A 144,179-nucleotide genomic window follows, 5' to 3' on the forward strand; every position below is an offset into this window, starting at 1 on the left:
TTATTCTTGAGGGGTCTTGACAAATTGAGAGGTCCCTCCTCTTCGAAAGAGAGAGAAGTTTTGGTTCCCTTATTCTCGAGGGGTTTTAACAAATCGAGAGGTCCCTCATTTTCGAAAGAGAGAGAAGTTTTGGTTCCCTTATCCTCGAGGGGTTTTGACAAATCGAGAGGTCCCTCATTTTCGAGGGGTCTTGATAAATGGAGAGGTTTTTCATCTTCGAGGGGGTTTGATAAAGGAAGAGGTCCCTCCTTCTCGAGGGGTCTTGATAAATGGAGAGGTTTTACATCTTCGAGGAGGTTTGACAATGGGAGAGATTTCTCCTTCTCGAGGGGTCTCTCTTCCTCAAGGGGTTTTGAGAAAGGGAGAGGTTTTTCATCCTCGATGGGTTTTGACAAACGGAGAGGAATCTGAACAGGCTTCTCCTCATCCCCATCATTATCGAGGAGGATGAGGATAGGCTTTTGGAAAGGTTTTTTCTTTTTCTTCTGAACAGGCTCCTCTTGATGCTCGGGGAGAGGGATGGGGTAGTTGTTCTACCATTCTATTTTTTCTTGCTCGAGGATTTTTTCAAAAGTCGTAGCTTCTCTAAGATGAGACGAACGAGGAGAGTCCTCAAGAAGAATATAATAGGTATTCTTCCCAGTCTTCTCGATCGAGAGAGGTTCGTGCAAACATTTATGCAACCATTCACTAAAATGGACGAGAATCCCTTTTGTCTTCTCAAGACGATCCATAATCCTATTCATTTGCGAGACGGTTAGAAAGTGGGACGTGTAAAAATATTTGGCTCGTTTCATTAACAAAATTTGTGCATCCAAAGGTGGAATGTCACGAGCCATCAACACGTTTTCGTCGGACAAAAATTCGTCCCGCATCTTTTGATAACTCCCCACGGTATAATAACCCGCACATTTTGAAAAATCGGAGGCTTTCAAGTAAACGACTCCTTGGATGATATAAAAGGAAAGATCAACATATTTATATTTGAAAGCAATACACGTAGTGAGCTGGGGATGCCTCCTCATGATCCACTTGGACAAAAATACGACTTTGGGGCTCTCCCCTTTTATTTATAGAGAGAAAGAGAGTGTGACCTTCCCTTCCCTCCTCCTCCTCTCTCCCTGCTTCCTCTGTCTCTGGACGTCCTTGGATTGGAAAGGTTGACTTTGAAAAAAAAAGAAGGTCATGGTTGGATAATTTTTTGTTTATTAATTTATTACTTTCACTTCCTCATTCCCACACACATTCATCTTTTTAAGAAAAGAAAAAGAGGTCATGGAGATAAGATTTCTTGGAAAGAAGAGAGAGAGAGAAACAAAAAAAAAACAAATAAAACGGACGTCATAGAGCCTCTATGTGTGTCTGTGTGTGTCTATATAGATATATAAAAAGACGAGAGTACTGGGCGAGATCATTTCTTTTCCATTGGAAGCCATGTCGCTATTAGACGTTTTTCCAACTCAACGGATTTCGAACGGGGAGGATTTGAAGACGCTAAAGCAAATCTCCAACTTGAAAATTTTTTTGGCGTGTCATTGTGCGACATTTATTCCGCATTTACCACCTCATCAAGCGATCGTTTCTTTCAACCAAGATGTCGAATCCTCCAACCTGCTCGTTCAGAATATATACAGAAATTTATTCGAATCGCAACAAACGAAAGAGGAATCTCCCTTCTCTTGGAATCGGATGGATCGAGCTTTGAGACGGCCCATTCAAACAGACCGGCGATATACAGATCCGCGCACGAGTTTTCGGTGGAAGAATATTTTTCTCACGAAACGATATTTTACGTTTGGAGTGAGAACGACGGCTGAGGACGAAGTTCATATTGTTCAAACCACAGCCGCTCCTCTCGCCTATTACGAATCATCGTCCCCCAATCTGAAGGAAAGAAGTTTTAAAGTCAGCGACAGGATGAAATATAAGAAATATATTCTAAGACCTTTTCAAAACTATGTCGTTCCCCCGAAAACGCAATATCTCATCGTCACAACCCAGAAGAGTCTCTTTCTCGTCGATCGGTGCTCGTACTCGCTTTGGAAACAATTGAAAGAGGAGATTTCTTTCCAATCGCCGATGATGTTTCAAGAAAAAGAAGAAGAAAACCCTCCGCCACCTTTACCCATCCCTTCCTTAGATGATAAGAGGAGCTGGACCAAACCGTTATTTCCCGAAACAAAATCGACCCGGCAACGGAATGAAATTGAATTCATCACAATTGAAGATGAGGAGGAAGAAAAAAAATTACCTCTTAAAAAACGGTCCACTTACCGGAACCTACGTGGCGTGCAAGATCCGCTTCAGAATCCAGAAGCTTCTTCTTCTTCTTCCCCGACTTGTTCAAACAGGCAACCTCTTTCGGACTCCTCACAGACAGAACCTCTTCCAGTATCCTCTTCTTCTTCTTCTTCTTCTTCTTCTCCAACCTGTCCCGACATCGTAGAGGTAGAATGTCAGACGGGTCCACAAGCTTCAAAAAGTCCCGACATCGTAGAGGTAGAATGTCAGCCGGGTCCACAAGTTCCAACAGGTCCAGAAATCATGGAGGCAGAATCACAGCCGGGTTCACAAGTTCCAACGGGTCCAGAAATCATGGAGGTAGAATTTCAGCCGGGTAAACAAGTTCCAACGGGTCCAGAAATCATGGAGGTAAAATCGCAGCCGGGTCCAGACATCCTAGATCCCTCCACTCATCCCAAAGAGACTCCAAGTGTTTCAAGACAGCCTTGTGAGGATCCAGCCCTTCCCGTATGGAATGATTATATGGACTTACAAAATTTGGTGCAACAGGAAGGAGAAGAAAATAATCATACGGATGGGTGGGTCAAAGACTGTTTAGATCATTTAACCTCGAATGAAATTGAACTGTTATGGAATTGCATTTCTGAAATCACATCGGAAATGGGATAAAAACCAAAACAAACAAAAACAATTTTTTTAATAACAAATTGGAGGAGGGTCATGATGTCAATTAAAAAAAATATTATATAGAGTCCAATCTTGGTGGTTCACTTCAGTTTTCCAGCATGAGGTGATCCACGTTTCCCGAAATATGGATCCCATTCCAAGAGAGATTGTGTAGAGCCTTCACTTCAGTTCTTTTTTTTTTTCCTACCAAGAGGAGAGGGTCCCCAAAGGGCTACCCATGTCCAAATAGAGAAAGTGTAGAGCGTTCATTTCAGTTTTTGTTCCAAGTTTAGGGGAGGGAGGTCTCAAAATGACACCCCCATTTTCAAAGAGAGATGGTGTAGAGCGGTCATTTCCGTTTTTTTTCCAAAGTTAGGGAGTTTTCAAATGACTACCCATTTCAGAGCAAGAAAGAAAGACCGAGAGAAGGTGTAGAGCGTTCATTTCAGTTTTCCAAGGTTAGGATGGTGGTGGAGAATCCTCCAAAATGGCTACTCATCTCAAAGAGAGAGAGAGAGAAAATGCGTAGAGCGTTCATTTCAGTTTTCCAACATTAGAAGGTCCCAAAATACCTTCTGAATTCAAAGAGAGATCGTGTAGAGCGTTCATTTTCAGTTCTTCAAGATCAGAAGAAGAGGGTCCGCTTTTCAGAGACAGCGAAGTGCAGACTTCAGTTTTCTCCCTCCCCAAGAATAGAAGGTCCCAAAATGGCTTTCCATTTCAAAGAAAGAGGGAGAGGCGTTCATTTCCATTCTCCAAGATAGGGTCGTCTGCATTTTACCCAAAATGGCTTCCCATTTCAAAGAGAGAGAGTGAAAGGGTGTGTAGAGCGGTCATGTTCATTCTCCAAGGTAGGGTCGTCAGCTTTTGCTCAAAATGGCATCTCCCCATTCAAAAAGAGATCGTAACCAATTTTTTCCAGTTTTTTCCAAGATGGGGGGGGGGGAGAAGAAAACCTAGGATGGAATAACACGACACACAGAGAGAAAGAGAAAAAAAAACGCCATCTTGTCATTTTCTGATAGGGTACCGGTGTTCGAATACTTTTGTGACCGACTGTACATTGAACGAAAGACTTGCTATGAACTTGTTATTACGTCACGATTATCCATAACTGATGCTATTTGCTCAGCATGTCAGCAATTTCACAGTCGATTGGATAGTATTATTAGTAATATAATAGTTGAATGGTAGGGTAATATCCGGGGTTATATGTAAATACCGAATTTCATTAATTTTTCTGAACATTAACGGAGCGGTAAAGCCATTCTGCCAATATGGTGAAAAGTAATAGAACACCCAGTCTCTGTATAGCAGTTTCATATAGGCTATTTAAACTGAGGCTGAGTTTTATTTATTTATTTAGTCTTTATTCCGTGTCTGAATTTGAACTCTTTACCTCTTTCCCTCCACTCAACGGTATAAATTTTTGCCTTTCGGGTTAGAGAATTTAGTTTACGGTGCACCAAGCGACAACTGTCTATTTGTCTCTCTCCGCCTCCAGTTACGGAAATTGGCATCTACATACTGAAGTCAATTAAAACATGGCTGATAGTGATTCTGAGCGATATACGAACGATCTCATTAATGATGTCGATAATTCCAATATTTGTGATGACAATAATTTTGCGACAGGACCTCGAGTTGTGACTATATATAAAACCGAGACAGGTTTCGGGTTTAACGTCCGAGGACAGGTGAGTGAAGGAGGCCCTTTAAAAAGTATCAACGGTGAATTATACGCCCCATTACAGCATGTAAGTGCGGTTTTGAAAGAAGGCGCAGCAGAAAAAGCTGGTATACGTAAAGGTGATCGAATATTAGAAGTGTAAGTTTTTCTTTTTCATACCCTAAAGCTAGCGTAATTATTTAATTTTTTTAAAAAATGTTACTTTACTTGTTCAGAAATGTACAAAGTTTAAATTTTATTGTTGTAATACGATTGGGACATTGCAATAAGTATATTATCATTTATATATTTATATAAATTTTATTAGCTGTTTATTTAATAATATTTATACAATTATATAATATTTTATTAGCTGTTTTGTACGACTAGTTTATGAGACGTTATCACAAATATGAGTTGCATAATCGTTCACTTTTAGGCTGCGTTTTATTGAATTTTTTAATCTCGACGTTTATATGTTCGTTGCTTCCGACGCATGTGAGATTTCGCCATATAGAAACATAGTATTACACTAAAAAATTTATAATTTAGCATTGTAACAGTTCCAAATATAAAAAAATGTAATATCCGTAAAATATATGCACTGAAAAAACATTCCTATGTTTATGAGAATAATTACTGTAATGCAAAAACTTAATATGATTTCTAATCTAAATCTGTTTGTTTTCAAACCTAAATTTTGTTTCAGTTATCTATCAGTTAGTGCTGTTTCCTAGTAAATTTCTTTTTATGATATTTCCCGTTTGCTCTTCTTGAGTATTTAGCAATGTTAATGCTACTAAGTATTGAATTATATTGAATGAATTTATTAAAAATTTTTATACTGTAGATTTTGGAGAGATATGGTGGTGATATATATATATATATATATTAGTGTAGAATTCATAAACAATTAAGGTTTTAAAATTTAAGGTTATGAATTAAAAATTTGAACTTCTTGTGTGATTTTTTTATTTATACTGAGGAGTTAATGAAACATAAATTTAAACAAATTTTCTCAATTTATTAGTATTCTGACCATGTATTCATCAAATGCTAAATTTGAAAAATAGTTATTCTTAATAATTCATGGTCTGTTTTAGAAGCTCCTCATTTTCTCATCTTTACTGAATTTAAATTCAGAGTAATATGTGTGTATATATCTGTGTGTGTGTATTCAAAAGAAAGTTTGAGTTTAGATTGAAATTCTTTCTTCCCTATCTTGACTGTGATATTCTGAAGTGTAATAGCTCAGAAATAACTCTTATATTCTTATTACATGCATTTTCATGTCTCATTTATAATTTATATTATTGTATTTAAATGTAAGTGTCAATTTGATAAATGAGATTTTTTTTTAAACGAATAAAATTATGTTTTTCAGCTATGTATTATTTTTCAATATCTTATTATTAACTAAGTAGAATTTTAATAGGATTTCACAGTTTCATAGTAGCCAAGTGAATGAGACTGACTACTGTTAATTTGTCCCAGGCTTAAATCCTGGTGAAGGAGCTATCAATTTTCTTGATTTCCCCTCATATGTGTCATAAATATGAGCCAGTTTCCCTTTGAAAGTCCCTCTCAAAGGCATTTCTCCCCTTAGGCAGATAGCCATTGCATACCTTTGTCTTAAACAATGTAACAGAGCAATTCACTTACAGTTTTAAAGTTGTTCATTGTAGCATTTAATTTAGCCAGCATTTACTATCTTTATGTAGAGCCAAAATAACAAGTCAAAGAATTGCACAAACTCGATATCCATGTACACATTGACCTATTCTCACTAAAAAAAAAAAAAAAACTAGGCATTATGCACTCCTTTGACTTTGTCCATGTACACATGATGTGATTTTCACTTAAAAAACCAAAGGAGCACTCAATTCTACAGTAGAGCCAAACAAAAAATGTATAATTTCAAACTACATTTTAAACCAAATAATGAAATAACATAAAAAAGAAAATTTGTCTGAGGAACACAAAGGCAATATCCACTTACCTTATTTAGAAATTTCTGTGTCTTCAGTCAAACAAAATTCTTTAACTGCATCCAAAAACTTCCTAAAATTATCTAAACTAGAATCCATATATCAAGTGTTGCCACATTAATTTACAAAAATAAGAGTAAAAAATATTTTTCGTCATGCCGGTATCCTGCGACGTTCAACCATATGTATTTCCTTCATACAAACAGGATACTTATAATGGCTACTAAGTAAACCTTCATTTACATGCCAGTCAGTTAATGCTCTTTTTCCCTTTCATTCCAAATCGTACAGAAACTTCAAATTAATCTTACTACATTCAGCCATTCTACCATCTAAACTACAAAACAAGCAATGTATTTCCTAACCAACACACACCACAAACCCCTTACAAATCTTTCTCATCATTCAAAATTTATCGCAACCACACATCCAATTACGTCATAATAGGATTTCCATTACATTCAACTACTCAGGTTACTATAAATGAAACAACCTGGTGATAAATGAAGCAACAGCTTGGCGATAAACGAAACAACTTTGCGATAATATAAGGGACACCCTTCAATCTACTCTAACCAGCTTCTCTTAAATTTAGCAGCCTTTCACTTTGTTTCATCATATTCAAAGTGATGTAAATGTTATCAATAAACAAACAACAAGTTTTATTTTGAACTGGTTACTGAGTACTGGAACTTCACTGTTGGATATATTAAAAAAAAAAAAAAAAGTTATTGGATATAGATAATTCACTGATTGAAGAAAGTGATTATGATAAACTTCCATTATATCAAAAAGCAGAACCAAAATAAATGCAGATATTTAAATATGATATGCAGAGGTGGATTTAAAAAATCACCCACATAAATATTTAAATTCATAAGCATAATTATTGCATGTAGACTTATAGTAGTGAACTACTTAGTGGCAAAATATGCCGTGATTGTGATTTTTAATAGTGTCTTGATAATACTTTGAAAATAGTTGAAATATCTGAAATACTTGAAAATTGTTTGCAAATGTTTGCTTAATTAGTTGTGCAGAAGTTTTAGGAGAGAAAAGATCTTCACCTTTCAAATGAATATAAGGAGAAAACAATTATGTAAAGTATTTTTCCTATTAATTGTAAATTCTTAGTTTCATGATTTTTCTTATATTTGTAATGCTGCTTAATTTTGCCTCTTGAAAATTTTTGTCTTCTTTGCTTGCTTCAAGTCATTATTTTCTTTTAAATATTAATGTTTGAATTTATGATTTTTATCATATTAAAATGTATGTTTTCATTGCTTAATTTAGTACTTGTGTATTATTATCTTGTAGACTGTGAAATTTTGCCAAGCAGTGACATGATGTCACAACACACTCATAGCATCTGCCCTTTTGGTAACTATGTGTAAACAGTAGTAATGCAATGTGAAAAATTGTGACAAAAGAATATCCATTAAGAAATGAAAGTGATTCAAGGACTATAGAATCATATTTGTGGGTGTACTCTGGTTCATTTACAAATAGCTGGTAGAGAATTAATGTATATTGAACGAGGAAAAGAACTGCTGGATAAATGGCTGAGAAAACAGTAATGAACTGGAATGATACTTGCAGGAAGTTTGCACTCATAATGTTCTAAACAGTAAAAGAGAGCTTAACAAAAATAATATAATTTAAAAAAAAAAAAAAAAAAACTTTTTAGGAAGTGGAAAATATACTTGCACTGTATTCGCTGTTTGGTAGATAAACTGATGAATGTTTTATTGTAAGAGTTAAAGATAGAAGTGCAGCTTAGAATTCTACAATAATAATTGCTCAAACTTTGGCAGCATCTCTGCTAACTTTCATGGCTTAGTGGTACTAAACTTCCATGATTGATGAGATAATACATAAGTGTCCTTAATTTTATGTATGTTTGTGATAACAATAAAATTTATTGTAAATAATAATAATGATAAACTTTATGCTGTTTAAGAAAGAGCAGGCTTTAAAGGGCCTGGCAAGTTACTTTGCATATTATTTAAGGCTTTTTGTGCAATATGCAAAGGAAGGTTACTGATGTTAGAAAAGGTGTTGATCATGATAATCTACTATTATCTTAAAGAATAAAAACTGAAAATAAGTACATACAATAAAAGCCTGACTATCCAGTATTCAACTAACCAGAAGACTCAAGTAATTGGAATATTTAATAATTTTAGAACCCCCCCCCCATAAAAAATAGTAAATGAGGGATTTGAATCGGAGTATTTTCAAAGTTACAGGATCTGGGTATAAAAAAGAGTACAATGCACAAATTTTAAATCGGATAAAAATGGCAGTGTAACATAAAAAAGTGATTTAAGATTTTTATCTGTAATTTGTATCGGTTTATTTAAAATACTTTTATGCATCCCCCCCTTAAAATCTTATATAATTTTAAATCTGGGCATTTGATATTTAAGTTGGTAACAAATAAGATGATTATTTTTACAATTTTAGAATGAAAAATTTCTCATTAGTATTAAATTCCAATTTTTATACATTCATCAACCCAGAATTTTCACTTGTCCGGAATTTGTGATTTCCTGAGCTTTCCCTATGATCGAACTTTTATTGTGTATCTAGATATGATAGAAAGAGATTGATGTTATAAAATATATTGTATTCATTTTATGTTTTATTCTATATTATTGAAGTTTCCTTTGAATGATATCTAAAAGAACATTAAATGCTATTATATTAATTGTAAACTGCTGTTTTATTACTATTTTATGTTTGCAAAGACAAATATTTTGCTTATTTAATACTTTTTATTATTACATTCGTGTATGTTTTTTTTTAAGGTTTTCTCATTATAAATGTTAATATTCAGTTTAAGGTTTCTTATTAGATTTAAGTATATATCTATTTAAAGTTGCTGTCTAATTTTATATATATGAATGTGATTACAATATTCATCATAAATCTATAAAAGAAAAGAAAAATAATTTTTAGCCCAAAGGAGCATTAACCCAGAAAGGCTATTAGTATTGAAATGGCATGGAGGAATGCCTTGGTGCATTGGTTCACTATAAATGACATATTGCTTTTTAAATTGTTGCCACCAAATATTATCGACCTGTATTATATTTAAAGAAATTAAATAATAAATGGTACTCTTCTGTTATCAGGACCATGTTAAAAAATGTATCTATATATGCATGTATGTATGTATTCATATATATATAAGCATATGCAGTCAAAAGTTTTTAATCCGGACGTCCATAATCCGGAATTATCTATAATCCGGACTTCAAAGCTACAAACTATCTGCGCATGCGTAAACGTATTGCATGCGCATTTAATTTATAACGTATGGTATAAGTTAAGCTAAAATTATATAATTATCTATTTCAGTTAATGGTGCAGATTGCGTCGTTCCTTAATCTTCAAATTGATCCGGCTTATTATTTTTTTGCAGACTGTTAGAGCAATTTTATAAAAGTAAGCTTGAACTTTCGATTATGTCAAAAAGAATTTCCGATTCTGGAGCTGCCAATGGATCTACAAAGCGAAAGCATGTTTCGATGTCCATCAAACAAAAAGTGGAATTGCTGCAAAAAATGGATAAAAGCTTATCCTTTGTTTCTCTAACCATTCCGAAATCTCTTTATCAATTTCACGCTGCTCTGCGGAGGGGGGAGACGTCGCGGCCCACAATGAACTGGAAGTTGATCTGTCAGCACTATCCTTATCTTCAGCGCAGATGTTTTTTTTTTTTTTTTTTTATTCCGCTTATAATTCCTTACTAAATGTAGTAGTTCATCTCGATGTGCTCCTCTTTGATATGATTTAAATCAATTTCCTTGTCATTATAAATATCACGAATACACATCAAATAGTTTTCTGGTTGCAATTTTCTAATTTCGACTATGCAAAATGTATGCTTTACGCATGCGCGCGTTGAAAGAAATGTTTAATAAAGTAAACAAATAAATAGTAAGCTTTTTTTTTTTTGTAAATTTTGATACCCTTTAGATCATAATTGGTCTTTATTTCATAAATTACGGTTTCATATTTTGTATTTTATAATTTATGCTTGCCATCTTACCAGATTTAAACTGATGATCTATAATCCGCTGTATTTTTTTTGTGTGTGTATTTAATTATGGCAAAGCACACTAGGGCTATCTGCCTAAGGGGAGGGATGCCTTCGTGGAGGACTTAAGGGAAACTGGCTCGTATACACGTTACACATGGGGAAAACCACGAAAATACCCATGCAGCCAGCCCGTTCGCGGGATTCGAACCTCAGACCGAACTACCAGTGTTCAGCGACTTTACCGCTCAGCCGCTGGTGGGCCCTATAATCCGGAAAAACTGATGATTCGGAATCGCCAAAGTCCCGATGAGTCTGGATTAAATACCTTTGACTGTAGAATAAATAAGTATATACAGTACAAAGTCCAAAATCCGGACTCTTCGGGACTTCGGCGATTCCGAACTTGAGATTTTTCCGGATATTAGATCATCAATTTAAATCTGGTAAGATTGCATGCAGAAATTATACAATTAAAAACATCAAATCATAATTTATGAACTAAAGAACAATTATAATATAAAGGGTATCAAAATTTACAAAAAAAAGCTTAATATGTATCTATTTACTTTATTAAACATTTCTGTCAATGTAAGTTGTTTAAGTTGCTTCCACAAAAACTTCAAAAAGTTCCTTTTTCTTTGTTCTTATGTCATATACATTTGACTTTCCAATGCCATGCTCCTCGCATAATTTTGAGACGGATAATTTTATCCATTTTTTGCAGCAATTCCATTTTTGTTTAATGGACATCGAAACATGGTTTCACTTTGTAGATTTTTTGGCAGATCCAGAATTGGAAACTCTTTCGAAAAGTTCAAGCTAAAATCGAAAGTTCAAGCTTAGTTTTTATAAAATTGCCGCAATAATAACAGTCTGCAAAAAATAATATGCTGGATCAAAGTAGAAGAGTAGGGAGCAGCGCAGTCTGCTACATTAACCCCTTAACTGCCACGGGCGTATATATACGCCTTGCTCAGCCGATGCGTTAACTGCCCCAGGCGTATATATACGTCCTTCCAAACTGCTATCATTTGCTTTCCGCGGCTACACCTCAAATTATTCGCAAAGTTAACGCATCGGCTGCGCATCTGGGGCAGTTAACGCATCGGCTGAGCAAGGCGTATATATACGCCCGCGGCAGTTAAGGGATTAACTAAAATGCCTTAGAACCAGTAAAGATAATTTTAGCCTAGCTTAATAGCATCCATTATACTTTATTGGCTGTGCATCAAAAGATTGGCAACGAAAGCAAAATTGTTTCCCTAAATTTTGTCTTACTCTTATTGCATACTGAATTAAGCCTGAATTGTATTAGTTTAGTTATTTACTATACCTACGTTTATTTCTTATACGTGCTTAAAACTAATCTGTGCCGTGAATAAATAAACTCCCACTTATACTTAAGGCTTCATCTAGGGCAGGTGCTTAGATACCGCTGCTCCAGTATATACGGGTTTTAAATTCTGCTACAAAGCGCCTTCCTAAGTTCTAAATTTTTACCGCGCTCAAACTTTGGATCCCAGTGCTTTCCCTAAATCATAAAAAACTTCTCAACCCTTAACCGTGTGACTGCTAAGCAATTCTTTCAAGAACGCACGAAATCTGTGGGACATATTTTGCCTTGTTGTTGTCTATTGACTATATTTTATTGTAATTATAATTATATTTTGATTTGATGATGGAGCAACAATGACACACTGAAACTCGCAGCGCAAAAGCGCTGCGTTGCGGTTTTCAAGACAAATGAACGCAGCACTTTTGCGCCGTGTAGCAGTCAAATGGTTAATTTTGCTACTCGGTGCTTCCCCAAATTCCGAAAAATTCATCTTTAAATTCTGCTGTCCGATGCTGACATTTTCTGCTGCCGCATCTGGGTTTATTTTGAATAACATATCAGTTATTCTTTATTAAAATAGCAGTAAATGTAATCTTTTGTCCTATAAGTTTCATTAACAAAATCTTTTTTTAACGTATGAAAAGAAATTTTTGTTGAATTTTTCCTTGTCAACATTTCTTAAAGCATTTAAAAATGTACAATCATCGCCAAGTGTAATGTTAGCATAAAAGGTTGCCTTACTCTTGTTATTCAATTGCTAATATAAAAAAAAAGTTTAGACATCCCTGCATGAGTTATTACTGAAGCTGTCATGTATTATTGATAAATATGCAGTGATGAAAGCAACATACAATAAATAATGACTCGCCAGGTCGGCGTCAGGAATGTACAATAGGTGAACGTTTCGGTTTGAGATGTATGCCAAGCAGATACTCAGCTACGGAGCCAAATTATTAATCTCTAAAATTTATGCTTACATGATTGTTTTTCCATAACGAGGTATTTTATTTAGTGCCTAAGTGAAATTAAGAATCGGAATATTTAAGTGAAATTCTCCACATGTTTTATTATGGAAGGAAAAATCAAATGCACATGTGTAAAGCATACAAAAAAAAAAAAAAAAAAAAAGTGTTTGGCTTTTTTGAGGTTCGGATTTTAGATCATTCCGGATAATGGACGTCCGGATTTCGGACTTTGTACTGCATATATAAAGCATATATAAGAACACAAAACATAAATAAAAAAGAAATACACATAACACACTGCACATAAATGCATAAAGAAATTATATATGGAAGACCAAAGTTTGTTCATAGCACAGTAGTTTATACAGTGAGCAAGTTACTGAGAGTTCATCATTTGTACTTGTACCTAGTCGCATACTCTTCACAGATGAGATACAGTAGTTTGCAGAGAGGATACTTGCATAATAGTTTGTTTCATGCAAAGTTTGCATGGAGGAATGCCTTGGTGAATGAGCTTGACAAATGTCCTCTTCTAAGACTGATACTGAATCTAGGAACTTGCAGATTTTGGTGATTGTTGCCCTATTTATACCCAGGATACATTTGTGTGATGTGTTGTTTGGAGGTGGTTGTCCAAGGCTCTTTCTCTGGTAAACTGTATATATAGTAGACAGATTTTTCTCATCGTGGCAAATGCAGACATCAGTATTGGTCATGCATGCCTTTTAAAATTAGTTTGAAAAGAACCATGGCCAGTGATAAAACATGCGAGTTGTGGAATGGAATGTGGCGATCAATTTTACTATATAATTACACTTATGTATTTAAGTATGTAGGTAGAGTACAAAGTCCGAAAACCGAACTCGTCGTGACTTCGATTCCGGATTTGGGATTTTTCCGGATATTAGATAATCAGTTTAAATCTAGTAAGATGGCATGTAGAAATTATAAAATGGTACTTATGTATTAACGCCACTGCAGCAGAAGTTGCGTTGATGTGGAAAGAGCAATCCTGTTGTTCGCACCCAGTTATCTTTTGGATTCCTTTTTGCCTTGTTGTATGCTGATTTTTGAGAACATTTTTTAGTGCTATGAAAATGCCTCTTTGGGATTTGCAGAAGGTGCAATTTTATTTTTTCAAAAGCGAAATATTTTACTAAACATAAATGTACCAATTTGCATGATATGAAACTTTATTTTGGTAAGCATGTGTTCTGGAAATGTAATTTAAGACAGTGTGATCAGTAAGTAGGACTTAGAAAAGACAAACAAATAGAATAGTACATGCTAAAGTTAATCATAAATACAATTTTATTGATCCTGATACAGGAGTTCATACACAAACAGTTGAGAGAATGTGGGGCAGTGCTAAATGGAGGAACAAGAGCCATAGGAGGACAGTGAGACATCATTTAGAATCGTATTTAGCAGAGTTCATATGGCGACAGCATCAGGTCAAAGAAAATAGACTGTTTTGAATCTATGTTAAACTCTATATTGGCCCATTTTCTACCGAAATCCGATTGACTACTTTGATTTTAAATAAAATGTTTTAATTTATGATTTGTCACAAAAATTTTAGGTGTAGATTGGTGGCACTTAAAAACCGCTAAATCTGTAGCTGTGGTGGCATTAATATATAAGTACCTATAAAATTAAAAATATGAAATCGTGATTTATGAAATAATGAAGTATTTTTGATCCAAAGGGTATCAAAATTTACAAAAAAAAAAAAAAGCTTAATATATATTTATCTTTATTAAATATTTCTTTCAATGTAAGTTAAGTTGTTTTGTTAATAAAATTAACATAATCCTTACGTAGCTTCTGACCAGACTTTAAATGGTCACAAGGCAAAGGTCTCTAAATGACCTTGTTTAAGACTTTAAAATCTGAAAACTTTCCAGCGTTAACTACACCCTTCAAACACTTTCATTAATTAAATTCACTTTAAACTTTTGTTGTTAGGGCCAACTTTACAACAAATCTAAAGCTAGACTAAAGCTAGAAAATTTTATAATTTTCATCTGTTTTTGGACAAGCATCAACCAACTTCTTTTAATCCATACGTTATTCAGCTGTTTTTAGTCTTGGTCCTTCCATATCTGGAAGGAAATAATATTAGTCATGAATATTACAAAGATTTTCCATATCTCTTACAGATACCCTTTTATTGCCTCATTTGGCCCTCATACACTTTCATTCATACTTCAGTTTCCCCCCATGCTCTCCTGAAATTTGTTCTGAAATGTAGTTAGGGTACTTATGTTGTGTTACCGGGAACAAAACTACTGCTACACAATATCTAACTTGTTAAATTTGACATACTAGACCTCACAAGACTTCTTATGTGCCAACACATTCGTAATGTACTAAGCAAAAGCTTAAATTTGCTTTTAAAAGTGTTAACTGAAGAGCTTAACATTAAACACACATATATATATTCTCAAGTATTCAATTCTTTCACAAATTCATTTACATGGAGGCCAAAATTTATATCCTGTAAAAGTTTAAATTCACGACACTTTAACACAAAGGTTAAACATTTCTACTTTAACATGAACATTTAAATATTTACACGTCACTTTTAAATTCACTTTACATCAACAGTCATGGTTGCTTAGTTACAATTTACCATCTTTACACAAAATCTTAACTTTCAGTTAACAGATTTCAGTACTAAGAGTCTTTCTGACTAAACATATTCACAATTTAATTCTCACAACTTGAGTTCTTAACAAAAGATTTTTACTGCTAGTAGCTTCTCACCAAATTGTGAACATTTATTCAATTTCGGACTATTTATAATTAAGTTTTCGCTATTTGCGATTTAACTTTACTAAGAATCTTTAGCAACTGATAGATAAGATGATATAAGTTGAACTTCAAAGAAAAATATGCAAAGGAATTTTCATTAATCTTTTTCTGTACTCCTCCATTATGATGTGGCAGAATTGTTCAAAAGTCAGAAACCTCATGACCTCCAGCCTTCTTCTAGAACTTTGATGTTCCTTGCCGTTCGCTTCGCTCCTTTTCCTCTTCTGCTCTGTCTAGATATGTGGGATTCTTGCAAGATGGTTGTGGGTTTTTTAACTTCAGTCTCCTCTTGAGCTCTGGTGGGGTCATCCGTTCATCAGGGTCTTAGAGCTTGCACCTGGACCTTTTAACTTCTTGGTCAGACATGGCTGTCTCAGCTGGTCTTTTATCTCTTTTCCTCCTCAAATCTGGACCTCCTTGGGCCTCCCTCATAGTTGTTGCCACTGGAAAACGTGGTCTATTTCTTCTTGATTCTGTTCATTGATGAAATTTCCATTTCGCTGGAACCTCCTCAGCAGGCCTCTCTTAGCTGGCGGTACTGGTGTTTTTGTTGAATCCTCAGTTCTGGCTCGTTGATCTGTCAGCATTACCTTCCTCCGTTTTTTGTGCATCTGGACCTTTACGGGGTTGGATCCGCTTGGTCGGTGATTGATCAGTCTGTTTTCTTTTTTGTGTTGGGGGACCCCAGTTGGGCTTTTAAGCTGACGGAATTCTTTTCTCCCTTCCAGGATCCTGTAATAAATCCTGTAAAATTTGAAAATTATTTCGGCTATAGTAAGGCTTTATAGGGTCGATATTTGCGACCATTTGTTGGCCATTTTCGGCCTTTAAATGAAACATGGCTTCCGTATTCTCTCCACTATATACAGGCCTTCAAACCTGGGTTCCAACTTCGCCACCCAGTTTTCGGGTGCAGATGATAATGAGTGTTTTAACTTGAGTACTTTCTGTCCCACTTTATATTCCATTTCTTTTCTATTTCTATCGTAATACAACTTACCCAAAGACGTTAGGAATTTTCTTCCTAAAAATAACTCTGCAGGGTTCTTCTGTGTAGTATCAGGCTTTGCTGTTCTCAAGGCAAAACCTAACTCATTGACACAGCGGTCATGAAAATTCTTAACATATCCCCTGATAATTTTTACAATATTCTTATTTACACATTCCACAATATTCAGTTACGATCTATATGGTACCATTTTTAGATGGTGCATGCCAAGTGCTGTGCACAAATTTTTAAATATACTGCTAACAAACTGTTTTCTGTTATCTGATATTACTTTTAGTGGAGCCCCATATTTAAAATACACTTATTTAAAAATGAATCTGCGACTATATTAGCTGAAGCTCCTTTAAGAGGGACTATTTATACCCATTTTGAAAAATGGTCTATAATTGTTAACAAATATCTATTTTTATTTATTTCTGTCCTAGGGTAGGGCCCAAGCAAATCTATGGCAACCATTTCATTTGGGAAAGTGGTCTTTGTGTTTTTTAAATACCTGGCCGGGCTGTAATTAACATCATTTAGTAGCTTTCACAAATGTCACAACTTAACATACGGCGTAACTATTCTTTGTAACTGCGGAAAATAAACCGCTTCGCGTACCCTCTGTACGGTTTTTCGAATTCCGAAATGACCAGTGGATGGCAGATCATGGAATTCTAAAATATTTAAACGTAGACTCACTGAGATTACTAGTCGGTATCCCTGATAATTATTTGTTACTTTGGTATAGAATAAAAATTTGTCGATTATTTCGTAATGCTGTGCCCTATTGCGAATAGCTGTTAAATATATATGTTCAAACTTTTCAGGGTCTTCAAGATATGCATAAATATCTTTGAATTCCGGATCTCTTCTTAATTCCTCAACTTTTGTTTCATAGGACTCAATAACTTTTGAGGTGAGCATAGCACACTTAACTGTATTTCCCTCCTCATCTATTTTTATTCTTGAAAGGTCATCGGCAACTAAATTCTCTTTTCGCAACATGTGTTTTATAATTAAATTGAATTCTTGTAACTTTAATGTTCACAGTATCAGTCGAGGTGATAAATTTTTCCCTGAATACAAGCGACCCACTGCCGCATGGTCCAAGTATACTGTTATCGGAGAACTTCCGAAGTAAGCACGAAATTTCTGAACCTCTAACAAAACAGCGAGTGTTTCTCACTCTATTGCTGAATTGTTCCTTTGGGTAGAATTCAGAGTTTTCGAAAAGAAGGCTATAGGTTGCCCATTCTGGAAAAGCACCGCTCCAATTGCATAATTGGATGCATCTGCAGCAATCTCTAGACCTTGTTCGCTTTCTGGGAATTTAAGTACTGGGACATTAATTAGGGCGTTCTTTAGTTGTTCAAAAGCGGTGTTCATCTCGGCTGTCCAAGAAAATCTAGTTTTTTTTTCTTTTCAGCACTAGAAGAAGCTCCACAATTTTAGCGAAGTTTTTAATGAACATTCTGTAATAGGAACATAAGCCCAAAGATGAAGATCATTTCTTAGTCATGTTTGGGGGAGGATAACTTTTAATCGCTAATAATTTGGAATTATCTGTCTCTATGCCCTTATTCGAAATCTTGTAGCCAAGGTACCACAATTGCTTGGTCGCAAACTTGCACTTTCTTGCATTTATTTTAAAACCGGCCTAGTTGAGCAAATTAAAAACTACTTCCAAGTGTTTCACATGGTCGTCTATTGTTTCTCTGGTTAATATTATATCATCGAGATAAATAATTGTACTTTTACCCCAACTGGCCTTAAAACTATGTCCATTGCTTTTTGAAAAGTAGCTGGTGCTCCGCTTAAACCAAACAGCATTCTTAAGAAGGCATAGACACCCGACTTTGTAATGAACGCAGTCTTTTCAACATCTTCAGGTTTTACGGCGATTTTGACAGTAACCAGACGTTAAGTCTAAGGTTTTCATAAACTTAATCAAACGAATTTTCCTAATTATTGGTAGGAAATACTTAAGATACTTCGTTATACTATTAAGTTTGTGATAATCAACTGCAAACCTATATGCGTCCGGTTGCTCGAGCAGTAGCCCATTTTTCTTCCTGCAAAGGACCACTGGACTTGCGTATGGACTAATGCTTGACACAATGATTTTATTTTTAACATTGTTTTTATATGATGTTCCAGAATCTGTTCTTTATCATAATGATAAGTTTGTGCCTGGACTGGAGGGGCATTCCCTGTATCAGTAGTACGATTTACTACTTGGCAGAACAAGAATCTTCTGAGAGAAATGAACTCTGAGCCCCGGTGTCCAGGAGGACAGTAGTAGGCACATTATTTACAAGAATATATATCTCAGGCATGACTAGATTTTACATCACCACTGTATTAAGACTAATTTTTGAGGGGGCTTTTCTTTCCACTTGACAACCATTGCCCCTTTTCGATCACCGGTTTGCATTTAAATTCTGGTTCTCCGCTGCCTCTTTACGCTACCTTTTGTATCTGCCACCCTTAGATTTATCCAAGCTCTTGTTATTGGACGTTTTACTTTTTCCTGTCTGCCGATGCTCATTGTGCTGAACTTGCGGGTTTTTTTTTTTTTTTTTTTTTTTTTTTTTGAGGAGTAAACCTTGAGTATTGGCCAAACTGATTTGCATGTGCTTTCTCCGAGTTCCTTCTGCTTTGGAATTTTACCTTGAGCTGAAATAGAACTTCTAATGTTTGCTAGTTACGGACTTCGAGGAAATTTTGAGCTGACGGTAGTAGACGCAGTAGAATTACTTCGATAAGTTCAGTATCGGGCCTCTTCCCGTATAATAAATTGAAAATTTAGATTTTTCTTAGAATAAATTCCGTCAACTCATCGAAATTGCTTTGATATTTACTAAAAAATTCTGACACTAGCTTTGCACGGTCTTTAACAACTGGAAATGCTTTAATCAGTGCAGACTTGAAATTTTCCCAGCTGTACAATTCTGAACCTAGGTCCCCCAACAAAACTTTCCAATTCCTATATACCAACTGAGAGCTTGACCTCGTAGGTTTTTTGTAGTAGTGGTGATTTTTTGCAGCTGGTTTACTGGGTATAAAGTAAAATGCAGGTGCAGTTGTTCCAGGAAGGTCATAACTGAGCCTTTGCCATCAAATGTTGCAGCTGGCTTCATCGCAGCGAGCATCGTTTCCACGATGAATCCAAATCCTTCTATTGGATTCGTGGCCGTCTGAGGGACCTAAAAGGTTGGAGGGGGTCAACGTAAATTTCCCGATCTCTAAAGACATGGTCTTTTGCAAACTTTTCGGGCACCAACTGTAGAGTTCCTTACTTTGTAATTTCTCAGTTACTGTTGGAAGTAAAGAATCTTAAAAACTGATAGTTGAATAATTGCTAGAGTTCATGTGACAGGAAACAACAAGATAGAAGAGTAAACTAACTTTTTATTATTCCAACTAAGATTTAACAAAACTCCGTCTTGGAGTGTACAATAAAGCTGACACTTTGGCTTGAACTTAAGAGACTAAGAATAATACTAAACTAATCTTAACTATGAGATATAGCCGTAGCTGTCAAGATTCTAACAGAGTTGGCCCCTTAATGTTAATAGACTGCGAAGCTGTCAAGGGCCTAAAGTCTGGCCAAGAGTAATAATAGCTTATGAGAGAGTAGCCTAAAAAAGCAGACGTGTGCAGCAGCCAGAATAGCTGGTATCTCTCTCACTAAGACTGAAGAACTTTAGTGGTTAAATACCGCTCTTCCTCATTATGTATTCAGACAGGATTCTAAAACTACATTCTGGCTGGAAGTGTAAGTTAAAAATCGATAGGAAAGGAACTTTAACTCAAAATTTAACTGTAAATAAAATTAGCATAATCCTTACATCTTTAAAAAATCAGTTAATTGGAAAATTTCACCTTTGTTTTGTGATATCCAAAAACCTTTAAAATTCACGCCTATCATCATCAAATTTAGCTATCATTCACTATACATATTTGGCTATGCATCATGAGCTTGGCGAGTAACAACAAGTTGCTCAGTTAAATTTTGTCTTGCTTCTATCACGCACTGAGACAATTAAGCCTGAATTGTATTAGTTTAGTTATTTATTATACTTATGTCTATTTCTTACACATGCTTAAGGCTTTTCAGCCCACATAGACTTAAGCCTTATTGAGGAAAAGTGCTAGATATCTTACCGCCTGATGCAGTCTCTGTGGGTCCTGAATTCTCGACCTAGTGCGGAATCAAATGGGGATACCAGGGGGAATCAAATGTGCATGTGTAAGTCTACTAGAAAAACATTGTTGGTGGTTTTGAGGTCCGGATTTTAGATCATTCCGGATAATGGACATCCGGATTTTGGACTTTGTACTGTATATGTATTCTGTATTTTCACTATTAATTACCATAGTGCATCATCAGATTCGCACTTGGATTATTTATTTATATGTATGTATGTAATTTTTGACAGGTTATCACCAGCTTGACGGCCCTTTTAGCTTTCCAGACGGTATTATCATAATTTTTAAGATCTTTGCATGACCTATTTTATTATTAACTTAATTCATTCAAAACTTTGAAAAATCTCTTATAAAAATTAAAAAATTTAAAAAATACTAAGCCATGTAAATATTTATATACATTGCTCTAATTAATTGTTTTTGATATTTCTAGTTGTTTTGCTGTATCTTTTGTAAACTACAGTATTTTTTTATTAAGGGTAGGGTCATAGACCCAGACACTCTTGTGCTACACCGAATTTTCTCTCGTGTAATGATTATTTTACTGTATATGTTTTACATTTATTTTGGGGAACTAATTAGCTCAAAAATATTTCTCAAAAAGGAAAGCTATAGAGGAATATAATTTAAATACTTGGGCTTCTTTTTAGAATGTATATTTTGTAATAGCTTCATAAATGAATATTGAAAATGATAAACTATTGTGCCCATCATTTGATTTTTATAATTTTATACATTTTCTTAATATGTATTTGTGAAGTATTTGAGTTACAGTAAATTTTGTTTGCAAAGTCTATATATATTTTCTATCTACAGAAATGGTATCAATGTTGAAGGAGCTACACACAAACAAGTTGTTGACTTGATCAAATCTGGTGGAGATAAATTAACATTAACTATAATTTCTGTAACTCCTCAGGTAATCAAAAAGTTTATAATATTTATAAATTGCTACAAATGGGCTATTTCTTTATTGAAATATATTTGAAAATTTCATGTTATATTGTACAGAATTCATTTTAATCTTCCAAAGAGCAATATATTGTGTAACTGATTAAAGCATACTATATATGTTATTCAGCATTACTTTTTTAATAACATACAGATCATGATAATGTTTTCTACATTACGGCAGAAGATAAAAGAGTGTGCTTTGTCAAATTAACAAATAAATACATAGAACTTATTCTAAGGTTTTTCCATCGAGAACTTCCAGAGCAATGTAATAATTGTTCAGTGAATTTATAATTCCCTTTCTGACTATCTAATAATTATTTTGTGGTAAAATTTGATGCTAATTATAAATTTGAAAATGTCACATGTCCTGTGAATGAAACAATAATTCCTTTAACATTTGTTCAAGCTGTTGATGTGTTCCGTTGACTTTCATAATCATAAATGAAGATAAGAATCTAGAATGTTATAGAAAAATTGTTTGATTTAATTCATTATTCTTGCCAGTATCTTCAGAGTTAAAATAGGCCGTGATGCATATTTATATAAATAACTTGGATGTATTGTCAAAATAGTAAATTATTTTATGATTAAGTATAGTATCTGAATAATGTGATGTAAACTTTTAAGCCTTCTCACAGGTCACAGAAATATTAAACAAAACAGCAAAACATTAGTGACTAGTGCCGAAAATTTAGTGCATGGGTGCTCATGGGCTAGGGTCACAGTATTGCTAATTGCCAACTTTTATTTAAGCCTTTATTATTTTTTATTATAAATGAATTTTTATAACTACATTATTTTAATACTGGTAAGCCTCCGATTTTCTAACGAATCAAACTGCCAAAAGCGTGAAACTCTGGTATGAATTGCATGGTAGAACTGAAAAGAGGAGCATAAATCCAACTCTAAAGTTGTGTTATACATTTTGAGACTTGCCGATAAGATTAAATGAAATTATAGTAAATAAATAATATAGATAAAGATTAAATGAAGGTGGATATATTTTATTGTTTTATTCTTCAATAAACTTTCCCACATTTCAAACTTTGTAAAGCAATGAGTTGTAAAGTTAAGAAAATAAATTCATGTAATTATTAAGCATTAATAAACATTTATCAACTGAGTCCATCTGTACCACACACATTTTTTTCTTTTTAAGCATTTTGATCTGTTTCATATTACTTCTTCTGTTATGGTCCTTTTCTTATTTTGTATTTCAAAGCTTTTTGTGTGGATTAACGTAAGTATGAAAATTTAAACAATTAATTCATATTTGTAATATTCTTTTGACTACAAATGAGTGTAAGTATAAAAAAGCAGAATTTTTCAAATTCTTCATTATAAATTGTCACAGATTGATATATGGATGAAATACAGAAATTGTTTCATTATTCTTGGGATCCAAAATACTGAAGTCTGTCAGAATTTGTTATCAAATATGCTTGTGATTACAGATGTCTTTCGTTTCATACACATGGCTGGTTAATAAAAGAAAAATATTATGAAATGGTTGTTTTTCAAGCAGAAAATAATTTGAATTGAATATAAGTAGTTTTCACAGCAAGACAGATTGAGTATCTAGCATATTTTTTGTACAAGTTTATAATTTTATATCAATATTTATAAGTTAGTAATAAAACCAGTTTTATTTCTTACAACCATTTTAAGATTAAAAAAAAGTTATAAGTAAATGAAATAAGCAGAATAAAATAAATAAATACAAAACTACAATTTTAAAATTTTTATTGTATTTATTGTTTTATTCTGTGACTATATGATTGTTAAATTCTTTATTTTTATATATAAAAAAAATCATTTTCTCTATTCCAGATGCCATTTTATTTCTACTTTTTTATATGTTGACAGGAAGCTGAACGATTGGAACCAAGTGATGATTCTTCTGGCTATTCGTATATCGATTACAGTGAAAAACGTTCTTTGCCTATATCAATTCCTGATTACAACTGGGTAGAGAAAGGAGAAAAGTTTGTGGTATGTTATTCTCAAAGTAATAATTAAAATCCTTTGCTCAAAAAGTTCATAGAAAATGTTTATAGTCCTGTTTTGTATGAAATATAAAAATCTATTATTGAGTTACTTTTTATGTACATAACATCCATTGGAAACTTACGTACATACCTATATATGCACTCCTGACATTCTTAGATGCATTAATAGAATACTTCTTTTTGTGTCTATCATAAACTGGCCACCACTTTGTTTTGGCTTGAATTATCTGTCTTGAACAGTCCTGAGTAGAGAGAACAGGGAGGTCACCATCATAAACATATGCTAAAAGTAAGATAGGTGCCAAAAAAAAAAAAAAAAAAAAAAAAAAGATTTCTTGCTTTTATTATGACTATCAATCAATACCTGTGATCAACACCTGTGAAAATCTATAATCAATCAACACCTGTGAAACAAACCAATTCACAAAATTTTTTTCAACAGCTGCATTTGTCTAGCTCACTTTACAATAAATCGTGTTATTGTAAAATGAAAGCATTAGGAGCATGTTCAAATAAGAACTGATAAACAGTCTAAAATAAGGCAGATTTTAAGTGACTTAAACACACGATTCTTAAAAATACATTTCTCTGCTGTCAGTATTCTGTAGGTCAAAACAGAGTTACAAGTATTGTTTAAAAACTAAAAAAAGTTGGGATTTTATTAATTATGCAGCTGAAGATTTAGAGGATAGAGCAATATAATGTCTGTTATGTTTGTATAGAACAATGGAAACATTTTAGTGGGAAAATGAATCCTACTTTATTAGCTGGCTATCTGATGTGTAAGTTTTGATTTGGTAGATGAGAGCAGATTGATATTCTATATCAGACTTTCTCAGCCTGACTTCCCTGGAAACCATGTGTTCCGTTAATTATTCCTTAGGGTTTGAAGACTTGTATTCCTTGTGAATTACTCCTCTGGATTCTGTGAAAATAGCAATAAATATATAAGTCATGTATGTTAATGAATGCTGGTTTTATATAGAGATTCATTAGGTATGAGTATAGTTCCAAGGGTAAAAACAGTACGAGAGGAAAACAAGGGTAAAAATGCTTAGAAATGCTGTGATGTTTTTAATGTTATTGTAACAGTTCATTGAAAACAAGCAGACCACTATAAGAAACAACACCTTATTCATGAAACGAGCAATATAAGAATGGTTTGACAATATGTATGTTGAAGAATATAAGTAGTTTTCATAGAAACATACTTTCCCTCCCCGTCAATGCATTTGGTGATTAAAAGTAGGAATTAGTATGTGCATTTTAAGCAGGTAAGCCATGCATTTGTGACCAGTCTCAGTAATGTTCTTAAGGAAAAATATAAAGAATTTCTTGCATCAATTTTAAAATATCTAGTGACAAACTCTTTACAACGTTGCAGGCTATTACAGAAGCAGAGTGAATAAGTTTTAGCATCAAGAGATTTTAGAATATTTGTGTTAACTTACAATAGGATTCACTTGTATGTTGAAGAATATAAGTAGTTTTCATAGAAACATACTTTCCCTCCCCGTCAATGCATTTGGTGATTAAAAGCAGGCTATTACAGAAGCAGAGTGAATAAGCAGAATGAATAAGTTTAATGTTAATTCTGTATGTTAAAGGGTATGAAGAAGCAGGTGCTTAGACACAGATTCTTTTCCCTTTATGAAAGCACTTTTGTAAGCCTTTTACAAGTGAATCCTATTGTAAGTTAACACAAATATTCTAAAATCTCTTGATGCTAAAACTTGTCCATATTAGAGAATTTTGCCAATTATACGTGATATCTTTCTCTGTTTTATTTATACACTTTTTGCTTTATAATTTTTGCATTAAATATGGAATATTTAACATAATTAACTCATTAAAACAAACTAATAGCTGAAGAATTATTTAAGTGAGATTTAATGAGCATAAAACTATTACATTTTTAAAATATGATGATAGATAAAATAAAAACAGTATGAGAGGAAAACATAGTTTAGAAATAAAACAGAAAACCTTTTTGAAAAAGTAAAGAATTCTTTTAAAAGTGTATAAAATAGTTTTATGTAAAAAAATTATATATTCACCAAAAAAAGTTACTAAGATTTGTGCCTAAAATTACTTGAAATTAATTATTTTCAAAGTAAGTTTTGTGCTATTAAATGAAAGAAAAAAATAAATAGATGGTTATAAAATACACTAAAATAATGTTTTCTCAAAAATGAATGCATGCTATTTCAGCTAGTACATTCATTCTACATATCTACATTTAGTTTAATAACACCATAAAAACTACCAGAAATATAATTTTTAATTTATTAAAAGAAGACTCTTTTTTATGACTTTATAAGCACATTTTCCATTTTTAATGCTAGAAAAATCTCTACATGGGTTTTATTGAGAATCTGTTATTTTTCAACATTGATGCTTGATGATGCATGCTTGCTTGTTGCATAGGATATAAACAAATCAGCTACAAAGTGCATTTAAGTTGCAAATTAACATTTGAAAAGCTGTGAATAAATAAATTCTTTAATGCATGTTAAACGTGTAAATTCAAAAAGCAGTGGGATAGACATCGAATAGTAATAACTTATGTAAATTGAAAAATTCACAGATTTCACGATTCTTGTTTACTTTAAAAGAGAGTGCTGATGTATATGCAGATAAATGATAACTAAGGTTTCTCCTGGAATCCTATGGCACAGGCACGTTTAAAATTCAAGGAGATGATTCCCAGCCATCCAGTATGCATTTTTCGTTTTTCTTGGCAATATAATAGTTTGTGCTGGTAAGTTTATTTTCATTTGAAATTACATGCAAAATGGCCCAGCATTTCATGAAGCCATTTTGTTATTTACCAGTGATCTATGAGTGTTGTTAGTATCTGTTGTCTGAATTATTCAATGTAGATAATGTCCAGCTAGTTATATTATCTACATTGTTGAGTTACAATTGATCTTGGAATATGATCTTCATTGTAGAATTACAGTTGATCTTGGAGATTGTGTGGCATACATCATGTCTTTATTGTTCAAAATCAAACACCTGTTACACTGAAAGTAAATGACTGTAAAAACTTTTCCTATGATAGCCAAATATCCTTGTTACTCTTTCATATAAATGTCACTTTTGCTCTTTATAAAGATGGGATTCTAAGAATAGTTTTGCTGTTGTTCTTATTTCAGGATTCAGAAGCAATTTTTGACAAGACTGTGCCTAGTCGCGCATACTGCTCTTCATGTAGGATTGTATTCATAATTTTAATATACTCCTTTAACTAGCCTAGTCTTCTTCTTACCAGTCATATTTGTCATGCTTGAACATACATATGCCTATTTTAGAATGTCGGTAGTTTGTACCAGAACTTTATAGTTTGGAAAAAACTATAAAGTTCTGGTATGACTATGATTGATCTGGAATCATTGATGATCATCTGGAAAAACTATCATTGATGTACTTGTGTTTTTTATAATACTAAATAAACACTTATATCCAAACTGAAAGCAATACTATGAAGTGCTTCTTAACAAAATGACTAGCCATTTGGTTCATACTGGCACTTTATAGTACATTTAGAACTTCTTTATTTTAATCACAGATAGTTTTTGCAATATACTTACCTTTTCTGCTTAGGCCACCAGCGGCCGAGCGGTAAAAGTGCTTCAACACTGGTAGTTCGGTCCGAGGTTTGAATCCTGCAAAGGGGCTGGCTGCATGGGCATTTTCGTGGTTTTCCTCGTGTGTAATGTGTATACGAGCCAGTTTCTCTTAGAAAGTCCTCCACAAAGGCATATCTTCCTCTAGGCAAACAGCCCTTGTGTGCTTTTCCATAATTGAATAATTCAATCCAATCCTTTTCTGATTTTATAGCCCCTCCCCCTCGGTATTATGTAGTCTTGTTCCTTTTGGGTCATGGTCATAAAATTTCTTATTCATGTATATTGTATATTCCTATTATTATTTGAGTTGGATAACTCCTTCCAAGTTTGTTCTTTTCTTGTCATCCCAAATGAGTATTTGTATATAGCTATAAATTATGTGTACTCATATTATTCCTTTTTTTATATATGTGATAGTTTTGTTAAAAATGTTAGTTTTCTGTGTGATAAAACTGATATATCTAGTAAAAAATTCACCTGTAATGATTTTCAGTTAGTTCTAAAATGTTTATAAATATTCTGCTTGATGAACTGGCTTTGCTTATGAACTCATTGGTATATCTTATTATTCAAAGCCACTAAAGATTTTTCTTTTTTCCTTTAGGTTTTTAATATTTATATGGCTGGCCGACATTTATGTTCTAGACGGTATCGTGAATTTGCCAACCTTCATATGAATCTAAAAAAAGAATTTCCAGACTTTAACTTTCCAAAATTACCTGGTAAATGGCCCTTTACTTTATCTGATCAACAGTTAGATGCCAGAAGGAGAGGTTTGGAGCAGTATTTAGAAAAAGGTTTGTGTATTTTTATAGTTACTCATTTTCAGTATAATTTTGGCTACATGCTATTGATACATATTCATTATTTTTGGGAAAAAGTATCTAGTTTGAAATTTTACTTTTTTTAATTAGTAAAGGATATTATGTTTTTTTCCTCTTAGTCAGAAATTTCTAATTAAGGCATCTCTTCTTCTTCTTCTTCTTTTTTTTTTTTTATAATAAATGCTGTGTATAAAGTTTTTTAATGTTTAATAAGAGTTTGAAATACTTTATATTTCATTATTATAGAATTGATTTAAATTTTTCCCAAAATAAAAAAAAAATTCAGTTTTAGTTTTGAAACTGTAGAAACGAAGTTTTACTTCTAGCGTTTTAAAAATTTTACTAGGGCATTTAAATAAACACCATCTTAAAATCCAACTTTTATGCAATATTATAATAAGTTGTACTTCTGAGAATTGAAATCTTCACTTTTTTGAAAAAGTGGGCATGAAATCAGAGTAAAATGGGCTTTTAAAATGTGTTAACATAGAATGAAAGGCTTTTAAATTGGAAAAAAAAATCTTTAAATTGAAATTGGCATACATCAAGTTAAATGCTGATATATATCTTTCGTTTTCTATTATAACAGCAATATGAGTTTAAAATTTGAATATTTACCGTCCTGTATGCTTATTTTCATATTGTTGCAGATGCTGTTTGAGTTGGGCTCAACCATAAAATTCCAATTAATGTTTTACTTTATTTTAACATCAGAGTTATTCTATCTATTGTTGAATTTAACTGATGATGCTTTTTGTTTTTACTAATAAATTTCTCTGTGTTCTTTTAATTTAAAAATAAGCCTTATTGCTTATTTAAAAATAGCCTTGATTATATTTAAAAATGACCTTAAAAAACTATTCCCTTTTCTATTACGAAAATATATCAAGTTCTCTATTAGTGAACCAAAATATATCAAACGGCTGTGATCTGGAAACCTCCTCATTGAAACTGCTTCTGGAATTTAAAAAGTTTGGAGAAGTCGATATAAGTGTATCAGCACATAAAACTCTAAATTATTGCTGAGATGTAATCTCAGAAATTTACATCTTCTTTGTATTGTCTCTGAGTTGTCTGACCAGGATGTCTGCACAGCAAGCCAGATCAAGATGTACAAAGAAGGTTGGTTGATTAATACTAAACATATAATTCTGACTTTCAGTTTGTCTGATCTGCCAAAGAGTATTAAAACCAGATCCTTAACTCATCTTACCTCGTAAGACCTTGCATACCAAACCCTTTGTGATGCTTTGCCAGTACTTTCGCCACACCAAAATATCCTTTTATGGGAAACTCGTATGTGCACATTGCTCTGTGGAAGGTCACAACAGTGACATCTGCAATGCCAATCTATTATGTTCATATTGCAAAGGGGAGCACACAACCTTTTATCGACAGTATCCTAAATGGAAATCAAAAAGAGGTACAGATAATAAAAGTAACTAAAAATATTTCAGATTGCAAAACAAGAAAATTACTAACAGACATGCAATGTAAAAATTTATCTTATGCCAGCACATTAAAAATTTTCGAAGAATCAAACTAAAAGTAATAAAGAGAAAATGAAAAATTTAGATCATTGTAGAAACCCAAATAATTTAGATTCTGAGATAGACATAGAAGAGGAACTGGGTATCACATATACTTCCACTTAAATCCCACCAAAAGAGCAAACATAATGGCCATCCTCATTTCATAGAATTGCTGTAGTTTCTACCAGAATCTCATTAACATGAAACATATGGTCAGTCTACATCATCCTGTATGTTTGCTAGTTCAAGAAATTATTTTAAGACCAATGCAAGAAGTTAAGCTTCTGCACTATTTTATCAGGAACGATAGCTAGGTAAATGCATCAGTGGCAGTTTTCTCACCTCACCTTGACTGTCCTTCTAGTTCACCTTTTTTAAGCACATGCTGCCAAGCTGTGGCTTTCCTAGTAAATATATGGAGTATAATTTCAGCTAGTGTTTAGTTCTTCTAAGTCACTATATCAATCATTGAGATTTAGATGATCTAAACTGCATTAAAACCAATGCAAGAAGAAGCTAAGCTTCAGCACTACTCTTTCATCGGGAAAGACGATCAGCCAGGTGAACGCATCAGTGGCAGTGTAGGTTTCCTCAGCTCACTCGATTATCTTCTAGTTCACTTTCTTTAAGCATGGGCCTCCAAGCTGTTGCTAGTAAATATATAGGGTTTAGGCATTAAAAGGCATTTAGATTAGTTGACATTCAGTTTATGTAATGAGCTGAAGTATCAAAACAATTCTGCAGTTTAAACATATGGCAGACTTTAAAATGGCTTTGAATTAAGCAGGCGATTTTTAATCATAAATTATTAATTTGGAAACCATTATTCCAGTTGCAGTGTATGCATGATAATCCCTCTGCTGGTCAATAGTGACTTCATAGAGCTGCTTCTGTGCTGAAAATAAGTATGTTTATTGAGTCATCCCGCACCATATTCTCCAGTTTGTCTTTTGATTGTTTTGCTGAAAGTTTATTTAACTTCCAACACTGTCTTTTACTTAATAATTGTTTTTTTATTAAGGTATGCCATATGATTAAAAGAACTTAATTAGGTTTCATAAATGAATGTCAAAGCCATGGTTGAAACCAGTGCTAACAACATTGCTAAATTCAAATCTTTCAAAAGTTAATTCCTGTACATTGCAGATGGGATAGAATTAAAAATGAACTAATTATTTCTACTTCTAAGTTTTATTCAATATAATAGTTATAAATTCATATGAAATATATGCAGTACGTTTGATCAAACAAAAAGGTATTAAAGTATCAGTAGTTATAACATAAAAAGCAAAACATTTTTAAGTGAAGTCTTAAGTGATTTTTTTTTACCTTAAAATAATAAATAAATTGCTGGAGGAATATTGATAATTAAGATATATTCTATATATTAAATGATGCTTATATAAAAATTGATTTAAATTGAAAATGCCTGCATGTCTCTTTTCAAATAAAAATAGAAAATATTTAAACAGAAAAGTGAATGTACTGCTTATGAGGAGCCATCATATCTTACACAGTCATCTCATTACACAGACTGAATAATTTGTTTTTGTATGTTTAAGCAAAGTGAAGTGACCAAACATGTTCATTGTCCCCATTCATGGTAAGCTCAACTCCAATGCCTACTGCACTATTTTGGATGACAATGTGCTTCCTACGTTGTGGCAGTTTTACGAGTTGGACCCCTGTTACTTTCAGCACGACAATGCCAGTTGTCATGTTTCGACATTAACCAAGGCGTGGTATGGGGCCAATGGAGTTCATCGAATGGACTGGCCTGCCCAGAGTCCAGACTTGAACCCTATCGAGAACCTATGGGACGAGTTGCATTGCCGAATTCAGGGGTGCACTACCCATGCAAAATCGGTGAATGAACTTCTATATCTTCTCCAAGTCGAGTGGAAGAAAATACCACTAGCTGTCATACAAAGACTTGTGGAAAGTATGCCCCGGAGGGTCTACGCTGTAATTACCTCTCGTGGAGGCTCTACCAACTGTTGATTTTGAATAAAGTTAGTTTTTCTTTTCTACTACAGGTGTCCAAATACTTATTGGTAGTCAGTGTATATGTTACTGTTGACTGGACCTTCTTCCCCCTCATAGAATACAAGTGTTTATAATTTAGACAGTTGTTTCATACTTTTGGTGTGCCATCTTCTGGTCTTGTGTATATCTGCTTTAAACATTGCATTTTTCTTCCCATGTTTATACACTGACTACCAATAAGTATTTGGACACCTATGCAAAAGATGATATCTTCGGTCCTAAGGTACGTCATGATCTCCGCGGAAATATGTCGTGTAGGAAACAGCATTGGCTTTAGTCGCATGCAAGATGCCTCGCAGTTCGAAGCTTTCTGATTTCGAGAAAGGTATAATTATCGGGTATCACAAATGTGGTATCACAAATGTATCACAAATGTTAATTGCTAAAATGCATTTCTAATTAATCAAAATTTCTTTTTCACCCTTATTTTTACCTAAAATGTTTTTTATTTGCATTTATAACCAAAATGGTTTACATATATCCAAGAATATTTATACTTTTTACTAAGAAATATAACCGCTTTCTTTATCCATTTCAGTATGTGCTGTTCGTGTGATTGCTGAAAATGACATAATGCAAGAATTCCTGACTGATATGGATGATGAAAATGTAAGTTTTATGGTCAAATTATGATTAGATGAGGCTGTTTTTGTAAATGAAAATTATTTTCGAATTTACTTTTATCATTGTTTTCTTATTTGATTTTAAAATTCCTTCATGAAGTTACCTACCAGCTTATCTTAGTCATGAAATGGTGGAGCAAATCATCATCACTGTATTTTTTTCTAGTAGTTATTCTGCCAATCATTTGACCAATGAATATTATAATATTTAATATTTCTGATGTAATATAATGAGTGAAAATCATTCATACTGTATTATTTTTAAAGATTAATTTTTTATGTTTTTTAGGGTGGAAGTTCTGCTGCTGTTGATCTTAAAATATTGCTGCCTGATCATTCAACTGTCACTGTTAATGTTAGAAAAAATAGTACTACAGAAGAAGTTTATCAAGTATGGAATAAAAATAATTCTTTGTGTCAACTTTTAAGTCTTTAAAATTTAATTGTACTCCCATATCTGTTGACCATTTTAAAAGAAAAAATGTCTTAAGTTTCGTAAATTTCCTACCAAGTGTAGAAAGACAGTTTATACAACAATCAGTAATATAACCAAAATATAGACACTCAAATGGTTGTTAACCCTCTGGCTAATCATCCCACAATTTCCACGGGCAACTCAAATGTAGCAAAATTTGCTTATCCTGCAATTTCTGTGGGCATATGTTTTTCTTCCTTTATTGAGGAGTGCATCCCTTGTTTTCTCCATTTAATGATTGAAATAAATTATATACAGTGTTAGGCGTTTAGTTTACGTTTTGGCCAACAGATATCATTAGTTGTCCACTACATTGCGGCATTTGAAGACACGTGGTATTAGCGCTCAAACTTCACATTTTGTCGCTTTTTTCTTACAGAAATGGCTGCTAGAGCGATTATCCTAATTATTTAATTAAATTATTGAATTATTAAGTATATTAATAATTAGATTGATTATTAATTAGATTTATTGAATCTGGTGCAAAAACTGTGAAGTTGGACTTTGCCTTTAACCCTGTTTTGAACTGTATCATACTAAACTGCATTTCTAAGATATTTTTCCCTCAGCGCCTTATATTTTCTTAAATTTTATACATTTTACTTTTTTATATTATGCAATAAATAGAAGTTAACTGTAATTCGACTGAAATTAATTTAAAAAAAGTTTTTTTTTTTTTTTTTTTTTTTTTGTGATAACATCTGAAATCAGTTTTTCTGGCAACTTAGTTTTTCATGATAAAAATCTATATTAAAAATATTTTCTAGAAAAAGAAAGTGCGTTTTTCAATTCTCTAATATAGATAGATTTAATATATGGAAAAAAAAAATCACCATTATGGAAGCGATTTTGATCCATAAATTGAACAGTCAGAGGGTTAATATGTTGACATGGAATTTCAGTTATCATTGGTCAGAGAATATCCGACTTGTTTCTGTACCATAAATTTGTGTCCAGTCTTGTCTCTAATATTCATGCTATTCTCATGGTATCTGTAACAACTGTCACAGCTTGTTTGTAACAAATGCGTAGTGATTGCATCAGCATTTCCGGTTTGAAGAAGGTAAATGCAGGTGGTTCATTAGAGCGCATGTCATGGTTGGTGATGGTGCAAAAAGTGAATATCAAGTTTCATCACAAAATGAAAAGAACATGAGGTTGCAAAAGTCAGCGCTTTGGTGACTGCAGATTGCTGAAAGACCCTTAGGATGCTTGCGAGTTAAATATGTGCAAGGACATGGTGCACAAGATTTTGAGGGAGAATTTGGGAAAGAGAAAGATTTGTTCATGGTCTGTGCCCCATTTTTTGACAGACAATCAGAAACAATGTAGAATGGAAGCTTGTGATTACTTAATCGATGCAGCTGACCAAGATCCGTCATTTCTGCAGTCGAAGTGACAGGCAACAAATCCTGGTTTTACTAGTACGATCCTGAAACAAAAAGACAAGAGTGCCGAATGGAGATCACTATGTTCTCCACGACAGAAAAAATTCCATTTCTAGAAGTCGAAAGTCCTGTTGATCGCTTTCTGTGATGCACAGGACTGTTCCATCACAAGTTTGTGCTATCTAATCAAACTGTCAATAAAGAGTACTACGAAGCTGTTTTGCATTGATTACTTAAACGAGTACACCGTGTATGGCTGAATATGGATTAAGTCAGCTGGCTCCTACTGCATGACAATGCAAGGCCCCAATGTCTCAGTGTGAAGCACTTTTTGACAAAATGTGACATTGTAGAGGTTGATTATCCTCTGTATTCTCCTGACTTGTCACCTCCTGACTTTTACTTGTTCCTAAAACTTAAAGACTGCTCTGAAAGGGCATTGATTTCAGGACGTAGATGACATAAAGAAAAGTGTAACTGTTCAACTTCGAAGCATATCTTCAGAGGACTATGAAGTGCATTTCCAGAATTTGTACTGCCATGCACAAAAGTGTGTGATTGCCAGAGATGATTATTTTGAAGGCTATTAAATGTATGTTTGTTTTCTATTATTCATTCCATTGTATTAGCCTCAGTCCTGGAATTTAACAGACACACCTTGTATATGTTTTGTTATGGAAAGAGAAGTGACAGTAAAGATTCAAAACATAAAATAACTGGTTATGTGAATTAAATAAACCTCACAGAGTATACAAAAATTAATTTCTACATCTACCTAAATGCTGTTTATTTAAAAAGAAAGTTTTTCATTATCGGATAACATGAAAAGTTCATCATATTTATCTTCCATTATATTTTCAGACGCATCGTTGAATTCTGTTTCATCTTCGTCACCCTTGCTACTCTGATCCATAAATAAATAACCATCTTCTCTTCAATTTAGATTACTAGATACGCTACATATTTTAAATGACTTTTGAATTATGTCTGGTGTAATTTTATTCTGTACTTTATTATATACTCACACACTATTTCTTGATTGGCATGATGCATCTAACTTCCTTTTTGAAATTTTTTTTCACTCTCTAACATCCACGTATTCCATTATCGTTAAATTTCCTTTGAATGTTTTATTGATGCAAAAATCGAAAGGCTGAACTAATGGCATAAATCCGATTGGAATAACTACCATGTCTGTATTACATTTTGTTAGATGGGATCTGAACAAGTCCCAAACTAAAAGACTTTCTGGATTCTTTGAGGTAACAGAGCACTTTTGCCAAGAATTTCTTGGTAAACAGTATATAATTTCTTGGTATTCTTCTAAATTTCAAGCTGTTTTTGTCTATCCATTTTTTTTTCATGAATATGAATGAAAACACCACTTGAGAAATTACATTTCAGCATTGTCTGTCTTTTAAAATTAACCATTGGTTTTAATTTTGTTCCATCAGCTAAGAAGGAAAGCACTATGGTGAGGTAAGATTTTTCATGACCTGTCGTTTTTATGTAAACTGTTTTCATTCCTTTCACAATGGTTGTTTTATTTCATATCGGGTCAAACATTATTCAATTGTTTTATTTTGTATCATATCGAATATTGTTGGTGTTTCATACGTGTTTCCAATATGTGACAGTAAATTTTTTTTTTTTTTTTGCCTTCATAGGTCACTATCATACTTCTTGAAACTTATAAATTTTTTTTTGTCCAAATCTTTCAGAATCCTTTGCAAAACTTTTTTTTCTTGTTGAACTAAATTATTCCATGCCATAAATCGACTGCACCAACTCAAAGTTATTTTAAAGCTTTCATTTTCATTTTCATTCTTTTTTTTTTTTTTTTTTGTGCAATTTATGTGATTATTTATTGTGATCTGTGATTTTGTTTTTCTTCCACTCATGTATGGAGCTTTACCAATATCAAAAATTGTCGCTGCAGCACTAGTTCATTTTTCTTTTGTTTATTGAATGACTCTGAAACCATCACTGTGTTTATTTAGTTTGGCAAGAGCCATATTTACTGATAAAAGGAACACTAGGTCAACTACATTTCAACTTCAGTAAATGCGATTTGCATAAGCTTTCGATGTTTTCTTAAAAATTGCGACTTCAAATGACTACAGAGATAGAAAATGTTTGACTCAAAATTCCACTAATTCATTGGGGTTGAAAGTGGATTTTTTTCCCCAAATCATCTTTCCCTTTTCTTGAAGCCCTAAAATAACATTCTTGTTCACACCTGCATTGAATATAACCCACACACTTTGCAGAATAATTTGCTTCCTCAAGCATTTCCCTCATACACATGTTCTCCTTATCATTTGCCAGTTCAGTATGCTATTTTTCGAAAGCCTAGGAAAAAGTCTTCAGATGAATGTCTTCAAAAGATAAGAGCATTGCATGTGCATCTTTGTAAAGAAAAGGATGCGCATTATACAGCAAATATACCTACAAATTTTTAAATTAAATTATAGTTGTATATACGCTGGTGTGCATTATATGTCGAAATATATAGTATATTTATTTTTAAATCTTGTATATGCTTGGTGAAATTGAGTGTATTGACAATATTGACAAACTTTGTACGTGGGGGGGGGGGAAGGGTTTGCCCTTTCTTTTCTGTGTGCAACTGTAGAAGACAAAATTTATATCTAGTATTTAGAAATAAATTCTAGTTTATAATTATTTTCACTATTTTATGTTATAACTTAAATATATTTTTAAAAATGTTTTGAAATAAGTAATTGTAAGCTAGAAAATCTTGGCATTTTGATCAGTGTTTATTACCGGTACATGTATCTTAAAATATTGTGAGTAAGTTATTATAAAAATTGTGTATTTTATAATAGGAATAAATAATTGTTTTTAATATTTCTGACATAGAAGTCTTAAAACTAAAAGAAATCTTGACATTTTAAAAGTTATAATCAAACTACTCAAGTTTGCAAAACATTTTAACAACAAAGGCAAATTCTGAAATAAAACCTGTGTAAAATATTACAAAGTAAATGACATTTTGATCGTAAATAGGCTATTAATGTTTATATCCTTATCATTATCATTACTTCTAACTAATTAATCAAGGTAAAACAAAACTGCTTACCTTGTTCCAATGGGTTCTGCCAGGGCCATAGGGTTAAACTGATTTCTTCTGTGCATCTCTATCTGCAAAATCTTGAAGGGAGTAATCCATAAATGATAAATACTTTTTTTACACAAATATATTTAATGAAGACGCAAACGATTACAGAATATTTACATAATGAAAAAGGTTTTAATTTTCGCATGACGCAGCTTGCGACTTCTCTGTTCCGAGTTCTCGTGATCTCTAAGCGAGAGTTCATAAATCGACTGCACCAACTCAAAGTTATTTTAAAGCTTTCATTTTCATTTGCATTCTTTTTTTTTTTTTTTTTTTTTTTTTTTTTTTTTTTTGTTCAAGATGACATCACTCAGCCATCGGATCTCATCAAGAGTTGAGTTGCAACATAGGCTGGCTTATGTAATTTTAAATGTTTGAAAATGAAACCTGGATTCGTAAATTTAATTCATTCCTGAAGGTGGTCCATCAGCAGAATTGTTCATAAACTAAACAGTTTTCCCAACAGGAAATGGATTAATTTGTTCATGGTTATTTATTTAAGTTTTGCAACAGTAAGCTGTGTATGAGTTCGTAACACAAAATCAGTGGGAGTCATTAAATCTGAGACTGAAGAGGGAATTAATTCATGAAATGTTTTCGTTTCTTCAAAATCTGATTATAGTTTTTCACTGCAAGCTCTTAACTGATGGATAACATGGCGTTTCTTGTACTGGTTGAGCCAGCTGATTCTTGCTGTAAAATCTGGGCCCTCTTCATTGAAATCATTACCAAAATGCAGCATCTTCTGATATAAAATAGGTTCCAAAATAGATACACTTTTATCTCTTATATGTGTAAACCATACATACAAAGCTTCACTCATTTTTTTCATGTCCACATTTTTTCTTTCTTTAATGCCTATTCTGTAACTATGCCCCTCATTTTTCTGTTTCTAATCATTCCAGTTTCTTGCTGTTATCTGTACAATGAAGTCATCAGCTACATTCTGCATTGTCTCACTCTTGTTCAATCTCTTGATTGCCTCAAGTTTTTGTTTCATTGGTGAAACTTTTTTTCTTTTTATCGCCATTATTTATGTACTGGAATAAGCTTTTGAACATTACAACAATGTTTGTCAAATTAATACACAACACAGATACATATGCATTGACAGTATAATAGATGATAAACCTATCCACATACAGTGAGAAACTGCACTAAATAACAGACGCGCCATGCAGTAGAACTGGGAGAAATAAAAAAGAACTGCATTCACCACTTGCAGCTCTTGATGTTTATCAATGCTCTTTTTTTTTTTTGTAGTGGTATGTCAGATGAGCGAAACTCTATTGTACTAAATCCTGTGGCTATGTAATACTGTTATTCTAGAAAACTTATGGAAATAAAAAACAAAATGTGTTAAATGTTTCTAATCAAATTACAGTCTTAACCCTCTGAACGACCCGGGATTTTGGATTTGCCTTGAAGACCTATATCTAAAGAGCCTTTATTAGGAAAATTTGTATATTTACCTATTTTAGAGTCTATTTTCATAAACTTACATTCGTTAAGATGACATTTATATTATTAATGAAAGTAAGAAAGTAAAATATCTTAAATTATAAGCTAGTATATACCAAGTAACAAAAAATCTCATAATCAGGTAAAGCCGGCCATGGCTCTCAGGGGGTTGAGTATATTAATAACAGTGTTGCAATGCGAGTATTAATAACTAGGTAGGTTTTCCTCAATTCAGACATTATTTCAAGAATTTTAACATGCATATTCATTTGAAATATTATGAATAGAATAAATGTGTTTGTTTCAGAGGCATTTGTTTTCATTGTATGCTTCACAACATATATAACATTAAGATTAGGTTAGATTTTGCTGTATAAGCAAATTGGAAATATAATAATTGCAACATATAACAAAAATATATTAATAAAAAATTTTGCCATATTAATAAATATATTACAAAGTCTTTAATTCGGACTTGTCGGGAATTCGGCGATTCTGGATTAGAGATCATCAATTTAAATCTGGTCAGATGGCATGCAGAAATTATAAAATTAAAAATATGAAACTGTAATTTAAAAAATAAAGAGCAATTATGATCTAAAGGGTATCAAAATTTACACAAAAAAAAAAAAAAAAAAAAAAGCTTAATATTTATTTGTTTATTTTATTAAACATTTCTTTCAACACGCGCATGCGTAAAGCATACATTACACATAGTCGAAATTAGAAAATTGCAACCAGAAAACTATTTGATGTGTATTCCTGATATTTATGATGGCATTTGATTTAAATCATATCAAAGATGGAGTACATCAAGATGAAATACTATTATAAGCTGAATAAAATAAAAAAACATCTGTCCTGCAGATGAGGATAGTGCTGACAGATCAACTTCCAGTTCATTGCACACCGCGACGTCCCCCCCGGCAGAGCAGCAGGAAATTGATAAACAGATTTCGGAATGGTTAGAGAAACAAAGGATATACCTTTATCAATTTTTTGCAGCAATTCTACTTTTTGTTTGAGGGACATCGAAACATGCTTTCGCTTTGTGTATATCCTTTGGCAGCTCCAGAATCGGAGACTCTTTTTGACATAATCGAAAGTTCAAGCTTACTTTTTATAAAATTGCTCTTACAGTCTGCAAAAAATAATAGGCCGGATCCAATTAGAAGGTTAAGGAACAACGCAATCTGCAACATTAACTGAAATAGATAATTAGATAATTTTAGCCTAGCTTATAGCGTCCGTTATACATTAAACGCGCAAATGCGTTTACGCAAGCGCAGAAAGTTTGTAGCTTTGAGGTCCGGATTATAGATCATTCCGGATTATGGACGTCCAGATTAAAGACTTTGTACTGTATATACTTCTTTTGTACTGTAAAACTTTGTTTATAATTTTTAATGTGACTGATAAGACAATGCCTTCAAAAAGAAAATTTATGACTGGGCTGCAAAAGGGAAACCCAAATTTTATGTTAACTAGAGCTGTCAATATCAGAATTCAGAAATATTCAAGAACCACTATCAGATTTTTACCTGTTTTAAAAATAATGAAATGTTTTTAATATAAATAAACATGTATATTTCGTGTAAATCAACAGTTTTTCCATATTTTAATTAATAATACTGTAATCAGTAAAAATAATAATTATTGCATTTAGACAAGTAAATTCCTATCGTATATAAACTTATATTTAGACTTTTAGTAATGTACTCAATCTTCCCCTCATGTAGAGAATGAAGCATTTCTTTTGAGTTTTATTTTGTGTTATAATTACAAACTATTTTTATTAGATGCAAATCTGAATTAAAAGTCAGCTTATGAGGATTTCTATATAAAACAAATTGTTTAGTTTTTACATGTAGCTAACATGAGGAGCAATATATAGGGACTACAATAAGCTTAAGTCATTTAATTCATTCATTAGATGCAAACTGGATCATCAGATACATTAAATTTTTTCCAGTGCAAGTTACTGCTATTCATTGTGCTATTTAGTAAGTGCCAAGGTATTCTATTAGCAGTATTCAGTATGCCTGTTGCTGATTTATTTTTCTTTTTTACTACTGGAATAGCTGTTGTTTCTTCTAAAAATAGTATTGCCTTTGCAATAAGTCATAGAATCCGGAGTTTTATACTTTTTGTTTATTGTTATAACAATTAGCAATCAGCATAGAATTGTTTCAAAATCATTATGTATATGAAGTAAGAGCATTCGAATACTGAGTGTTTAAAAGATTGTACTGCAAGTAATTGTTCAGAAATAAAGCTAAAGCTTGTTCTATTTCAAGAGTCAGAGAATTATAGTTTGGGCTTCTTCAAGGCTAAAAAAATCTTCATTTTGTGTGATAAAAATGTGTAAATATCAGTACAGATTTGATGATGGGTAAAAAAGTATAAGTAGTGCTTTTATTTTCTTGTAAATATGGAAAAAATTCTGTTTTTCATTACTTGTCTTGCAGGCAGTGTTTAGAATTTGTTTATGGTCTTTCATTCATTGATTCTTTGTTGGTTTTGTATTTGTGTTTTAAAATTTAGTTTTGTATATATTAGTCGTGTAGTATTTATATTGTACATATATTTAGAACTCAGGCTATATTTTATCTTTTTTAATAGATAATTAATTTATCTGAAAAGTTAGAAAGAAAGCATACAAAAGTAAAATTTTTTAACTCATTAAATGAATATAGATATTAGTCTTACTAATATGAATAATATAAAAGTGCCAAACTCTTACAAGGATAAAATGTGCTCTCAGGTTTTATAATTTTATTTTCTGTACCCTGCACACAGATGCTATTATCCTGTTTTCTAATAAAGCCTACAATTTGATTTCTAATAAAAATATTCACCAGGAATAATTCTTTTGAGGAAATGTCTATCTTAATTCTAATAATTGCAATTGTATGCGTTTATACATAACATACTCTAATGTGTGATTGACAATCATTTGTCACTATAAAGATCATAGGTAGTTAAGAATGTATAATGAATATAAGATATTATATGCTCATCTCTAATTGCAGATAAAATTCTTTTTAGGCTGTTATTGAAAAGATTGGTATGTCTAAAGAAGTCTCTAAATTTTTTGCCCTTTTTGAAATCGTGGAGTATGGTTTTGGTGAGTGTACTGTACTTAAATTTTGTTTACTTGTCAATAACTGGTTGTCATTAGTGTGTATTTATAATTGCTTATTTTTCAGAGAGGAAATTGCAATTAAATGAATATCCACATAATCTCTACATTCAGAACTACAGTACAGCCACGTCAACTTGTTTATTAATTCGAAAATGGCTTTTTACCCTTAGTAAAGAAATTGAATTAACAGAAGACAATATGGCTGCAACATTTTTTTTTTGGCAGGTCAGTTGTATGTTATTTTATTTCTGTTTTGCAAACGAAAATTCTTTTATTTTTCTGCAAAGCTACTTGTGATTAGTTTTTAGACTTTCTAACTTGGTATAGTTTTGACACTCTATATGCTGTATAAGACTATGTATCGATGAGTAATAACTTTTTTAATAAGTATTTTATTGGCTTCTATTTTAATACAGTACAAAGTCTGTAATCCAGACGTCCATTATCCAGAATGATCTATAATCCGGACCTCAAAGCCACAAACTTTTTTTTTGTATGCTTTACGCGTGCACGTTTAATGTATAACGGACAGTATAAGCTAGGCTAAAAATATCTTTACTGATTCTAAGGCATTTCAGTTAATGTTGCAGACTGAAAAATAGTCCTGATTGTTGACAACTGTTCGGCGCATATTTCACTTAAAGTTTTAGTGAAAGATAATGTATCCGTATTATTCTTCCCTCCAAATTGTACGTCCTGTGGATATGGGAATAGTGCACGCGCTGAAATGCAAATATAAAGTAGCATTTTAAAAATCTATGTTAAATTTCTTGAACAATGGCAAGACTATTCAAGACTTTTTGAAATTTTTTAGCATAAAATCTGCTGTGTGGAGCATCGCTATATCGCGTGAGGATGTCTCTCCAGATACGTTAAAAAATGCTTGGCATGCTTTATGGCCAGCTACCTTATTTCATGGTTAGGGTAATGAAGATGATAGCTGCGAATTTGAAGGTTTTCAGACATTGCAAACTAAAGGTGAAATTTTCCAGTTATTGGATTTTGTAAAGAAATGTGGAGAAGTAGTAATAAATAAAGATGATATAACAGAAGTTTTTCATTGCGACGTCAATGCCCCAATCATCAATTAGTTAACGGACAACAAAATCTGTAGTATGGTTCTAGATCCAGAAAATACCGCTTCCAATAGTGAAGAAAGTTACAGAGAGGTTATTGAAAACGAAAAAATTTCGATTGATAAGTTTATCAGTATTCTCGACACAGCAATTACAGGGTTTGAGCAGTGGAACTTTGTAACTGAACAAGAAATTATGTCTGTTTATAGAATTAAAGAGGAAGTATTAGCACAAAAAACGAAGCAACTTAAACTACTTATATTGAAAGAAATGTTTAATAAAGTAAACAAATAAATATCTGTAGAATGAAAACACAAAGGTATAATTTTGAATCCCAGTTGGTGCATTTCCTGCAAGATTTTCATCATATAGAACTGTAGTATCTTTTGGAGCAGCAAACTGCTGTGTTTTTCAACTAAGGTTGGTATTTTATGTATGATTTTTGATCATGTGGCACTTATCTTACATAGTACCTGAAGTTGCTTCAGTGTACTTTCTGAAGCTGTCTTTACCCTCATAACCAAATGCCTGGAGTTGTGATGCAAGATTTGGTTAATTGCATTTTTCTAATTGGGGAACTTGTACAGTGTCTCATGTCGAGCTTTCTTACCCAGCTTGTCATCTTCTTCAGTATGAATATTAAGAAAGCAAACAACCATATTGATGAGCTTTGGTTGGAATCCTGAATAAGACAAGATGTTTAGACTTTTCTTGCTTCTCTTCCGATTAGTCTAAAATTGATGACTATCTACGGTGCATCCTGGGCAATATTCTTATTGATGAAGTAGCTAAATGACCAATCAGTTTAGCTTTTCATGATGAATGCTTAGCTAGCAAATGTCTGACCATTGGAATTAAGGAAAAAAAACTCTTGCCAAATTTATTGTGTTTTAGCAAGTGGGAAGCAGTAAAATAGGAAATATTTCTTTTGTGCAGATTAGCTATAATATTTAGAATAGATCTAATTCAACCAGAGCACAGAGCAGAGAAACAGAAGGAAGGATTTAGAAGTTCATTGTTTGCACTTGTTGATCTAAACTTTGCAAACAAAGGCTGAATAGTTCACTTTGTAGCTGTCCCCCATTTTAGCTCATTCTGTAACTAATAGTTACTGCAGCCCTTGCAGAATTCATGAATTTAAACTCATGAAAAAAATCAAGTTTGTCAGTTAACCTGTTTCCAAACATAACATATGCATGATTTTTTATCATTTAGCACTTATCTTGCAAATGTTTCACTTGAACTTGTTGCACTTGCCCTTGAAAAATGTTTATCAGTTAATCTGTTTCCAAACTCTTAAATTTATTTTAACAGTTTTCTTACATTACATGTTTGTTAAACCCAGTAGCTGCTATTATTGAATTCGTTGCTTTCATTTTATAGCATTATAAACTTACATAAACTATTAATTTGTTTTTCCCTCAATTAACAGGAATATGCCATACAATTTATTGGCAGTTTCATTTACAATAATGTAATGTATATTTCTTAATAATTAGTGAATGAGTTTTCATTTTCATATTCTTCGAACTATTCATTTAAACAGAAATTTTTGAATTAAATATACACATGTAAAAAATGAAACCGTCAATGAAATGTTAAGTTTCTCCAGTTTTATTTCTGTGTGAAAATGCACCACATGAAAATATTTTCTTCAATCCGAAGTATTTAATATTGTTAAATCTAGTTAGAACATGTGCTTTTGTAAACATAATGTAATTTTTTCATAGGCTATAATGCCTAATATTATAAACTGGCTTAGAAAAATATATTTAAAAAAAAGCATATACATAACTTTTTTTGAAAATAAAATGGTTATTTTTTATGATTTATGTAAAAACATGATTAAGTACAAAATCTTGAGTGTTCATTTTAAATGCATCAGAAAATTGCAGTTTTTGTTTTATGATAATAATAATGCCTCATAAGTTTTTTATGTTGTGAAGTGATATAGTGGGAAATATTTATTATAGCTTAAATGTGCATCATGAATATTGCGTAAACCATTATTTTATCATCGTTCTTAATCTGATTTTTAATGTATTTTGAATTAAGGTTCTGTAGAGTCTGCTATTATAGTGTGAACTTTAGCAATTCTCAGTAAGAAAATCTTTTGTTAACCAGAGGAGGACATTTTCTTTTCTTTTAGGAACAATTATTGATCATGTTTTTATTATTTATAGGCTATTGATGATGTAAATAAAGGTCAAATAAAACCTGGAAATAAATTATATGAACTTAAAGCTTTACAAGACTCATCTCGGAAGTTAGAGGTATATGATTTATTTAGAAATATGTGTACTTTATTTATGTATGATGTTAAGTAATTTAATTTTATTCTCCTTTTTAAAAAAACTTTATTTTAAGTTGTAATTTTATAAAGTGTTTTATCTTTTACAATCTCTCAGTGGGTGACCTGCCTTTATACTTTCTCTTATTTTTTTAATAATATGAGTACATTTGTGATTTTCTGCTGCTGTATATTTATATGAACTGATTAGATGATTTTTTGGTTTATTAAATATGTTTGAGTTGCATATTTATATATGTTTGAGTTACAGACTTCGGAAATATATCTTTTGTGCTTAAGAAATGTTGAACATTGAAAATGCCGTGGTTCGAAAAACAAACATTTATTACAGAGTAATACGCAGAAATACACGCAGAGCCATATGCAGAGTTTACAGAGGTTATATATATAACTTTACAATAGATCATGTTTTAACAAATCATAAACAAGACACTATAAACAACCAATAAAAAATAACATAAAGAATGGGATTAAGTTTCAGAATACATCGGACCTGAGAAAAAGCTAATGCATTGGATGTGACAGAAAGCCATATTTCTTTTTAACCAATAAGAATGCAATTACAAATATCTCAACACTCTCCCTTAATCACACATTATAGAAAAGATAGAAGAATTACACAATTTTTAAACAGCTCAGTGATAACAGTTCATAAAATTTTGTTGGCAGAGCCTTAGTTAACATATCTGTGATTTGTAAACTTGATTTTACATATTCAGTTTTAATATTATTTTCTTTAACGGTCTTATGAGTGAACTTTAATTTTATATCTATATGTTTCAACCTACCTGAAAAGTTTTCATTAACAGTACTTTTAATACATGACTGGTGATCTTAAAAAATATAGACATTTTTAACACTGGAAATTTCATTTATTACATTTTTTATCCATAAAACATCTTGAATACCTTTGCATAAAGCAATTATTTCAGCTTCTGTTGATGAAAGTGTAATAACATTTTTGCTTGTTACAGCACCACATAATAGGACAATTTGAAAACATTATAAAGTAACCAGTAATTGATTTCCTATCTTGAGTATCTCCCCCCCTCAATCTGTATCTACATACAAACATAAATTTGACCTTTCCAAATCACCTTTTTTGTATATCAATTTTAAATTTAAGGTGTTTTTCAAGTACCTAAGAATTCTCTTTAGAGCACACCAGGCAACATCAGTAGAAGAGCTATAGAAGAGCTTCTGCCGTTGGCTTAAACAATTTACTGCAAATAAAATATCTGGCCTTGTAATACATGCTAAGTAAAGATCCAATTAATTCTCTGTATGGGCCATAAAATGCATTTCCTTTCTGAAAATCAGCTTCTGTAGATTTTCGTTCAATGGGAGTTTGGGCAGTTTTACAATCAGACATTTTAAATTTATCAAGTAATTTTTCAATATATGGTTTCTGATCTAAATATAAACAACCGGACTCAAATTTCAGTCTAATAGCTAAAAATTCTGAGACACTTTCAGATTTTGACATTTGAAATTTAGATAACAATGATAAAAGAAACAAGTATTATAATATAATACTTGTTTCTTTTATATCCCAACCTGCAATTAATAAGTAATCCACATAAAGAGCCATAATTACTTTCTTACAATTTAGATTTCAGATGAAAATACATGCTTAAGAGTCCAATTGCTTAAAATCTAATTTAATAACAAAATTAAGAAATTTCTGATACCATTGTCGAGGAGACTGTTTAAGACCATGTAAACTCTTTTTAAGTTTACATTTTTTACCACTCATATCATCATATCCTTTGGGCTGGTCCATGTAGATGGTTTCATCTAACTTACCATTCGAGAAAGCTGTCTTGACATCTAAAGTAAAAGTTTGTAAACCTTCATTATTGATGATTACCAGGATTTAAACGTAATGAGTTCATATTAATTACTGGAGAAAATGTGTCTGTATGATCTATGCCTTCTTTTTGCATGAAGCCACAAACAACAAGCCTGGCTTTATAATTTCCATCTCATTTTTTATGTAGAACCCATTTGCAAGAAATGGCTCTTTTATCAGGGGGTAAACTTTGTAGATCTCAGATGTTGTTATGTTCCATAGATTTCATTTCCTCGTCTATAGCTCTTTTTCATAGTTCTTGTTCTACTTGTGGTAGATTTAGAATATCTTCAAATGTCAGAGTGTCTTGTTGTGCAAACATCGCTTGGTAAATCTCAGGATTACGATACCTAACTGGTTGTTTCTTTTCTTTTCTCTTGTGGATTTTCTTTGTTCCACCTTCTTATTTGCATCATTTAATTCACCGTTATCAGTGTCTGATATTGATTTGTCTTCATTTTTAATGTCATCTTTGTCATTTGCACTCGGATCAGAACTATCGGGAATGTATTTTTGATTTTCTACTTTCCTTCATTAAATTTAACATTTCTGGAAACGATGATGCGTCTTGTTTCTGGAATCATTAAACGATATCCCATTGTAGAATAACCTACAAATATTCTGACAGATTTTTTATCTAGTTTTTTTCTTTGGGATGGTGGCACAAGAGTATAAGCATCATAGTCAAATACACGCATGTTTGTCAAATCAGGATTTTCACCATACTTCAGAAAATAAGGAACACGATTGTCAATTGAACTAATTGGAAGTTGATTATTTATCTGAGCAGCCGTAAGTACTGCCTCACCCCGAAGGAATTTTGTTAAATTTGCCTCAAGTATCATTGCTCTAGCTTTTTCCAGTACAGTTCTATTTGCTCTTTCAGCAACACCATTTAGAAAAGGTGTGTAGGGAGGTGCAGAATCTATTTTTACACCTGCTCTTTTAGCAACTTCATAAAGTTCTCCACTGACATATTCTTTGGCATTGTCACAATGCAGTTTTGTGACAGTTGGATTTAATATAAAGAATAGTTTAAGTTCATCAACACTGTCACTTTTTTTCTTTTGAGCTGTCTTATTTCCATAAATCACGAGTAGTCATCAATTATAGTCATGAAATACTTTTCTCCATGGCGCGTTTGAGGTTCTATTGGACCACATATATCAGTGTATATAGTTATAAATGGTTTGGATTCTTTTATGCGAGGACCTTTTCCTATAGGCAATGCACTTTCTTTAGCACGAATGCATACTTCAAGAAATGTTTCTTTTGGAGGAAGATTCATTAGTTTTAATTTTTGATCACAGTCCTAATCTTCTGTGCCATAAATCATCATTCTTTACTGCTAAAGTTGTATATAGGTTTGGTGAAAAATCACTAAAATATTGTCCACTTTTGTCCAAATATCCAAATCTAAAACATTTGTTGTTGTTTTCAATGTAAATTATTTCATTTTTAAAAATTACACTCAGACCTGCTGCTTCAATATTTTTGACAGAAATTAATTGTCCGTTTAATTTCGGAATGCAAAGAACATCTTTTAACATTATTTCAACACTATTCTTAGTTTTGCCGCAAATATCACCAATGCCTTCTACTTCTAAAACTGCCAATTTAGACTTGCATTTAACAGTTCCAGTCATAGGCTTAATTGAGGTAAACCATTCCTTGTGAGAAGACATGTGAGAAGTTGTGCCAGAATCAATAATAAAAATTGATCATGCACAAGATTTCCATCCATAAAAGATATTGCAGGTGATGCATACTTTATTACTATTTGAATTTGCCTGCTTTTTAGAATTATCAAAACATTCACTTTTGAAATGACCAGTTTTCCCACAGCTATGACAGATGCAGTTCTTTTTTTCTACAGAATTTAGCAGAATGTCCTTTTCTTTTACAATAAGAACAAAACAGTTCTTTACGAGCACTAATAAAAACAGAGTTATCCATATTTAGTTTAGAATACTTATTTTCATTTTTGTAATCGAATATAAGGGATTCAGTAATCAATAAGTCTGCTTGTAACAAAATCCAAACTCAAATGATCACTTGGTTGATTTTCTAATGATGCCTTTACATTTTCATATTCCTTTGGCAAAGACATTAAAATGTAAATAATAACATCATTAAACATCACTTACTTCAGATCCAGAGACGCGTAGATTACTAACCAAGTTCATTATGTTGTCGATATGTTGTCTCATTGACACATCTTTAGATTTTCTTATAGTAGCTAAAAGTTTACGCGTTAAAATTTGACTCACTGCTCCTTTAGCACTATACTTAGCTTGCAGTTTCTTCCATATTTTTCAAATTAAATTCATGTTGAAAGAAGCAATAATATTATCATTTAAAGCGCAAGAATTAAGGTAAGCTTTTGATTTCAAGACATCTGCAGTTCTGTCCACACTTGCTTCTGTTTCCAAAAGTGTATCCAATTCCTTTGCAGTAAATACTGCTTGAACTCTTTGACACCAAACAGTAAAGTTATTAACCCCATCAAATGGCATAATACCAAAAGCTTCCCTTTCACTTCTGCTTGAAAAAGGCCATCATTCACGAAAAAACAAAACAAAGTCACGTGAACGATAAATTATGACACTGGCATAGAAGGTTCAATGAAAAAAAGATTAGCGCATTTTAACTTTTGATGAACCACGCTCTGCTGTTGAACATCGAAAATGCGGTGCTTTGAAAAACAAACATTTATTACAGAGTAATACGCAGAGATACACGCAGAGTTTACAGAGGTTATATATATAACTTTGCAACAAATCATAAACAAGACACTATAAACAACCAATCAAAAATAACATAAAGAATGGGATATACTTCCTTTTAACCAATAAGAATACAATTACAAATATCTCAACAAGAAATTTTTGTAGTTTTTTTTAACTGCAGGCTAGAAAATATTTTTAGTAGTTCCATTTGTTATTTGCATGCTTATGGATTAATTTATCATTATATTCTGAGGTTAAATTTAATTTGTAACCGAAGAGTAGGTTAACAATATGCATTATTCTTTTTCCTCATTTAAAGAATTTTTATGTGATTTTTTTTAATGAATGCAATTGTGTAAAAATTATGAGGTCAGAAAGATGAGAAGTTATTTAATAACAATTTAGACTTTTATAGTTTGCTTGTTACTCTGCTCAACTTGGTCAGTGAAGCTAAAATCCTATGAAATAGTGAAACAGTGCTTTTCAAATATAAAGTTTTATTGCTTTTTTCTAGAGCTAAATAAAGACTGATTGGTATTGAAATGATATAAATATCAGATTCTTAGCTGGTATAAAAATATTTGTTATAATAATTAAAATAACAACAGTAACAAAAGAAAAACTTTCTAAAATGTATTAAAAATTCTGCACTAGCACTGGCTTTCACATTTGACATCTGCAAATATAATCAAAATATCTATTGAATGTTTAAATACCAGCGAGTAGTAATCCAATTCTTGTGATTACTACTTCCCAGTTTTATTAGTCCCAATAGCATGTGCAGAGGTACATTTTGTGATTTCACTGTGTTATGATCTTGAGCAGGGAATTGTAAAATAGTTCTTAAAATATGTAATTTTTTTAAAGTATTTGAAATTGGCAAGGAAGCTTGATGGGTATGGAGAAATATCTTTTCCTCATTGTGCATGTGATGCCAGGAAAGAGGGCCATGTTGTAGCAACTGTGGGACTAACAAATTTCAAGTTACAAGCATGCAAGGATGATGGTACCCTAGAGGTAAGGAAAGATAATAAAACTGTTATTTTTGTGGCAAGTTAAATTTGCCAATGATACATCTAGTGCATTAGGAGAAAGTACTGTAATATATGCTAAGAAATTTAGTGTTTTCTTTAATTCATTAAAGACTGGTTCCCCACCATGTTTATTTTAATGCATTTTTTAGACAAAAAACTAGTTGCACACCATTTGTATGTGGTAATCATGAATTTCTGTTATCAGTCAGTAGTGAAGAATCTGTTGTGGAGATAAGATCTTTCTATAATACCACAAAACCCAAATGTGTACAAATTTTAAATTAATATTGGTTTCAAGATAATCCCTAAAATGATATATCTATGACCAAGAATACGAGAAATGAATAGTGGTAAAGAGAGTGACAGTTTCTTGGCTTAAAGAAGCAAGGGAAAAATGCAAAAAGTGGTTATAGACAGTAGTTGCCTTGATGTAGATTATGAAGATGACATGAATATGGATATAGAAATAAATAAATGAATGAATGAATAAATGAAATAAATAAATGAAATAAATAAATAAATAATAAATAAATGAAATTATTGAAAAAATTTATTACAGAAATGTTCATGTTATGGCGATGAAAATGAAGTTGAATATAATGAAGGTTTTTCTTAATACCTCTTCATTCCTGATGTTTAGAAAATGAAGTTCTCTCAGGTGCCCATGACTTGAGGTTGAGGTTGTTTTGCAATTAAGCCTGACATGAACAGATAATTAATATAAAATCTTTTTATTTGGCACAGTTTCTTGCATATATTTCTTGTAATAAAGCAAAAAATGTAAACTTATAATTAAAATAAAAATTCATAGTAAGTCAATGTGCAATATTAGTAATAATGCAGTGAAAAACTAAGGAATTTAAATATTAGTGCCTGTTATATCCTGTTGCCATTTTATATACAAAATTTTATGATGCTTGCAATGTATGAAACATTTCTAAATTCTGAATGCACACTATTAGCTTCACACTTTTAATATTCACAAAATAAAATAGTAAATACTAAGATTCATAAAAACAAAGCTAACACTCACTTAATAAAGTTTTGCATCATTCACATATAGTTTAAGTGTATATAAAGTTTGAAATAATTCTGCTTAAGTGTATCAAATATGGATATGTTGGGCCACCAGTGACACTTCGCTTGCTATCACATTTAATACCGGGTCCATGGAGATAAGCGGAAGCATATCATATGTGATATATTGGGAACCAAAGATTTTAAGAAAGGAGGAACATTACAGAATCTTAAGAAATATATTTTTTAGTACAGTTCAGGTCTAAAAACATTTATCAAAAGGAGATTATCTGTATAATTCCTTTGAGCTGTTATTCATTAGTAAATTTTTTCCCCCATGATTGTGAATACAATGAATAAGTATGCTGAATAGGTCTCAAAATACAGCCGGAAGGAACGGTTTCTGAAATTTTAATATTTTTTTGCTACATATGAGCACAGAGAATGATTGGAGTGAAAGTAGCTGTATTAATTAAATTGTCACTTCCAGCATATATGCTTACAAAGAATTCAAGGTATATCTTGTAATTGGTTCCTTGTAGTAAAAATATTTTGAGGTACCAGTTGCACACATGATGTGTGGTGACATTATTTTTACGAAAATTGTATATAATATTTATATTTCATTATTCTAACATTTTGTTTTTCTGCTAAAAGTTAAAAAAAAATCCCTTAGAAATTATCTTCAAAATTCTTTTTAGTCTCGAATGTGTAAAGTTAACAAAATTTGATCATATTCTCCTTATGAAATATAGTCTGTTAATCCTTCTTAAAGTGTTTTGGAATTACTATAACAGAGATTTTATTAAACAAAACATTTACCTTGCATTATTATATTCATTACATGTAATTTTTACAGGATAAAAATTAGGAATGAGATGAATCTAAATGTTTTAATCCAAATTTTAAAAAAAGTTCTTAAATTCTTTGAATCTTATAGCTTTCTTATAATAATCATAATAAGGGAAAAGAAACTTAAGCTAAAAGTTTTTAATTAAAGCTGAATTTGTCTGAATTTGAAAAAATAAGCAAATAAAATTTATTAAACAAAGTACATCCTAATTCAGTAGATAAACAACAAAATCAGCATTATAATTTCAAAATTTTCACAGGACTAGTTTCGATGGTTTTATCGTTTTATTAGTATTTGTTTGGCATGTTATTGTGTCTTAATTAAAGTACATCCTATCGAAGAATAGCTGTTGGATACTGTGGAATTATGCTGTGGAAAGATTAATTTTCCCAACATAATTTGACAAAAAATATTGAAATAGCCATTCATGTGTTAACATCTTTGCGCAAAGCCTTTGCTAATCTTCTCTATATCATTCTAATTTTAATATATGTACTGGAGAAGCAAGTACATAGAAGATCATTTCAAGATTTAACACAAATAAGTACAATACTAAACAAAGAATGCTTAAATTTCTCCAGAAAATTAAAAATGTGGCTGATGAACCAGGGCAATTGAAATTATAACATTCTGTTTAATGAATGCTTCTAATAAACTTGAATAAAACAAATCCTTCTTAAGTTTTAAGTTAAAATAGACAGCAGTGTTTTAGATTATGATTCGAAAGATTCATTATTCTGAGTGAAGATTTGAGCTTAGGATTTTAATACCCCTACATAGTCAAAATGTTTGTTAGTATTCATAACTAAGTATCTGTTTTTTGGAAACTTGATTTGAAATTCATAGTTTTATGAGGATTATTAACTTTTTTTTTTTTTTTTTTCTTTTTTAGTCTCAAATTATAGATTTCAACTGGGAGACTGTAAAAGAATGGGAACTTGATGATGAAGGAATGTCATTCAGTTTTAAATATGCACCTCCTGATAAGAAACCTCGTTATGTCAAAATATATACTCCTTATGTAAGTTTATTTAGTTAACTACTCCAAATTAATATAAATAATGAGTTTTTACCATTTAAAGAATTATCGCTTTTAATAAAATATAAATTAAATTGGATAATGATACATAACAAATGTGGAAATAAATTGAACTTTATTTTAACATACTTCTTGAAAATCTTTACAAAAACTACTCTCCATGAAGTACATTTAATAACGCATATTTTCATTCATTCTGTTTATCAAAATTATTTTATAAATATATTTTCATAATTATCCTCACTTCGTCAAACAGTGACAAGGTGGTTAAGTCCACTGGGAATTTGAGCACAAACAAATAGGCTGGATGCATGGTTGATTTTTGTGGTTTTCCCCATGTGTAACGTAAATACAAGCCAATTTCCCTTAGAAAGGCTTCCCTGCCCTGTAGATGGCCTTCATGTGCTTTTACCATAGTACAATAACCTAACTTCCCTCATCTTATGCCTTCTGCCAATGTGGTAACCAGTAAGTTTATTTTGGTAGCATTAATTTTACATAAAGGAAATCAACTGTGGCTGAGTTGTTTTATTATGTAGGTCACATAAAAATATTTCATTTTCATGTAAATTTGCAGCATGTTATTGAAGTTTTGCAGTGTGTCATTGTGTGATATCTTGCAGTGTGTAAAGTAAACTTGCATTGTGTCATTTTGCTTGCTGTGTGTTATTTAAATTATATGATGTGTATGTGATCACTGCTTTGTTTAAGTGAATTTTTACTTTCTATGCATGATGGACAAGATTCAGTTATCATTCGTTGAATGATTATTATTCATTATTGCCTCATAAGGCTTTTTATTTGTAAATTATGTGATTACAATCAGTGTTTTCACAATTATTAGTGCTTGATTGTGTATGGTATATCATTTATTTTTATTCTATTTAATATACATTTTCTGTATTAAAATGTTTTTAGTGATGTGATTTTCAATTTTTATGTATATTTATTTTTCCTTTTCAGTATGTGTTTTTGTATGATTGTTTTGTAAGGATACAAGAAGAAAGGAAATGGAATATGAATGGTATGTTTATCATTATGGATTTTATTTAATTCAGTTTCTACATAGATCAGTATTTAGTTTTAAAGGAGATTGTAACCAGATGTTTTATTTTGTAGTTTCAGCTTTTGTTTGTAGTGGAATATTTTCCTTTTTTAAACTTGATAGTATACTATCATTCTGTTATATACAATTTTGATCTTTTGCTTTTTATCTCTTTTCTTTTACTACTGTAAAGATTTCGAAAATTTCCATAAGATTTTTATATAAAACAGAATTTTAGTTTTTCATTTGCTTTTCATATTCTGTGAAAGGTAGGGGTCTCACTCACATAGAAAATCATAGAAACTCATGGAAATGAAAAATGGTCAGGGAAAGTCAGAAAAAAAATAACATTTAAAAAAAAAAAAAAAAAAAAAAAAAAGTCAGGGAAGTTGAAAAATACAGATCAATCTTCTCAAATAATAAAAATATTAATATTTAAATACACTCTTAGACAAAAAAAAAAAAAAAAAAAAGACGCACCATGATTCACCGAGAAGATATAAAGCAAATTGGACGCAAATTGATATGCATACAGGTTTCGACGTAAAATGCAAAATTTTACATTTTGGCTGCCAATGAATGAACGGTTGTCGCTACAGCGCATCTGATCTGCGCAACTGGCAGGATATTTAAGAGGAGAAATTACGATTCGAGGTCATAAATTCTTCATGAATTTCATTCCGTGTACTCTGGTAGACAGTAACTATGTCTCGCATACAGGTGCTCGAACGATATGCGCAGGTGTCAGAATTTGAGAGAGGTCGTGTAGTTGGGCTCAAAGAAGCCGGTTTGTCTTATCGGCGAATAGCTCGACATTTGAGCAGGAGCAATGCCACTATTAGACGATGTTGGCAGGAATGGATAAACCATGGCCGCACACAGCGTCAAGAAGGAAGCGGTAGTCATAGAGAAACAACAGAACGTGAAGCCCGAGCAATTGTCAGAGCGGCACTTACAGCCCCAGATGCATCATTATCATCAATTGTACGTGCAACTAGTGCTTCAGTGACCACAAGAACCATTCATAACATAGATGGCTCACAGAAAGGGGTCTGAGGTCACGGCACCCCTTGCACCAACTACTATTGACCTCTGTACAACGTCAAGCCCGTTTGCAGTGGTGTCAGGTTCATTCGCACTGACTGAAGCAGAATAGTCTTCAGTGATGTGTCCCGCTTTGAACTGAGCTTCGATGACCAGCGAAGGCAAGTCTGGAGACGCTCCGGAGAGCAGTGTGATACCTACCTGACTTTCTTTCGGCAGACAGGCTGACAACCAGGAGTGATGGTTTGGGGTGCCATTTCATTTCATAGTAGAACCCCTTTGGTTGTCATCCGTCGCAACCTTACAGCACAGCGGTATATCGACGAAGTTCTAAGGCCCTTTGTAATCCCCTTCATGTCACGCCACCCTGGGCTTACATTTCAGCAAGATAATGCCTGCCCCCACACTGCATATGTTTCTACTGTTTGCCTTAGTGCTTGCCGAACATTATCTTGTACAACGAGATCGCCGGATCTCTCTCCTATTGAGCACGTGTGGAGCATTATGGGCAGGGCCCTCCAACCAGCTCGGGATGTTGAAGATCTAACGCGCCAGTTGGACAGAATTTGGCAGGATATCCCTCAAGAGGACATCTGCAACCTCTATCAATTGATGACAAGCCAAATAACTGCTTTCATAAGGGCCAGAGATGGACAAACACATTACTGACTTTTTCACTTTGTGAAGCTCTATCATTTCAATAAATCATCCAGTTTTTCTCAAACTGTAATCATTTGTTTTTCTGTACATGCACATCACTTCTACCAATTTTCGTCCCATTCGGATAAGTCCTTCTTGGTGTGTGTCATTTTTTTTTGTCTAAGAGTGTAATTCACAGCTAACAACAGCTACCACTTTTGAAAAGAAGTGAATGAAAAGTTACTGTAATCTTCATTTTTCATTCGAAAAGTATTTTATATACCTTTTATTTAACACAATTTTATCAAGACATTGCTTTCTTTTGCAGTGGACAGTTCTTCACTCTTCTCTTTAGAAATGTAATTGCCCTTCAAAAATAAATACTCATTAGTCATTAGATTTTCCGATCATGCAGCATAATGAGTATAAATGATACACTTTTTTCAGTATAAATTATATGTTTTCTCAAAAACCATATTTACTTGCATGCTTCTCTGCCTGGTTTTTAAGCATGTGATTTAGAAGCTTCTAATTATAAGAATGTAAAGTGTAAGCCCAAACAGGAAATTATTTTATGTGGCTAAAAGAAAATTATTGAAACTGATAAGTTGTTTGAAATGCATAACTTGGTCTTTGTGTGTGCCTTTTAATGCACTTTATCAATTAAGGTGGCAAGTTCGAACCTCAGCCGTAGACGGTATAATTCAGTTAGCTTTTCTCATTTTGAAACGTGTTTCTTATATTTAATCCTGAATCATTATATTCTTATTTTATCTATTATTATTGTTTTCATTTCTTATTTTATTCATTATTATTATTGTTTTTAATTTAGTTTAAAAACGTGCAGTGCAAATAGAAATCCTTATGTAAAAATATATCTGCATCTCTTTATCATATATCATCTATAAATTCTCTCTTTATTTTTTCTTTATTGCATATTTTATCATGCACATAATTTCTCATAAACTGTCCAAAGTTTGAACCTCATTCTAAATTCAAAAATAAATAAAAAGAAAAACAAAAGATTAAGGAAGAGCGAGTTAAAAAAATATGAAGTTGGTTTTATTATATGGTGGATGGTATATATAAATCTCTTTATACTGTATTCCAAACCAATTTTATAAATCCTAATTTTCATACGATATAGAATCTGCAAGTCTGTCAAACTGGTCGATACTTATCCTGAAGGAATTAAAAAACAAGTAATATAGCCCCTCGAGAAAAAATTAAGTCAATTCCTACTTAGGTCCACAAAGAAAAGTTTAAAAATACAAAAATAAATAAATAAATAAATAAAAATACAAACATAATTTTTTTAATTAAAAATTTAAAAAAATTTAATATGTGAAAAAGCTGTATCAAGTGTCATTCACTGCAAGTTTAAAAAATTGTATTTGAACTTGAGTGGATGAATAAAAAGCATTTTATGTACTGAAAATTTGAACAAGATATAGGGAGAGTGTGAACTAATAGTAGGAATTTAATAATTCCAGATATTCCTTTCGCAAACAAGGCAGTAAAAAAAAAAAAAAAAATCTCTTTGAACAGGTCACTCTAAATAAATCTTTCGGACCCATTCTTGCCATTTTTTGCGGTTTTGCCTCTGCTTAATAATTGCACATAATAGTAAAGTTTCAGCTATAAAAAAAATCATCTGATTCGGACAACTTGCCGCAAACATACAGAAGAACAACGAAGTAATAAGATACAGCTCTGTTGATGCTTTATTACAGTGTCACGTGATTTTTGCGCAAAATAATTCTATTGGTTAAACGCACGCTTCGCAAGCGTACTCGTTTGGACGCTTTTACGCTGGTAACGTAAAAGCGCGTTCGTCAGCTACGTTTCGAGCGTACTCGTGTGGACGGGCCTTTATAGCTCTGAGTGATATCTGTTGAGCATCTGTAAGTGCTGATAGATGATTAATGCCTGTGTGGCTTAAGTCATGTAAAGGTTTGTTATTTAACGTACCGTAAAGTGATTTTTTAAAAACGTTCTGACTCTATTTATTTTTTATCCTTAGGAGAATAAGTTACATGCAAATGCCTAATTTGTCTGCATGAATCAGCATCACTGCTCATAGTCATCATTTTCCCATCTGAATTTGGTGACCTGCAAGACATATTCTAATTCAAGTTTTCTGAATCAGAATTTGATCCATGTATATTTCATAAAATATGGAAAATATGTGATTGTAAAAAACTTGTATATGATTATATTATGTAGATTATGCTGTTTTTAAGAACTGAAAGTTAATGCTGAGAAAGAATATTTTTTCAGTGAAAAGTTGTAAATTCTTTTGGTTTTATTTGTGCTGCATTAATTATTTATCAGTTTTTCCATGTACATTCATGTTAATTTTTAATAAGGTTAAATATATCTCCTTGTTATATTAAAACATTTTAGCAATAAAAAAAGAAAATATTTATAATATTTCTCAATATTGTTTACTATATTTAATAAAAATATAGTTCCTTCGGTTTTTCTGCATTGATAACTATTTTTTCCTTATTATGTTAAGGGCTATGTTTCTTGCAGAAAAACTTATATTTAGCTATTTGTCTTGCATATTTTTTGTAAATTTTTTCCTTTTAAATTTATATTTAACTATGTTTTTTTCAAGTTTTGAAAAAATCATTAATCTTTCTGTTGATACTCAGAACATGACAATAATTAAATGGTATTCCATTCTTTCACGTGAAGAACAAAAAGAAGCTAAATTTTTTTTTTTAATGTGTGATAAAAAAGGGATTTCATTTTTCTTTAAATGTTTGTAACTTTTATATTAAACTGCAGATATTTATTGTACATTAAGAAAATTCTATATATATTTCTTATGTTTTCAAATGTTATACAATTCAATTTTAAAATGTTACATTATTTTTTTCTCATATTTGAGTATTAAAATCTTTAGTTTATGTAGAAATGTTGCAAGTTTTTCCCCTCTGTCTTTTGATTGTTGGCTTTAAACATGACTAATTCTCCTACCTCTTTCTTTATATACATGTACAAATTTAGTTATTAAATCTATATACATGTTTTTAAAGAGATTCGTATAAAAACATTCACTGTCATTTTTAAAAATATGCCTTATTCCCGCTCTTTAATCTTTATTAAGTAAAATATTAATGATTTTATACAAGTGTTATATTTATTAAATAACTATTTATACATATATTTGGGGCATATTTACTCTTTTAAAAAGTTAAATAATTTCTTGTCTTTTCAAAGTAATTAAATATTCCATACACCAGCTAAAACACATAACTCTAGATTAATATGTGATATGTATTTACAAAATATACAGTGTACATTATATTGTTTTAAAATTTTATAATTAGGAAAAAAAAAACTATTACTCTTTTTAGGTAAAAATGAATATGTATATAGTCCTAATCTCTTAGAATTATTCACAATGTTCCTGTAAATAATTTCAGCATATATTCAAAAGCATAAGCATCTTGATATGATTATGGTATATCTGATTCAAATAAATTGAAATTCTTATTTAATAAAAAATTTGCATATTCTTTTAAAAATTAATATTCATAATAAAAAATAATAATAATAAAAATAATAAATTAATATTGAAAATTGATATTCAAAAGAAATGAGTTCATGAAAATGAATGAACATTCATTTTTCATTTTTGAAGAATAATTTTTCCTGAATGCTAAATTACAATAAAAAATAGTCTATTGCTTGTGTATTATAAGACTGTGAATATGCTGCTTTTTAAATCTATTTATTTATATATGAGTCAAGATGTGATTAAATATTTTTTTTCTTTTATATGTACTGTTCCTTATCTTGTGAAGTCATTTTTAGATCATTTCTAATGAATTCATTATTATGTAGCTTTTGAATATATTATTTATAAATGTGGTGTTAATTGCAATATATGTTTTGTCATGTCATTATTTCATTCTGTGATTATAATATGGATGATGTGCCATCTTTTTTTATGCTTTTTAATTTTTTAGTATTAGTAATATACATAAAGGGAAAATTGCAATTAGTTTTGTTATCAGTTTTAAAATATATCTGTAAGCATACTCTTAATTTTTAAATTACTTTTCTTTCTAGGAAAGATTACTATAGAAATTGTCATTATTGTTATCTTTTATATAGATACTCCACCCTTCATTTGAGAAGCATACTTGGCTCATTTTCCAGAAAATGCTTAAAAAACAAGTAACTGTGAAGGGGAATTAAATTAATTTTTATAAAAATGTTTCAGTGCCATTAAAATTGTTTCATAAAAGTAATAAAGTTTGGGAATATAAAACAATATAAAAAAGTGCATCCTGTCCTTGGACTATTACATTCTATTTCTGATTATTTTGTGAATATTGTAATTTAAAAATTTTTGTTGTATTCATTTTTATTAGTTATCAGATATATTTAGATATGTTATGTGTATGTGCATAAGACTAACATATGTAATAATTTGGATATGAATTATGAAAAATCCTATTGTCAGAAGACTGTATATCATGCTTGTGGTTAACAAATTTAATAGCCCACCATACAATTATGTATGTGCTGTAATGTTGGAAGCAGTGTAGCAATTTTGGATATGATTAATATTGTGTACTTCATTTTATTAAGTCCATTAGGTATGCACTCTTATATGTGGAATAAATGTTACTCTTAGAGATCAAATCGTTATGTGTATGATCAAAGAAAAACAGAATGAGAGTAATATACTTATTATTAAAGCTCAGTATTGGGTAGAAACATTTTAATCTGATATCTTATGTGTATAACCTTAAAGATGCATGTTTTATATTAATTAATAATCCAATAATAATTTCTAGAAACATCACACCAAATACTAGATGCAAATTTAAAATATTGGCAATTATGTATCTTTTGAAATTGTAAAATAATTATGCATAAATTTAATTGATTTAAAAATTGTTTTTGATACCTTACATTATATTTAATGACTGTTAATCATATTAAAATACTCATATTTAAGCTACAATTTAATTTGACATTAAATACATGATCTGACAACTGTCACTTTATTATCCAAAACATTTAAATAAATGTTAAATTATTTGGAAACATTGGGAATCTGGAATAAAACAAACTGTGCTAATTGCTGCAAATTTATAATTTTGTACATTAAGTTGTTTTGTTAATGGATAGAAATATCCTATTCAAGAGCAGTTAATCATGTCTTGGGTATGCATTTTTTAAAATATTTTAGTCCCTCAAATATTATATAATCCTGGCGAATTACCATAGGTTATAATGAAGTTGATAAGTTCAAACATGAGAAAAATTTTTAACTGTAGATAAAAATTTTTTTGCCCCTTCTCTAGAAATGCTGCATTTTGTGGAGAATGACCTATTATTGATCGTTATGCAATGCTTAATAAAAATAAGAGTTGCAATGAAATTTTTATTAAAATAAAATTTAATTAAAAAAATAATACAGTGCAATAGATGCTTTCTTAAAATTTCAAAGTAAGAATTTATGATGTCCGAACAAGGCTGTGTATACATTAATTGAAGAAACAACATGAAATGCACAATTATATATTGAATAAATACTTTATTATATTATTGCTACATAATATTATTTGCTGTATGTGATGTATTTGCAGCTAAGTTCTGCATAACATGTAGTTAAATTGCTTGAAATATTTTTTCATTTTATGAATAAAATGTAGAAGACTGATTTCTGATGAAAAATAATTTGAATCGTAGTAATTACTGCTTCTTTTTAGTAGAAATTGCAAACTATTAGTAAATAACTATGCATATGTATAAATTCTTGTGCAATTTACATATAGTATAACTGTTATAACTCTCATACTTAAACGTATGTTAACAAACTGCTTGAAGCTCATGAAAGCATGTTACTGCTTGTTTTTTGTCTTTTATAGTGGAAAGAAGTCGCTTTTCTTATAAATGTAGAAATTAATGGATCATATATATAAATATATATATTTTTGAAATAATTAGCTAAATATTAAAACTTGAGAGAATATTTTTGTGAAAAGGAAAAAAAATTCTGTATGCAATTTAAAGGTTTAAGGAAGTAAATTTTTTTTTTTAATTGGGAAAAGGGCAAATTATACTTTCATTCCATTTATAATAGGCTTTCCTTCTCAAAATAATTGTAAGATTTCATGAAATTCTGATGATTTAGTCATATAAGAATTTAAGTTTGGAGAAACTTCTCCATGATTCCCCAAGCAATCTTTTTCTTTCATAAGGCAGATATGTAGGAAAAGTGTTTTATTATTATTTCTGTTTTGTAGTGTGCAAAAATGAATGCCACAAATAAAAAGTATTGTTAACAAGATATCAATTAATAATACATAAGAAATAAAGCATAATAAGCACAATGCTATGTTTAATATTAAGTAAGCTTAATGTAGCAAGATCTCCATAAAGGATTTCCCAACCAAAGATGACAGCATACCAAGGTGTAATAATGCACAATTTTTGAATTTCTTGGTATGAAGTGAATTATAGAAATGTTTAACCTTTTATATATGTGTTACATAGAATCAAAATTCATAAATTTACTTGTTTTTCAGTTTTTTATATTAAATTACAAACACGTATAATTTTTCAACACTTCAAAATGTCATCTTTATAACTGGTTTCTTCACTTTGTTGCTAACATAATTTATAATTTTAACCAAATATGAAAAAGGTTGTTTTCAGGTAATTTTCAATAAATGTTGTATTAACTCTTTATAAAAGTTCCTGATTATTTAATTATTCATTTTCAGCAGATTTTTTTTTTTTTTTTTTTTTTTTTTTAATTCTTTGATTTTTTTTTTTGGAACTTGTTAGCAATTATCTACTGTGTAAATTGTTTAAGACAGTATCATAAAGAACTTTTATAAGGAGATGTTACATGAATAATAAGTTATTTAAATTTTCCTATATGTGGGAGCAGCATTTATTTGTTTTGTAATTTTTGTTGGTGGTATCTGCTTGCAGGGATCTTGAGATATAGAGACTTATGCATATTTCTTATAATAGGCTACTGGATTTCTTAACTGTTATGTTTTTAACAGTATCACTTATGTTTGATATAAAAAATAAAATCACAAAATTTAGCATAAAAAAATGTGGAAAGCAGTCTTTTAAAATGCTGCAAAAAAGTATAGAAATGTACCAAAAAGTGCTTTTTATGATGAAAATGTAGTACATTTTGTAATTATTTTCTGAACATTCTTAGCTTATTTAATTTCATTTTCATTTAAATGTTTCACATTTTTTCTTTAAAATTATATAAAGAACTGATATAAAATTGATTTCTTACAAACTAAAGTAAATATTTTTTTTTTTTTATTTTCATCCCAAAAGAATTTTTAAAAATGTTTGGGAATTATATGTTGCATTAAAAATGAATTGTTTGTATATTTCTGTTGAATATGTACTCATAGTTATTGTTGATAATGTATAATTTTGAAAATAAAAATGTCTCATGAACTTAACATATCAGACCTGAGGATAATAAAACATTCTATAACTGAAGTTAATCAGAGGTACTATGACACTTGTAATATGCAATATTCCTTATAGTATGCTTTTATTCTAGCTGTATATAAGATTTTGATCTTTAATTAATAAAAATACATATTTATTCAAATAGCCAAAATAATTTTTGTACTCTTTGAAACTCGATGAAATATTCCGTGCAAAACAAAATAGGTAAATCGAGCAGTTATACAGCTCGTGAAATATACAGCAATACAATACAGCTGTGAAATGTTGCCATAATTTAATTGTTGTATGCACATATAAATAGAAAAATAATTTGAGGATTTTTTATGAATGCAAACTATGTATGATAAAACTAGCATATTGTTTTATATATTTTGTAATAAATCGTATACACAGGCATTAATGCTAGAACAATCAACTTGTCAAAATGCTAGACTTTGGATCATCACATGGAACTTTAATGCTAGATTGATGATGAATTAGAAAATTATAAACATTTCTTCAAATATGCATTTAAATTTTTTGATGTATTAACTTTTTGTAGTAATATAGCAAGTACTGCTCATCATGAATTTTTCCTATTGAAAGCACACAATGATGTATATTTATCATGTGATTAAAGTTACTATTAACATGTTTTTACATGCACAAAACAAGGACAATTACTAATTAGGAAAACTAATTGGCATAATAGTTGTTAGGTTACTGCTAGCTGGAGGATTAACATTGGGCAATAAATATTGTTACTCACTGGAAAACATGTGAAATAAATACCACAGTGTGTAAAAATAGTGGAGACTTTTATACATCAAAGTGATTATGAAGAATCAAAAGAAATATACATTTATTAAGTTAAATATTACTAAGAAGTCAAAAATGGCCTAAACCAGACATTTCAGTTATGCATTCATTGTAAGTACAATTCTTATAGTTTGAGACAGAGATATGGACAAAGCTTATATGCAATATTTCTGCTCAAGGGAGAAGAAAGAATGGATGAATAGATCTTTGTATATATGTATACAAGGCTATATGATTGTGATAAGATGGGAGAACTTTCCACTGGATTCAAATTTATATAAAATATGAACAAATTTATAACAGAACAACAGTTCAAACACCATGAAAATTTAAGTATTTTGCATCTGTTCCACTTTTCAGCTCGGTAATTTAAAACAAAATTTGCATAACATTGAACTTACTCCTATCCTTGAAGCCCCAAAGAAGGTTAAAAAACGATAAACTATCAATAATATTCTACAATTTAATAAATAGAACTGGAAATAAGAAAATTCTTAACAGTGCATTGTCATCCTTTCCAGGATAAACTTTAATAATTCTGCCTAATTTCCAATGCAGCAGATTAATAAGTAGTATATCATCAGCCTTCAGATCACTTAGGTCTCTGCTATAATCTAAATAAATTTAGTAGCATCCCACAAACTCGACATAATGTGGACTGAGAGATGGTTGAGTTTCCGAAAAGTCGAATTTTCTGGAATAAGGAGTGGGTTTTTCAGAATTCTGAATATTTAAGCCTTTGATGCACACAATATTAATTTTATAATGTTTTAACTAAAAAAACTCTAGAAATCAAATAACATCCTAGAGACAAATAATATATGAATTAAACAAAAACTACTCTTGTCCACTGATCTGTGGATGGTGATCACACTGTGAAACCAGCATGTGTCTAGGACTTGGAAACTTAAAATAGTAGGGGGAAAAACTTACGTTTTTCCAGTGTGCATTTCCTATAAATGACGAAATTCGCGAATTTGAAAAAAAATTGTATTTAAGAATTGCATTACCTATAAATCTTTCACATTATTTTACTAGTAAATTGTCAGAAAAAATGAGGAAATGGACATTTATGTAATTTTTCTACAGCAGTGAAAACATAAGAATGTTCATAATAAGGACATTCAGATAAATGGATAAAAAAAACTTTTTTTAAAAAAAATGTCAAAGAAATTATTTTTTGTGACTGTTGAAAGCATGTTTCGTCTTTTTGGTACATGCATAGACTCGCATTGCACATTTTGTAAACATATGTTGTTCTGTGAGGTTTCTAATTTGTGCTACAAAATAATAATTATATGTACTGTATGATGTAATATTTGCTCTGTTTGGCCTAGAGATATCTCTAAAAAGTTGTTGAGTTGCACAGAATGTCGAATTTGCGGGACTCTACTGTACTCCTACTCTAGGAGTTTCAAAAGTGTTTGAACAGCTTGTGTAAGTTCCTCTACTGATAACTCGACTTTTCTTGAATTAAGTTCTGGAAAAGCACTAAAAAATATTATAGTCAATACGTGTCCTGATGTTATTGCCTGTGCATGGTTCAATCTCTTGATGTTAGTAGCAATCGCCTTGAAATTAAGACAATATTCAATTTATGTTATTAAAGGTTAAAATTCCTTTAATGTTAAAATAAGTATTCCTAAACATCTCTAAATGCTATTTCATAGATTTAATCCCTGCTTCCCAAAGTCCTCCAGAATGAGGTGGATTAAATAACTATTTGACATGTTCTGAAGAAATAACTCCTTGAAATGTTTTCATATCAACAGCAGATTCTCTATTAGCTTTTATAACATTCATTGCACAATCGCTATGAATTTTACAGTTTTCGATACAAGCCATAAACCTCTTAAGTGTGGCAGATAACACAGGTACAAGCACAAATGGGTGAGACAATAGTTCTGCTGTATTAATTGTGCAGCTCCCTAATTTTGAGAACATACTGAGGGCAGCTCAAGGATCTCTTCCCCTAATACCAACCCCTCTATAGAGCTTTCAGTTCAGCGTGCATTTTAAGTGCCCCTCTTGCCACACACAGTACAAACATCCATGCCTACTCTAAGATTCAAACCTGGGCCCACTAGTATAGCAGTTAGCAATACTGCCTGGGTAAATGGAAAATAACACTGGTTTTGACACTTTCTAAAGGCATGTCTCGCATTTACAATCCAAAATCTATGTTATATGACAGAAATGAGTAGTTAAGTACCTGCATGAAGATATGCTTCATGATAATGCTTAATAACTAAAAGGGTTATATTACAATTCTTTGGCAGAATCGTAGTATACTTCTGATTTTTTGGAACTGTAGCATTTCTAAGTTTTCACCTATAAACATTATCCCTGCAGAATCTAAGAGATTTATAGACAGAAGTTTGCCGGAGGTCTTCAAAGGCTTACCTGATTTTGTACAAAATTAATTCATCTGAAAACACAGATCATTACGTAGTTCCAGTAATCACAGAAGTAACTTCATGAAGTTTTTCAGTAGACAAATAACCTTTTATAATGCTCTGCATGTAAGATACTCCAATTATTCTTGAATCTCTATATAGCTTTAACCATTGAATCATGATAAAAACGTTAGACAGTAGACTACAAACAAACTAGATTCTTTGAAATGAAACTTTTTTAATTTCCTTTAACATTATTCTATAGTGTTAAATTTAAATCTTGCTGTATATGAATTACCGATTGGTTTAACCATTGGGGATTCCTTTATTTATAATTCGCATCATAAAAATTCTGATGGAATACAACCTCTGGTCCCAGAGTATGCAAAATTTTCTTCTCCAAGGACATTCTACACCTTGGAACAGATTCCTCAATCTTCACAACATGATTTTGCAACAAAAGGTAGCCAATGGAAGGCTTGGATGAAATTCTATGCCAATGTAACTTGTAAGTCTGTCTACATGTAACTGCCATTGGCATCTCTATGCATGATAAAACTTCATATAAAAGGCTGATTACAAGTAACATAGCACCTAACTCTAATCTTAGAAGAGATTGAGTCTTTAAAGGGACAACTCTGGCTTTTAATGTCAGAAGGCTAATCTTGACTGAAGAATCAAAGCTAATTGTTCTAAGGTAGATAATTGCACAATAAGCCCTCTTTGAAACATCATAAAAAGAGCAAATTTCTATACTTATTTGCTTCAGACTAAAACACATACCGCTTAATTTTTACGCTTGACAATACGAGTAATTCCAAGTAAAACAGTTTCCACCTTTTCCTTATCTTCTCATTAATCTTTTAATGGCAGATAACACAGGTACAAGCACAAATGGGTGGGACAATAGTTCTGCTGTATTAATTGTGCAGCTCCCTAATTTTGAGAACATACTTAGGGCAGCTCAAGGATCTCTTCCCCTAATACCAACCCCTCCATAGAGCTTTCAGTTCAGCGTGCATTTTAAATGCCCCTCTTGCTCCTCTTCTTCACATCAGCCAAGCTCTAAACTCCACAATTCTTGTAATAATATTTTTGCAATGTTACTGTAGATGGTAATCATTTAAGAGGAAATTTTTTTTTTTTTTTTTTTTGGTAATTTCTAATTCCTTATTGTATATGCATTTCAAGAATTTATTTCTTTCCGAACAGTGGGTACTATTTTGTCTTTTTTCGACACTGTTCACTCCTGAGGCTGGTAATGGGGGTCATTTTACTGTGGAGGCATATAACAGGCTTTACCTTCTATGAAGGGACATGAAAGTTACAACCATGCTTTTTACAAGCCCTTCAGTATCGTAATCAGCTCCCTTAACCAGTATACCATCTGGGTAGTGGATTTCAAGAAATAAAATGTATCAATGGTGGGTTTTCAATTAATAGCCAACATCTTCACTTTTTTTATCAATGGCCATTTCTAGAGAAGTACTGGGTTCTTGTAAACACTCAGGAATATTTTCCAAAACAGCTAAACTATTCAAAATGTACTTCTTTCCACCATTTCAGCTAACTGCTAAAGAAGGGCAAAATGGCTCCTTTAAGGGATCATATCCAAACTGATCACTCACTGAAGTGAATCAGTTCCTTTTAAAGAATTCACCGCTCACTAACAATGACCTTGATGAATGCGTTCAGTTCTTTCAACTGTACTTTTGAGATTCCTTAAAAAAAAAAAAAAACCTTCCTACACAGAAACAACAATAAAATTCTTTAGTAAAAAAATGGTAAAAGATAAAAAATAATGAAACCTAAACACACTTTAGTTAAAGATTTCAAAAAAACACAGCGTAAAAATAAATTTTTAGATTGAAGGCATATCTCAAAGAACAGGAAATTGTCTGCTGACAACAATACCAGCATTTCCCCCCCCCCTTTTTTTTTTATCTAATTTGACAAATGATACCAAATATCGCTTGAGGTTCTTCTATTCAGTAAGACCCACATTTTGTTCTGCAACCTTGAAATAATACATTAGATGAAAAATTTATGTTTATAAATATAAGACGATTAAAGAGAAATTCACAGCTCTTGGTTACAAGACGTTAGTAAAATGAGTAAATAAATAAAAATATTTATTATTTTACATAAATATTACAGTAATATTATTGTAAAAACCTAATACCTAATATGTAGCTATACTATAACACAGTATTCAAAGAATCAAAATGAAACTCAAAGGAACATCTCTGAGGAAGCAAAAAGAGCAGATGATCAAGACTCTGCAGGATCTATAGATTTTTATCAGATCTGCAGCTAGAGCAAGAGCAATAAAAAGTGCAAAAAATCATGACACTGAAAGATCCAGATCTGACACTGGTGTTGTCGGAGCACAAGACGGCTGGAAATCCTAGAAACTAGCTCCTATATAATCTATGTATTTTAAACAGATTCTCGCACTGTCAGATGGGGGAAAAAAACCTCCATACATTTGCAAATGGGGCTGTTGGTTTATTTAATGCTTTGTTTTTAGATGGAACACAAGCAAGCCAAAAGCACACTTATATACATATATAACACACATACACACATTAAAAAATAAGTCAGAGACATTTCCAGTAAACAATAAAAGAAGACTGCTAGTGTTTACATTAAAAGTAATCAAATTTCCAACAGCTCTCGATGAATTGTTAATAAAGAATTTCTGTTCCATTTCTGACAGAGTGCTGATCATTCATTCAGTAAAGGGAATTGGTTCTTTGGATCGATTTTGGAACGGATCGCCCATCTCTAATAACTGCCGAACTAAAAACTTAACTTCCTCTTTACCATTTGCTCTTGAAACTAAATCACCCACATAGAGTCATAAAGAGCAATTTTTTATGACAAAGTGAAACTGGCTTTCTTATCTAATCCAAGTTGTTTCATTACTTTAGAAGACAGATATGGTGCACAAGCAGATCTGTATGCAACTATTGTTAATCTAAATATACTCAAGGGCTCACTAGGATCACTTCTTTATAATATTCTTTGCTAATTTTTATAATCCAGGTAAATTCAAATCTGTATAAACATCTTCTCCACATTGGCATATAACACAACTTTGTTAAGCTCTGAACCGTAGAAATGGAAACAGTTCTTGTTGAACTCTTGGCCTAATCATCAAAAAGTTACTTAAGGAAATACCTGATGCCATTTTAGCTAAGCATCAAAATGACTTGCAAGTTTGTAGTCATATTTAATTCTTTCGACACAACAGTCATATATCTGAAAACTTAATTATGCCATATACCGTCAGAGTTGGTATGTATCAGTATACGGAATGAAATTTTTTTAATGAAAAATTGCTTGAAAATAAAACTGCCATGGAACTATAAATTAAGACTTATTTATTTACACTGTAAGCACAAATAAATAAATAAAAACATTTTAGACAACTTCAGGAGGATCCTAGGCATTATTCAATATGTTGGTCATTATGTTTGATCACACTGCACAATGACATTTACCACCACAAAATGTGACTGATCTGGCTGTTATTTTACACTGGAAGTAAAATAACTTAAGCTTCTCAATAAAGCCTTAAAAGGTGTTGACATTAAAATCTTCCATAATTTTAGAATAATTTTTCAAATGCAGACTTGTTTCCTAAAGCTAAGTATATGTACTAGCCAATAAAGTTAACAAAATGGCAGAAAATCACCAAAGTTGGCCATTCTAATGCATTCAAATACTTTAATAAATATTGAAAAAATTAAATGCCTAACACCTGTTAAACAAAGTATTACTGGAAGTATATGTTATTTCTATTAATTTTTTTAACACTGGCTATCGTAAAATCCCAAATTATACTGCTTGGAATCCTCAGCTCCCATGGTTTTTCATAACTGAAACAGAATATTATGCTGCTAAAAAGATTAATTTTCAGTATATGATGATACATTCAATTTGAGTATTCAAAGCTTTATGTTTCTAAATATCATTTATGGCAGGACAGAAAATTACATTATTCTTATATCCCATTCTGATAATTGCTGCCCAGATGGTATAGTGGTTAGAAGAGCCTGACTGCGAAACCGAAGGGACTGGGTTCGAATCCTGAAAAGCATGGATGTAAAATTGTCTGCCCCTTCATATGAGGTAACAGTGGCCACCTCTCGGGTGCCTTCACAATAAAATGACCACTACTTCTGCCCTTAGGAGGTCAATGCCGTAATAGGCAAGTGCCCACAATTGAGAAAAAGAAAAAAAAAAAAAAATATTCTGATAATTTCTATAATATATTACATAAAAATATAAGTAAAAAAAGATACATTTGTACAGAGCACAGAAATCTTTAATGTAAAATTTTTACTTAATACACACAAATAATTTACTAATGTCGCAAAGTATTCTATTCATATACACTGTTTAGCAATAAAATCAGTTCTCAAAATGTCGCAGCTTAAAATGCCCAAGTCTGTTTATTATCCAGTCACTCTGTACACCTTTTGTGTATTCTCTAATAAACCTGAAAGAAAAATAATATTCAAGAGTTATCTACCATATATGGATAAATTATATATTAAAAGATTTCTAGCCAGTAAAATATTTAATATGTTTTGGTTAGTTTAAAACAATGAATCTCATAGCTTTTCTAACAAAATTCACAATTACCATCCAAAGCAAAACAGTCAATTATAAATTTGATGAGAAATGCTGCTTTGGATATCATTCCTGTTATTTTCTTCCTAGCTTTATCACTAAGTGCTGGAAATTGTTTAAATATTCATGTAATTTTTCCCTTTCTCCAGGCATTCAGAAAGAAAATTCCCATAAATTTTAAAACCAATTTGTCCATGTAGTGGTTGCTTTTATCTCATTAACTACCCCCACTAACTACTTGTGATAGTCACGTCAAACCTTCTTCTTTCTACTTACTAGTATTAGTAACATGTTAAAAAAATGCAGCATTCTCACGAGGGTTTTCCGAGGTAAAAGTGGAATTAGCCAAACTGATTGCTCAAGTAGCCAGACCTTGCTACAACATGGAAAATGATTTTATGTAAATATTCTAACTGCTGAAATTTATGCCAACTTGGTAGGAGATATGGTCAACCACACAGAAGCAAACATGGACTGGCATCCGGTCAATGATTTCGTTGAATCAGCTGTACATTCCCACATCTACAACTTTACTTTCCCTAATTGACTATGGTTTCAGCCTCATTCTACTGGTATGAATGAAGCTAATGATGTTTATACTTTAAAAATTCTTTTAAGTGAATTTTCAGAAGTGTGGTGAAAGAAAATAACTGTAGCTACATGGCAAAATTTAAATTAGAAGTTTTAAAATTTATTTACATTAATGTTGTTTGTTAACCAAAACATAGTTTGCTGTTGAACTTATTTGATACTGAAGAAAATAAGTTTCCAGAACTTAATTGTGATGTGCTGAATTACAGGACAGAACAAAGAAATAATAGCTGTACCACAAACCTGTCTATGATGGTATTAATAGGAAAGCTCTCATCGCAGCCTTAAGGGAGTTTAAAATACATAAAAAATTATTGAAGCTAATCACTAGATGAAACTAAAATCATAGTATAAATGCAGAATGAACTACCAAAGCCAACTGAAATTGAAATTAAAAATGGTGTTCAACGAGGTGATGCGTTGGCATGCCTTCTCTTCAATCTAGCATTAGAAAAAATAATAAGAGATTCAAACATCAACAAGAGAAAACATCTTTAATAAACTGGTACAGTTATTGGCTTTTGCTGATGACATTGACATTATTGTTAGAACATCAACAGCACTAAAACGGGCTTTTATGGCTCTAGAGAAGGAGGTTCTCAAGCTGGGTCTCAGAATTAATGAAAATAAAATATATGCCATGCACTAAAACAGACTTCAAAGACACTCACAAATTGGAGAACATAAATTTGAAACTGTAGGCTCTGAAATTAACAAGAGGAACAATATTATTATAGAAATATAAAAGAGAATTACTGCAGCCAATAGATGCTTGAATGGAATATAAAAATATGTGAAATCAAGTGTAATTCAAAGAAAACAGAGGTTTTACTGTATAAGAGTCTTATAAAACCAATTTTGACATATGCCTGTGAAACTTGGACCATGATGCACACGAATGAGGACATGTTGGGCATTTTTGAAAGGAAGGTTTTTAAGAAATATTTTTGGAGAAATACAAAAAGATGGTGTGTGGCTTAGAAGATCAAATTTGGAGCTATATCGATCATATAATGAACCTGACATCATTTATTTCATTAAATGCGAAAGAATAAAATTGGCAGGGCATGTTATGGATGAAGACTGTGCAGCAAAAAAGTTTAATACCAGACCAAAAGGCACACAGAAAAAGGGCAGACCAAATCTAAGATGGTTAGACTGCCTAGAAAATGTCCTACTGGTTTTAAAAATACAAAACTGGAAAACACTAGGAAGGAGAAGATTTGTCTCGAAAAAGCTTCTTGAGAAGGCCAGGGCTCACCCTGGGCTGTCAGGCCATCGAGGAAGGAAGGAAGAAATCATGAATTAGTCTTCTTAGATTCATAAGCTATTTAGTTTAAATATTCCTAGATTTTTAGGCCCTGCTCCATGATAACTTTTGCAGTATTATATGTTTACAACTTGTAGAATTTCGTTGCAGTGCCCCAGCATTTTAGGATTGATTTGGCAATAAATGCCCTTCCCTCCACATTAAGGGGAATTTTTAGGATTATCTTGCTGCTCTGTAAGCTATTTTTAGCTGATAATCTTACACTGCAAAAAATAATTATTCCATGAAACTGCACTGAATGAAGGATCATGTTATCCTCTGCATTTGGTTTGTTTATTTAAGAGAACTTTACAAATCCTAACAGTAATATGATAGTATGCAGTAATTTGCAGTATTTAAATGCAATATTATTATACAAAATAAAAAAATATTTTAGTTTATACACTATTATGGAATAGAATGTAAAAAAATGTATCTACGTGAAAAACGTTTTTACTTACCGGTAATTACATATTTTAATATCTTCCTTAGCATCTTCTGTCAAAGCTTTACCTTGAGACTTGAGTTCTTCAAAATCATTCATGCAGTGGTAAACTACAGTAATTTCAGCAAATCTGCGTTGACTACCTGATTAAAATAAAATTGAATATGTAAGTACATAGTGAAATTTTGGACATCTAATATTTAGTATATTATTACAGAAGTATATTTACATGTGGCTCAAATGTAATTTTTAATTAAAAGAAATTGAAACTTGGTTGTACTGTTACTCATATTAAGACTCAGTTAGTGTTTAGATAATTTTTTTGTAAACTATGCAATTTTCAAGTATTTTAAAATTTAAAACTACAGATTCATTGCTTAAAGTCAATAATTTAAAATTACAGATTAAAACCTTATTTGGTGCATAATACAACTTTTGGCAAGAATGTTATTCTTATCCTGTTCTTTTCAGCAAAATTTAGTTACCGCTAAACAAAGTTTCGGAGAATTTTTATAACAGTAATAAATTTATAGGCACTTACATTTGACTTAATATGAATTGAACGTTTTAGGATTACAGAAAGATTTTAAGAAAAATAAATTATTATTAAATAATTTTTTAGAAAACTTTGCATAAGATTTTTAAATAAGCTTAACAACAATTTCCAGCAATAGAATCTTAAAATAATAGTCTGCTATATGCACAACAAAAAAACTTAGCAGTTACGTTACCAACCACCACGAAGAAGATTTTTCAGCAACTTGATATTGCAATGAATAGAAATTTCTTCCATATGTAGGTGAGCAATATAAACATATTATTACAAGAAATCTAGACAGACAGGAGAAAGAATTAAAGCAACTCATGAGAAAAGGTATAAAAATTTAGGCCAGTAAAATACATTCCTATATTCATTTGTTTCAAAAGTATTTCAACGGATGTTGACAATTTCATTATGAAAGTAAGTTCTCTACTAAGTTTGCCAACTCATATTTTTAAAGGATGGAAAAAGGAAATATCGGATAAAAGCAAAATTAATAAAGTTCAATGCTTTAAAGGAATAAAAAATTGAAAAGATTTTTATCAGAAGAGTACACAATTGAAAAAACAGTTTACAATTACAAAAATAGAAAAGGCAAACAACAATCTCAGTACAGCATGAATAAAATTATATCTTTCTCTTATTGACAAAGAGCTTCATAATACAACAATATATTGTATTACCTAAAATAAAGAAAGATTGACAATCAACAAACTTAATGCTTTTCACACACACACACACAAAAAAAAAAAAAAAAAAAAAAACTGAAGTCCCCTCTTTTTACTGCAAACAATAGATTTGCCAACTTATATACTCTAGCAAAATTTCATAAAAATCCTATCAAGTTTAGGTTTACCGGAAATAGTACTATAAACTACAAGAAGAATTTTGGCAATATTTTTACAACCCTACTTATATCAATATGTAATGTAATTTTTGATAAAGCTAATGCTGAAAAACACTACTGTTGGATTATGTACAATATCTGCAAATAGAAACATTAAAAATCTTAATGTTTGCTATATCAACTGCTATGACTTTGAAAATCTCTACACATCTCTTCCACTAGAAGAAATATATGAAACTTCCTAGAACTTCCAAAAATATTTCCTGAAATGCTTGAAATACTAGACTTTCAAATTTGAAAGAATATCTCTATTTCTCACTATTTAAGAACTATATAAAGCATGGAAACACTCTTTTCCTTCAAACAAATAGAATTCCAATGGGAAGTTCCTACTCGACCCGCTTATGTAGCCTATACTTATTTTTTAAAGAGTACAAATTTCTTCAAAACCTTATAACAAATTATTACAATAAATTTGGTCACACCTACAGACATATACATGATATAATTGCCTTCAGCAATAATAATCTTATTGAAAAAACAACATCCACCTCTGTTTGAAGCTTAATGAAACAAGTAAAAAATCAGCTAGTTGTAAATTACCTTGATCTAAGCATTTGTAACCTAAAAAAAGTAAAGCTTTTCGATTAAAGAAGAGAATTCAATTTTTTAACAAGTAAATTTATTAATTGGAATACTAACCTCTCTAAAATGTTACTGCAAATACAATTAGAAAATTGTCAGAATTAAAAAAGTATGCATAGAATTCAATTTCATTAATAATCAACCAAAAGAACCTGGAGTGGTCTACACCCTATGAATTCTTTTAAAGTAACGAATTTCTTATCTGATAGCTCAAATAAGAGAAGGATAAAAAAGGATGTATTTAAAGGGTTTTATAGTGTATTTACATATTTAGTATACAACACTGATTTCTTGACTTAGCTTTTATTAACCGAGAGCTCACTCTATTCTAAATTGTCTTAATAATCCTATGGTATGAAAAATTTATTCTTTGCTAACAATTTATCCTTCATTTCTTTTTCTTGCTTGCACTGCTCAAATGCTTTCCTATTTTGACTGATAGAAAAATCATAACTGTGAATTCACCTTCTGGGAGATTTAAGACTTGCAGTTGTTGTTAATTATCACCAAATAGCACCAAAAGGTAACCCTAAGTAACCCTAATCATCTCTATCTCACCTCTTTTCAAATTCTTTTATGGCACTTCTTATCACATATAACTTTCTCTTTTATTCTTGCTTCAATAAAATACTTGCTCTCAGTTAATAATTATCTTTAGTAATATAGGGCATGCTTTTAAAAAGCTCTAGATTTTGTATTTTTTTTTTTTTAATTTTAATTTTTGTGTTAGTAAACTGTATATTTTTTAACATTATAGCTTAACTTTGGAAACACAAATGTACTTTGTTTTAATGTGCATTTTTTGGGTAAATTTTATTTTATTTTTTTTCATTATTGAATTTGAAAGGAAAAGCAACTGTGTAGAGGAAGCATTAGAAATTTTAAGATGAACAAAAGCAATAAATTAAATGTTCATTAGATAATTTTGAGTGAACAGAAACACAATGATTTTAAACCAGATTCAACTGAAGTCTGATCTACTCCTCTTGACAAGTTGAATCAGATTTTTACCATACTCTTTTCCATTTTTTTAAGTATTTCTTTTGTTTTTTCTAATTTAAAACTGAGTTTTATATTTTCCATTTATAAAAACTGATAATTTTTAATTCTAAATTTCAAACCAATTTTAACCCTTTCATTAAAAGTTTAAAAATTACTGCTGGGTTAAAAAGTATTTAGAATCTCCTGAATGTTGGAGGTCATCTTCCAAAAGTTGGAAAATCAAGATACCGCTGTGCTCGTTGTACACAAATGAACATAGAGAAAACAAATATGAGTTCTCCAATGTGTAATGTTAAGTTATGCAAAAAATACTTTACCCTGTAACATATGATGTAAAATGTATTTCATATAATAAAGTTTTACAGAATAATACGTGTGCTTATGGTAAATCTCAAATGCTAAATTTACCTTATTTATGACATATTTTGTTCACTTGGATAGAAAAAGAGGGTTCCCCCCCCCCCCAAATTTGTAGTCAAATGATTAAATTTACTTCTTTTATTTCAAGTCTCCTAAAATAGGTTGGTTCAAAATTATTTACTCTTTTTGTCTTTAACTAATTAATATTTCAGCAGCATTTTGCACAAAAATAATTTTACAATCTTTTTGTTTAAAATATCTCCAATACTACATCTATATAGTATATGCATACATGGTGGTCATAAAAATACTTTCGATATATGAAATTTTATCCGCTAAACCAACTGAAATAAAAATTCAAATATTGTTATTTGAAGGTATGCACTCGAGATTGTGATGATTTAAAACAATACAGTGCTCATTGTTACGGTTAAAGTGAAAACATTTAAAAATTTTCGAATGGCCACACCCACTTTTTTATGGCTGAAATTGATCAGCATATTGAAAAAGTATAAATGGTGCTGGAACAAAACATGTATGACAAAAATTGCCAGCATAAAACATCTGCAAAGAACAGCATTATAAGGGACCCATGACAATAATGGATAGATGGGGGGAACTTTTATTGGAATTACAAATTTTCAATATATCTACCTGTGCAGACAAAAACACATTGAATGCAGGAGAATGTTGAATATAAAATTTTTAAAAAATTAGTTTTTGACAAATAACAAAATCTAACTTTTAATGTGTTCTCTGGTTTCCTATACTTATATCTGGGAAAGTTTTATACTTGTTGTGAAAAAATAAATTTGGATGAAGTTTGTACCCTGTACAACAAAAATTGACCAAGCTATTTAATTTCAAAGTTTGCACTTTTTGATGTCATTTCCAACTTGTCTTGACAAATCTGTTAATTAAGTTTCAATAATTCAAGGAAATAAGTTTAAAAGAAGTGCATCAAAAATGTGTATAATTTAATAGGCTGTACAAGGAAGTCATGTGGTATCCATATCAGACTTTTTTCCCTAATGATGAAGCAGAGATTTTTTTATGTAAAGTATTTCAGTATACTAGATACAATCTTGACACACTTGTTCAGGGTATATGCTTATGCACCCCAGGACCCACAATCAAGAAAGTAGATTTCGGGCACTGCAGGTCTTGGTCCATTAGGGCTGTTACGCCAATGAGTTTTTTTTAGTTTTAGATACAATTTTACATTTTAAGCAGTTTTTTTATGTTGTTTATTTTTTAATAGCTTTAAGGGGGTAATTTTTGATTTGGTTGATCTTTACAATATGGTAACTGGTAGTTTGGCGACATTTTAGAGGCGATAAAGGTTACTACCTGGCACTTTGGTAATAATGTGAGCAGTACTCAGTTCCGATTACGCATTATTTTGTGTGAGGGAAATGAGAGATCATGGGATATGTCATGTGATATTAATGGACGAATTACGGTTCTTTAATCGGAAAAGGGGGGAAATCGGGAAAAAATCGGGAAATTTTGTATTTGGCTTTATTCTGTGTTGTGTGAAACAGTGTTCGTGAATTTTTGGATCCCATAGCCGTAACTAAAGTGAATTCGAAATGGGTATTTATGTATGTATTAATTTAATGTATGTGCTATATGTTGTATATTTTAAGTAGTGTTTTTGAATTTAATTATATTTTAATTAAATAATAGTTATTTTGTGAATTTTATGTTTGTAGGAATTTGGTATACGTTTTAGTTGAAGTAAACGTGCATGGAAATAATTTAAATATCTGACAATAAGTATTTGTAATGGTTGCGGTATGAATTCGTTGGTGATGTGTATAATGTAATAGATGATTTAGAGGTAAAAGTTTTTGGATATTTTATTTATTTTATATGTGGAAATGTTCATTACTTTTTCGCGATCAAGTAATTTCATATATGTTCTTTTTACCGGGTTTAAAGATTGAGAAAATTGTCATGTATTTTCGTGAAATTTTTCTAATTTATGAGAAAAAAGCAGTGTACATGGATATAGTGAAGAGTGTGCGCAATGCTATTTTTGTGCAATTCTGGGATGTTTTTTTAAGTAAAAATAAGTCGACGTGTACATGGTTTAGTGATATTTTAATTAAATGATAGTTATTTTGTGAATTTTATGTTTGTAGGAATTTGGTACACGTTTAAGTTGAAGTAAACGTGCATGGAAATAATTTAAATTTTTGATACTAAGTATTTGTAATGCTTGCGGTATGAATTTGTTGGTGACGTGTATAATGTAATAGATGATTTAGAGGTTTTTGGATATTTTATTTATTTTATATGTGGAAATGTTCATATTTGGAAAGGGTAAATACTTTTTCGCGATCAGGTAATTTCATATATGTTCTTTTTACCGGGTTTAAAGATTGAGAAAATTGTCATGTATTTTCGTGAAATTTTTCTAATTTATGAGAAAAAAGCAGTGTACATGGATATAGTGAAGAGTGTGCGCGATGCCATTTTTGTGCAATTCTGGGATTTTTTTTAAGTAAAAATAAGTCGGCGTGTACATGGTTTATGTGTATGTGTTATTTTGAAAAATGCGTAAGGAGTATGGTATTGTGCACTTTTTCCCAATTTTGCAGTGCATATTTGTCATGATTAAGCAGTTTTGTTAGATAAAATTTCTAGCATAAGTGTAATTCGGCTAGTAGATTGTTGGAAGAAGTGTTCAGTAGATAAAAAGAAAAGAAACATGTCTTTACTTCGTGAAGACAAAATGGCGGCGGGAAAAAAAAATAGAGGGTTGCTGTAGGAGAGTTGGTCGCCAAATTTTTGCCAAAAAAATGCCAAGTTACCATAATGTAAAGATCAACCTTTGATTTCTTGCACATATCAGCAGACTAATAAACAAATACATATCCCTTTAAACCTACATGAAATGCATGTAGTTAGCAATCAAGTACAGCTGATATACAATTATAAAAATCAGATGAAAATTTTTAAAAAGTAAATAAATAATGTAAGCGTACAAATAATGTTTAATTAAATAACAGTTCTGGAAATATGAAAAGAGCTAAAGTGTAAAAATGGGATAATGTAACATAAGATGCAAAATTTGGAAAGGAAGAGTGTTCACTGCATTGTGCATGCAACCTTTCCATTCTTGTTTCCTGCTGACCTTGGTTACAATTAAAAAAATTTGATATGTACACCCCTTAACTTCCTTGTACAGAATATTAAAATATAAGCATTTTTTCCCTGCATTTCATTTTAACTTATTTCCTTGAATATCATTACAGATGTATTTCTCATTCAATTAATTCAGTTCTCACTTTGGGACAAAGCAAAAATAAATAAAACCTCAATATCTTTATTAAAAATTTAAAAACATAAAAAAATATAAAACACCAAATACAGTTAATACCAAATCACAGCCAACAGAAATGTAGGCATAAAAATGAAGCCCGAAATAATAATGGAAACCTTAATGATTTATTAAAGATGCTCAAAAGTATAATTGTGGTTATTTTAAATAAAGTCTTTTATAAGAGATAAATCTTTTTAGAGATGGAAGATACCCTTCAGAATCGATTCAAAGAACTGATTTACTTTACTGAATGATTGATCAGTGATTCACTTAACTGAACGACTGATCAGCACTCCAGAGAAAATGGAATGGCAATTCTTTAACGCCAAAAATTTGATTCTCTTAATGTAAACACTAGCAGACTTTCCTTTATTATTTACAGAAAACGTCTCTGACCTATTGTTTATGTGTGTATGTGTATTATGTATGTATATATCGGCTTCCTTGTGTTCCATCTAGTATTTAAAAAACAAAAAAATTAAATAAACTGACACATCTCAGCAAAACTGATCAGCCCTGTTTGCAAATGGATGGAGTCCCCCCCTCCATATGGCAGCGCGAGGACCTGCTTAAAGTACATAGATGAACTAGTTCTTCAGGTTCCCAGCTATCAGTGCTCCAATATTAGTTGCAGATCTCGATCCTCTGTAGTCATGATTATACACACTATTATCGCTCCTGCTCTAGCTACGTATCAGTTTCCAGCAATCTTCATTAATCGCTCTTCCAAATCTGGTTCCTGCAAAGTCTTGATTATTTGCTCTTTTTGCTGCCTCGGAGCTGTTTCTTTGAGTTTTGTTTCTTTGAATACTGTGTCATAGTATAGTTATGTATATTAGGTATTACCTTTTTAAACATTATTACTGTAATATTTATGTAATAAATTATATATTTTTTTTATTTACTTCTTTTACTAACATCTTGTATTCAAGAGCTGTGGATTTCTCTTTAATCTTCTTTAGAATCAATATGCATTTATAAACATAAATTTTTTCATCTAATGCATTTTTTCAAGGTTGCAAAATAAAAATGTGGACCCTAACGAATACGAAAACCTCGAGCGATATTTGGTATCATTTTGTGAAACTTGATTAAAAAAAAAAAAAAAAAAAGAAAATGCCAATATAGTCAGCAGACAATTTCCTGTTCTCTGGGCTCTGCCTTTAAAACAAAAATTTATTTTTACATTGTGTTTTGTAGTAGCAACAAAATATCAATTATAGGAATAAAATAATGCAATCTTTAACAAAAGTGAATTTAGTTATCATTATTTCTTAACTTTTAGCATTTTTACTTCCTTGTACGAAGTAAAAAGGAAGTATTGTAATCGCGAAAAGTTTCAGGCAGCATATTTCAACGAAAATATCCACTTTGACTGCTATCGAATGCAATTTAACGATGTTTTTGCGTGATATCTGTACATAAGGACAGAATAAAATACTCTTTTCCTTCAAAAAAATTATAAAACTGCTTTAAAATTAATTCTGAAGAGAATTTTTCGTGACGTCTGCACGAACATATGTACGTACGTACGTATCTCGCATAACTCAAAAACGAGTAACCTCAGAACGTTGAAATTTTGTATATAGGACTGCTATAACATGTAGATGTGCACCGCGTATTTTGGTTGCAATCGGCCGCACCAAATGTATATAAATATATTTATATATATATCCACTCTGTTACCCGGCTCAGTGATCTGTTTCTTTACTCTTATATGTTTGTAAATTGCACACTTTTTTTCTTTAAAAATGATTGAATTATGTTGTTTTTATCTTCCGGTTAAGGATTTTTTGCCTTTAGTAAATCTGCGTGCAATATTTTTAGAATTATCAGCAATTTTAAAGTTGTTTAATTGCCGCTAAGCCTTTTTTAATGGCGTCCATTGATGTTTACATTTGAAACAGGAGACTAGTAGATTTGTTGCCAATCTAGAGAAACTTAGCTTCGCAACAACAAAGATAACACATTCATTTATTATTGCCAATTAAATCATGCTTAATTCTTTCTGGAATTTTTTCGAGGAAATAAGTGTTTGAGATTTACTTCATAATTTTTAATATAGATATTTTGAGTTTTTATGTATTTTTGTCTTCTCGTGAAGTGAGAACTGAATTAATTAAATGAGAAATACTCAATTGTCTGTGAAAAACTGTTTCTTTTTTGTTTTGTTTGCTTAATTTCTTTTATACATCATTCTAGCTTTATTATAGTATTTGAATAGAACATGTGGCAACAATTAGATAATTCTATTCTTTAAATGATATAAATTTTGTGCATTATGAGTTATAATATGAACGAAATATATACGTTAACTGTTATATAATTATTAAATTATATAACAGTTAACTTAGATTCCGTTATATAATTATTATATAAGTTAACTGTTATATAATTATTAATACTGTTAAGTGAATCTAGTGCCAAAGTGTCGCTATGGTAAACAAATACTAAAGTGAATTTTAAAGAATGCATTTATTCTACACTGACTACCAATAAGTATTTGGACACCTGTGGTAGAAAAGGAAAACTAACTTTATTCAAAATCAATAGTTGGTAGAGCCTCCACGAGAGGTAATTACAGCGTGGACCCTCCGGGGCATACTTTCCACAAGTCTTTGTATGACAGCTAGTGGTATTTTCTTCCACTCGGCTTGGAGAAGACATAGAAGTTCCTTCACCGATTTTGCACGGGTAGTGCACCCCTGAATTCGGCGATGCAACTCGTCCCAGAGGTTCTCGATAGGGTTCAGGTTTGGACTCTGGACAGGCCAGTCTATTCGATGGACTCCATTGGCACCATACCAAGCCTTGGTTAACGTCCAAACATGAAAACTGGCATTGTCGTCCTGAAAGTAACAGGGGTCCAACCCGTAAAACTGCCACAATGTAGGAAGCACATGATCATCCAAAATAGTGCAGTAGGCATCGGAGTTGAGCTTACCATGAATGGGGACCAAGGGTCCCAGCCCATACCAGGAGAAACAACCCCAGACCATAATTCCATCTCCGCCAAACTTGACTGTTGGCACAATGCATTCTGGAAGAAGATGTTCTCCAGGTAGACGCCAGACCCAAACCCTGCCATCCGAACGGTAAAGGGTGAACCTTGATTCGTCACTCCAAAGAACCCGTTTCCACTGATCTACGGTCCAATTTCGATGTGCTTTACACCACATTAACCGAGCAGCGCAGTTGGACTTTGTGGTCAAAGGCTTATGGGCAGCAGCACGACCATGAAAACCAAGCAGATGTGCTTCCTTATGGATGGTATTCATTGAAACAATACTCCCGGATGCCTGTTGAAACTCCTCGCGGATGAGGACCATCGGTTGGGTGCGGTACTTCCGAATTTCTCTGGACAGCACTCGTCGGTCTCTATCTCCCAGTTTCGTTGGTCTGCCGACTCAGGGCACATTCCGACAATCACTGCTCAGCTTCCACTTCTTAATCACATAGGCCACTGTCGATTTCGGGTACTTCAGATCGCTAGATATGTCCTTTAAGGATTGGCCAAATTTGTGATACCCGATAATTATACCTTTCTCGAAATCAGACAGCTCTGAACTGCGAGGCATCTTGCATTCGACTAAAGCCGATGCTGTTTCCTACATGATATATACCGGCGGAGTCCGTGACGTACCTTAGGATCGCAGATATCGTCATTTGCATAGGTGTCCAAATACTTATTGGTAGTCAGTGTATTGCGGTTTATGTGCTGTCGGCAAAGTAGATTTAATTCAATCCAATAAGTTCAAATGAAATGCAAGAAAAAATGCGTATAATTTAATATTGCAATACAAGGAAGTCATGTGGTGTACACATCAGATTTTTTATTCCTGAATTTTATTGCTGTTTTTCCCATCTATAATTCTTTTCCTGAAAGAATTTCATGGCAGACACTTCATTATCTTAAAACTGATATCTAAATCATACAATTCATTACATTTTTTTCCCATTAAAATTTCATTCACAAAAAACATGCCTGAATCAGAGCATGTTGAGTGACAAAATCTAGCATAATTCATGGCACAAGTTTGCCATCTTTAGCACATTTGTACACATTTTGGTTATTACATTATTAACATGAAGGTACCAAGATCTAAACTACTGTAATTTTGCTCGACTGAAGCAGCAATAGATCTTATTTTTTGACAATTTTAAAAGTGCTTATCAGCAGAACATGGCAGCTTATTCAATACTGAATAATAATATCCAAGTGTTCCCAAAGATTACCAAAGCAATCTGCATTTCACTACTGACATCTTAGAAGCCACATGAATTTTCAATGTTCTACACTATTTTCGGTTCTAGTATTATTTATTTAATTAATTATTTTACCATCATGGGAAACCTATTCATAATTACGGAATTCCATTAACTCTAGTAGTTTGGAATGCAGCAAATGAATGATGTACATATCTCAATCTCAGAAAGAAAAAAATATAATTCTTCTGAAATAATTTTTAAATATTATTTGGTCTGTGTTTAATTACATAAAATAATCATATAATTCAAATAACATTTAGATTTTGTTTTACTTTTTTTAATCATTACTTCTCCAACAAACATTTTCAAATAATCTGGTATTTTGTACAAAAATGCCCAATTTAACATGCTAAATGAAAGCTTATTCAGATGCATATTTTTAAACAAACAAAGGAATGGTAGTATTCCATTAAAACCTTTTCGCCAATTCTTAGTGACCAATTTTTTGCCAATCTATATATTAAAAAAAAAAAAAAAAAAAAAAAAAACAGTAGCCATTTTAAAAAATGGCAGCTTACAGAAAATTACATAAAGGAGCAATAAATTAATCAAATTACAAATGCAAGAAGTACCCATAATGAAATGATGAAAATGACATAAAATAAATATCCATAATGAAACATTTATAAAAGGGCAACAAATTAATTACATTTGAAAATGCAATAAATACCCATAATAAAATACTTTCTTTTTTCCCAGTCTTCTGCCATATGCGCAATGATCTATTTTAAATTTAAAAAAATATGTAAAAAAAAATCAGACAATTTCAGAATTCTCAGTGTTGTAGGACAATTTGGCACTGACTTCATTGAACATATTGATCTGTTTTAACTTCGACAAAATCAATAAACTGCACAAATTAACTTTTATGAATGTGCATTCCTACACTCACTATTACTAAGCAAAAAAATAACTTTCTTTTTGATGCACAATGATTTATTTCAAGGGGGGACTCCACATACAAATCACAACAAGCAGAATCCACAAACATGACCCTCAAATTTCAAAAATATGCTTATTACAGCATTGATTGTCAGAAAAATACATTTACATAAGATTCTATGCTGCCTACTTGGTGACAGTGCTTTGCTCAGTGATTCGGTTGATCTTTGCATTATGGTAACTTGGCGATTTTTTGGCGAAAATTTGGCAACCAACTCTGCTACAGCAACCCTCTATTTTTTTTTCGCCACCATTTTGTCTTCACGAAGTAAAGACATGTTTCTTTTCTTTTTATTTACTGAACACTTTTTCCAACAATCTACTAGCTGAATTACACTTATGCTAGAAATTTTAGGTAACAAAACTGCTTAATCGTGACAAATATTAACTGCAAAATTGGGAAAAAGTGCACAATCGCAAACTCCTTGCGTGTTTTTCAGAATAGCACATACACATAAACCATTTACACGTCAACTTATTTTTACTTAAAAAAACATCCCAGAATTGCACAAAAATGGCATTGCACACACTCTTAACTTTATCCATCTACACTGCTATTTTCTCATAAATTACAAAAATTTGCACGAAAATACAAAAAAATTCTGTGAATCTTTAAATACGGTAAAAAGAACATATATGAAATTACCTGATCGCGAAAAAGTATATACCCTTTCCAAGATGAACATTTCCACGTATAAAATAAATAAAATATCCAAAAACTTTCACCTCTAAATTATCTATTATATTATAAACATCACCAACGAATTCATACCGCAAACATTACAAATACTTAGTGTCAAATATTTAAATTATTTCCATGCACGTTTACTTCCACTGAAACGTATACCAAATTCCTACAAACATATAATTCACAAAATAACTATCATTTAATTAAAATATAATTAAATTCAAAAACACTACTTAAAATATAAAAATCATTGCTAATAACATTTTTCCAATAATACCATATTATTTTATTTACTCCTTACATTTAGAACAATGCATACAAATAATATCCTCAAATAATTAAAAATACTAACTTACCTAATCTTCTTCAGAATCTTGATTACGTGGCCGATAAACTTTTCTTATTTCCTCCGCTAAATAAAAAGCAAGCATATGTGCGCCTGTTTCAGGATCTTTAAAATCATACTTATAGTTCACAGCAAGGTACCAGGTAAAATAAATAACTTAATAAAACATCTTTACTTCTATCTCGAACAACCTTAAAAAAACACTTATTACTACCCCTTTCAATCCCACTAAATACCCATTTTGAATTCACTTTAGTTAGAGCAATGCGATTCAAAAATTAACCAAAACTGTTTCACACAACACAGAATAAAGCTAAATACAAATTTCCAGACTTTTTTCCGATTTCCCCCCTTTTCTGAGTAAAGAACTGTAATTCGTCCATTAATGTCACATGACATATCTCATGATCTCTCATTTCCCTCCCACAAAATAATGCGTAATCGGAACTGAGTACTTCTCACATTATAACCAAAGTCCTAGGTAGTAACCTTTATCGCCTCCAAAATGTCGCCAAACTACCAGTTATCATATTCCAAAGATCAGCCAGTGATTCTTATAGTTAGAGTTAGGTGTATAATTAGAGAATACTGAATGGAAAGCATTGGAAAAATACCATCATAAAATTTTCAATCTCACTATTCCAGTTATACTTAAATTACTTAAAAAAATTTAAATGTCACTTACTGTCATCGAAGATAATCCCTACTTGATAAGGAAATGCAAATAAGATATCAGTAACCTTTACAAATAAATCCTGCCTTTCTTTAACATTTAATGCTGCAAAGTTTCTCTTGATTTCTGTTATTGCCTAGTAATAAGAGAATTTCATAACTTAAATATAAAAAACTAAAATATAAAAAATTATAATAATATAGGGACATAAAAAACATCATACAGCAGACCTCGGCAACCTATGGCCTGCAGGTCACTAAGTGACCCATTTCATAATTTTAAGTGACCCACTCGAATTATGAAAATAAAGTATAATACAATCAAAAGTCGTTAATTCGGACACCAATTTTCCGGACCTCAAAGCTACAAACTTTCTGCGCTAAGATCTTTACGGCTGCGAATTTGCATGTGTGCATGCACATAATACGTTTACGCATGCGCGTTTAATGTATAACAGACAGTATAAGCTAAGGTAAAATTATCCAATTTAGTTAATGTTGCAGATTGCGTTGTTCCTTAATCTTCGAATTGGATTCGGCTTATTGTTTTTTGCAGACTGTTAGAGCAATTTTATCAATGTAAGCTTGAACTTTCGATTATGTCAAATAGAATTTCCGATATATATTTACTAATATGTAAAGGATCTACAAAGCGAAAGTATGTTTTGAAGTCCATTAAACAAAAAGTGGAATTGCTGCAAAAAAATGGATAAAGGTATATCCTTTGTTTCTCTAACCATTCCAAAATCTGTTTATAATTTCACGCTGCTCTGCAGGGGAGGGAAACATCGCAGCGTGCAATGAACTGGAAGTTGATCTGTCAGCACTATCCTTATCTTCAGGGCAGGTGTTTTTTTACTTTATTCGGCTTATAATTCATTACTAAATGTAGTATTTCCTCTCGATGTACTCTGATATGATTTAAATCAAATTCATCATAAATATCACGAATACACATCAAATAGTTTTCTGGTTTCAATTTTCTAATTTCGACTATGCGTAATGTATGCTTTACGCATGCGAATGTTGAAAGAAATGTTTAATAAAGTAAAAAAATAAATATTAAGCTTTTTTTTTTTTTGTAAATTTTGATACCCTTAAGCTCATAATTGTTCTTTATTTCATAAATTACGTTTTCATATTTTTAATTTTATAATTTCTGCATGCCATCTTACCAGATTTAAACTGATGATCTATAATCCGGAAAAATCGATAATCCGGAATCGCCGAAGTCCCATCGAGTCCGGATTAAAGACTTTTGACTATACACATAAAAAATGTTAACAAATGGTTGTTCTATGAAATTTTTATTTTTAAGGCATAAACATTTTAATATTACTTAAAATTATGTAAAAAGACAATAAATTTGTAAAAAGGCATTAAGTTAAGAATTTACCATGCTTTCACGGTACAACATTCTGATTCGCCATTTCATACCATGTGACCCCAAGTAATCTCATCTCGTGTAAACTATGCTACAAAAATCTAATTCTCTCAGTAATTATCTACATTAATTTCAAGTTAAATCTTAATTTGGAATAAAAGTTTAAGTGCAAGAATTATTTCAATTCATACAAATAGCTTACTCAGAAATAATGTAAAACCACAGTGCTTTACTTCGCTAGTGCATTCTCATTTGAAATGATGAATTTAACTCTTGACTTTGCTTCTTCTGTGTTTTCGCCTTCGGGTAAGAGGTGTGATTGCATCCTAATTGACTTAATTACCACAAATGGTCTTAGAGCACTAAACTTAACTGTCTGGTAAAAATTCTATGTAATTGTATGCCAGTACTGAAAGAAATAATCAATCTGATAAGAAATGGCTGCGACTTGTTTTGAAAATGAGGCATAAAAGGTTACCAAGGAGGATATTCCATTTGGAATTGGTTGTACCATTTGTGGCGACTTTATCGCTTGCACCGGAAAAATGGAAAAGTACCCTAATTTGTATCAAAATAATAACATATTTTGTAGAAAATATTTAATAAGTATCAAAATAATAGCATTTCAGCTGTCACCTTGGTCACTCACCAAAACTGGAAGATTAGTCGCCAAGCTTGGTAAATAGAATCCCCACATTTTTAACACGCAATGATTTTCAGACTATTTTGGTTGGCACATGATATCATCCATTCAGTAATTCTTTTTTCCCTAAAATGTATTGCATTTTAACTTACAATCATTAGAAAAGAAGCAGTAATTTTTTTATAATGTGTCCCACTTTTGATTTTCACACTTACATTTAACCATGTGATATGGGCCTATTTTCAACTATTCCCTTTTTAACTGTTAATAACTTTTAACTTTCTGTCAACTCAAAATTCAGGTTTTTGTTGATATCGATAGGATTTTGTTGATATTTTTAATTACTAATTTTCCCTCTAAAATGTTGACCATATTTAACTTACGATCAGCTGAGAAAGAAGCTTTGGTTTTCTTATAAGAGCACGGAATTTTGTATACTTGGCAAATGTGTAAAAATGGCCATTAAATAAAATTATTTACAGGAAAACTGCAGCCAAATGCCAAAACAAAAGGCAAAGAAGAATGTCTCCTCAACACTTGGATTCATATTTAAGAGAATTTACATGGCTACAGTATCTACAATAAGATAAAAATATATGATTCTTTTATAGCAGCAATTGCTAAATTATGACCTCCACAAATGTAAATACAGTCAAAAGTCGTTAATCCGGACTCATCGGGACTTCGGCGATTCCAGATTATCGATTTTTCCGGATTATAGATCAGCAGTTTAAATCTGGTAAAATGGCATGCAGAAATTATAAAATTAAAAATATGAAACCGTAATTTACGAAATAAAGAACAATTATGATCTAAAGGGTATCAAAATTTACAAAAAAAAGCTTAATATTTATTTGTTTATTTTATTAAACATTTCTTTCAATGTAAGTTGTTTAAGTTGCTTCGTTTTTATGTGATAATACATTCTCTTTAATTCTATAAACAGACATAATTTCTTGTTCAGTTACAAAGTTCCGCTGTTCAAGTCCTATAACTGCTGTGTCGAGAATACCGACTAATTTGTCAATCGAAATTTTTTCTTTTCAATAACCTCTGTCACTTTCTTCGCTATCGGAAGCGAATTAGAATGACGAGGCATTTGATTTAAATCATATCAAAGACGGAGTACATCGAGATGAAATACTACATTGAGTAAGCAATTATAAGCCAAATAAAATAAAAACATCTGCCCTTAAGATAAGGATAGTGCTGACAGATCAACTTCCAATTCATTGCATGTGGCTGCGGTGTTAAAGATAAACAAAGTTTAGATAAACAAACGTTAAAGTTTAGATAAACAAAGGATATGCCTTTATCCATTTTTTGCAGCAATTCCACTTTTTGTTTAATGGACTCCGAAAGATACTTTCACTTTGTATATCCTTTACATATTAGTAAATATATATCGGAAATTCTATTTGACATAATTGAAAGTTCAAGCTTACTTTTATAAAATTGCTCTAACAGTCTGCAAAAAATAATAATCCAGATCCAATTCGAAGATTAAGGAACAACGCAATCTACAACATTAACTGAAATAGATAATTAGATAATTTTAGCTTAGCTTATCCCGTCCGTTACACATTAAACAAGCATTCGTAAACGTATTTTGCGCACGCGCACACGCAAATTCACAGCGGTAAAGGTCTTACGCGCATGCGTGAACGCGACGCATGTGCAGAAAGTTTGTAGCTTTGAGGTCCGGATTATAGATCATTCCGGATTATGGGTGTCCGAATTAACGACTTTTGACTGTAGATGTTTTTCTCCGAAGGTAAACAAATATTATTTCATGTAAAATATTAATACATGTTACTAAAAATGTCATTAACTAAATGTTATTTATTATTTATTTTGTTCCTAATATTGTGTTTTTCTATTTTTTGAAGGTTGCCATGCTCTTTTTTAACATTTGCCAAATCAATTTTAAATGTGGCCAAAAGCAAAGAAGGTGGCTGCTTTAATGAAGTCCTAAAATAACAAATGAATAAATTAAAGCTATAGGGTTTTAATTACAAAACTTACTTCATCAGTAAGAAGCCCTGCTAAGGACTGGAAATCTCCTTGAGACAAGAATGATGAAACAACAGTTAGTGCCTGAAATATATATATATCATTAAAAATATAAATTTAAAATTAGCATATAGCATTTGATTGGATTATTTCCAAATACAAATATACTGCAGACTTAAAATTTTAAGTGATGCTAGATGACACTAAAAAATAAAAGTAATATTTAATTAATTCAATTGTCAGAACCTTCAAACTTTAGTAAACAGGTTTTTATGCATTTCAGAAAATGACTTCATCCTGACATTCTCCCATCAATAATCTATGAAGTAAAACTTAAATTTGTTCAACTAATACATAACTGCTATTGCCTTAAAAAATATTCATGGAAACACCTGTTTTTTAATACTTAAAGTGAGTTAACGATTTACATTAATAAATGCTGAAAAACATTTCTCTTAAAGACAAAACATCAATTTTTCAGCAAGTTTAGATAACTACTTTTCTAAGAATAACATTTATATATTTTGGAATTATTCAATTATTTTATAATCTAATTCCAAATAAAACATAAAATACTGGGTGCTACTTTGGTAGACAGTTGCACGGATTTTTGGTGATTTACTTTGGCGCAAATGTTGGCGCGGTTTTTACAATTGTCAGGCATTTTGAAAAATGCTGTTTTAAGGTATTTTGCACATAGTAAAGTATTCAAAACTTTAAAAAACGAAATATCATTAAAAATAATGGATTAATATTTTGTTGAAAACGCTGTTTTTTAAGATTGCAGGCAAATGTAAATAAATACATATACGAGTATAAAATACTAAAATAAGGTTAAATTATTAATTTCATATAGCAATGAAATAGAATAAAAACACCGCTATAAAAACATTGGGTTAATCTTTGGATTATGGTAATTTGGAGATTTTTTTGGCGAAAATTTGGCGACCAACTCTGGTACAGCAACCTTCTACTTTTTTTTTTCGGCGCCATTTTGTCTTCGCGAAGTAAAGACGTTTCTTTTCTTTTTATTTACTCAACACTTTTCCCAACAATCTGCTAGCCGAATTACACTTATATTAGAAATTTTATGGAAAAAAACTGCTTAATCATGACAAATATTAACTGCAAAATTGGGAAAAAGTGCAGAATCGCAAACTCCTTGCCGCGTTTTTCAGAATCGCACATACACAGTAGCCATGTACATGTCGACTTATTTTTACTTAAAAAAACATCCCAGAATTGGATAAAAATGGCATTGCGTACACTCTTGACTTTCTCTATGTACACTGCTTTTTTCTCATAAATTAGAAAAATTTGCACGAAAATGCAGGAAAATTTTGTGAATCTTTAAATTTGGTAAAAAGGACATATATGAAATTACCTGATCGTGAAAAAGTATATACCCTTTCCAAGAATGAACATTTGCATGTATAAAATAAATAAAATGTCCAAAAACTTTTCCCTCTAAATTATCTATTATAAACGTCACCTGCAAATTTATAACGCAAACATTAAAAATGGTTCCAAATACTTAGTGTCAAATATTTAAATTCTTTCCATCCACATTTACTTCTACTCAAACATATTCCAAAATGCTACAAACATATAACTCACAAAATCACGATCATTAAATTAAAATATAATTAAATTAAAAAACACTACTTAATAAGCACATACATTAAATTAATAAAAATTAGCTTACAATCCTAATTACTTTAAACTAATTCATTGCTAATAACAATTTTCCAATAATACCATATTAATTTATTTATTCCTTACATGCATAAAAATACTAACTTACCTAATCTTCTTCAGAATCTTGATTGCATGGCGGATAAACTTTTCTTATAGATTCAATATTCCAGTAGTCATCTGGCAGTCTATTCACCCAGTAATAAGAAATTAATAAAATTTTACCCACACTCAAACGACTTTCAGCAAACCACGTACCCTTCCTTACACTCCGTTTTACAAAATGTCCATTTTCACTAGATTTCTTGCACCACCATTCAAACTTATCTGTAATATCCTTCCTTTCACAGAATCTCATTTCATTCCCACATGTTGGACATTCATACTTATCCGCAATTAATCCTACACTCATACACCATTCAAGCAATTCTTTTGGATTATCAGATAAACGCAATAAAAATTTAGAATTCACTTTAGATAGCGCCATGGGATCCAAAAATTAATCAACACTCTTTCACAGAACACACAATGAAGCTAAATACAAAATGCTATAAACTACTGCAGATATTTTTCCTAATTTCCCCCCTTTTTCCGATTAAAGAACTGTAATTCGTCCATAAATGTCACATGACATATCTCATGATCTCTCATTTCCCTCACACAAAATAATGCGTACTTGGAACTGAGTACTTCTCACATTATTCCCAAAGTCCTAGGTAGTAACCTTTATCGCCTACCAAAATGTCGCCAACTACCTGTTCCATATTCCAAAGATTAGCTAAACATTGCACCAACGTTTAATTGGATTAAAATATTACTTAAACTGAATATCGAATTAATCTTTGAAAGGGACATATCCGCAGTGGCGTACCTAGGATGGGGCAAGGGGGGACATCTGTCCTCGGGCGCAGCATCCAGGCGGCGCCAAATTGATGCTACAAAATGTTTTAATGAAATATTTTCCATTCTTGGCACATAGAAAGGGGCACAAATTCTTCTGTTGTTCCCAGGCGCTAGAATCCTAGCTACGCCACTGCATATCCGTTCCCTATGAAATCTATTGAATTCGATGTGATGAATAATAAAATTCTAAAATGGCGCAGTAATGCACAAATATTCAGTAACCAATCAAGGAGCTGATTACGTCACGCATAGAATTAAAATTATTTAAATAATCATAAATGATAAAATCATTTTTCAAAAAAAAAAAAAGGCAAAATTAAATTGTATTTATAGATATTAAAACCAATTACTTTCAAAGCAAGGTGATGTCATTGATTACATCATCAACATAATATATGGTGCTACTTTGGTAGACGGTTGCACGGATTTTGGCAATTTTTTTTTTTTTTTTTTTTGGCGAGCGATATGATTTATAGTAAACCCATTGCTGGACAAGTTATTTATGGTAACCGATACTTTGTTGTCATTTTATTTAAAAAATATTATCGTCTACCAAAGTAGCACCTAAAATATCATAAACAAAAAAATTTTTACTCCAAATAAAAACACAAAATTAAATTGATTGTTAATATTTAGAAGCCATAAATAATATTTAAAACATGGAATTTATGCATAATATAATTAATGCATTTATAGCTTCTAAATATTAACAATCAATTTAATTTTGCGTTTTTATATGGAGTAAAATTTTTTTTGTTTATGATATTGTGATACTTCTTTGGCAATATGAAGCAACTCCAATGATGGAACACAGAAAAAAACTTTATTTAGCGCTCAAAATGGCGACATACAAACAAGAAGAGAAAACATATTCTAACATTTAAAAATAAATTACATTCTTCGTGCAAGAGTCGCACGTGGCACTCAAGTCTGGTTTCAAATATTGCCATTCACAAATACCTTAATGCTCATCTATTTAAATTATTTAAACTACAAGATTTTAATACTATTTAAAGCTGTTACAACCTCTCCCCCAACGGAGAGACTTTTTCCGAAGGGAAAAGTTCTGTAAAATTCGACAGTTTAATAAGCTCGGCTTGCTCATTTGCTTAAAGAGAAAAGGTAACTTCTCTGATAAGTTTCCAAACTTCAGGCCAAAATTTTTAAGTTTTAAACAAATATTTTTACACCACATTTAAAGAGGAAGAAAATGGACAGTGTTCAAATTAGTCTTCCTTTTTTTTTTTTTTGATGGCGACAGATCTCTTCCATGTTGGACCAGTTCCTCGGCTATAATTCACAGCAAAGCCTTTCCTCAGTTCCTCTGTGCCTTTCCAATAATATTCAATTGCCATTTGCTTTCGGCAATTGTTTTATTTGTCTATTAGTAGCGGCTTTGATATTAAATCGAAAGACGAAAGTTGATGATAACGCTGCGTTGCAAAATGATTCTCAATATTAATTTCTTTACCGTTTTTCAAATTTTCGTGAAAATCTTCCACGTTTAATTCCGGTGATTTAACGTCTTCTTCAAAGATATCTCTGGATGCTTTATTTTCTTCCTTCATCGGTTTCAAGATCTACTCTTCAGCTATTTTTCTTTTCCTTTCAGCTCTAGTAAAAACGGCATTAAAATAGTATCGCTAAGTTTACGTTCAAGTGATGAACTAAAAAAATAAGGCAATTCAATATTAACAGAAGTTATGTTCAGTGATGAACTAATAAAATAAAGCAATTCAATATCAACAGGAAGTTACGTTCAGTGATGAACTAATAAAATAAAGCAATTCAATATCAACAGGAAGTTTTCAGTGATGAACTAATAAAATAAGGCAATTTAATATCAACAGGAAGTAATAATCTGGTATCACTAATATTACGTTCAGTGATGAACTTATAAAATAAAAATACGCACGATTATTCGATCTCGGTCAGTGCCTCCAAAATAATTATGACTGTGATACTTCTTTGGCAATATGAAGCAACTCCAATGATGGAACACAGAAAAAAACTTTATTTAGCGCTCAAAATGGCGACATACAAACAAGAAGAGAAAACATATTCTAACATTTAAAAATAAATTACATTCTTCGTGCGAGAGTCGCACGTGGCGCTCGAGTCTGGTTTCAAATATTGCCATTCACAAATACCTTAATGTTCATCTATTTAAATTATTTAAACTACAAGATTTTAATACTATTTAAAGCTGTTACAATATTTTAGGTGCTACTTTGGTAGACAATAATATTTAAAACATGGAATTTATGCATAATAAAAGGCATTATTTTTTAAATAAAATGATAACAAAGTATCGGTTACAATAAATAACTTGTCCAGCAATGTCCAGGTTTAGTATAAATCGTATTGCTCGCAAAAAAAAAAAAAAAAAAAAAAATCGCCAAAATCCGTGCAACTGTCTACCAAAGTAGCACCAAATACTAAAACTATTACAGACATGGGCTCTACGGGTCTGATTTCATCGATTCTACAACTAATGCATATACATCAGGGAGTAGGCAAATACTTTTAACTGTGGGCCAAAAAAGACTCTTTCCTACAGCTTGCCAGGATATGATGTATGTGTTGGGGGGGGAGAAATGCTTCTTCCTGGTAGAATGCTTTAAAAAAATTAAATAATGTTCTATACGCTTCATATTTTTCACTTCAATAAGTCCCAAACAGTGAACATGGGATCACTATGTACCTGCATGTGGATTAACCATTGAAAAATGAAGTATATATAGTTAAAGAGATATACACAGTAATGATAGATACGAACTCGTGCTGCTGATTTCAGTAATTTGCATATAAAACCAAGTAGGAAAGAGATGAAAATGTCATCGCACAGGATTTTACAATGAGCCAGACTAAGCAAAGAGCCACATTTTGCCTGCAGGCTGGATTTTGTCCATCATTCACATAGATAATCACAAAAGTGTGGAACATTTAACTAATTCTGAGGGTACAACTAGCACACACACAATCTACCTGAACGATGAGGCAGCCTCTGAAGGCCAGGTTGTTGAAAAACTAAATAGACAGCATTTGGTTAATCACTTACTTGAATTTTTGTTTAAAAGATAAATAAAATATAACAGTTACTCATACAGTGAAATTACAAATGCTGTTAAAAGCACTTTTCTTATTACACAGTCTCATTTCTGACAACTTTAATTACACACCTTGCTTAATTGTCATAGGATCAAAGAAAATTGGAAAAAAAACATCTTGTCAAAATAACATGTTTTGAACATGTCAGACAATCACATTTTTTTTAACAGTGATATTGAAAATTCATCTCAATTTTCTCTATAATGCATCAAATTCAGTTTAAAACTTCATGAAAAAAATATGGAGAAAGTGCAGAATCGCTCACTGCTTTGCACGTTTTTAAGAATTGCACATACTCTGTATCCATGTACACATCGACCTATTTTCACTTTAAAAAAAAATGGCAGAATTGCACAAAAATGGCATTGCGCACTCCCTCGAATTTATCCATGTACACATTGACCTATTTTCACTTAAAAAGTCAAAGAAAATTGACAAAAATCCAATTCTTCTTACTCTTCTAAAAAGCACCAAACAAACACCAATCAAATACACTTTAGCCAAAAATATGGTATTATCTGCTCAACTGCAGTAAGAATTATCAGGAAAAGTGGTATGTTGTCATAGTACGCAACCCAGAATTTCATGGAAATGTATTTTATATGGCAATCCACTAAATTTGCATGATTTTAGAATGTCCTTGTGATCAATATGTGTGTTCGTGTTTTCTTATAATGAATCCAAATGTAACTGTGGAGTTCGCTAACAAAAAAGAAAGTCCTGCATTTTTTCAGAAATATGGCATATTGCCTAATAATAGCAATGAGTACAAATGTGCATCCCATGAAGTTGTATTTTACAAAAGATCTTAAGAAATTTATTTAGAGAAAACATCTGGAAGGAGAGCAAAAAGTGTTTTGAAAAAGCAGAAAGCTGAACATTATCCACTGGACTGATTTTCTTTATTGTTAAAGTAATAAAATGGGTTGATCTTTACATTATGGTAACTTGGCGTTTTTTTGGCGAAAATTTGGCGACCAACTCTCCTACAGCAACCCTCTTATTTTTTTTTTCCCGCCGCCATTTTGTCTTCATGAAGTAAAGACATGTTTCTTTTCTTTTTATCTACTGAACACTTCTTCCAACAATCTACTAGCCGAATTACACTTATGCTAGAAATTTTATCTAACAAAACTGCTTAATCATGACAAATATTCACTGCAAAATTGGGAAAAAGTGCACAATACCATACTCCTTACACGTTTTTCAAAATAACACATACACATAAACCATGTACACGCCGACTTATTTTTACTTAAAAAAACATTCCAGAATTGCACAAAAATGGCATTGCTCACACTCTTCACTATATCCATGTACACTGCTTTTTTCTCATAAATTAGAAAAATTTCACGAAAATACATGACAATTTTCTCAATCTTTAAACCCGGTAAAAAGAACATATATGAAATTACCTGATCGCGAAAAAGTATTTACCCTTTCCAAATATGAACATTTCCACATATAAAATAAATAAAATATCCAAAAACCTCTAAATCATCTATTACATTATACACGTCACCAACAAATTCATACCGCAAGCATTACAAATACTTAGTATCAAAAATTTAAATTATTTCCATGCACGTTTACTTCAACTTAAACGTGTACCAAATTCCTACAAACATAAAATTCACAAAATAACTATCATTTAATTAAAATATCACTAAACCATGTACACGTCGACTTATTTTTACTTAAAAAAACATCCCAGAATTGCACAAAAATAGCATTGCGCACACTCTTCACTATATCCATGTACACTGCTTTTTTCTCATAAATTAGAAAAATTTCACGAAAATACATGACAATTTTCTCAATCTTTAAACCCGGTAAAAAGAACATATATGAAATTACCTGATCGCGAGAAAGTATTTACCCTTTCCAAATATGAACATTTCGACATATAAAATAAATAAAATATCCAAAAACTTTTACCTCTAAATCATCTATTACATTATACACATCACCAACGAATTCATACTGCAACCATTACAAATACTTAGTGTCAGATATTTAAATTATTTCCATGCACGTTTACTTCAACTAAAACGTATACCAAATTCCTACAAACATAAAATTCACAAAATAACTATCATTTAATTAAAATATAATTAAATTCAAAAACACTACTTAAAATATAAATGAGCACATACATTAAATTAATACATACATAAATACCCATTTCGAATTCACTTTAGTTACGGCCATGGGATCCAAAAATTCACGAACACTGTTTCACACAACACAGAATAAAGCCAAATACAAAACTTCCAGATTTTTTCCCGATTTCCCCCCTTTTCCGATTAAAGAACCGTAATTCGTCCATTAATATCACATGACATATCCCATGATCTCTCATTTCCCTCACACAAAATAATGCGTAATCGGAACTGAGTACTGCTCACATTATTACCAAAGTCCCAGGTAGTAACCTTTATCGCCTCCAAAATGTCGCCAAACTACCAGTTACCATATTGTAAAGATCAACCATAAAATGCATTCCACTAGCTTTCATTTATCTCTGATGTTGCATTGTTATACAAACGTTGTAGCTTGAAAGTAGTTTTATGAAATTTTCTTAGGTGTTTAAGAAAATAGTTTTCTCCAAATAAGTGTAATCTCATGATGTATTTTTTTAGTTAAAAGTCAATGTGTACGTGAAGGACAATTCCAGTTTGATCTGCTGTTCCTCAATGTTTTTTAAGTTAAAACATATTGCTATGCACATGAGAAGACCGAGAAAATAGAAAGTGTTTTATTATGGGGGTTTGCTGTGTTTTTAAATATGTTAATTGTTTTCCCAAAACATTTTGAGTGTTTTGCTATGGATGTTTGCTGTAATGTACTTTTTACTGCTCAACAAAGACTGGTAAACCTGGTGAATTTGTTGCACATAATCAAAACATTTAGTACTTATAATGGCATTAATAGGCACGTTCTAATAAACCATTTATAAAAATTACAGTACTTCAAAATAAAAATCCCTCTGTCACAAGATCACTATGTTCAGGGAAGTGTGCTGTTAACCAAAAAAAAAAAAAACATGGAATCACTGTAAGAAGTAACACATCTAACATACTTAAATTATTTCCATGGGCTCTCATACAATAGTCCTCCAGTCCAATCTCATATACAACTCAATACAGATATCGGTTTAAAAATGCTACACACAACCTGATTTTAATCATATCTTGAAAATTCAAACTACATAATCATCTGTACACATTCAACATATTACGGTCGGAATAAGATAGATAATACCCGATTTTAAATTTTATAGTAGTAATAAGACTACAAAAGATAAAATAATTTTTTCTAAATGAAATATTTCACATACAATTTTTTAAAAAAATGCATGAATGGATAGCGAAACATTTGTTACTAAACATACATACATCTCACATATAAAAGCAAACCCGTCACCTGTTTTGCCCCTGAAGTAAAATCTTTTAATGTGAATTCATTATCTAAATACGGTCGTATGATGAATTTTGCTAAAATCCAATTTTTTATTGTAAGTAGCACTTCTGGTCGGAGAACAGGTTCAAATTTCATTAGCATTTTTGGTTTCTTTTTATCATCTTCATCATTAAAGTCCGTACTCATCTTTCGTTCACTCAGTAAAATATTAAGTTTTACCGCTGTTTTGGATAAATAACCGCTTAAGGATTGGAAGGCAGCAATATTTTTCATAACAGTAAAATTTCTATTTGTACTGATATATGTTATCACAGAGGATTTATTATTTTTTTGACACTGAGAAAAGGCACCTAAAATTTTAAAAACGAAGCGATTCATTTTGAAATTTTAATAATTTTCAAAAATATTTCCTACGGAAGAAAAATGCAATCAATGCAACATTTTCTCTACTCTGATAATACTCTAAAAAATATCTTAAGAATTCATATTGAAAACAGAAGCTTAATGTGGAAGTAGTAGTAGTTTTCAGAAAACTTTTAGAGCATTCCACCAAGGAGGTTAGAACCTCCTTGCATTCCACAGACGCACAAATAATTAAAGGCTTTTCTTATCAAAATGTATCATTACTCTTTTATGGAATGAAAATATAATATATCTAGATCATTTTAACTCTGAAACATGTATATTAAATCCATTCTATATTTCCGGTACTGGTTTTTCTACACAAGTGTCGAGTATAATATTTTACATTATTCACCTTTTTCATTTAAGCATTATTTCACCTGAGATATGTTTTAATAGTTATAAGCCTGCATATTATTTTAATTTGAAATATGTGGTTATTCTCAGTCGACCTCACAAAGTGTTCTGACTGCTAATATCAGCAGAATGCCACAGAATGTGGAACACGTTGTTTATGTTTCATATTATGCTTTACATGCTACCACCTTTGATTCTTTAAAGGTATTAGAATGCAATATTTGCCAGGACTGATTACAAAATATTCATTCAGTATATTTAGCAGATGATAGTTTTGGTTTTCTTAAAGAATCAGATAAGGGGGATCTAATTTTACCATCTGAAGATGCGTTATTAATATCTTCAGTTGTACATTTTTTATTTGGCGAAATTCTTAAAAACATGGAAGATACTGTTACGGTTTTTGTATTGATTTATTTGCTATTTTTAATAGAATTGTTATTAAATTGTTTCATTTACTCGTACAATGCTGCACTCGACTAATTTGAAGAGAAAGTTACTCCGGGAAAATTAAAAATACAGGAGCACGCGCATTTAATAAATAGATATCTCGTAATTGCACGCTTTTGCTTTTCGGGAAAAATCGAGAACATACCAGAATATACTCCTGTGATTTAAAAAGCTTTTAAAAGGAGGAAGACCACTCAATTCAGTAGTTGATATCGTTCCACTCTTTTCTCCTAGAAAGCGAAAAGCAGCTACGTGTAATCCTTAAGGGAATCCTAGCCTCAGTGAAGGAAGAAATAATACTCAGCGAACTTGCCAGACGTAAGTTTCCAATAATAAAAGTCAACCAATTTACTCGTAGACGTCAAGAAACTGTTGAGAAACTACCAATTTACATATTAGAATTTTAAAAAAATGCAGAAGGTCATGCTATCCATCAGGTAAACAGAATGATGATGTCGTGTCTATGACAAAGTGCAATTATATAGCTTCGAAGCTATCAAAGACAGCTTTTGCAACCTCGGCAGCTCTATCAGTATAAAGTAGGTCCACTGGGTCTTCAATGCCGATGTCAAACAGTCTGGCCTGGTAAACAGAATGTTCAGCTTTAATGTTAACATCGAGAAGTTCTCGCTTAAAAAACGCCCAATACAGTGCTTCCGATGTCAGGAATTCGGGCACTCACAAGTCTGCTGCAATAAACCGCTAAGATGCTGTAAGTGCGGCGAACAGCACCGAACCAACCAGTGTACCCTCAAAAACGAAGAAAAACCAAAGTTTATTTTTTGGGGATCAGACCTTGTCAGCAGATACTGTGGGTGTAGCGCCTACAAAAAAAGATTTCAGCAAAAGAGACAGCCCGCAGAGCAGAAAAAATAGACTTCCATGCAGAAAGTTCCTGAACTCAATACTGAACATTTTCCTGGCATTTCAACCAAAGAGATGAGTGCAGTTCAAGATTTCCTTTCAGGAATTTCCTACAGTGATAAAATCAGATGAAAAATTAAACTACCACCTGAAGATTTTAATGAAGCCCTCACTTGGATGCAAGATGAAAAAAATCACGAACTTTTAAAAAATTGTGCAAGAAAGCAAAGTTAGCTTCCGATAAACTCAGGATTTGGTTTCGAAGCAGCGATGACAATAATCAGATTTGCTGAAGAAGATTAATCTCTGCAGATACCACCACTAGATGGTGACTCCATCACTGATCAGCTAACCCTAATCTCGACTTTCCGGCAAGCTTCCATTCACGCAGAGAGATGGCGCCACAGAAGATGATCTTGGAACCCGAACTTTTCCCGTCACCAGCACCACTCCAGTACGTTACCTGCTCTTTCTCACTCTTCTCTTTCATCCTACCACCCTTATTCTTCTCAGATTTGCCATTGTCAATGATTCTTCATCCTCTTTTTTACTCTTTACTCCTCTTTTCTTTGTGATTTCTCCCAACACTCACCGTATCTGAACGAGGATCTCATGATGTACCATGAACTCCCCAGCCATGTAGGCTTTCCTCCTCGCTTCCCTCCCCTCTTTTCTGGTTTCCCTCAGCCCTGCTCATCTTCACTCTTCTGATACGGAGGTAGATGGTTTGATTACCATAGAAACTCCGAAATTTTTCCTCATTGGCATTGGCATTCAGTAGTTGTATTATGAGTTTTTTTAGAAAACTGTTGTTGCTTATTGTAGCGAATTCGGGGTGAAATCGGATTAGCTTTCTCTATTTTGAATTAGTTCTGTTGAAAGTTTTTAGTAGTTTAAAACAGTGCTTCGCAACCTTTTCTCACCTGCGACGCACAAAAAATCTTTCTGGAATTTCGTGGCACACCAAAGAGTTCCGAGTTATCAAGGAAGTGCCGAAAAAATTCAAATGCTGACACACTTACAATTACACACACAACCACACAACAGTGAAATATATAAAAACATTTAAAATAGACATTATTAAGGAAAAAAAAATGTCATTGTGTATTAAATACATGATAAAAAATTGCAAAATGTCAAATACATGTATTTGATTGCGGAACACCTATATCCTACTCATGGCACACCGTTTGCGGAGCACTGGTTTAAAAGATAACTACTGTGAGATATTGGGATATTGTGCGAATATCTGAGGAAATTTAAGAATTTTGTTTTATTTGTTGTGATAATAATAAATTTTATTCATTTTTCATCAGACTTGTGCATTCAATTCATAACGAACTCGTACGCACGTAAGAATACATTTCTTATGTTAGGAAAGCAATTGGATATTTTATATATGTTACCTTGCATACTGTTAGGCCGAATTAACTTTGATTTCACAGATTCTTGCACTTGTGGATTGACTTATCTGTTTGATAACTTGTAAAAAAATTTAAAATAGTTATACAAAATATAAAAATGACAAAATTAATATAAAATATTCATATGAAAAAGTTACAAAAATTGCCAATTAATTTCAGTTAATAAGTCACAACTGTTTATTTTTATTTATGTTTTGTTTCTTCATAGATTATGTATAACATGTAGCTTGTGTGTACAGCTCCAAGTTTTATGAATCTATTTTCTTGCAATTTGAGGAAATCACTTTTAAAAAAATGAGAATAATCACTTACCTCCTTGATGGTTCGGGAAAAGTAATACAATATAAAACTGGAGCTGGCATAAATAGAGAGCTGTCCTTTTTATGAATGTAATTAGCATTTACTTCTTTAAAATTTTCTTGAAAGAGTTATTTATAGCATAAAATGCGTGTAAGTTTATCTTTATACTCAAAGTTCCGAGCATTTAAAGAATTTTTAATTCATTTTCCTGTTTTGACAAAATTGAGATAACCAATTTTTTATTCGTGAATTTAGTAAAGAGAGATGTCTATGGATATTTGAATTTACATAGCTGATGCAGTGGTAGTGCCATGGATTTTTACAAAATATTCTACTCTTAATATTTATTTTACTATTAATGAAATATAAATAAAATTTACATCCACAAATGTAATTAATTTTCCCCCTTATGTGGATTTTATATTATTTTGAATTAAGTTTGATTCAGATTATATAAATGGTTTCTATTTTTATTAAAATTACAGAAATAAAGTTTCCATGTGGTGAATCTCAATGATATTTTTAATTACATAAACAAAGTACAATTATTTTTACATTATTGAAGATACACATTTTTACAGCCTGTGAAAAAACTGCACTATGAAAAATTTAATGTAAAGCATGCGACCAACTCACATTTATTAATTTTACTTATGTTTATTTTAAGAGAAAACCATTATTTTCGGCAAAGTTAAACTTCACGATTATAGTGAAGAGAAATAGATCGACTATTTCTATCATGTGACCTTCGGAAACTGATTTCGCTTTAAGACCATGATAGAGTCGGAGCTGTGGGTAGAAGTATATTATTTAATTTCATACTTCATGCGCTTCGTTCCCAAAACAAATCTCCTACCCCATTTTGCTTTAGATATACATTTTCGACTTCCATTAGATTGCACCTGATTACTCAACTGTCTACACCAGGGATTCTCAACCGGTGGTACGCGTACCACTGGTGGCCCGCAAGAGAAAAATAGGTGGTATGCAAAGAAACAAAATATTTTCAACTATTAAATTAAAAAATCTTGTGAAGAAAAAGAACAGTTGATAGAAATTTCCTGTTATCGAACTCTAACTGAAGATTTCAAAAATAACACACTTTTTAACTTTTGGCTCAAAATAAAGCTATTAAATTTTTATTGTCTTCTTGCACAACCTATTTGTGTGAAAAAGGATTTTCTTCCATGTTACATTTGGAAAATAAATACAGAACGAAATTAAAAGTGGATCATAATTTATGGTTAAAACTATTTGAAATACAACCAGACATAAAGACATTGATTTCTTTTAACAGGCCAAAATTTCACACTAAATTTTAGAATTAAAGTATTATAAATCAAATTTTGATAATTAAAATGGTAACCAATTTTTAATGTAATATTCTTTATGGTGCATGTTTAATACAAATATTCAATAGGTTGTGAAAATGGCAAAATATATTTTTTAAAAATATTTCTATTGAGGAGTTGAGAAATAATCATTCTAAAACATGCAGTGGTGGTATTAAAGTTTTTCAATTTTTGTTTAGACGGTACGCGTTAGTGAAAAGGTTGAGAACCGCTGGTCTACACTCTTTATATACTTACAATAAGCGCATTATGCGCACATAGTTTATACTGTGAGTCCTAAGTAGAGTCGATTAAGCCGTTTCAATCCTTTGGAAGTACAATTATCCGGTTTGTTGTTTTTCTCAGCTTAATGAAAGTAAGCTTGCTATTAAATCGCTTTTATTACTATTTATTTAAATACATAACTAAAAAATGCAAAGTTTGAAAAGTATTTATTTGATTTATTTAAGCAGTTATATTATGTTATGTATCTTTACTGTCATTTTTCCTTTCTATTTTCCTGCCAGAATAGAAATTTAAATTCGCGCATATTCAAACGAGGTAGAAAAATTGTATTATAAGTGAAGTCTTAGAATGATTTGAAAGAGCGTGTTCCGCCTGCTGAAGGTTACGTTACTAGTTGAAATTCTAAGATAAAAGCCTGCCTTGCCGGGTATCTAAATATACTGGTGAACAAAATTAAGAGATGGAACGCCTTTTTCCCAAATATCTCGAGAAATACGGGATAGAAATAAATCAAATTAGGTATGGTTATAGTTTATTGTATGACAATAATGTGTACATAACAACAATGAAATTGCCATTCATTAGCAGGAGTTATGGCCAAACGTCCAATGTAGTCTAAATTTGAAGTTGAAAGATGGCAGTGAGAATGTGGCTAGTATGGTGTGTGGTCACCTCTGACAGACAGACAACATGCACAAAAAGTAGCCATGCTGTTAGCTAGAGTGCTCAGGAGTGCCTGTAGAAATCGCACACTTTCCTCCACCAGAGCAGCTTTTAATTCCTGAATGGTTCTAGATGGGTGCTGGCGTATTGCAGAAGCCCTATGTAAGACAAGAGCATCTCAAGCATTTCAATAGGATTAAGGTCAAGAGATTTGGCTGGCCAATCCATTCGGTGAGTATACTAGCTTTCCAATAGTCATCAACCAGGTGTGCTCTATGTAGTTGTGCATTGTAGTCCATAAAAAGGAACTCTGGGACAACAGCAGCCCTGGAAAGTCTTACGTAGGGTTCTAAGATCTCCTGCCTGTACCTCTGGGCATTCACGGAACCAGTGTAAAACACATGGAGAGTTGTGTCGTCATCTTGCATGATCCCTACCAAGACCATCATTCCTCCACCACCATATTGGTCCTTTTCCATGATGTTGCTGGGATGATATCGGGTCCCAGATTCCCTCCATATCAATAATCCCCGAGAATCAGGTTGTAGAGTGAATCTGGACTCGTCCGTGAAGACAGTGTCAGCCCAATAAAGATGTACTCAGGATTGGTTTTGTATGAACATTGTAAACGCTTGTAGGGTTTATATTTATTTTAACTAACATTTATTTTAAGTTTAAACTGTCTTTCCTGTCAAGCCTTACTTTCCCCTGGAACTGCCAATGCCAGAATATGTAAATTTTAGTAGAACGCGCAAGGATTCAAATTATCAGCGGAAGTATTCTGATTTAAATAGAGAGGAAACAAGTTCGGTGTGTGATATTCTTACTGCACGAGCGCGGAGGTAGTTAGCGAGAATTGAAGAACCCCGCGTTGCGGCCTATGTGCTTGGCGGGAAGTAGTGGTAATCGTTCCAGTGAGCTTCAAGTCTGCTGAATAAGCAGCGGTATTGTAAAACGCGGTGAGTTAGTTATTTTAGAAAGCCTCGTAGTTAGAATCTTGTCTTTACTTTCTTTTCAGGTTATTATTTTTATTTGACTGCCAAGTTGGCACAGTCTGTGAGCGTCAAGAGCACGCAATTGTAATTTTATTACGTTGAATAAAAAGGGACTTAAACCCTTCACAAGGCTCTATCTTTTATACAAGTTTTCACAGTCACCTCTTGGTTGCGTGCAAGTTGGAGGCGCGCAACGTTATATTGGCGCCCGAACACTTATCGAACTGAAATGGCCGAAAACTGGATGGAAGCCGCTGGACAACACCAAGAAATGACAAGTCAGTTAGAAGGATTTGGATACCTGGTCCAGACTTTGAGAGCGTCAATCAAGCCAAACGTCTATTTCGACGGACAAAATTCGGTGTCGGTATTTCTCGAAGGTCTAGGAAACCACTTTCAGCTCTACCCTGTGCCTGAAAGACAAAAATTTGCCATCGCACATCAGCACTAAGAGGACAGGCCGCGCTATGGTGGAAAAATATAGGTAAATTTTTATTAGGGGAATTTGCAAGCCAGACATATACATTGGAAAATTTCAAAAAATCGTTAGTAAAGGCCTTCCCCATAGTGAAAGATCGCGCACGGCTGGAAGCTGAACTATATAGTTTCTACCAACGGGATACAGCACAATTGACGGACTTTATTCTACGAAAAATCAAGCTAACGGATATGCTGTATGGAAAGAAACCCGATGCGGAGATTATTGAAATAATATTACCAAGATTGTTACCCGCTGTTCAAGACTACTTTGAAATTAGAAACCCAAGCACATTGCAGGAACTTTTCGAATTGGCGGTGAAGTTTCAAAATCGCAGAATAGCGGAAAAAGCGAGAGGGGAAACATATTCTCAAAGTACCCGAAGGAAGGAGGAAACCAGAAATGGAAATCGCTCTTATGGGGGAAAGAACTATCAAGCTAACGCATCGAAACTCGAAGGTCAAGGCCCAAAAAGAAAATTTGAAAATAAACATCCGCGTACCCAGAAGACACAGATTGAAAGGAAAGCTTTAAACGAGTAGAGGGGCCTGTGAAAGGGAGGGTCCAGACCCCGGAAGTTTTAAAAAAACCCTCAAATAGACATTTAAACACGGTCATCGTAAAAAACTCACAGCTACCAATTATACAAGTCCTGGTTGGCGATGTACCAGTAGAAGCCCTCATCGATACAGGAGCAGAAGGAAATTTTATGAGTGAAAATTTCTTCAAAAAGAATTTTTATAGGATACGATTATTTAAAACCAGAAATACGGAAATTATAGCGGCGCAAGGAAAAACATGTCACTGCATCGGGAAATTATCATTAAACTTACAGGTAAAAGAGGAAAATCTCAAAGTATTAATTTTTGTGATGAAAGACCTGCAACACTCTCTTATTTTAGGTATGGACTTTTTAAGGGCCGCGAGGGCCAAATTAAATTTTCAAGATAGTTCCGTGGTGTTGGAGATGGACCAGAGGGTGGTGGAACCTGTGGAGACACCTGAAGTGGACCTTAGCCATCTGAATGACCATGAAAGTAAAGCAATACAGCAAGTGGTGAGTAATTTTTCTCATTTGTTTTCAGAAAAACCAGGAAACTGCCAAATCGTGACTCACAAGATTCAATTAAATGCCGAAAAACCTTGTAGGACTAAACCGTATCGTTATGATAAACAAAAAGACCTAATCATCGAAGAACATATTCAGGAGATGTTAAAGAATAAAATAATAACGCCCATAAATAGTGAGTACGCGAGTCCAGTCGTACTATGTAGGAAAAAGAACGAGTTTCCTCCTTCGGATAAAAGGGCTTGGAGGTTTGCTATTGATTACAGAAAACTAAATACGAGGGCCATCCAGGAAGTAGATTACGTTTCCGTCTGTGTCCGCTAGGGGCGGGGCTAGCGCGGCCATCTTGGGGTCAGAGCGTTGCGCAGCTCAGTCTGCATCTAGCCGTGCTAGTGAGAGGTTCGTGCTGTGCTCCGTTCAGATACTGTGACGGTTTGAAATGTCTGCGTTAATTGAAAATCCCGCGAGCTGCGAGGTGCGCTCAGTAATAAGGTTTCTGACTGCAAAAAACTGTAAACCGATAGAAATCTATCGGCAGCTTCGTGAAGTGTATGGGGACAACATTATCACTGAAGGTGGAGTGCGTCAGTGGGTCATAAGATTTCAAAATGGCCGAACCAATGTTCACGACGAAGATCGAAGTGGGAGACCCAGCATAGTGACCGCCGAACTTCTCGAAAAAGTCGATGCTAAAGTCCTTGAAAATCGAAATTTCACAATAACGGAACTTTCTTTGAGTTTTCCACAAATTTCGCGAAGTTTGTTGCACGAAATCATCAGCGAAAAGCTTGGTTACCACAAGTTTTGTGCAAGATGGAAGGCAAGAAGAGGTAACGAAGTGGATGAAGGCGCAGGCGGCCGAATTTTTCGACGAAGGAATTTCCAAGCTCGTACATCGCTACGATAAATGCCTTAATTTGTATGGTGACTATGTAGAAAAGTAGTATTTGAGTGTGGCTTTCATCTGTATATAATAAAATTTGTTTCCTCTACTTTGTTTATTTTTTTATTCCAAAACGTAATCTACTTTCTGGATAGCCCTCGTAGTATTACCAAATTTCCAGTTTACCCTTTGCCGGTTATAGACGAGATCATTAGACAGATCAAATCGACAAGATATATGTCTACTTTGGACTTAACGTCTGGCTACTATCAAATAGCTATGAGACCCGAAGACATACATAAAACCGCGTTTATAACAAAATCGGGCACTTATGCATTTTTACGCATGCCTTTTGGGTTGTGTGGGGCCCCATCAACATTCCAGAGAGCTATGGACATTGTTCTAAAGCCTGTCCTAGGAAAATCAACTTTAATTTATCTAGATGATATAATTATAACGAGTAGTACGTTGGAACAACACATTAATGACCTCGAACAAGTTTTTAAATTATTAAAAGAGGCCGGTCTTACAATTAACGCCTCAAAATGCAAGTTCGGAACTAAAGAACTTAAATATCTCGGTTATAAAATTTCGCAAAAGGGTATAGAAACGCAAGATTCAAAAATAAAAGCTATTAAGAATTTCCCACCGCCCAACACCGCCAAGAAACTTTCATCTTTCCTTGGATTATGTTCTTACTATCGATCTTTCATAAAAGATTTCGCTAATATTGTTGAACCACTCTTAGTAATCAAAAGAAAAAGGGCTAAGTTTATGTGGACAGCGGAAGAAACACAGCTTTTGAAAGATTAAAAGAAGCGCTTATTAATGCCCCTGTTTTAAAATTCCCTGGGGGGGACGAAAACCTGGAAATTGCAGCAGATGCGTCAGACTATGCGGTGGGCGCGGTTCTTATGCAAAATAACCATCCGCTGGCATTTTTTAGTAAAACATTGAATCAGACACAAAGGAATTATACAGCTACAGAAAGAGAAACATTAGCCGTATTAATGGCTGTACACAAATTTCGAGTTTATTTCGGCAAATCGCCAGTAACAGTCTTTTCGGATCATGCGGCTGTTGGTAGACTTTACTCGGGGAAAAACCTAACGCCCAGGTTAATAAGATGGGCTTTAAAACTCCAAGAATATAATATCACAATAAAATATAAACCGGGTAAGGAAAACAATGTAGCTGACGCACTTTCTCGTATAAAACTGGACGATGAAGGAAATGAACTTAAATGCGCTGTGTTGACTTCAAAAATTTTAGATTCTAGAGATACGGTTATTACTGAACTGAAAGCTGATCCTGAATTTGGAAATATCTATGCTTATTTGAAAGACCCCGAAAGCTTTGAGCACACAGATATCGATGCGATAAGAAATAGAGCAAAAAACTATGAAATAATAGATAATTTATTATTCTATACGAAAACAACAAACGAAAATCTTGAGCATAAGCCAGTCATCCCAGCCTCGCTTCGATTAAGCATTTTGAAGGAGTTGCACGAAGAAAAAACAGCGGGTCACCTCGGGGTCAGAAAGACTATAAAAAGGGTACGCGAGGCGGTATATTTCCCGCAATTATACAAAATAGTAACGGCGTATGTCAGGTCCTGCAATCAATGTCAGTTAATAAATGATATTAATTACAGCCCGGCCGGGTACTTAAATAGCATTCGCACTACATTTCCGAATGAAATTTTAGGCATAGATCTCCTTGGTCCCTTCCCCCAGAGCGAGTTAAATAAAAATCGTTTTCTTTTAGTAATAGTAGATCATTTTTCAAAATGGATAGAAATTGTTCCACTTAAACGCGCGTCAGCCAAAACAGTCGCAGATGCATTCTTACACAGATACATTTTAAAATACGGTGCACCGATAAAAGTCATTAGCGATAACGGAAAACAATTCATTAGTCAAATATTTGAAAACATATGCAATGGACTTGGCATACGCCATATCAAAATGGTTCCGTATAGACCACAGGCTAACATAGCAGAAAGAGTTAATAAAAACATAGTAAAAATAATTCGCAGTTACGTGAGCACACATCACAAGCGCTGGGATGGCTACATAAATGAATTAGCTTATGCTTTAAGAACGGCACATCATGATACTACGGGAAAAACTCCAGCAGAATTATTTTTAGGCAGAAAGTTAATTACGCCTTTAGATAAATTATTCTTTGTGCAACAAAGAGAGCAGGAGTTTAAACAAAAAGATGTGCAAAAGCTAATTGATCAGGCACTTAAAAGCTCGGATACGGCAAGAAATAGGCAGAAACTATATTACGATAGAAAACGCCGTGAAGCAGATTTTAAAGTTGGGGATAAAGTATTGAAGCGGAAATTTTCTTTATCAAGTGCCCCAGACAATTTTATGGCAAAGCTAGCTCTAACGTTTGAAGGCCCCTATGTAATTCAGGAAATCAAAGGAGTAGTCTTATATCTTAAGAACGAGAGAGGGGAAATCTGTAAAGCAAGTCCCGACCAGGTGAAAAAATACTATAATCCAAATGATTTTGAAATCCTTAAAAGTTTCTTGCAGGACTCAAGTCTAAACGAAGTAGAAGGACCAGAGACTACAACAACTATTCCACCACCCAAGAAACAGAGAACTGAAGAGAGACCTAGCACTTCTACAACCCAGACGTCGGTATCAAAAAGAAAAAATAATTTTCAAACTCCGGCGTTTAAGAAAAACAAAAATACAGATGCACCGGGTAAAGAAACCGTGGTAAAGAGAAAAACACCACCTACAAAGGATAGCAGGAGAAATTACACATCAAGGAGAACGCGCACACGGCCACAGAGTCAGGTGCCAGCAAGGCCGCCGTTCCAGAAACTGAAACGCCAACAGGAGGCACAAAAATACGAGGAACAGAAGAAATTCAAGAAGGACTCCAGACCGGAGGACGTCAAGACCTGCCATCCCAGGGAGAAACGGAAAGGCCAACAACCAGACGATTACTTCGCCAAGAGGCCAGCATGTAGAGGACGCAAAAGAAAAAGTCAGGTGGACGACACTCGGAGGGCAGTAAGGAGAAGATTAACATCCATGAAACCTCTAACTTGGGACCAATTCTGCCAAAAACGAATGACGGAGTTTCAAGCATCGAAAACTCAAAGATAAGTTAAAACCTTCTATAATTTTTTTTTTTCTCTTTTGTTCCGAAATGTTATGCATAAGTACGAAGTTCTATGTTTTGACGAAAGTCAATATGTCTCGGTTGAGACTTAGTTTTGTTTTACTTTATTTAGCTAAGGCAAAAGTATTATTTTCTTTAAGTGTAAAAGCTAAAAACAAGCATTTTCTGTTGGTCGAAAGACTAATTCTGTTATGTTAAAGCCAAAATTTGGCCGAAGATAAAAATAACTTCGTATTCTTGTATTAATAAGAATTTTACTTTCAGTGCCGCCAGCTTGGCGAAGAATGAGTAAAGTAAAAATTTATTTTCTCTTATTCATTTTATGGTAAATTGTAAAAAGCATATGTATTAAAATTTTGTAAATGTACGTAAATCCTTGAAGGTTATGTAAAAGTAGAATTTAGTCTAGAAGCATAAAACTGTAGATGCTAAAAGTGAATGCTTAAAAGCAATGAAGTCAAAATTTAAGTATTAAACTGTAAAGTCATGCTTTAGAGAGAAAGCCTGCATGTTTAAAGATGAATGAGGGGGAAGTTAGAATGAATGTGTTTTGTAGGGTTCTCCACCTACATTTGAATTTTTAAGACTATTAAAGTAGCTCATTGAGTTGTAGAATGTAGAGTAAGGTGTGTCTATTTGGTCGTTGAATTCTAACAAATCATGGTGGTTAGGGGAAGTGTTGTAAGACTAAAACACGAATATTCCCGTTTGACACCACACACGGTGGAGAGCCAGGGTAAAGTTAAATTAATGCTTGAAAAATTGAATGAATGTGAATTAAGCAATAAGTAAGAAAAACGAATCGTTAAAAACAAAAATTTATTGTGTCAAGAAAGTGTAAATTATAATGTATGTAGAAAGATACTGATACTTATTCCTTCCAGATGCTGGAAGGAAAGACCAAGATTGATCGATGAAGTCCAGGAAAAGTTGCTGTAAGAAGAGAGAGTTAAAACGAGCAACAGAATTGTAGTATACAAATTGTTACATAAGATTTTTTTTGTGTAAACGAGGTTCTCGCCAGTTAGTTCAGAATTAGAGAAACTTACAACAGGTCGTTTGTAGGACCTGCTTCCAAGTTTTCCAAATTCTGGCAGCGGCAAATGTAGGGTTTATATTTATTTTAACTAACATTTATTTTAAGTTTAAACTATCTTTCCTGTCAAGCCTTACTTTCCCCTGGAACTGCCAATGCCAGAATATGTAAATTTTATTAGAACGCGCAAGGATTCAAATTATCAGCGGAAGTATTCTGATTTAAATAGAGAGGAAACAAGTTCGGTGTGTGATATTCTTACTGCACGAGCGCGGAGGTAGTTAGGGAGAATTGAAGAACCCCGCGCTGCGGCCTATGTGCTTGGCGGGAAGTAGTGGTAATCGTTCCAGTGAGCTTCAAGTCTGCTGAATTAGCAGCGGTATTGTAAAACGCGGTGAGTTAGTTATTTTAGAGAGCCTCGTAGTTAGAATCTTGTCTTTACTTTCTTTTCAGGTTATTATTTTTATTTGACTGCCAAGTTGGCACAGTCTGTGAGCGTCAAGAGCACGCAATTGTAATTTTATTACGTTGAATAAAAAGGGACTTAAACCCTTCACAAGGCTCTATCTTTTATACAAGTTTTCACAGTCACCTCTTGGTTGCGTGCAAGTTGGAGGCGCGCAACGTTATACGCTCTCTCTTGTGGAAGAGAGTGAGTGGTATGCAAATAGCGAACTTTTTGGTATACAGTCCTGTCTCGTTCCTCTGACAGTAGTGAGATCACAAGACAGTTGTGTAGCTGCAGAAGTCATCTGGGGTACCAAATACCATTGGTCACTGTGGCTCTCGGACAACTTTTTCCTGGTTTTCTGGATACGGTCCTGATGTTTTTAAATTGATTGCACAAATTAGAGATGAGACTTGGTGTTATATCCAGTTCTCATGCAATCTGAGCTTGGGACTCCCATGCCTTAAGTCTACCCACGATTCTCCATCTCATACCTTCGTTTAAGGGATGATGTGTACTCATTTCACCTAAACAATAGCAGAAAACAACAAGATTATTCAAGAGAGACGATAAAAATCACTTCTGTTTTGCAGAGCGGAATGAACTGAGCAGCTGGGCTTGAACATTTGTAAATCCTGCTGGCGTGGCGATGCCTACAGGAATACGTAAACTCATCTGAGTGACACCAACACTATACTGACATTTTATGGTAACCAACTGTATTTTAAGAGAAATATGGGAAAATATTTTCCATTTCTTAATTTTATCCATTAGTGTAGTATATGGTTACATCTTCAAATGAATTAGTCAGAATCGACTTAGTTGCCCCATACCTACGTAATGTAATATACGAATATGCTCCAACCTTCCTGGCCGATAATAATTGGCGTCATGGTTAACACAGTAAATCTGCCCCATACCTATGTAACGAAATACCTTTTTTCATACCTACGCAACGAGATACCTTTTTTCATACCTACGTAACGAAATCAATAAAATATATCTATGTCGATGATTAATCGCCATTAGACGCAATCACAAGGTCATTTGGAAGGCTTAATCACGAACTTCAGTTAACAGTTAAAACCATCTTTATTTAATATTTTAAAGAAAGAAAAGCATATATCGCAAGAGGTTAAATATTTAAACATTAACACACCCAACGAACCGACGTGAGACATCGACCAAGAACAGACAAAAAAAAAAAAAAAAAAAAAAAGGTGAGGAGTAAGCAGTAATTAAGTCTCTATGAAAAAGTTCAAGTTTTTATTATCGCATTATGACTAGCACATATGCATACTGCGCAGCAAAGATGAACGTTGCCACTCACTGCAATGAGAATTTCCGCCATATATATTTACTCGTTATTGTATATCATTCTTCTAAATGGGTAGAAATAATATCCCAAAAAAGAACCTCCCTAAAATCATTTCAGGTTACTTTCTCAATTATTGTGTTTATTCACAATGTTGATACATCAACTTAATAGTTTTCTAAATATGTCCCTTCTGCATCAACACAGCATTTTCAGTAATTCTGCCACTCACTGAAGGCTACCTGGAACGCTCTTCGGCTCCCTCGTTACAGCATTTTGAATGGCCTGTACCTAGCCGTCCTAGCAGTCCAGATGTCTATGTAGAAAACAAGTCGCCCGCGGGCATCCAGAAACTGCTGGTTGATGGAGGCTCCATCACGACAACGCGCCGAGTCAAAGGACTATTGCTGTCATGGACTTCCTGAAAAACCTGGCATCATTCAGCTTCCCCAGCCACTCTACAGCCCAGATATCGATTCTTTGGACTTCTTCTTTCCCCGAATGAAAAGAATCATGAAAAGAACGGCACCGCAGCTCGGTCCAGGCCATTCAAGAAGCACCCAAGAAAGCTGAAGAGCATTCCAGTTTCTGTGTTCCAGGGAGCCTTCAGTGGTTGGCAGAGTCGCTGGAAACGCCGTGTTGATGCAGAAGGGAGATATTTTTAAAAATTTTAAGTCGATGTGTCAAAACTGTGAACAATTAAAAAAATTAGTCCTACTACTTTCCGGACAAACCCTGTATATTCTAAAATATGGTGCCCCATTGAAATTAATTTCGGATAACGGTAAACAGTTTATTAGTAAAACATCTGAGGGACTATGCGCAGGGCTTGGCATACGACATTTAAAAATGATGCCTTATCGGCCGCAGTCAGACATAGCGAAGTGGGTAAATAAGAATGCAGTTAAAATTATATGTTGCTGTATGAAAAACAATCATAAGCGCTCGGATAACTGTATCAATGAGTTAGCATTTGCCTTAGGGTGGGTTAAACCTGACACGACAAGCAAGTTTCCATAAGAATTAATTTTAGGAAGAAAACTATTTACTCCTCTAGATAAATATTTTTTGTTCAAAGAAGAGCATCAGAATTTAAAATGAACGATAGAAAAGTTAATGGATGAAGCCATAAAAATTCAGGTATTACAATGGAAAAGCAGAAGGTATACTAGGACAGGAAAAGGCAGGAAGTTAATTACATGATGAGAGATAAAGTAAGTTAAAGTATCCATAGTTTTGTCTACGATTTGAAAGACCATATATGATTTGAAAGATTGCGGAGATTGTGATTTATTTAAGAAATATAAATGGGAAAGAGACATTGGCAAACAGTGGAAGTCAACAGTGGTGACAGTGGCAAACATCCTATTTTGATTGAAGTGAACAAGGAAATGTTTAAAGATGTTTTACAGGAAGCGGAACTAGGAAAGAAAGAGCCAACGAAGAACAACGGAAAAGTGCCACTGACGTCGGAAATATACGTTCCCGAAAAAAAAAAAAAAAGAGAGAGAGAGATAGAGACGAGATACCGCAAGTACGGAAGAAAATCCAAAAAGGGTAAAATTGGGCCCAGACACTAGAGAAAATAAGACGCCAAGGAAAGAACAGAAAGTAAAAGGATCGAGGAGTTCCTGAAAACGACCTAAGGACAACAAGTACATGCTGTAAGTGCAACAAGAAAGTCAAGTCACTTTTTCCCAAGTACATCGATGGTTCCACACAGAAAAAGTACGGAAAAAGCGACCAGCGGAAGATATTTCAACACCGAAGAATAGGCAGCAAAAGTTCCAGTGATCCGGTTCGCCTAAGTTACAGCTAAAAGATTCAGCGGAAATTTCAAGACCGATAGCATATCTTCAAGTTCCAAAGGGAGCAGCGGAGCAACAGAGTCTTCAAGGGCCCATGGAAAAGTTGGAATGTTTCGGAAAGGAGTTCAGAGAAGAAAACACCAAGTTCAACCAGATGGTTATACGCAGTCCGGAGACGAAGAGTGCAGCAAGCAAATCTCTATCCCCTGTGGGAGGATTTCATTTCCAAGCAAATGGAAGAAATCCGAAAAACCAAAAGATATTTATTTTCTTTCGCAAGATTCAGTTTTTATTTTATGTTGAAAGTGCAACAATTGCGATTTATTTAATTTTACCTTAAGTAAGGCCATTTCAGTTGTTCTTAAGTAGCAAGAAGCTCTGAATTTAAATATGCATTTCTTCGCACTGATTTTAAATTTCTTTTGAAAGATAAATTCTGTTTTTTTTTTTTTTTTTTTTTTTTTTTTCTTCTAAAAAACTTATATTGAGGCGAATTTGGTGAAATTGTAAAGTAACTTTGAGCAACTTAAGTACATAAGATATAAAGTTTAAGCTAAATTTCTTAAAGTAATGTATTTTAAATATTCATGTAGTTTGTTTTTGTATTGCGAACACTAAAAGTTCAGTTTCTATATATGCGTTAAAGTAAAGTAAATGCTTGCATAGTCGTAAGAATTGAAATCTTGCAGTGTGAATGAAATTTTTAAATGGAAGCTAGAAAAATAAGAGAAAATTAAATTAAAAGCAACAGCTAGTAGCTTGCATGAAATTTAAGGTTAGGCTGTCCAGCCAACACAAAAGTTCAATGACCTATTTTGTTAGCATACTGGTTGCAGTTTGCAAATTAAGGTGTTTTTGAAGTCTAGTGAGACAAAGTTTGTGACATGTAGGGTATGGGTTAGATGGCAGTGTTGTACCAATTATACAGAAGACACCTGATCATTCACCTGAATATTTTACTACAGAGCAGAGTGGGGAAGGAAAATTTAATTTGAATAAATTAAAATGAATCAGTGTAACCAATGTTTTGATAAAATTTTATGAAAAGGTTTTGATTAAATGTTTAAATAAGAAAAGGTTCAGAAAAACCGAACTGCACTGAATTAATGTAAATTAATTAATGCATGTGTTGAATTCTTCTGATAAAATCTTTCCTTCCGGATAACTGTAAGGAGATCTCATTTATTGTGAATGTAAATTGAAGAAAATTGTTTGATGTAGATCCAGCTCTTTGTCATATAGTTGTGAGATTAGCTTTAAGATAGCCAGTAGTTCTTTTGCGTGTAAGAATTTGGCTCATGGTTAGTTGAAATTTAAGATCTTAACAAAGATCTTCGTTGCGATTACTCAAATTCTGGTAAGGAAAGTTGTAAAGTATTTATTTAATTTATCTAAGCAGTTATTTTATGTTAAGTATCTTTATTGTAATTCTCTCTTTCTGTTTTCCTGCCAGAATGCAAATTTTAGTCCGCGCGTATTCAAATGAGGTAGAAAGAGATTACATTTAAAGTGACGTTTTAAATTGGTTAGAAAAACGTGTTCCGCCTGCTGAAGGCTACGTTATTAGTTGAAATTCTACGAAAGCAGTGTATGTTCGAAGTTACTTTATATTTGCCAATAGTGCTCGTCACACCGGTATAATTTGAGCCGACTTGAGCATTAATCATTTCAGCGCAGGATTTTGTTAACTTAGGACTTAACTCAGTTTTGATTTGAAATTCTATCTTTTGAGTTACGCCATAAATACTGGCTACTTTTGTAAACACAGTTAATGACTTTTTTTAACTATAATATTTTAATATAAAAAAGATAAAATAAAAAGATAAAAATTCTTAATATAAAAAGTCTTTTACACCTTTTTTATGTTTTTTGAGTCATATAACAGACGGTGCAGCAACTCAGCTGGTGGTAAGTAAGTAAGTTTCTTGCAAAACATAGCGATATTTTGCTTAGTTCTTCCAGAGTCTGCACTTAGTATATGCTTTCCAAAAGAGTGAGACTATACACGTTTTTATAAAATTAGCTTTTATTTAAAATGTATAAGGTAATCAATGAGTTAAAATGGCAAAATAATTTATTATGTTGTTTAAAAGGAAACGAAAGATGTAACAATTCTCTCTACAGAATTCTTCTACAGTTTTGTATCGCGAATGATAAAAGTAGAGAGAGGCACGTTGATAGCAATACACAAATACCGTGTTAATTCGAATTTAACACCGGACCTTTTATCGGATTCTTAGTACATAAAATTAGAGTCTGGCTTAACTTAAAAGCGAATATTTTAGCATTTTATTTCACAATAAACTGTGTGGCTTATTATGCTTATATTAGTTCCTACTTAAGAAAATAATTAAAAACCTTCTAACGGCATGTTATTGAGCTACAATGCTTAGCCATTCACAAATAGTGATTGAGTATAATTTGTGTCCGACATCTTTTCCGGAAATAGTTTAAAAGTCGATAGCAATGTTTTACCATATACCATGACATGATGCAACAATGTAATTAATCATTTAAAGTTCCATAAATTTATTGTATTGTAAATATATTTAAAGTTCCATAAACGTAATGAAATTACTTTTATTAGTTTAGACACATCTTTTTATTATGAATCACAATCTTTTTATTATGAATAAAACTAATGTAGTCCTTACAGTTTTCCATAAATAAATTTATGGAACTTTAAATGATTAATTACATTGTTGCATCATGTCGAAAAAGAAACGCTTTATGTGTCTAAACTAATAAAAGTAATTTCATTATTAAATTTTAAAGAAAGAAATGAATTTTAAGTCTTGCTTCCAATAATTTTTTTAACCTTTTTAATTGTGAAATCTTTATTGAAATAAACATAATAAATGGAAAAATGAAAGTAAAAAATATTACAGACTGATATTCACATTCAGACTGTACTTTAATTCCAAGTAGTTGAGGCAGATATTTAGCTTCAGATATAGCCCCCAGAAATTGTAAAGTATAAAATCATAAACAAATTGTTCATAACAACAGTGCCAAACGGCAAGAAAAAAAAAACAATTGCTTCAATATTATTTCATCATGAATAAATGCCAGGGCAAGTCTTTTGGGAACTACTCTGATACGCGCCCTCAAGTCGCCAAATATTTTTGGCGAGAAACTTCACGCTGCCATATTACTATCTAAATTTTTTGTCTACATTTTGAACTTTTAGCCTAAAACGTCTCCAAAAACGCGGTTTTCGCACATGCAAAAACTACGTTTTGAACACACAATTTAGCTAAAAATCCGAAACAAAAACAAAAAATTTAGATAGCAAAAACGTAAAGTTTCTAACCAAAAATATTTGACAAGAATCCATGTACACAGCGACATGTTTTAACTTAAAAAAAAAAAAAAAAAAAAAAAAAAAAAAAAAACATCTACGAATTGCACAATGTAGGCAACGAACGAATCTACAAACTACGCACACCTCGCTTTAATAAATTAACATAACAACAATAAATTTCAAAGAATACTATGTACACAGCATCCTGTTTAAATTTTAAAAAAAATTCTACGAATTGCACAATTTAGGCAAGGAAGGAATCTACGATATACGCACTCCTCGCTTTAATAAAATAACATAACAACAATAAATTTCAAATAATACCATGTACACAGCGTTCTGTTTCAACTTTAAAAAACATCTACGAATTGTACAGTCTAGACACTAAACAACAAAATAAACTAAAATAAATTTCAAACAATTTAAAAAAACAACAATAACGACAGAAATTCATACTAAGGAACCAATGAACATAACATTCTACAAAATAAGAACAAGGATAAAATAAAATGCACTTACCATGAACTAATGCGTTTTCGAATAGCAGAAATATAAATTTCATACCGCCTTTAACATGCCGCCACGTAATCACTATCGCGTTTACATGACAGCCAGACACACTATCCAGAAAATTTATACTATGGTTCACAAATAAATAAAATCACAAATCTCTACTTCTATCATGCACTGCCATTAAAAATAATCTCCCAGACCCTCTTTCCACACTTCCAATTACCCACTACCCTTCAACGGGATAGCCACAATCATATTTCCTTTTGCCGAACTTCAATTCAACAACTACCATTTTATCTTTCCCTCCCATCTTCTCAGACACAGAGGCGAACCAACGAGCTCCAGCGAAAGATTTTTCAACGTCAACAGGGTTGCCATAGAACACGCAATCGCGCCAAAAACCAGCGCAGAACATATATCGCCACATTTGGTGAAATTAGGGCGTATATTAGAGTTGTACCGTCTTTTGTACTTATTTAATAAATAGTAAAATCCTTGATTATAAAGACATACATGTGAACTGTGAGGTTATAATAAACAGTTGGTGCAAATGAAGCAGCAATGTTTTTTCTTTTGCCAGGATATAAAATTCTCTTAGGTAAAACAACACCCTATTTCAGATGTTAAATCGCATTCACTTGTATTCTAGTAACTTATATTTGATGTATAGGAAAAAAGTAGATAACTTATTCAGATGGTTGAGATCTGTTTATTCAGATATTCGGAGTTTTGCTGTGCCTGATTAATTGCAGTTTTAAATACGAAAATTTTACTTTAATTATAAATTACTGTATTCCTTTTTATTCCCCTCTGCTTGCAAATATCTGGATTTATTTGAAAAGGATGAAAATTGGGCTTTTCCTTATGCGTTCTTGTAAACTGATTGAACATTCAAAGCGTAATTCATGTTTTCTATATAATGATTTTATTAGTTTCTCACGTAATTTAAAGTTATTCAATTTCCTTAAAATTGTTGTTTCCAGGACACTTGAAATGCAGACGAAGAAAATAAATGGCTAGACGATGATAAGAAATTTTACAGACGTCTGAGCGTAGTTCAAAGGGGCTGAAAGACGCGACAGTAGGAAGAGTGTTCATGAGGGGAAATTTTTACATTCATGTGAAAAGCGGAATAAGTCAAATTTAAAATTGTATCTTTGGACTATGAAATTCTGGATAGATAAATATATATAAATTGGAAATATTTTGGATGTTAGACAAAAAGAAACTTACCGGAATAGATATTAAAACTTACAAGTGAAATCTTAAATAAAATTTAAACACGGAAGCATGATCTAAATATACCGAAATTTTCGATAACGTACACTTATGAGTTTTATCACGCCATTAAATAACTTTTATAATAATATTTATATGTTTTGAAGCTTTAGAGTTGAAAGTGTCAACGTTGGTTGATGCAGTTTCTGAATTTGGCAAAGTTTGACCTAGAGTAATGTGAATAGTGTAGTCAGTTCACGATCACTCTCAAAATAAGAACTGCTCATTCCCAGTAGAAATTATCCGTCTTGAAGTAAAAATTATCTGACATTTTCTACTTTGGGAGCTCAGTGGTATCTTTCTTATTCGCTGCGAGAAAAACTTGTGTTGAAACTTTAGTTGTAGCACAGATTTAAAGAATTTTTCAACCGTTACTTCAAGAAATAATAAAGGATGTGTTCTTAGAAGAAATTCTCTGGTAAAAATATATTTACGGGTATTCCTTGGCGAAAATTGGTGGTATATCGATACCGAGTTTGTGCAATTCTTTGACTTGTTATTTTGGCTTGTGTAGCAAAGTCAAAATAACAAGACAAAGAATTGCACAAACTCGGTATCCATGTACTCATCGACCTATTTTTACTTAAAAAAACATCAAAGAATTGCACAAACTTGCCATTGCGCACTCCGTTGACTTTGTCCATGCATACATCTAACTATATTCACTTAAAAAGTCAAAGGAGCAAACAACAAAAAAATATAATCTCAATAAACTACATTTTAAATCAAACAATGAAATAACATAAAAAAGGAAATTCATCTTTGCACTACACAAAGGAAATATCCACTTACCTTATTGACGAATTAAAACGTCTTCAGTGAAACAAAATTCCTTAACAGCATCCAAAAACTTCCTAAAATTATGTGAAGTAGAATCTGTATATTGGCGTCGCCACATAAGAGTCAAAATAAGAGCCAAAAATATCCTCCGTAGCGCCGTTATCGTTCGACGTTCGACCATACGCATTTCCTTCCTGCAAACAGGACACTTTTTAATGGCTACTAAGTAAACCTTCATTTACACGCCAGTCATTTAATTCTCTTTTCCCCTTTCTTTCCAAATCGCACAGAAACTTCAAATTAATCTTACCACATTCAGCCATTTTATCGTCTAAGCCACAAAACAAGCAATATACTTCCTAACCAACACACACCACAAGCCCTTACGAATTTACCGCAATCATGCAACTGATTACGTCATAATAGGGTTTCCATAACATTCAACTTCTCAGGCTACCATAAATGAAACAACAACTTCGCGATAATACAAGAGGTACCCTTATCTCTACTCTAACCAATTCTCTTTTTTATTTAAAGGTTTTATTTTTGAAGTTAGAACATTCCAGGAAGAAGTCAAAAACGGACCTTTTCTGATGTGCAACCAAAATAGTTTTCCAACTCGTTTATCCTGAAGAAACAAACTGTTCCAAGCAGTTCAACAATTAACAATTAGCATCGATTGATCTTACCTTAACAGTAGTCTGATGGTGATTTAACGAAGTGACTAGTTGATCTAACGAAAAATATCAAACGGTAAATTATACATTTTATTTGCTAAACAGTTTCAATAAAAAGTAATTAACTAGGACTGTTACAAACATTTATGTTTGGCCAATTGTTTTAGGAAAAGAATCAGTACATTATAAATGATTGTGAATTTTCTATGCCCGTTTTAAGTTAAATTTGTATTTGTGTTACAAGCCGCAGCTAAATGAAAGTTACGACTTTTGTGTCCGATTCGTATGATGTTTATTTTAGTTGACTGATTGATCATATTTGTTTTACTTGTACACTTAATAGTGCGCAAATAAACAGAATATTGATAACTTACCAAATTTCAAATACAACCGGTTGCAATGGGAAGACTGTAGTGTAGATTAGCTAACAAAAATTTTATGAATACTCAAGGATAGATATGGCAAGTTGATTATCTTCATTTATGCTAATTTTTAATTAAAGTTGCTTTTTTTTATTTATTTTAACAGTTGTATGGTGCAGTTTTTGGATTCATTATTATGGAAATTTTGATCAAATATCATGAAGAAAATAGTCAATCAGATCACGATAATTTCTTAAAAAGCATAATAATAACTTTGTTAATTTTGACAATTTTACGTTGTTTTTTTACTTTATTGTACGTAATAATGTAGTTTGTCTCTGATCAAGTAAGAAAGAAACAAAAAAATTATTTATGAAGAAAGAATTTTCTATTTTGATATAATAACTATATCCCACGATGTATACATTTTGCGATTAAATCTAAGAACTGCAAGAAAAAATCTGATGTGTACACCACATGACTTCCTTGTACGGAATATTAAATTATACTCATTTTTTCTTGAATTTCATTTAAATTGATTGGACTGAATTAAATCTACTTCGCCGACAGCGCATAAACAACAATAGAATAAATGCACTCATTAAAATTCACTATATATGTTTACTATAACGGCACTCTGAATGCACAAAATTTATATCATTTGTAGAATTATCGTTGCCACATGTTCTATTCAAATACTGTAATAAAGCTAAAACGATGCATGAAAGAAATTAAGAAAAAAAAAAAAAAAAAAAAAAACAGTTTTTCACAGACGATTTAGTATTTCTCATTCAATTAATTCAGTTCTCACTTCGCGGCAAGGCAACAATACATAAAAACTCAAAATATCTGCATTAAAAATTACGAAGTAAATCTTAAACACTTATTTCCTCGAAAAAATTCCAGAAAGGATTAAGCATGATTTAATTCGCAATAATAAATGAAGGCTTTATTTTTGTGTTGCGAAGCTTAGTCTCTCTAGATTGGCAACAAATCTACAATTCTGCTGTTTCAAATGTAAACAAATATGTCCGCCATCCTCACTGACTGGAGGAAACGGCGTTCGCCAAAGTCCTCACCTCCTTTCTTCTTGCTCAAAAGCAAGATTGCTACAGATTACTACAGATGTCCGCCATGTTATTTAACACTTAACGGCACTTAAACAGCTTTTAAATTGTTGATAATTGTACAAATATTGCTTCCAGAATTACGAAAGGCATAAAAACCTTAACCGGAAGATAAAAACAACATAATTCAATCATTTTTAAAGCAAAAAATGTACAATTTACAAACATATCAGAGTAAAGAAACTGAGATCACTGAGCCGGGTAACAAGAGTGGATATATATATATAATTATATTCATATACGTTTGGTGCGGCCGATTGCAACCAAAATACGACGTGCACATCTACATGTTATAGCAGTCCTATATACAAAATTCAACGTTCTGAGGCTACTCGTTTTTGAGTTATGCGAGATACGTACGTACGTACATACGTTCGTACAGACGCCACGAAAAATTCTCTTCAGAATTAATTTTAAAGCAGTTTTATAATTTTTTGGAGGAAACGAGTCTTTTATTCTGTCCTTACGTACAGATATCACGCAAAAACATCGTTAAATTGCATTCGGTAGCGGTCAAAATGGATATTTCCGTTGAAATATGTTGCCTGAAACTTTTCGAGATTACAATACTTCCTTTTTACTTCGTACAAGGAAGTAAAAAGCGGAATTTGTTTTCCTTGATCAAGAACTATGAATCAATGAAATAACGTGCGCTGTGGCATGCTCCTTTTAATTGATTCGCAATTAATTGTTTTCTATTCTTAGAATAACCTAAATCTGCCAAAGATAAGAAATTAAGTAGAATAACAGATTCTGTTTCTTTTCAAGTAAGCATTTGTTTACAAATACAAAATTGCTAACTTTATTTGCACTGAATGGAGAAATGTGAAGAAGAGTATGTTTCAAATAAGCCATTTTCAAATTGTGCTCCACAGAACCCCGGGGTTCTATGAATTCGTGTTCCGCGAGTCAAAATAAAAATTTGTAAGAATTTTTGAATATCACGTACAATTCAAAACTAATATCTAAAATAATTGATTAAATCATATTGTTTATTTTTATTGTTATTGTTTCCCAACATAATACGAAATAAATCTGTTCTAATGAGAAAAATGATAATGCATAAAAAAATTCTTCAGTACACACAATACAGATACATTTTGAATTTTTTTTTAAATCTATACTTTTTATGGATATTATAGGGATTCCACAAATAAAAACTACAGTTTTATAGGTTATCTGAATCAAAAGTTTGCTAATAGCTATAATCTAATAACACACTTTAATGGGCATAAAATGCTTACATTTTGTTCCAAATTTACAACTTTGAATGTTTAGTAATGGTACCTTATTCGTTAAAATTATTTTTAAATGAATGTTGAATTCGTTAAGTTTAACCTTTTTTCTTCTCAGTCTAACGGCTAGTTCGACTAAGTTTTGTTGGCTTTTTATCTTCAAAATAGTCACACGCTCATTGCACTATTATTTCAGTATTAAAAACAGTGAATACTTCTCAAATAGTCTGAATTGGAATTGAATAAAAAGAAGAAGAAATCTTGGATTTAACTTAAAATGATAATAAAAGGAAATTAAAGTTATTGAGAAAATTAAAATAATTGAAGGGAAACTTAAAATTATTGCAGTTTAATTCTGAGATTTCATAAAAGTAAAAGACACACATACACCTCCGCCCCCACCAAGGGAAAAAAAAGGTAAAGATTAGAAACTACAATGATCTTTCAGTCTTTCAAATCTTATATGACGGAAAATATATTGCCAAAATACTGAAAAGCTAAATAGAAATAAATAATGTTCCTAACTGGTCACACTGCATATGAAATAAAAGTTCCTATAAAATAGTTCTTATGAATAGTTCCTCTAATAGTTCCTATGAAACTTCATATGATATAAAAATTTCCTTCTTGATGACTTTTATGTAATCCAAAATATGATAAAAATATTTCTCAGAATTTATTTGAAACACATAGAGTAAAATAAAAGCTTTCGTACTCGACAAGTTTTACGTAATCTTTGTGGAATGAAATTTTCTCTTTTTTTTTTTATGACGCTCGGATTTATTTGAATGATATATATAACGTGCATTTTGCAACATTACTGAGAGATTATAAAAATATGATTAAAATTTTTCATGTCTTAACTTTTGTTATTTTGACTAAAAATGTGCATCGCATAAAGCATATCACAACGCCTTTCATTTATTTCATTTTCATATTTTTTAAAAATAAATTGAAACTGAAAATACATAAATCGTATTTACACGATGAGGAGAGCATTTATATTTGAGTGACGTAATAAGTGTATTTACACTGACAAGGTGTTAATAATTGATAAAAGTAAGTTTTTATGGTTTAGCCTTTCACTAAAGCTACTTAACTTGCTGAACGAAGAGAAGCGGTAATTAAAATAACAATAAAGCCTTTCTAAGGCAGTTACACATAATTTTGTGGAAGCCATCAGCTTAGAAACACAATATTTATATTTAAGTTCTCCGAAATTCTAGTCACTTTCAGAGATGATCTTCCATTGAAAATGATCGCCATAAGAGGCTTCACGTAGTTATTGGTAATTTATATTCTCTTAAAAAACACGCGCCAAACATATTCAACACGCACCAAACAGACTTGCAGACAGAACCATTTGATAGCAGACTGTATCTATATACAAACTATTTTTTAAGCATTTTATTCTGAAAGAAAACTTTACTTTCAACTAGCTGTTAATTATTTTCATGTGCAAAAGATTATTTGATGTTTCATGCTTGGTTCCATTTGCGGGCTTCAAAGAAGTTATTCCTCCCCCTTCATCTGAATCATTTCCTTTTTGCTGAGACTGACTTCCTGAATGCATCACGTGCTTTTGTAGTTACAAATTCAGTAGTCATCTAAGAGTAGCAGTAATAAACTTGAGTTACTTTCAACGCCACCAATGACCGTTATTAAACTCAATGAACAATGTTCGGTTTCCAGTTTCATTAGCGAGAAATAGGTATTTTTCACGTCAATCTACTACCTATGTTTAAAAATGCGTACAAAATAATAATAAAAATAAAAATAAATTAAAAACATAGCATAAATACGAGTAATATTCAAAAAGATTAATTATGGGGGGGACTTTATACTTTTTACTCTGAATCCAGTAAAAGGAACGCTGAGTGAAAAGTAGACCTCTGAAAGTGAAACTACAGTGCATGATTGCCGCAAAAGTAAGGATTCTAACTGTAAGTACAAAGTGTGTCTAAAGTAAGGATATCAGGTTATCCAATCATAGAAACGATCGCTTAATACTGATAACCAAGATCCGATTGGGGCAATCTACAGTCTCAAGCATAACGTTCTTTCAGAACATGATATCCACATTTATTTATTTTAATGAGAGAAAAATTAAATTTTAAGAAATTGTAGCATTCATTATTTTAGGGCTATCTAAAACTTGAGTCCATAGAGTGCCCGAGTAATACACAAAATTGTGTATCAGATATATTGATAATTCTGCATTTTTTTGGATCCAGAAAAATAGTACCTCAGTCCGGCTTTTGAACTGAGAGAATAATGTCAAATACTTATTGGAAAAATAATCAATCATATTTCGCAAGAGGAGGGAATTCTCATTCACATTTATTTTTATGTTCTTGCATAGTCTTTTACCTTTAATCGCTCTGATCGTCATCATGCAACTAAAAATTTGTATTCTTGAACAACAGCAGAGTTTGGCGGTAAATTATTTAAACATATACTACTACAATGACAATTTTCGCAAACTGTTCTCTAAATTACAAACATTTCTGGAAGCAGTTCTGCTAAATCTGAGCAAACAGTCTGAATAATATCTATAGGTGAACGTAATATAACCTAGAATCTTAAAGAGAAATTCACGTACAGCGGCATATTTACGCCTTATTTTGGCTCTTAAAGGCACAACCGAGCAAATTACCGATGTAACTGTTTAAAATGATTGCCGCGTAGCAGCTCATCTAATAGCTGTGTTGCTGCAACAGCTTAAACTTCTTTTCCCTCAAAACTCCTTTTTTTAGTCATTAATTAATTTTATACTTTATCTAGTATACGTGAACAGAAAACTGAGAATGAAAAGAAAAATCTGATGTGTACACCATATGACTTCCTTGCACGGAATATTAAATTATACTCATTTTCGCTACATTTCATTTAAATTATGTCCTCGAATTTCATTAGAGATATAATTCTCATTCAGTTAATTCAGTTCTCAATTCGAGGCAAGGCAAAAATACATAAAACCGCAAAATATCTTTATCAAAATTTTAAAAATATAGAAAATATTAAAAAAAAATACAGTTAAAACGATTTTTAAAATTAAAATTAGAGTTTCTACGCAAAAACATGAAATTCGAAAAGCGGACAAGAAGGCAGACTTTTCGGTGCACAAAACTAAAAGTTTATGTTTGGCCCAAAAACTGACTTAATTCACTATTCTGCTAAGTTTCAGATGTAAACAAACATGACACCCATGGTAAAAAAATTAGGCTTTCCTCACTTAAACAACTTTTAAATTGTTGATAATTCTACAACTATTGCATACACATTAACAAAAAACTTTAACCGGGAGATAAGAGCAACATAATTCAATCATTTCTAAAGCAAAAAATGCACAATTTACATATATATAAGAATAAAAAAAACTGAGCTCGAGTCGCGTAACAGAAGGGGCATATATATATATTGTTGCCGCCGACTGCAACAAAAAAGGGAGATACACAACTACATGTTATAGAAGTCCTGTATTCAAAATTTCTACGATGTGAGGCTACTCGTTTCTGAGTTATGCGAGATATATATACATACGTACGTACAAACGTACATAGTCACGAAAAAATCTCTTCTGAATCCATTTTAAATTCTTTTGGCAACCCATTTTGGGGAAAAGAGTCCTTTATTCTGTTCTTACCTACAGATGTCAAGCAAAATCATCGTTAAATTGAATTTAATAGCTGTCAAAATGGATATTTTTGTTGAAATATGACACTCGAAAATTTTCGCGATTACAGTACTTCCTTTACTTTGTAGAAGGAAGTAAAAATGGAACTTAAAGTCTTAATGCATAATCATAATCAAACTAGAAACTTATAAGCGTCTCTCTAAACCCTTCTAACAACAGCTTTGATTAAGAGATGATCATACATTATTATGTCTCAACTATATAAGTTTTCCTACATTATTTCACATAGAACTGAAATATTAAGCCAGAAATTTTCTATGTATGTTATAAATAATATTCTTAGAGAGTAAAAATCGATTTCGAGTACTTAGTTTGTATTTAATTTGATGGTTATTGTAACTTTATAGCTCTTAAAAGGCATGGCATATCTAATAAGATAAGCATATAAACTAGTTGGAGACTTTGAAATTTTAGTACATTATTGCAACTACATTCCTTTATCATAGCTACAAACTTAAAACGATTTCATAACGTACAGCTTTACTCCTATCCCGCATAACTACCATGTAAAGCCGTACTTTCATCAGTATGAATAAAAAGAAATCTTGTACTGAATTTTTGGGAATGTAACCAGAATTAAAAAAAAAAAAATGGAAACCAAAATTTTTTTTGAAGGATTATTTACTGTTCAAGTACCTCTTTCTTCTGCAAAGATGCAGAACCAAGATCAGGCTACAGTTGAAGAGAGTTTTTAAAATCTATTTAACTTTATTTCAATCTTGTTTTATTTCTCTTATCTTTTCTCATTTGTTCTACGCTACCCAAATTGAGAAGCAGTTACATTTAGATAGTATTTAAGAAAGTATAACTGGCATTAGAATGTATAGTCAGAGATGAAAAACAATGTTATGGAGCTTTCCGCTTGGTACGTGTCTTAAAATCGAAGCTGAGACAAGAACGATAGCAGTAGTTTAGATTAATTTATCATTTAACACCCGAAGAAATCATTTCAATTAAAGTCATTCAGCTTTTATAAGTTTGGTTTAAATAACACGTCGAATAATGATTATTGAAGAAGTCAAACAACAAGACTCAGCGTAATATTTGTAAATTTTGCAGAACTGGTTTCGATGGTTTAACTACACAACTATCGTGCAAATTGCTCTGAAAGTCCTGCAAAATTTATAAATATTACGCTGATTCTTGTTATTTACCTTCTCCAATACCTATTCAGCTCTTTTAACTAAAGTTCAAATGCATTCAAACTGAGTGTTTGACTGACTATAATTTAAATTGTAAATAACATTCTAGTACTTCCAAGTGTCAGAGGAGCTGTAAGCAGTGATTTAGCTTCATTATCGTATACGAGTATAGGTTTTAATAATTATCTTCATTTTGTTTTATTTCCCCACGTTAATAATTAATTAAGTTCGGCTTCGGCGACAAACCGCCAACAACATTCAGGTTCAGCCAACCTATTTCAGAAGCCAATTAGCGAGATCGGTGATAATTAAATTCGTAACTTTGTGTTCTTAATTTATAGAATGTTACAAGATCAGTAATCATTGGAAGTGCTTAAAATCTGCCCATTTCCTCTTATGTAATAAATGACACTGCCTAAACATCTTATATCGCGTAATGTTTAAGATTTATTATTTTAATAATATTTGCGAAGTACGGCATTAGTGTTTATCGAGCCGGAAATTGCACCAAACCGGATGGATTTAGAGCTACTTTCTAGCTAATCAAGTGGGTTTTCTGAGCCATTAAGATTACTCTGAGTATGCCCAGTTCGCCTCTCTATCGACCAGGCTTCGATCAAGGCAATACAAGCACTAAGCACAATAGTCCTTTGAGATTCCCAATGATTAATTTCCTATTTTTAAGTATAAGAAACAAAAATACCGCCGTTTTGGTATTGTTATTTTTAAGCATGTAAGAGGAAGTTTTTATAATAATGAAGAGATTTATCTGGGAAAAGTTTCAGAATCAATTAAAGGATGATGTTTCGGATGATTTTAAAATCTTTACCCAGATTTAGCTTTATGGACCATCTTCAACCAGAAACTATGCTCGCCATGCAAACTTGCTGGATCCACTAAATTGAGAAACCACAAACTATTAAAACCTAAGGTAATCCGATTTTTATCTTAAACTTGATAATATTACGTGATTCTTGTCTTAAACTCGAACCGTGGAAACTACGATCAACTATTCATGCCAAATATTTTAGCGCTCCATATTATTAGGAAATCTAATAAAATTTACCTAGCTCTGACTTCAGTTGAGAAAAGATAATACTTCTCCACTCTTATAAAACTCACTTATGATACAGTAAGACCGTTAACATTAGTAGTCTGTCTTGGGTTCGGCTTCTGGTGAATGTAATGTTTGCATAAGTCTTATGTAAAGCAAACGCTAGGCAGTTTACTTTTGAAAGTCCTCTCGCACGTGCTTTACCACAATAACTCAACCTGCTATACATCACACAGTATTAATTTTGGTATTGTTATTTATAAGCATATAAGAGAAGTTTTTATAATAATGAAGAGATTTAACTGGGAAAAGTTTCAGAATCAATTAAAGGATGATGTTTCGGATGATTTTAAAATCTTTACCCAGATTTAGCTTTATGGACCATCTTCAACCAGAAGCTATACTCGCCATGCAAACTTGCTGGATCCACTAAATTGAGAAACCACAAACTATTAAAACCTAAGGTAATCCGATTTTTATCTTAAACTTGATAATATTACGTGATTCTTGTCTTAAACTCGAACCGTGAAAACTACGATCAACTATTCATGCCAAATATTTTAGCGCTCCATATTATTAGGAAATCTAATAAAATTTACCTAGCTGTGACTTCAGTTGAGAAAAGATACTACTTCTCCACTCTTGTAAAACTCACTTATGATACAGTAAGACCGTTAACATTAGTAGTCTGTCTTGGGTTCGGCTTCTGGTGAATGTAATGTTTGCATAGGTCTTATGTAATGCAAATGCTAGGCAGTTTACCTTTGAAAGTCCTCCCGCACATACTTTACTACAATAACTTAACCTGCTATACATTACACAGTATTAATTTCAAAAATAATGTTCTTCAATTTGTGAATGATATGCTAACCCATTGTTTTTTAAAACGAGTGTTTGTTTCACATATATATTTATTATCATTTATAATGCTTCAGCTAGCTGTTAAAAAAAGTTGCAGATTAGCAACAGCTAAAAGATTTGCATTGAAAAGTTAGTAATGTTAATTTGTTTATTAAACTATGTCATATTATAGCAGTTTCGTGAAAGACTTTCTAAGGGAAACGGGTTCTTATTCACGGGGGAAATTAACCAATGGGAGAAATGTGAAAACATCCATTCAACCAATCGTTTTGCTGGAATTCGATTATTTTCTAAGAATTAAGGATTTTGACAGCCGACTAGTAATTTTATGAGAATAATTAGGTTTCAGTGCTTTTAACTAGGTGGCTACAAGAGAGTAAAACGTAGTTTTACTGTTTTAAATCTCATGCATAGTATATTTTGAAAGGACATGGCCTTTTTGCGGGTATTATGAATCACGTTTTCTGAGTATCTTTCTATTTCATTGCATTTTGTTTTGCTGACAAAAAAAGGAAAGATTACTTACGTTTAACTGGTTGTACTTTTAAAAGGAATTTTGTTTTGAATAACTATTATTCTTAGTATATTAAAATAAGCTTTATTAGTTGAAATAGCTGTAAGAGGCTGCCGAAATAAATGAGGGAACCGTACATAGGAATAGGTTGAAAACTTTTAGCCTAAATGCTAATCAAAATCTGCTATCGATCTGACTTCCTAAGGCGATTTCCAATCTTATTCTGCCTAATCGTGAGTGCTGATAAAAAATGATGCGTATTTTAATACATGCAAACACCGTACATGTTAGAACTTCTAGTTTTATTGACAGTTTATTGAACAGAGGAAGCTACTAAGATTATTTCCTTCTTACTGCAAACTGATATCCATGAAGATTTCTTTCTTTTTAACTCTAGTGCCCCATTTTCAAGGGCAGAATTGACTTACATCACTTGCACTCAGCGTCTGTGGAGCAATGCGAGCACCACGCCGTCTGTTGCCAGAACTCCGGTGAATGACCTCAGGGAGGTAGTCGATATATGGATCTTCGCCACCCCTTCGCACGTACCTGTCTCCCTTAAAAGATAAGTCTCCGAAATGTGATGTTCCTTTTTCGCTTTTTTGGGACCGTTAATAAGATCACATCAGTTTGTTAGGGTTTATTAGTTTTTCCTCTCCAAGCTTTTGGGCATTTTGGTACACTGATTGAACCAATGCTATTGTTTGTCTTAGGAAGTAGGTCTGCAAATTGATGGATGGACGGGTAGTGAGGCAAGTGCAAGAGAAGTTTACGCAGGCGTGAGCGTGAAAATATTAAACTTAATTAAAAATCAGAAAAAAATTTAAGGAACTGTTTAAGAACATGGAAGACAAAAACTTTCACTCTGAAAACTTCAGATTACAGCCCTACACATCAGAGAATATTTTATTAATCAGTAGAAAAGATAATGACTAATTTTTAATGAAATCAATCGACAAAACAGTATCTTAATTGCTATAAAAATTTAAATGCAATTCAGCTGAAAGAAGAAGAAAATATAATGGTTTTACAGATGTTTTTCTCCGCATTTATGTTTTGAATGCAAAGTGATAATAACATAGAATGTTAAGACATCAAAAAACCCATTAACGTTTGAAAAAGACGATAAATGTGATCGCATAAAATTATGTATATATATATATATGGGTGACTTGCAAACTGTACGGTTAGATTTTATATTAGATGAAGATTATAGTGCACACAAGAATTATAAAATTTGCTATTAGAATAATGTAAGATAATAGAAATTTGTTCAGCTCGCTAATAATATCTGTCAATTGAATTCTATTTACGCATCCATATTAACTAAAGCATTTATTAGAACAATCCTTTATGCTCAATTACACATGAGACGGGGAGCAAATAAATAGGATCGTCAAAAGTCATAGGATTGTCAAAAATGTTGCTGGAAGGGAACTTAAAACTCTGGATCAAAACCTTCCTGAACTCTACCCAATTTAGAAGAGGTGAAAATACCCAGTTCACTAAGAACTGAAGGGGGCATATGAACCAACATCTGAAAAACATGATACGCCGAGATAGGGGAATGAAAAAAACCCGGTTAGTGTATACTAGTATGCTACTGGAGCCGAGACTGTTAGAGTACAGATTTCAGTCATAAAATACACTCATGTCCATAAATTAAGGATAATGCAAAATCAGGCAAAGGAAGAGTTAGAAGCAAAACAAATTTGACTTATTTGTAAAGCTTTTCTCTTAAACAAAAGGTAAAGAGCAAAAAAAGATGCTATATGTTTGATATTATTAAAAAAATTAGCGATTTTTTCTCCCTAGAGCAATTAACAAAAAAAAAAAAAAATTACAAAAAACCAATATTGCATGGTTGGTATGATTGTTAATACATTGTATGTCTCCCAGACGATGCAATACAGTCCGTACAACGCCTAGGCATGCTGAGTATCAAATTATCGATCTGATCTTGGGGGATATTACACCACTGAAAAAGAAATGCTCTTCGAAGTTCCGGTAGACATGTAGGAGGAGGTTGACGGGCTGCAACTCGTCGGCCAAGCATGTCCCACACGTGCTCTACTGGATTCAAGTCCGGTGAGAATGCTGGCCAGTTCATACGGGGGATATCCTCCGATTGAAGGCATTCGCTTACGATGTTTGCACGGTGAGGACGGGCGTTGTCATCCATAAACACAAATTGTGCGCCCATGGCGCCCCGAAACAAACGTACATGTTGTTCCAGAATAACGTCCCGAGAGATTTGCCTTATCATGGTTCTAATTTGAACATCTAGGTCAGTTCTGGAACCCAGAATAATTCCACCCCAAACGAGCACTCCTGCACCACCGTAACGGTGTCGTTCAATGATGTTTCTTGGTGGTAACGGGTACCTGGAGGTCTCCATATGAAAGTCCGGCGAGAATCAGACTGTAAGCTAAACCTGGACTCGTCGGAAAACATCACACAAGCCCACTGTTGCGGTGTCCACAATGCATGCTCTCTACTCCAGGCTAACCGCATGCGACAGTGAGTTGCAGTACGTGGAACGCATCTGACAGGTCTATGAGCATATAGACCAATCTGCCCTAAGCATCTGTACACGGTCTGCCTCTGACGAGACAGGTCTGAGACTGTGCTCCGCCTGTTTCTTTTGGCAGTAACTGCCAAATACCGGTCCTCATTCGGTGTTGTAACTCTGGGGCGATCTGTGCTGTAACTTCTACTCACATTACCATCACCTTGGGATCATTGCCAAAGCCTGGAGATGACACTCTGGGCAATTCCAAGTTCGTCTGATACTTCCAGTTGGGTACGCCGACATTCCAGACGGCCGATAATTCTACCACGTAAAAAATCATCCAAATGCGTCTTTTGTGTCATAACTATTCGGTTATTGCACTGAAATGCTTATAAAGCGCCTGCGAACAATTTTACTTCTTTGCCTGTATTCCTTATATATCACTCTCTTACACTCTCGTTATTGTGACGGACTATCGGTGTCATCTGGTTACTTCCTGAAATTTGCATATGATTCTTGAAGATGTGTGTAATGATTTTACAGGTGATATATTTATTTTAGAGTTCGATTTCGGCGTGACTCCGAATTATCCTTAATTTATGGACATGAGTGTAATATCAGTATTTCAGTAAATTATTCCTGGGGAAAGTATCGGTATAAAGTAACAATTATTTCAATATGTTATTAAAAATGCACCTTATCTAAATTTTTGATTATTCACTTTTGACTATTATAATACAGAAGATGAATAAAAGGTATTAAGTCTAATTATTAGCAATAGCTTGACCTTTGCTCCAGCGGAAAAGAAAAGAAAAGGTTATAACTGAAAATTATAATATCCGCAAGAAATCTGAAAATTTATATTTCTACGTACTAATTGCATGAGAGGCAATATATAATTTTTTAAGACAATATATAATTTTTATTAAATGTGTTAATTTGCAAGACTGAAGCTTTCAAAATAAAACATTCAGAGTTCCTAATCTTTACATTTAATTGTATAACACAACATTTAGATATTTTTGCTCAAAATGTAATAAATTTAATACAACATTTAGATATTGTTACTCAAAATACTATGACGTCTTTGCTTAGTCTTATAAAAGCATTAATATAGTTTGAAAAACAAGTTTTAGTTTTTAAATTGGGTAAAATCTATCTTACGTATTCGACTTTTGTTTTACAGAAAGGTTATATGCATTTCGATTAAGCATGACAAGGATATATCTATTTAAAGAAGAAACATAATTCTGCCTCATTGTTGCTAGAATTTCATTGTTTATTTGAATGAAACAAAAATAAATAAGAAGGGGAAAATGAAGTAATTCTCACCCAATCATTAAACAAAATGGAGAGGGAAGAGATTAAACATAAGGTAACTTTTAAACAAGTAGTAAGTAATTAGTAACATAAGGTAAGTGGATTGGAATTAAAATTCAGCATTCTTGACAGATTTTAATGAACATGTAAGGTTAATCAAAAATAGGAGAGTACAAATACAAGTGTAATAAAAAAGTATCTACACATAAGAATTTTTTCGGAGCCAGAAACGTAGAAAAACAGATATGCTCTGATCGTTATTCAAACCACGGATCTTCCAATGCTAACTGAAAATTCTATTACAGCGAAGAAAGGGATACAGTTATTTCTCATAACAATAGCTACAATCCCTTTTAAGTGTATCTTATCTTCATTTTATTAACATCAGTATACTGTTCACTGTATTATTAAAATTTCATCAATTAATAAACAATAAATATTATTTTGGGTTGTAAGCCATTAAATTTTATAAAGGTTTGCCAAGACTAAGAATCGTACTCACGACAATTTCATATGTTTCACTTGTAAACAAATGTATTAGTCTTACGCCATCGATATAAGTAATAAATTTAGGTTATCCATAAACAAAATCATTTTAAATTCTTGAAAATAAATGTGTTTTCTAATCTGAGTTACAAAATTTATACTCGTACTTCTTATTTTGGAAACCGATTCATCTCTGTGTGTTTGTTCTTATGGCGAAATGGCCCTGATAAAATAAAAATCCACTTCGCCGGGTTTAAAATACTACTGTGTTTATTTTTACGCAATGAATACGAAAACGTAGTTAGACACATCTTTATTACCATTTTTAAACTCAACAGCCAGCTAGAATATTCTAAGTAAACAATATAATTTCTGTTGCCATTCCAAAAAGGGAAATATAAAACGATATAACTGTATTAATTTCCCAACAGTCCTCTAATAACTCAGTCACTATTATAGCTATCGTTGCCAAATTTTCTACGATTCTTTTCTGGGTGCTGGGAAACGTGGATTTTCACTTTTTTCCACAAAAAAAGGAGCTAAAATCAGAAATATTAATTAAAAACTCGGAAAACCGATAATTTTCGCCCTCATTTTTTCCAGTGGCAACAGTCTTGCAAGCTGGAGATGAAAATCTGCTTTATTTCGAAAGTTGTTGCCATAGCTCGCTTTCGAATCCTAGAGTTTGTTAATAAACATTTCTAAGTTTTACGACGAAATAAAAATAGCAGTGCCAAGCATTAAATACATTATTCCCGATTCCAAAAATTCGTGAGACACCATTTCGACTATTCCCATCTTCGTACGATTTTAATCAGCCGAAATATTAATTAAAAACTCTGAAAGCGCTAATTTTCGCACTCATTTTTCTGAGTGGCAACAGTCTCGCGCTTTAGAGATAAAAATGCTTTATTCCGAAAAGTGTTGCTTTCAAATCGTAGATTTTGTTAATCAAATTTATGTGAGTTTTACAAAATCTATACATATATAGAAAAGAATGTCTGTGTGTTTGTTTGTTTGTTCGCGTAATTGATTTCTAAATAATTATGATCCATTTTTCTGCTACATTTAATCGTCTAAAATTGAATATAAGTGAAATATTGGAGGGAACTTCAGCTTTTTCGACCATTTCATTAGAAAGACGAAAATCATCACAAATTGCGTGCCATTGTTGCTGATATAATGAGAGAGAATTACTTTATTTTTCTGTCTAAAGTTTGTATGTGGGTCCCATATCCTATCAGACTGAAAAATGTATGACTATGAATCGTATTTTTTGCATCTTTATTAGAGGAGGATTACAGCGGTATTGTTCTCTCTGTTGTTAGATACATTGCTTTCAATCTAACTTAACTTCCATTGAGTACTTCCGCGAGTTTTAAATATTAAAAATCTTTAACCAATACTTCCAAAATTAAATTTAAAGTAAAGTATTATTAGCTTACCGAAAGTAATTTAAGATATCATAAAGCTCACAGCAATAACGCAACTTGTTAATGAAGCTTAGTGCTTTTCTTTGAGTGAAATATGAAAGGCTTATGTTACGCAATTAGGTATATTTTCGAAAAGCTAAATTAGTTTTCTGTATCTTCAAAATATTAGACATGACAGTTGTAACAGACATGTTTATTACGACTGATCATCGAACACTTAACAGTTTCTAACTTACGACCCTTTGAAACAAAGCACTTAACAAACCATCTCTGAAAGGATCTCTGAAATCCAAAAGTTTCCTCAAATATGAAAGTTGTCGTTTGAAGAAACTAGTACTGGAGGAATATAGGTACGGTACTTTAAGATTCTATGCCTGCCTTCCATGTATGCGATCAAAACTGAGTAGAGCTGGCCGAAATCTATGCAGTCACTGGTATCTGAAGACACTGACCAATAACAGACAAACATCATACCTCACACATATTTATTCATCTACCATGTGCTCATATTGAACAAACTAACAGCAACAGAATAAGTATCGAAATATTCGGGACTTGCCAATTTTTTTTGTGTAATTAGGTAAACTTTTTCACATATTTTTCTATGCATTAAATTAGGAAATTATTTTTGCATTAAAGGTTACAAAATATTTTCTGCGTGTAAATTTTACCAAACTTCTCTTCTGTGTATTTTTTGTGTGTTATTTTAGAGAAAACCAAATGAACAATATAAATAAAAAATTATCAAAAGTCTGCGTGAAAAAAGTTCCAAATACCATTGGAAGAGACAAGAGAGTCACAGAGGCTGGAATTTTGAAATAATAAACTGTCTGTAAATACTGCAGTATAAAAATACAAAGATTAGTATGTTCATACTAGCTTATCAAATGATAGTTTCTCAAAGACGCCTAATTAAAACTATAAAATATAGAGTTGAGATCAAAGTATAGGCCACGAAACTGTGTTTTCCAATCAGTGAGTTGATAAATTTCTGAATTAAATATGTTTCAAAATGTTCACTTCCTTTCATAAGTCATATTTATGCTAATGAGAATTTTCTTCACTGAAAAGAATGAAATCTGAATGAAGCCAGCAGAGATTAAGGCATTTATAAAATGACTTGAACCTTGATCTTTTAGTCATATGATCACATTCTGACATTATTATGTGAAACACACAGAGTAAAGACTGCAAATTAATACGTGATTGAGAAAATAATATTCATAATAATAATAATAATAATAATGAAAACTTTTGTGTCATACGATCAATGATTTCAGGATTTCACTTTAAAATGCCTCTAGTTGAAAAAGGATAGCAAACTTTGCCCTAAAAAAAACATGGGAATACACTCCAATCTGAGAAAAATTTAAAAATCGGAATATTCGGAAAAGAGCTAAAGAAATAAAAAAGAGGTTTTACAGTAGTAAAAACCTTCCTTTTTCCTGTTCCGACGCCATCTCTGAAAAGATAATGTCATGTAAAGAGAAAGCATACAAAACAAAGGCCTAAATAAAAGTTTTAAATTAAAGAAAGAGCGATCTTATGAAAGAGAGTAAAACTGACATTTATTTCAAATCTAAACTGTGAAGAATAGCAAAGCCTTCGTGGTTGTGTAGTTTTTTTCAATCATACAGCAATTGAATCTCAAGAGAGTTTTGGAAATTGACAGACGTTCTGGTATACAAGACGTTTCACGCAAAATTTTAGCATTTTAGCCATGAGATACGCGATTTAAATCTAATGCATGGAAATTGAGATGTAAGAATGTCTTCTGAGTAAAAACAATATTCTTCTCACGAGTTCGAAGGAATAAGGAAGTGAGAAAGATATAGATCAAAGATACATATGTGAGATACGAAGGAAAATAAAATGCTTACTTTTTTAACCGCATCATAAGTTACAAGGAAAGCAAGAAATAAACTTTTAATGCACTTGCCTTCAATAAATACAACATTAAAAGAATTTTGCAAATGGCAGCGGCTAATATTTGAATATTTATGATATTGCAATGTTTTTAATTTAACTAATAGTTATTTTTTAATTTATTCTCTTCACATGTTCCTTTCAAGCTTATATTGCAGCTATTCTAATTAATATTTTTTAGGGAATTTTTCAACTCCTCGCAATTCCTACACACAAGCACTAACCTCTGAAGTGTAAACGAAAAGAAAGTATGTTAAAGTATTAGTTAACGGATAAGAGTTATATTAACGATAAAAAGGAACTGGAAGGCATGCAGAATAATTGATGTAACTGGAAGTTTAAGACAGCTGGCATTGCAACTGAAATTGGTTGTCTTGATTACAAATGCAGAATATCAGTTGATAGGTAATAATTTTCTGTTTAATAAGTACTCTAGGGAGAGATGCTTAGATATTTGTTGCATTGCATATATGACAGTTTTGTCATCATCCAAATTATTTCTTTTAATATTCATTTCCTTGTTAAAATGGACACCGTATAAGCCTTGAGCGATTTTTGAAATTTGCACATCACAGGCTAAGCAAAAAAAATTTGGCAATTTTTGGTGATCAAGCTCTATGGTCGCTGAAGTTTCCTTTCCTTTATTTATTATTTGCGAAGCCATTTTAGGAGCGTAAATTACCACGATATTGATATTTACAAATACGATTAAAAATAAAACCATTGTTCAGACAACAGATTCTTTTGTGTCCACCCAGAAATATTCAAGCATTATTAAAAATGCATTTCCTAATTCTGTTCTACTGTTGTCAAACAATATATTATTATAATTTGAAAGATGTCATGCGGTTTGCAATAAATGTTTTATTTCTAATTATAATGTTTTATTTTTTAAAACTGGCTATTGTATATATAAAATATACAATTCAAAATCCTCACGAAAGAAAACACTGGTAGTTCGGTCGGAGGTTGGAATCCCTCGAACGGGCTGGCTGTATGGGTGTTTCCGTAGTTTTTCCCATGTGTAACGTGTATACGAGCCAGTTTTCCTTAGAAAGTCCTCCACGAAGGCATCCCTTCCCTCAGGCAGATAGCCCTAGTGTGCTTTGCCATAATTAAATACACCATACACCACACCTCACGAAAGAAAAAAAATATTGAGAGGATTTTGAGCTATTTACAGAGTTGACAGGATATTAAGCTATTTGTACAATAGGTGCTGTAAAAAAAATCTAGGTACTTTCTTGCTAATGCGCGTAGCGTACAATCAACCAGTTTGTAATCTGCAAATTTTAAATGTTGCTAACAGTATAAACGGTGGCTGCATTGACAAGAAAGCATTGAATTATAATGTGTCAACACTATCAACAGTTGCGAATGAGTTAATACATCATAATTGAAGCATTAATGGTTGAGTTATAGTCTTTTCCAGTGCAATGGTATTTAA

General features: G+C 32.1%; 2 protein-coding genes and 1 non-coding gene across 3 annotated transcripts; 1 reads left to right on the forward strand and 2 right to left on the reverse strand.

The window, feature by feature from the left end:
• Positions 1-4,385: 4,385 nt before the first annotated feature.
• Snx27 (sorting nexin 27) lies at positions 4,386-64,448 on the forward strand. The gene is made up of 13 exons (XM_035360670.2): positions 4,386-4,738; positions 21,753-21,855; positions 23,760-23,885; positions 28,139-28,331; positions 32,475-32,545; positions 32,849-32,950; positions 42,074-42,152; positions 42,235-42,395; positions 45,430-45,519; positions 51,006-51,155; positions 53,935-54,063; positions 55,045-55,105; positions 58,833-64,448. Exons 1-13 carry the CDS (start codon positions 4,455-4,457, stop codon positions 58,838-58,840), a joined length of 1,557 nt encoding a protein of 518 aa, XP_035216561.1. The 5' UTR covers positions 4,386-4,454; the 3' UTR covers positions 58,841-64,448.
• On the reverse strand, positions 53,448-53,553 carry LOC118189947 (U6 spliceosomal RNA). Its single transcript, XR_004758342.2, has one exon. It is a non-coding gene; the product is annotated as a U6 spliceosomal RNA (small nuclear RNA).
• Positions 64,449-71,799: 7,351 nt separating the features above from the next.
• Positions 71,800-101,789, reverse strand: LOC118189945 (m-AAA protease-interacting protein 1, mitochondrial). The gene is made up of 5 exons (XM_035360669.2): positions 101,293-101,789; positions 92,170-92,241; positions 88,131-88,254; positions 74,491-74,617; positions 71,800-71,995 (listed from the first exon to the last, which is right to left on the reverse strand). Exons 1-5 carry the CDS (start codon positions 101,665-101,667, stop codon positions 71,908-71,910), a joined length of 786 nt encoding a protein of 261 aa, XP_035216560.2. The 5' UTR covers positions 101,668-101,789; the 3' UTR covers positions 71,800-71,907.
• Between the last annotated feature and the right edge of the window lie 42,390 nt (positions 101,790-144,179).

Source organism: Stegodyphus dumicola, chromosome 6 (genome assembly GCF_044657685.1).
Source record: "Stegodyphus dumicola isolate Sdum_Otavi_A_Nest chromosome 6, ASM4465768v1".
Classification (NCBI taxonomy): Eukaryota; Metazoa; Arthropoda; class Arachnida; order Araneae; family Eresidae; genus Stegodyphus; species Stegodyphus dumicola.

What these genes read in the sequence shown, in the direction of transcription:
- Snx27 (XM_035360670.2), top strand. Translation starts at nt 4,455, where the DNA reads ATGGCTGATAGTGATTCTGAGCGATATACGAACGATCTCATTAATGAT. An exon ending in GGTGATCGAATATTAGAAGT is followed by an intron (nt 4,739 to 21,752) that starts GTAAGTTTTTCT and finishes TTCTATCTACAG; the next exon opens with AAATGGTATCAATGTTGAAG. An exon ending in CTGATATGGATGATGAAAAT is followed by an intron (nt 32,546 to 32,848) that starts GTAAGTTTTATG and finishes TATGTTTTTTAG; the next exon opens with GGTGGAAGTTCTGCTGCTGT.
- LOC118189945 (XM_035360669.2), bottom strand. Translation starts at nt 101,667, where the DNA reads ATGAATCGCTTCGTTTTTAAAATTTTAGGTGCCTTTTCTCAGTGTCAA. An exon ending in CAGGGCTTCTTACTGATGAA is followed by an intron (nt 88,255 to 92,169) that starts GTAAGTTTTGTA and finishes TCTTATTACTAG; the next exon opens with GCAATAACAGAAATCAAGAG. An exon ending in AGGGATTATCTTCGATGACA is followed by an intron (nt 74,618 to 88,130) that starts GTAAGTGACATT and finishes TATTTTAATCAG; the next exon opens with GTAGTCAACGCAGATTTGCT.